Genomic DNA, 144,179 nt, shown 5'->3' on the forward strand with positions numbered 1-144,179 from the left:
GAGATATCATTTAGAACAGAATGCAACATAAGCTCCAATTACTGTTCTGAAACAGTTTTCTCATTCCATTTAGAGTTTAAGGAAGAGTTTACACTTTCAGTGCCGGCTGCGAGTAGTCACATTTTCTGAAAGGCTGATATGAGGATTATTATGGTTTGTATAAATAATAATGAAGTCGAGGGGAATTTTGGAAAGGTTTGGAGGGGTCTTGATTTCTACTTAGAGACCTGACAAAATCCTGGTGTCAGAGATAATGGGAACTGCAGATGCTGGAGAATTCCAAGATAATAAAATGTGAGGCTGGATGAACACAGCAGGCCAAGCAGCATCTCAGGAGCACAAAAGCTGACGTTTCGGGCCTAGACCCTTCATCAGAGAGCATGAAGGGTCTAGGCCCGAAACGTCAGCTTTTGTTCTCCTGAGATGCTGCTTGGCCTGCTGTGTTCATCCAGCCTCACATTTTATTATCTTAAAATCCTGGTGTCACCTCTTAGAAGGTCTGCTGCATTTGTGCCATTCAGACACTTAAATGGCCAGTAGTAGGTTAGGGACGAAGGGCCCCAGGGAATGGAGGTACCATCCACTGCAAGGTGCTCACCAATTATATGCCTGCAGCTTTCTGTAGTTAGGAATGTCCTGGCTTGTCTGCTGCTGGCACCATTCACTTCAAAATCCTCAGATCAAGGAGGGAATCAGGCAGAGGGGAATTGACTGCAGCTTTAAGGTATGGAGTCAGGGTTTTAGAGGATATTCAATGAAAAGCGTTGTGGGTGTTTGGAACTCACTGCCTGCGATAACAGTAGAGACAGAAATTCACGAGACATTTAGTAACTATTTGGATGAACACTTGAAGTGTGACAGCATACACTGCTGTGATCCAAGTGCTTGAAAATGGCACCAGGGTAGCTCTATGTTTGATGACTGACATGGGCATGATGGGCTGAAGGGCTTTTTCCTGTGGTGTTAGAAACTCCAAAATCTCTGTGATTCCTTCTGACCATCGTAGGGAACAGGAATGGGGATTTTCAGTGAGGAAATGGGTGGGTGGGTGGTTAATGCTAGACCATCCCACTGGACCTTACAATCCAGGCTTTGCTTGAGTTAAGAGTTGCAATTACCCATTTTGGGTGGTGGGGGTGCGGTGTGTGAAGCTTGGTTGGGTGCAGGCTATAAGGCTTTCTGTGGTGTGGAAGTGGGAATATCCTTCCCCAGCTGCCCACCCACCCAATTAAACACTTCCTCTACATCCAAATGTGCTGCCCAGGAGGGCAGAAATTTCTGCTCTGTGGTCCCTGTGTGTGGCCAATACAAAATTGGAAAACTGCAAAATTGCAACTGCAGTTGGAAGTTGGGGGTGATGGGGTCTGAGACAAAACTTAGCGAATGGCTGCATGGCCTCTAGAGCTGTCAAGAATCAATGATGTTGAGAGGGATGGGGGACATTTTGGGGAATAAAAAGATTACAATTTCTGAAAATCTGTTTTATCATTCAACTAACTTGATAATTGTTGGAATGGGCCAAATATTTCCCTTGGTGATATTTAATGGAAATAGTTGGTAAATTAGAAACAGAATTTGCTGACTGCGAATTTGTTAGGCTGACAAGGAGATTATAACTTCCCATGAGCCATCCAAACCAACTGAAAAATAATCCAGGCCACAAGTTATTATTCCCAAACAAAAATAGAAATTGCTGGAAAAACTCAGCAGTTCTGCAACATCTGTGGAGACACCCTGTCCAAACCCTCCAACCCTTCAGAATTGCTATCTTCTCTGTGCCCCAACATGCTGCTTCTAATTGCCACCATAAAGTCTTTATCTCTGTGTGAGGTGGTAAAGAACTAACAAGCAAGATAAAGCAGTGATGCTGTGCACTTCAAGGTAGGCACGAAATAAGCAAGTGCTACGAGAGCATGTGGGCAGCTGCAAGATGCGCTCTGGTCAAATCCATGAGTCTGACAAAGTGTCCTACAAGGAAAGTTCCCAATGTGCTTCAAAATGTGGCATTGAAATATAGAACCATACAATAGGCAAATTGGAAATATGCCATGATGATATGGTGAGGATGGTAGGGGCAATAGGCTATTCAGCCTAGTGAACTCAGTCTGCTAATCAGTGAGATCATAACCTAACTTAATATTACTGCCTTTAGCCTTATATCCCTTAATATCTTTGCATTATAAAACCATCAGCATCTGCACTATTTTGCTTTTAGATCGGTTGTCTTGCCTAGATATTCTGGAAATTAGTCCTTGTTCATTGTGCTGCAAATTCATTGATTTCTGCCAGTCTGAAAGATAAGTTCAGAAAAGGGGCATGCAAAACCAAGAGATGGATTTTTGAAAAGATGACAAGCAATCAAGCAGTTCAAGTTTGTGAAAGACTAACCTTTGTCATGAGAGCAGGCTCTGCCTTAAGCTATGGAGCTGAGTACAAAATAAGCAGCATGCTCCACTGAAAGTAATGCAGCTCTTTCATGATATTAATGTTATTATACAAAAATAAATTGTTCTCAGTGAGTCTGATCATAAATATTACTTTGTATGCTCATCTAATTGTGGAAAAAAGCTGCTTAATGAATTATATCAATATTCTCCTTATCTGGCTTTAACGTGAAGAAGTACATGTGGAATAGACGCATATCCAGTTCAAGTGAATTGTGTTACCATGTCCAGAGGTCCCTTTATCGAAGTGTGAATCAATTTAAGATTCATAGATGGCTTTTGGAAGAGAAAGACACCATTGTGCCCAAGAAGATCTCTCAGGAGGTTGACTTTGTAACAGAACTTCTAAACAAAGTGTTGGCCTACATCTGATGAGCTTATCTGGATACTGCATAATGAAAAGTTCTAACTTTCTGACAACCTACTAAAGAAACATGTTCAATAGTAGAAATCAAGTAGTGTAGATGTGATTGTGCTGAAGATTTGTTGGCTGTCCTATGAAAAGAAATTAATGAAAGTGGAACAGTTGACAAGTAGATGAGATTCTAAAGCCTTTTTGTAATTATTCCGAAAAGAAAATGAAGGAAGGCCAGTGCAAACTGCAACTTATGCAGATTGTTAAAAAGTGGTTCCTGACATAAGCAATGGATTTAAAAGTACTACAAAACAGTTGGGATCAGTTCTCAAAGTGTTGATCATTCATAATTTCCTGCACACAATATTGATAATGAGGGAAAATTGTACTTGGAAACTCCAAGGGAATTCCAAAAAATAGTGAATAATTACTAGAATTCCATAATATTTCATGTAGGACATGAACTCATGTGGCACAGTGACTCAGTGTTTGGCACTGTTTAGCACCTGGGACCCAGTTTCAATTCCACCCTTAGGTACCTGTCTGTGTGGAGTTTGCACATTCTCCCCGTGGCTGTATGTGTTTCTTACAGGTGCTCTGGTTTCCGCCCACAGTCCAAAAAGATGTGTATGTTAGGTTGGTTAGCAATGCTAAATTGTCCATAGTGTCTAGGCTAGGTGAATTAGTTGTGGGAATGCAGGGCTACAGGGATAGGCTAGGGGAATGGGCCTGGGTGGGATGCTCTTCAGAGGGTCCTTATGGGCTCAATGGGCCAAATGACCTATTTCCACACTGTAGGGATTCTCTGACATGTACAAGAAATTTCTTACTGATTGATTCATAATGAAATAATAGGATAGCCCTGCCCATAACATAATAGAATAGCATGCATAAGGGTGGTATTCAGGAGCTGTGGATTAAAGATACTGATTATTATCTTATCATAATAAGGTTTAGAAATCCCAGTTACCCATGCCCATAAAGTATGGAAAGTGAATTAAGGAATGGGACGGTATGCACGAACACAATGGGGTAATGACTGGCAGAGTAAAAAGCTGGCTGTTGCTGTTTACAATATTATTAGAAGAAGGACTAGTCAAACTTTCCTGTATTTGGATTACTGTTCACTGTTGTTGCATTGAAGCTGACAATAATATCTGGCCTCCTCACATGTAAGATTAAATGTAAAATTCCCAATGTTATTCCCAGAGACACCTTACTCCTTCACAGAGTATGCCTTACAAGTCCTGGAATTAATGAGAATAGTTAAATTCACATAAAATTGTACCTTTAATACTATTATTCTCCCCCAAATTTATAACTTGTTGAATGAGAAGTAGTTGAGTTTTCAACGACATTAGTTGTCCCAACTTTTTGTGAGTAACTTCTATGGTTCTCAAAAATTTTGGGAAGTCAGTTTTCTCTGTTCTATCATAAAAATTCCATTGACTGATAGTTTATTTTAAGATTTATGACAATCTAGCCTCCAACTTAACCCAATGACATGTCCCAGTTTTTTTATTCTGTATTCTGTAAAGTTGTAAGAAGTGATTGAAAAAGCCATCATAAGATAACAAAATGTGAAGCTGGATGAACACACCAGGCCAAGCAGCATCTCAGGAGCACAAAGGCTGATGTTTCGGGCCTAAACCCTTCATCAGAGAGGGTGATGAAGGGACCCGGCCCGAAACGTCAGCTTTTGTGCTCCTGAGATGCTGCTTGGCCTGGTGTGTTCATCCAGATTCACACTTTGTTATCTTGGATTCTCCAGCATCTGTAGTTCCCCCTATCTCTGAAAAAGCCATCATGTTTCCTTTTGAATTCTGCAATGCCTTCACCCGCTTAGCCTGCTTGATAGCATTGTTGCCAGTGAATGGCAAAAGACCCCTTGTAGTTGACATCAGAATATAATTAATATCATGAGAGGTCAAATTCAACTCTCAGAGCTAATTTAAACCTGATGGGCAGTTTTCTTCAAGAACACTGACAGGTAACATTACAACATAATAAAATGTGAGGCTGAATGAACACAGCAGGCCCAGCAGCATCTCAGGAGCACAAAAGCTGACGTTTCGGGCCTAGACCCTTCATCAGAGAGGGGGATGGGGTGAGGGTTCTGGAATAAATAGGGAGAGAGGGGGAGGCGGACCGAAGATGGAGAGAAAAGAAGATAGGTGGAGAGGAGAGTATAGGTGGGGAGATAGGGAGGGGATAGGTCAGTCCAGGGAAGACGGACAGGTCAAGGAGGTGGGATGAGGTTAGTAGGTAGGAGATGGAGGTGCGGCTTGGGGTGGGAGGAAGAGATGGGTGAAAGGAAGAACAGGTTAGAGAAGCAGAGACAGGTTGGACTGGCTTTGGGCTGCAGTGGGTGGAGGGGAAGAGCTGGGCTGGTTGTGTGGTGCAGTGGGGGGAGGGGACGAACTGGGCTGGTTTTGGGATGCGGTGGGGGAAGGGGAGATTTTGAAGCTGGTGAAGTCCACATTGATACCATTAGGCTGCAGGGTTCCCAAGCGGAATATGAGTTGCTGTTCCTGCAACCTTCGGGTGGCATCATTGTGGCACTGAAGGAGGCCCATGATGGACATGTCATCTAAAGAATGGGAGGGGGAGTGGAAATGGTTTGCGACTGGGAGGTGCAGTTGTTTGTTGCGAACCGAGCGGAGGTGTTCTGCAAAGCGGTCCCCAAGCCTCCGCTTGGTTTCCCCAATGTAGAGGAAGCCACACCGGGTACAATGGATGCAGTATACCACATTGGCAGATGTGCAGGTGAACCTCTGCTTAATATGGAAAGTCATCTTGGGGCCTGGGATAGGGGTGAGGGAGGAGGTGTGGGGGCAAATGTAGCATTTCCTGCGGTTGCAGGGGAAGGTGCCGGGTGTGGTGGGGTTGGAGGGCAGTGTGGAGCGAACAAGGGAGTCACGGAGAGAGTGGTCTCTCCGGAAAGCAGACAAGGGTGGGGATGGAAAAATGTCTTGGGTGGTAGGGTCGGATTGTAGACGACGGAAGTGTCGGAGGATGATGTGTTGTATCTGGAGGTTGGTGGGGTGGTGTGTGAGAACGAGGGGGATCATCTTTGGGCGGTTGTGGCCGGGGCGGGGTGTGAGGGATGTGTTGCGGGAAATGCGGGAGACGCGGTCAAGGGCGTTTTTGACCACTGTTGGGGGAAAGTTGCGGTCCTTGAAGAACTTGGACACCTGGGATGTGCAGCAATGGAATGCCTCATCGTGGGAGCAGATGCTTCATGCAGCATCTGCAGTCCCCATTATCACTGATACAACATTACAACATAGGTGGCTTTATCCAAGTAAAACTAAGGGCCAATATGTTATTCATTGACGTGACAAAAAGGTACTGAAAAATTGAAATCTTTTAAGTAATATGGTTTTACTATTAACTTTTTCTGTTTGGTGTAAACTACATAAATCGAGAGAGTAGCATTTCTATGCTAGGGATATCAATCAGTTTTTTTGAAAGAATGCTTTGTTTTATTTGTTAGAATCCTCTGGAATGCTTCATTTCCTCCCTCAAATTACCTCCTTTTTAAAAACATCCTTGAGCTATTCAACACTCATATATCTGTTGCATGGCAATATCTTTTGTTTGACATCAGAAATGCATTTACTCAATGTATTCAAATGTGTTTTGTCTCCTTTAAATCTGATGCTATTTCCACATGTTTTATTTATTTAAAAAAAGCAAAAAAAAGTTACTCTCAGATGAGCAAGTGGGCCATGCAAAATGAGACAAATTGTGATGTCGAAACTACAGCTCTATTTTCAGAAATGTCTGCTTTGCTCCCACAATTAAAATACAACTAAATAAATCATGCATGCCATATCGCCTTAGCACTGAAACAAGTAATGTATTTATAAACCACAATAATATGCTTTTATACATTGTCATTAAGTAACATTAATGCTTCAGAGAAGGAATTTCATATTGTTAAGATTGCTGTAAGTATATGCTGCAGAGAAAACTTGACCTACTGTGGTCTGTAAACAAATCAGACTCAAAGGAATTAATGCTGATATAGCCATGATGGATGAAAGGCATTACAGATTTGATAGGAAATTGAGGTTCTGAAAAGAGCTACTGGAGTACAAGTTAATCTGGGAATTTGACTAGCCAGGAGAAAGTAACTACTTCTTCATGAATTAAAATAGATTTAGCATTTTAATGGTATTTGTAAACTCCCCCCAAAAAAGTGTATTGCTAGAAGCAGCTGGCTTTGTGGTGCAAATGAGCAACTCATATTTGAACTGATAGATGATCACGTGAGAAGTAGGGGGAAACTAATTATCCACAGATGGTGATTGATTACTCTGTCATTTTCTGGTGCTAATTGTGCAAAATATTAGAGGCACAAAATTTAAAATAATTAAAAGAATTTTCAGTGTAGGCATGGAGTTGGGATATTTTTTATCCAAGTAAAATGGCACATTACTATTTTATGGCGATTATAGGCCAAAACATTGCTACATTCCAATTTCCTCCAGGGTTTACACTGCATTTAAGATTAACTTGTTAAAGCCTTCTGTCAATCATTTACAGAACTCAAGCCCAAAGCAAATGACTTGCTTAAATTCATTTCTTGAATTTATACCAATAATATACTGATGTAGATTTAGGTGCAGTGAGATCCAAATTTCACCCATGTGAAATTTCCATTATGGGAGGAAAAGCAGCATTTGTCAGGGTTGAAGCTTTAATTAGACACTGATGCCACCTCAGTCAACTAACCCATTTTTAATTTCTTCTGTTATAAATAATTTAAACTGTTAAATAGACGCTGCCATGTCTGCCCTAGAGTTTGAAATATATTTTCAAATACTGTCTGGTTCAACATCAACTATCTAAATGACCATTGAACTTGAATGCATAGCTCGATGTAAGATCCGGACTGTTCTCTGTAGAACTGCATTAGTACATAATTGTGCACTTTAAACAGAGCTATACACATGGATCCTTGATCCATCACTTGTGGTTTGTAATTAACTACAACAGCAGAACTGTTAATAATATTTAATTTCTCATTATTATGTAGTTTGTTGAAATTGAGATTGATGTGTTAAGTGGAAGATATATATTGAAACATATTTATTGGTAGAGCAAGATAACAAAGTGTGTAGCTGGATGAACACAGCAGGCCAAGCAGAATCTCAGGAGCACAAAAACTCACGTTTCGGGTCTGGACCCTTCATCAGAGAGAGCCAAGTGTGCAGAAGACACTGAAAGTCTGCAGAGGGATATAGATAGTCTAAGTGAGTGGGCAAAGGTCTGGCAGATGGAGTACAATGTTGATAAGTGTGAGGTTATCTATTTTGGTAAGAATAACAGCAAAGTGGACAATGTTTTAAATGGTAAAAAATTGCAGCATGCTACTGTGCAGAGGGGCTTGGATGTCCTTGTGCATGAATCGCTAAAAGTAGGATTGCAGGTGCAGAAGGTAATTAAAAAAGCAAATGGAATTTGGTCTGTCATTGCATGAGGGATGGAGTTTAAAAACAGGGAGGCTATGCTGCAGCTGTATGGAGTCCTGGTGTGGCCACACCTGGAGTACTGTGTGCAGTTTTGTTCTCTCTACTTGGGAGGAAATATACTAACACGGGAGGGTGTGCAAAGGAGATTCACTCGGTTGATTCCAGAGTTGAGAGGGTTGGATTATGAGGAGAGATTGAGTAGGCTGGGATTATATTCATTGGAGTTCAGAAGAATGAGGGGATATCTTAGAGAAACATATAAGATTATGAAGGGAATAGATAAGGTGGAGGCAGGGAAGTTGTTTCCATTAGCAGGTGAAACATTGACTAGAGGGCATCGCCTCAAAATAAAGGGAAGCAGATGTATGGGTGAGGTCAGGAGGAACTTCTTCAACCCAAAGGGTTGTGAATCTGTGAAATTCCCTGCCCAGTGAAGCAGTTGAAGCTACCTTGCTGAATGTTTTTAAGGCAAGGCTAGATAAATTTTTGAGCAGTAAAGAAATTATGGGTTATGGTGACTGGGCGGGTAAGTGGAGCTGAGTCTCAAAAAGATCAGCCACGATCTTATTAAATTGCAGGGCAGGCTCGAGGGGCCAGATGGCCTACTTCTGCTCCTCATTCTTATGTTCTTATGTTTACAAGAAACAAATATACAATGGTTTAGTTCAAAATATAATTATCAAACCTATAAAATCATGAGATCTAGTTATAAAGGTTATGCCATCATAGTCGTACCAGACTGTAGGGGAATTTTTCATGTTGTTTTTAATTATTTTTACTGACAAGACCAGTGTGAAAGGAATGTAAATTTCTATTTAATTGGAGTCCAGGAAATTTCTGGCCATTGATTTGCATTGAGAATGGAAAGTAATAGTTTTTTTTTCTGCTGGTTACTGTTAAGATGATGTTTCACCATTCTAATTCAACATCCGTTCAGGCCAACAATCTGCAGCAAGTAGACAACTGGCTATTTTTTTCTACATATATTGGAAGCTCCTATCTGTACTGGTAACCATGAGGTATCGTCAATTGTTCTGAACCCTTCTGGTTCAGTCGTGACTTTTAGGGAAGTAAGTCTGTTATCTTTAACTGGTTTGGCTGATACCTGACTTAGACCCATAGAGAAGTGGGTGACCTTTAACTGGCCCCTGAAATAGCTCAGCCAGACATTCATTTGCACTAAACTGCTTTGGAATGTAAAAACAAAGAAAAACAGAAGCAACACCTGGTATTGATTTGGGTGGCAGAAACGACAATAGCAAACACTGCCTGGTTGACATGGCAAAGTCCTCAACCCTTGAAGCTGAACTTTTTTGTTATGCCTTGTGTGTACATGAATTTTATTTGTCCTTAAATGGAAATAATGATCAAATGTTTTTAGGACGTCTTCAAAAGTGTATACTCTCTTTTGTTTTGTCTGTAAATAATGGCATCCGAAATCTAACCTATAAAATATAGTAGTGTATTCAATTACTAAGCTTTTACCATAGCGCTTAATTTTGAGGCCCAGTTATATCTTAAGAACATTCAATTTCAAGAAGCCCAATCTTGTGTTCTGTATGGTTTTGAATCTCTGACGAAGTAGGATGTCTTTTTTCTCATTTCTTCTCAATGTGCTAAATTATCTTATTGCTGTAAAGGTAATTTATAGCTGTATAGTAACGACGTTGATTTAAAATTGCTGCTGATGAGGCTTGTATTCTTGTTTTCAACAATGCTATTTCATGTTGAATTTCTGTAGCATATACTAAACTCTATGCCACAGTAATGTTGTCCTATTTCCTTTATTGATAAGTCGCTATTTCTTGAAAAAAATCTATTGAATTATTCAATAAAATTTAACATTTTATTATTTTATATTTTTAAGTATAGTAGTGCTCCCAAATTTTTCAAATCTGTTTCTTTGTAATTCTGCATATCTGCAATCTTTCTGAGTTTTAATGTCTTTTCTAGCATACAAATTAGTGACAATCTGCTTATTCTGTGACATTATTTTTGATTTCTGTGGCCAAGAAAGAGTTTCCTCATTTCTTTCCAGGGAAAAAAATTGACGTTTTCCTACTTTTCACATTCTAAAGCACCAAATGTTGTCATTGAAGTAAATCTTCCAGCTGAAATCTCAGCTTTGCAACTGGATCCTTGTCCTTTTAAATCATTTTTTTTCCTGACTTTTCTTTTCCTCCTAGACTTGTGTACTGGATTTTGAAAAATATTGTTAATTTCATAAGTTAAAAAGATCCTAGGGCATTTCTGATTCACAAAACCTGGTCTAAATTTCTTTTCTAACCCATTGACAGTTCCTTACAGCAGTGACTCATGAAGCCAAATATTGATAGTGGCGATGCCAATGCGAAAGGCAAGAATTTTCTTTAACACACCCTTGTCTTTCTTTTCTGACCTTTGTGCCATTTTTCAGAAATGTGCCATTAATCTTTGGGGATCATTTACCAGTTGAAGCCTTCAGTTGCCTGTCCCTAATAGTGCCTTCCATGCTAAGGGTTTATATGTTTATGTGTGCCAGTTTTTTTTTACTTCTTTACTTAGCTCACACCCTCACTGAGGTGTCTAACATTAGCTTCTGAATGAAGTTTTACCCTTGGGATGCTGAACTTGTTTTCTTGCTGCTGCTGCCCCCAATTGATATTCAATTGCTGACTGACTACCTGCACTGTATTAAAGCAATAATGCTCTTACAATGATCAATTCACTTGCTTGAATTTGTTTTTCTTTTCTTTCCAGGATCTTCTAGATTTCTTATCGTTATTGTGGGGAAGGAAAAATAGTTCTGTACTTTAGCAACCATGTGGTATTATGTCAGATGACCAATCCTAGTGCTTTATGGTACTTGCCATTTCTGTCAGCATGTAGCATTGTGTGAGGGTCATTTGGGAAGTTTGCTTCTACCAGTCCTCCTTTCTTTTTGTGATCAGAGATAATGGGAACTGCAGATGCTGGAGAATCCAAGATAACAAAGTGTGAAGCTGGATGAACATAGCAGGCCAAGCAGCATCTCAGGAGCTCCTGAGATGCTGCTTGGCCTGCTGTGTTCATCCAGCTTCACACTTTGTTATCCTTTCTTTCTGTTTTGTTTTAGGATTTCTAGTGATTAGTGACAGAAGAAGTCAGCCAGCTCAGTTGACTGGATGGCTGTTTTGTACATTCATGGGATTTGGGTATCACTGGATAGGCCATCCCTAATTGCCCAGAGGGCTGTTAAGGGTCAGCCACATTACTGTGGGCCTGAGTCACATTTAGGCCAGACCAGGTAAGAATGTCAATTTCCTTCCCTAAAGGACACTCATGAATCAAATGGGATCTCTGCCAAGTTTTGGCAATGGTTTCATAGTCAATCAATAGACCCTTAATTCCAGATATTTTTTATTGAATTCAAACATCATCATCAGACATGGTGGGATTTGAACCTGGGTCCCAAGAATATTATCTGGGTCTAGCAATAATGCCTTAAGGCCATTGCATCCCCTGATGCAGTGACATCAACAGCGTGGGTTCAATTCCCACACTGGCTGATGTCATCATTGTAAGCTCCACCTTCTCAAACTTGCTGCCTGTCTCAGGCATGGCGACCCTGAGGTTAAACTCACAACAGTCTCTGTCTGTAAAAAAAGAGCAACCCTATGGTCGACTGGGACGTTGGCTCCTATGAGTAGCGATAGAAGATGTACTACTGTGGAGTAATTACAGAAGAGGCACTGTGTCTAACATTGCAAAAAGATTAGTTGCATGATAGCAGTAAGTACAACTACATCTGGTCAGGACTCATTAATAGGACCTGAGGGAGCATATACACATGCATCTGACCGCTACACAAACTAGATTAGGACACCCACAGACTATGTGTGATGTCAGTAGAATGGGTGGAGCCAATGTAATTTGAACATTAACCCATTCACAATCAGATCGTTATGCAACGTTAATCATTGCCCAGGAAAATGTTGTCTGCCTGCTTGCTGCACTTCCTCCCCTGCCCAATCCACCATCTTACATATTTACTCCATCCATTCCAATGCACAATGGCAACAGTGTGTACTGTCTACAAGGTACATTTTAACAAGTCACCATGTCTTATTTTACATCACCTTCTGAACTTATGATCTGGTACAAGGATAGCTGGGAGACACTTGCTATCATCTGTAAGATCCCCTCCAGTCTACACACTGTTTTGACTTGGAGCTATATCACCATTCCTTCATGTGCAGGATTTCGATCCTGTTCACTCCCCTCCCAGTGGTACAGTGGGTTTATCTGCACAAGACAGACTGCAGTGACAGGAAGCTGACTTACCAACACCTTGTGAATTGCAATTAAGGATCACAAACAAATGCTAGCCTTGCTAGTGATGCACGTTCTTAAAATAAAATCAAAATATATACTCTGACACTGTTTATAATGTATTTTGGGGATGTTATATATATCTCAATATATTTTCATTATGGTAAATGTCACTTTTTAACTTGCTGTCTATCTTTAATACTTCCAAAATTGATTTGATGCCACAATTAATATCATATCAGTTAGTGTCATCAGCTGTCTAGTGTGACTCAATGACTTCTGGCGGAGTACTTTTCCCATACTGACAAGAAAATATTTGCCTATCTTATTAGCTTCAATGCTTCATTGCTCAGAATTGCAGCTTGAATTTAAACTTTTGATGCAGTAGCTAGGGTAGAAACAAAACTAGGCCAGGTTTCAGTCATCAATGGGCATGACTGCGCATGAGGTCTGCTGCAAAGGACTTAGATGAGGCCTTTGAGGGGCTGTTTACAAAAGAAGGATAATGAGCATGCAAGCTGAAAGTCAGACTGGGATATTGCTGCTATCAGGAAGATTCTGAAACCTATTTGGCACAGAGTTCTGCCTGGAGTTGCAGCTCAATGTTTTCAAGTGTGGAAGCCTTGACCAATTTCCAGGTAACACTCAGGATTCATCCATGAGGTGATGTACGATGGTCAATGACTCAGCTTCTCTTGCAGAGCACACTGAAGACACTTAATATCTGTACACCAGAGTGGAAACTCAGACTGAAATCAGCATACAAACTTAATTTGCTATCACTGTTGCAGATATCAAATTCAAAGTGACTTCAGGGTCTCTTGGGAGTCTAGCAATCTCTTCATTAAGACGTTATTGAGAATGCTGAGATGACTAAGTATACTTCTAATACATAATCTCTGAGACCGGGTTAAAGGTCTACCCAAAATGCTGCCTGGGTCATGTGCCTGTGCATGAATGCCATTTTGGGACCAAAACAGCATCTGTTACATGGAAAATGCAAACATTGCACAAGTGACTTTTGCAGCAACATCATTAAAAGTAAGACTTTACCACCACTATAATTAACCCATCCTGATACTCCCTATGTTTTAAACATCAGTCTGAGGACACTTAGGCATGTAGGGGCAGGAAATGGGAAATCTGTTGCTGTGGAAAATATTGCATTGTAAACAGTGTTGATACAAGAATAAAGCTGTACAAATATTCATGGGTTGAGTGAATCAGGAAAACTATGATAAATGGATTTCATTTTAAACAAGTATGAGGTTATCCATTTTGAACACATAAATAGTATGTTGGTCAGAATACATTTTCAGTTGGAAAAATCTAGAAACAGTGGCAATCCAAAGAGACTTTGGGATCTGTGTTGTGTATGGGTATTAATATGTCATGAGGATGGGCAGAAAATAATCAAAAAAGGCGAATGGAATACTGACCTTTATAACTTGAGGAGTAGAATACGCAGGGATAAAAGTCATGCCATATCTATACTGTACCAAAACCCTGGTCAGACCATACCTGGGCTATTGTAAGTTAGTTCTGATTATTTCAAGGAATTATATACTTGCTATGGAGACAATGCATTGTAGATTTGCTAGAATAATGCCTGGATTCCAAGGACTATTTTAAGCATTGAAATATTGCAAAGTAATGTTGTCTTTCTTGCACTTTAAAAGTGTACCAAATCACTTAATTGATGTTTCCAAGGTATTGAGGGAAGTGGGTACAGTAGATGGGGTAAGATTATTTTTGCTGTTAGGAAGTCTAGGATTAGAAGACATAGCCTAAAAATTACAGCCAGGCCCTTCGGGAGTAATAGAGCCATAGAGTTATGCAGCATGGAAACAGACCTTTGGTCAAACCAGTCCATGCCAACCATAATCCCAAACTAAACTTGTCTCACCTGCTGCGATAGGCCCATATCCTGCCAAACATTTCTTATTCATGTACTTATCTAAATGTCTTTTTAATGTTGTAACTTTATCTGCATCCACCACTTCCAATGGAAGTTCATTCCATATATGAACCACTCTTTGGGTAAAAAAATTGCCCCTTGTGTCTTTTTAAATTTTTGTCCTATCACCTTAAAAATATGTCCTCTGATCTTAAAATCCTCCTAGCAAAAAAAACCTGCCATTTACCTCATGATTTTTATAAGCCTCTATAAGGTCACTGCTCAAATATTAGGAATTTCTTCTCCATTCAAAGGCTGGTAGAAATTTTGCACTACCTTCAGCAAAGGTCATTTGATGCTGGTATCAAACATTCATTTCAAATCAGCAATTAATAGTTTTTCGTTAATAAAAGGTGTTGCGTGACTAGCATTGGTGGGAACTGCTCAGTTATGTTGTCAATCACACATGAGTTCATTGAATAGCAGAATGGGCCAGAAAGGCTAAGTGCCCTACTCTCAGTTGTCTGTTCTCAGTTCCTCGCTTCACCAGTATTCAGCAAACAAGGTGCAGGAAATATGAAAAGACCCAAAAGTGAATTCATCATGGAAACAGGTAGAAATGGTTTCCATCTAATTTATCTACTTTAAATACATTTCCCCCCTATATATACACTGCTAATCTGCTGCTGTTCCTCCTTCGCTGAATTTTGCATCTCCTGTAACATGGCCAATCATTTCTCATTGGTAATCCTGTTAAATTTATCTTTACCTGAATAGCTTGATATCAACTGAGATTAACCAAATGTTTTGCATAGTGTAAGGGTTCTTTCAAATTAATTTTGTGATGAATTTCATTCTGGTTCTTTTGCAACTAGAAAATGTTATGTAAGCTGCAATAATTACATTGTCTAAAAAAAAATACATATTGAAGTTTATCGTCAGGGCTCTGGAGTGCCTAATTTAGAGATAAGTGGCTATTCTTCCAGGTGTCGACATTAAAATTCAAGTTTTAGTTCAAGGTTTCAGCATTTCTGAATGACTTGGCGTCATAATTAAAAAGGAAATATTATAAGTAGAATGTAAGGGCAGTGTTGTTTTGTAAAGTGGGTAACACCCGAAGAGTTGTTGGACCATCATCACCAATCACTGCAGCCTCCCTGCAACTATTAAAATTGGCTGTACATGGTATTTTGTCCTCTCACTTCGGTTAAAGTGTAGTGTCAGGAGCTAATCTCATATTTTGGCTCCTCAATCGTTTCCAAAGCACCAATAGCAGTAATGGGCAAGATTGAAACTACAAGCAGTCACTAGATACAAATCCTGTAACCTAGGACCAAATAAGTGCAGGGGGCAGGTGCTTTCATGACAGAGAAGGGAGGTGAGGCCGAGGGGAGAGGATGGTGTGAGGGTTTGATGTGAAGGTAAAGGTTGAGTGAACACCTGTAAGAAGCAGACCTTGGGGGTGGGTGGGAGAATGTCTGATGTTAAAAGCAACCCCTTGAGAGAGGTGCTCCTACCCTCTTGAACGAAACTGGAGCAAGGTGACATGTCAGGCATCACCTCTGTCTTTGACCCCAATAGTCAAGGTGAGGCTGGGTGAGAAATATTCAACTAGGTCCTCAGTCAGAGTGAGGATGAACAGGCTGCCTCAGTCTTTGTTTGCTTCATGTAAAACTGTGGAGAGATTGAGAGCTGGCACAAGAGGGTCACCTGCAAATTCTCACAAATCTTGCTGCAAACCTACTCATGGGGGACAAGAAATATCAGTCCCATTTTTATTTCTGTATCTGCTCAGAACATACCCTCATTTCGATTTGAGTTATTAACCAACTTTAGCACTTTAGAAACTTTAGTTTTGCTAATAACTCATGTGTACATCTCTTCAGATATCTGTCGTTCACAGTATTGCAGGAAGAAACTTATTGAAATAATTGCTAAATCAAAGTCAATAGCATCCATTATCTATAATTTTCTATGTGAATGTACATCTTGCATAATAATTTTTCATTCAGTTTGCAGATTATACTGACTAAAGAGTGCTTCCAAATTCTACCACATCCTCAATTTGCAATTTATGAATGTCACATTTCTTACCAATATACAGTTTTACACTTAATATATTTTCAAACAGTTATTCATATCATCACTTACACCATACCTACTAATTCAGTAAAATGAGCCTAGTTAAAATCACTTAAGATTTGTTAACTATAAGTTTGCATTTTCTTGTAGGCTTTAAAATTTTGCAACCATCATGACAATGTGTTAAAACAGTGAGGTGAAATATACCTGCTAATTATTCTGAAGGCAAACGATGAGCAATATGTGTGATATTTAAAATAATATAATTTGCCCAATAATCAGCAGCACTATTAATTCTATTGTTTTCCGCTTGGTCTTAGATACAACACAGACTCCTGGAACAGCTTCATGTGTTAAAATCTTCAAATCTGTGCTATTTGCTTCTCATTTGGCTTCTTTGTCCTGCATATTTTTGTTCCATGTTCTGTATTTTGTGATATGTTTTGCCTTCCATCCTTCAATTTCCATGTGTAAGCACCTTTCTGCAAATATAATAATATTTAATACTGTTAATCACTTGAGATCAGAAAGTGAACAATTAGAGTGTGGATTTCATTCCTTTAGGTTGTCAATTTTTGTTGGAGCTTATAAATAATTTCTTTTGCTGTTTCTCACTTTCAATTAAATCTTTCTTTCTCTCTCTTTCTGTGCCTGGTTTGACATTGAATTCATCCATTTTAATTTACCATCTATATTTACCATCTTTTCTTTGTAGTTTCCAGGAATGCTTACAATTACAATTTGATGTATAGTGATATATTCTGTTGTAACGCTGAAAAGAGAGTAAGTAACTAGTATCATTCTAGATCATCATTGCAGATAGCAATTAATTTTGAAGAATAATTGAATGATTTGGAGAAAGACCAAATTGAAAATAAGGTGGATGAGTAGGTGAAGAATTTTATGAAAATACAGTTTAATTATTTTAAGTGGGATGCTCGAATAATTATGACTAGATTTTAAAGTTATATTTGTGTATACTGCACCATAATTTATGCTTTAACCTGTTACTATGATGACTTTCCAATATTCTGCAGATTCTTCATTTTTAGATCACAGCACAAATTTTATAAAAGTCACCTGATGTAATCTGGCTGGGCTGTCATTTCAAGCTGAAATGGATATTTTCGTTCACAGAATGTTATGCATTTACTTCACTGTGACACTTCTGCGTCCAATCTATTTAGGTCTGCCAATGTGCCAAGATTACCCAAGAAACCATGACCAAAAATTATTAATACAAGCTGATATGAAAACAACCTCGTTCAAAGGGGATGAAAAACAATTGTTCTATACTTTATTTCTTTAAAAACGTGCGGCTGAATTTTCCCAGCACCTGAATGACATGTGAAATGGGGAGTCAGTTGAATAAAAGACATTCTGAACATCAAGATTAACATATCAAGGTTGAAAAGTGGGATGAGTATTTCACGAGTGAGTGGTGAGAGGCTTATTTTCATGCATTTACATCTCATTAGTGCCTAATTTCACTTACTTACATGCAATTTCTTATTCTCTCATGCAGCAGAGTGAAACTAAATGCTGACTTGCTCCTTCAGGCCTTTGTCTTAACCAACCATTCCCAAAAATGTTAGCTTATGCTCCAGGGCAGTGATAGCTTGCAACATCCTAACATCAACACACCCCCTCAATTCATTGGCATCAGACATCATGTGACCTCATCACGTATAATGGCTCATTTTGGGTTAATTTGAAATACAACTCATCACTTAAATTGTGCACTTTGGACTACACTGACACTTTACGTTGTAATTCTACTGCCAGGCCATTTTGTCCACAGGGACATGCATCACGGGGCCTGGAGCTTGCCTTTTTTGCACATTGCCAGAAAACTTCCTGATCAGATCTAGTGTCAGGGTGGCCGCCCACTCCTGCCCTGATTGTGTGTTGTATAGAGTCTTCTGTCTCGATCATCAAGAAGGATGCAAACCTGACCGGTGTGACTATTCCAGGCAGTGGAGGTCTGCACGTCAAAGCCTCCCTGTATGTGGACCTGCGGTCAGTGAGCAGACTCATGAGCATCTGTGATCAGTTCAAACTCGCCTTGGGAACCAAGGTAAATCAAGGCAAGGGTGAGGTCATGTTCCTTGGGAACCAGGGCAACCGATCTTTTATCCTCTTAACTCGTCAGGTCAGATTACCTGAAGAGACTAGGAATATGGTTTGGAGGAGCTAAGGTGTGCGAACATTGGGAGGAGCTCATCGCCTAGGTGAGGCAGAAACTGGTCTTCTGTGAACACTGCACCCCCAGCATTGTAGGTAAAAACCTGGTCATTACGTGTGTGACACTGTCTCTGTTGTTGTATATGGAGTAGTTCTGGCTTATTCCCTGAAACTATGCTGTTGCAGTTACTCGAGCCATCTTCCAAGACTAAGATGAACTGTGTCCAAACGGACGATGTACAAGATTCTGGATAAGGAAGGGGGAAGAATGCACCCAATGTTGCCCTCACCCTGATGGCCATCTTTGTGTGAGGTTGCATCAAGCTGTACATAGACCTTTGGTACTCAAACAATAAGTGTCAGTGTGTACTGAGGCTGTACCTGCTCACAGTGTTACGAAGGATGGCACTGGCCTCATTGACGTAAAATTCTCTAAACAGTTAGACCGTTCCATATCACCTGTCCTTGTGGAGAAATTTGCAGATAAACACCTTTGACCACTAATCCATCAGGGAGTGGTCAGCACATAGCAGGAAAGGAAGAGGGTGGGTCCTGTTATGTGGTTCCCAAACCAGATTGTCAGTCATTTAGCAAAATGCCTCATCACCAGAACTTTCCAACAAACAGTAAGACATTGCTTGGCAGCTGGTGAGAAGGACACTCCCTGTGAAATCTCCCTTATACGCCCAGTTGTTCTTTGTCACCGCACGATGCCCTTGAAGTGGCTGTGGGTAGGGTTGAGACTGTCACAGACCTCCTTCTGCAATGTGCCTTTGCAAATGAAGTTTGGACAGACATGCACTCATTTTTGTTAAGGTTTATTCCGAGCAGTTCTGTGACATGGGATTATGCGCTCTACGGTCTGTTGCCTGGGATACACACTGAGTCAAGCAGCAGCTGAATGGCCATCTACTTAGTGAATGACATCCTTTGGTCTGCCTGCAACTTATCGACAACAGACAATAGGTGCAGGAGTAGGCCATTCACCCTTCGAGCCAGCACCACCATTCATTATGATCATGGCTGATCATCCACAATCAGTATCCTGTTCCTGCCTTATCCCCATAACCCTTGATTCCACTATCTTTAAGAGCTCTATCCATCTCTTTCTTGAAAGTACCCAGAGGCTTGGGCCTCCACAGCCTTCTGGGGCAGAGCATTCCATATATCCGCCACTCTCTGGGTGAAGACGTTTCTCCTCAACTCTGTTCTAAATGGCCTACCCCTTATTTTTAAACTGTGTCCTCTGGTTCTGGACTCCCCCATCAGTGGAAACATGCTTCTTGCCTCCAGAGTGTCCAATCATTTAATTATCTTATACGTATCAATCAGATCCCCTCTCATCCTTCTAAACTCAAGTGTATACAAGCCCAGTTACTCCAATCTTTCAACATATGATAGTCCCGCCATTCCAGGAATTGACCTTGTGAACCGATGCTGCACTCCCTCAATAGCCAGAATGTCCTTCCTCAAATTTGGAGACCAAAACTGCACACAATACTCCAGGTGCGGTCTCACCAGGGCCCTGTACAGCTGCAGAAGGACCTCTTTGCTCCTATACTCAATTCCTCTTGTTATGAAGGCCAACATGCCATTAGCCTTCTTCACTGCCTGCTGTACCTGCATGCTTGCTTTCATTGACTGATGTATAAGAACACCTAGATCTCGTTGTGCTTCCCCTTTACCTAACTTGACTCCATTGAGATAGTAATCTGCCTTCCTGTTCTTGCCACCAAAGTGGATAACCACACATTTATCTACATTAAACAGCATCTGCCACGCATCCGTCCACTCACCTAGCCTGTCCAAGTCACCCTGTATTCTAATAACATCCTCCTCACATTTCACCCTGCCACACAGCTTTGTGTCATCAGCAAATTTGCTAATATTACTTTTAATGCCTTCATCTATATCATTAATGTATATTGTAAATAGCTGCGATCCCAGCACTGAACCTTGTGGTACCCCACTGGTCACCGCCTGCCATTCCGAAAGGGACCTGTTTATCACTACTCTTTGCTTCCTGTCAGCCAGCCAATTTTCAATCCAAGCCAGTATTTTTCCCCCAATACCATGTGTCCTAATTTTGCTCACTAATCTCCTATGTGGGACTTTATTAAAGGCTTTCTGAAAGTCCAGGTACACTACATCCACTGGCTCTCCCTTGCCCATCTTCATAGTTACATCCAAAAATTCCAGAAGATTAGTCAAGCACGATTTTCCCTTCATAAATCCACGCTGTCTTTGACCGATCCTGTTCCTGCTATCCAAATGATTCATAATTTCATCTTTTATAATTGACTCCAGACTTGTTGGTCTTCCACAACAAGGAGTTGACTTTGACCGAGTATTGCAGTTTGGGACATTCCAAGGTCTAGGACTACATACTGGGAGATGCACCAAAGCTTGGGGCAGCCCCTGCCTAGGTGCTGTGGGGAAAGACCAGTGTCGGAGGTCTTCCTGCTAACATTAAATGGGGGTCTGTTCAGTTATCAGACCCTCATGGTGCCTCAAATGTATGTAAATATAGTCTAGTTCATGTTAGAGATGCCTTTGGTTTGTTTGGATAGAGTGAAACTCCAATGTTTGTTTGTTTCCTTGATATGCGCTGTACAGAACTGAACTGTGTTTATGACTATGTATTTATAAAGACATTTTTATGAATCAAGTATATTGGTGAAATTTTTAAAAAAATAGCACATTGCTGCACTGTTCAGAACTTACCAGCTCACTGTACTTCTAGCATGCCTCACCATTTAATGCAAAGTTAAAGACAGGCAGCTTCCCATGGTTGTCAGCAGTGATCAATCAACAGGGTAGGAATGTTGGTATATGGCACCATGGTACATCAATCTCACATTTTCAGCAGGTGCCAGCACTGACATGGCAAACACACTGAATATACTTCAACCAATGGACCATGTCTCAAAGTCTAAAAAGAGGCTTCTTCAGTCAATTCACAGACAATTATTGTCAATCATGGTTTGGGCCAGAATGATCCAATATATCAGTCCAGCCATTGGATACAGTTTTTTTGGCACTATCGGTGGTCAAGGATTTTCATATTATTACAGTCCGGAGAGTGACCACGATCAATCCTGTAGGCCCAAAGTAAGCACTCCAGAGATTAATGGTAAGTCATGGGGGAGCTGCACAGAGATCAGTCAGTAGTCTGGTCACTCATTCATCAGGAATCTCCTTCCAAGGTCATTTGGGGATGGGCTATGGTCAATTCTGAACAATGGCAAGATGGGTCTTAGAGAGGGAGTAGCGCTCTCTTATTGGTGCTGGGGCCCTTTACTGTTTGTCATGTGAATTAACAACTTGGATGTGAATGTAGAAGGTGTGTATAGTCAGTTTGCAAATGACAAAAATTGGTGTTGCTGATAGTGAGGAGGATAGTCTTAGGCTACAATCTTAGGCTACAGTGGATGCAGTAAACATATTATTACAGCAGTGGACTGCATCCACTGTACCCGGTGCGGCTTCCTCTACATTGGGGAAACCAAGCGGAGGCTTGGGGACCGCTTTGCAGAACACCTCCGCTCAGTTCGCAACAAATAACTGCACCTCCCAGTCGCAAACCATTTCCACTCCCCCTCCCATTCTCTAGATGACATGTCCATCATGGGCCTCCTGCACTGCCACAATGATGCCACCCGAAGGTTGCAGGAACAGCAACTCATATTCCGCCTGGGAACCCTGCAGCCATATGGTATCAATGTGGACTTCACCAGTTTCAAAATCTCCCCTTCCACTACTGCATCCCTAAACCAGCCCAGTTCATCCCCTCCCCCCACTGCACCACACAACCAGTCCAGCTCTTCACCCCCACCCACTGCATCCCAAAACCAGTCCAACCTGTCTCTGCCTCCCTAACCGGTTCTTCCTCTCACCCATCCCTTCCTCCCACCCCAAGCCGCACCCCCAGCTACCTACTAACCTCATCCCACCTCCTTGACCTGTCCGTCTTCCCTGGACTGACCTATCCCCTCCCTACCTCCCCACCTACACTCTCTCCACCTATCTTCTTTACTCTCCATCTTCGGTCCGCCTCCCCCTCTCTCCCTATTTATTCCAGTTCCCTCTCCCCATCCCCCTCTCTGATGAAGGGTCTAGGCCCGAAACGTCAGCTTTTGTGCTCCTGAGATGCTGCTTGGCCTGCTGTGTTCATCCAGCCTCACATTTTATTATTATGGGATATTTGCCTTGATAAGCCAGGTTGTACAGTATTGGAGCAAAGAAGTCTTTTGTTTGTTACAACTTTATAAAATGTAGGTGAGATGGAATACTGTGTGCGGTTCCAGTCAGCACATTATCAAAAGGACATGATTGCAGTGGTGAGGGTGCAGAGGAGAATCACCAGGATTTTGCCTGGTATAGAAAGATTCAGTTATGAAGAGAGACCGATAGGCTGGGTTTGTTTTCCTTGAAGCAGAGGCAGGTGAGGGGAGATCTCATTGAAATATACAAAATTATACACAGTACAAATAGGGTAAATTGTAAGAATCTTTCCCCATGGCAGACATGTCTAAGACCAGAGTGTAAGTTTAAGGTGGGAAGTAAGTGATTAAGAGGGGATCGGAGGAGTTTTTTTTTCACCCAGAGAGTGGTAGAAACATAGTATGTGCTGCCCAAGAGGATGATGGAGGCAGATACTCTCACAACCTTTAAGAAGCTTCTGAATGAGCATTTAAAATGCCAGGGCATAGGCTATAGACCAAGTACAGGTAAATTGAATTAGTGTAGTTTGGTGTTTGTTGCTTGACATAGATATGGTGTGCTGAAGAGCCTGTTTCTATGCTGTATAACGGAATGGAACTCCCTGAAATTGATATTTGGTGGATATTTGGTCAAATTCAGCCCATAATTTCAAACTTTGCAACTTGGGCCTGAAATTGTAAACAAGCACAATGTGAAGCCAAAGCAGATTGCTCACTTGTGACCGGAAAGTGGGTTGGAGCCAGATTTATGTCTGCAACCTGCTTGGTCCTTTTTGATTTCCTATTTTCCAGTGTCAAATCATGTACAGATATTTTGCCCTTCACCTTGGCTAACCTGAACATTCTTCATTGCACCTTGAGCCATAAGGAAACCAAGGGCAGGGTAAAATTGTATGGTTGAGCAGTTTGATTGTTTGGTGCTTATATTTTGGACACTTTATTAGAAGGATCAAATGAATGTTATGACTGAGGCAGCCAAATGTAGCATTTGGAGATCTATTTACTGCTCTTGTGCGAGGCTCTTGGCCACCTTGTATCCAGGACCTACTTGCTGGTCTTGACCATGATGGCTATCTGACCCCTGCTTTCACAGTATCTGCAGAAAGGGTTCCCATTTACCCTGTCTCCTCCTGCTCTTCTCATGTATGAAGGCCTTCAATAATGCATCAGAGAACTTTGGAGTAAGCTTTGTGGTCTGTGGTACCATTATACAGAATTCTCCCTGCCTGAACACTCTTCCTAACTGCTGCAGCCTAGTGTCATCTCACTCTTAAAAACTGAAAGCTAATTTTTAATAGTGTTGGTGAACTTTAACAGGTGACAGCCTTGTACACTGTTGTGCTACACTGCTCGGGGGTGCAGTCACTTGGCTTTGCATGTTATACTACGTAATATAGATTTGTGTACTTTCACCTTTGGAAACAGTAAGAGCAATCTAATCACGCATTGCAAGCCCTTGGTCAATTTTGAAGCTTCATTGAATTTTGCATTCTGCTTTATTATAACACTGTGTTACTGCCATTCTAAATTCTACAAATTTAGCAACCCTCTTGAAAATGTGATAAATTCCATGTATTTGCTAAGTTTGACAAATACAGTTTTTTGAAAAAAAAGGGTGAGCAGCACGCCATTGCTTCCTGGGTTAAATCAAACCCTGGAGTGATAGGAGATAAGTTTATTTTTATACTTGCTGCATTTTGTAGCCACAAGAAATATGTCTTACCTCAATCAATTGCTTGATGGAACAAGTCTGCTTTACAAAGTTACCCACAATTTTTCACTCCTTTAAACTGTTACTCATTATCACTGGTGTTTGGAATAGAAATCCCCACGTAGATGTAGTAAGAGTGTTTTCCTGAGGTCAGGATTGAGATCTATTGCTAAAGGTAGAGTACAGTGATGTTGGTGATACTGGCTTTCATTTAGATCTGAACACTTTCCTGAGCTCTGGTCTGAACTCCCTCCCAGCAACAGTGATTAGTGCAAAATTCAAAACTTTCTGTTACTCTAGTTTTTGAATTTTGCCATATTGTTAGTTGCCAAATTTTGACCACTGTTGATTTTACTTTCAGTCGAACAATCCAAGCATGCATTCTTACTGAAGGATAACAGCTATAATGGGAATAATTATCAGGCACATACATTGCTGAATCTTACTGAATGGTCAGAAAATTAATGGCAAGCGAAGTATTCTCCAGTATGCACTGGCAGATTGTGTTCCCTACCATCAGCCTCTGCTCTGAAAATGAAACCGAATACACTAGGCATATTAGGTTGTTCAGTAAAGCCAGAAGCTTCTTAATTTCTCTTTAAAATCATTCAGCCATTTAAATTGGTGGTTGGAACCTTGAGCACTTGTGGGCCATGCTTCTGGTAGGAGAGGTTTCTCACCAAAATGCGCAACATTGGAAAGCTAACATATGATGCTTTATTAGAAACTCTTGACAATTACACATGCAGGCCTGTAGTAGAAAATGGTCAGTATAACTGTCCCAGGTAATGTCATTCTTTCAGGCATCAATGACAAATATTCAAAATGTAAGGTATTTCAGTGTTTGAAGACCAGAAGGTTTTGCTGTGATCTTCCTCACTATGTTGTCTATCAATCATATTGTCTATTACAGAGGCACATACATACAGTGACAGTTATGGCTTTCAATGTAGAATAATTTACTTATGGAAAAAAAGTCTAAAATGTACAAATTAAAGGCATTAAGTTACTACTGATAGTTTTAGTGGAGACAGGGATCTGTGCTGCAGAATGGGTTTGGTCTCTATTTCGCTGAAAGTGTTCATTCATTCTATAATTAGTTCCACATGCACTATCCAAATTTAACATTGATTCTGGGCCTTATTTGGACATTGAAATATTTGTACTTATGAAAGCTTTATATTGCATTGTAATGTAGCCAAGATTTATTTTTGAAGTTTTTGCTCTGGTATAAACTGTTTGCATTGTTTCAAGTGTGTTAGTAATAGTTGGCAGCTTAAACAAATGCAGTATTGTTTGTGTGTACAGTTGATTAATACATAATTGAAAGGTCTTTGTTATGAGAAGTACAGCCATATTGAATACACTTTAGACAAATTAAACTGTATTTGAATTACTTTTGAAATAATGGTAATGAAACATATGATATCAGCTTGTTACAAAAATAATGAAATGGTTCACATTTTATAAACTTGGGAAATTATTTTAGGGATGCTATCTTGCATTAATTTTCTCAATATCAGAGAAACCATCTGTTTGTGAATAGCTTTAATTTGAATTAGTGTAGCTGAATAAGTATTTCACACTAACTAGAACAAAGTAATTACTTTTGTGACTTCAATGTTTATTGTATTAAAAATTATCTTATTTACAACTAGAAAAATGAGCAAAAGATGTAGAATATAGAAGAGAATAATCTTGAATTTTGAATCTTTGTTATTTCTGCAACTTTTTTTTGCACTCATTATTCCAGTCGTTAAATTTGTTAGCTTTCTACTGTATTAGTAAATAGACATGGGACTGAGGTAAATGCTTTTAACTAATGTCATCTTCTCATCTTGAAATTGATTTGCCTGTGTTGTTCCATCTTTATATTTCTAGCCACTGTTACCATTCTATGCCATAGAATATTGTATATAATGCTTGACACCATGCTACTGAAAGGAGGGAGAGGCTTTGGAAATGGTACAAAAATTGTTTACCAGGACGTTGACTGGCTTGAAGGGTAATATCGATGAAAAGAGATTGGACGAACTTGATTTGTTTTCGCTTGAATATCAGAGGCTGAAGGGTGAGCTGGTAGCGGTTTAAGATTTTTTTTGAGAGGCTGGATAGAATGTAAAATCAGAGGTTTATTCCCCGGATAGAAATGTTAATTGCTAGGGGGCATATCTTTAATGTAAAAGGGGTAAAGCTCGGAGGATATGTGAGAAGCAAGTTTTCTACACAAAGGCTAGTAAGTGCCTGGAATGCACTTCCAGAAGTTGATACAGATACAACAGCATGTTTAAGAGGCATCATGACAGATACACGAATAGGCAGGGATTAGAGGGATAGGGACCATGTAAAGCTGAAAAGGATTTAACTTTAGAAAGGATCATGTGTTGGCGCAGGCTTGATGGACCAAAGGTCCTATTCCTGTGCTGTACTGTTCTTTGCTCCACTTTCAAAGAACATACTTGAAGTCTTCTTCCAGATGACCATGGAAAAAGGTTAAGATGCTGGAGAAATATCTGTGATAACAACCTGGGACTGAACAGTACTATTGCTGTGGCTGCTGCTACAACCCTGCTCTTCCTGTTATAGGTGTGGATAATTTTGCATTTTTTAAACTGACCTGTACTTCACTGTGGCTATGATGACAGCAACTTTCAGTGGAGCATAACTGGATGCTGATCCCAGTAAACAATGATGCCATCAGGAGACTTCTGAATCATGTCTGATCAATGGTGCTAACAGATCTCATTCAATGTAAAAATCAACACCTCAACTACCAGGCAATTAGTACCTTAACTACTATCTGTTTTTGGATTTACTTCTCATTTATAATATTTCAATGTATGTGTTGCATTATTATTTCTGCTAGTGTTTAGTAATTAATAAATTCACTGTTTTCTTAACTCAAGAAAGCCTGGTTAAAATGGCTCATTTAACCTTTTAACACATAAATTCATTTGGTCTGGGAGAAAAGTATCCACAAATGAGCTGAAGCTTTGTAAATTAATGCTGTTACCAGCCAAGAGGCCAGGTGAATGAGCAGGGAGAACCAGCTCAATTCTCTTGAAGGAAGGAAGTAAATGGGAGGAGTCAAGTAGAAAGCGAGGTAGAGATGTTCTGTACAAATTAGATATTGTGGGGTAAAAGTTGTTCTCTAGTGTTGTGAAAATAAGTAGTACTGATGGTTTTGAATTTGCTATGGATGTATTCAGGGACATGGGTATCTCTGGCTAGCCCAGCATTTATTGCCCTTTCCTAATTGCACAAAGAACAAGTAAGAGTCAGTCACATCTGGAGACACATGTAGGCCAGGTCAGGTAAGGATGACAGATCTCTTTCCCTAAAAGACGTTAATGGGTTTTTCCAACAATTGACAATGTTTTCATTAGATCCTGAGCGCCAGATTTCTTACTGAATTCGAATCCCACCATCTGCTACGGTGGGATTTGAACCCAGGTGTACAGAACGATGGCTGAATTGCTGGATTAATAGTCTAGTGATAATACAACTGGACCATCGCCTCCTTACAAAATCAAAATGTTGTATTAAAAACTGTAACAAAATGTATCAGCTGCTGACAAAAGTGTTCATTGCAAGGTAGCATTTCTGTCAGTTTCTTCATGTTAACCACTACTGCATTAAAACAAAGATGCAGGGCGCGAGGAGGGTGTACATTGAGAATATGGCAACTACACTAGTAAAAGAAAACAAGCATTAAAGTCAATGTTAACTTAAAACTAAAACAAGTGCTTGCTTATACACACAAGCCCATTCATGAAAAACATATCATGCAGACCAGTGATACCACAACTAAATGGCTGTATGTTTCTAAGACAATTGTTAGTATCGAGACACTTTAGAAAGCACAAATACAAGTCTCGATGAAATGAAATTGCTCAGTGTTAAATGATCCATGGTGCTCATTACAATAACATGCACTGTAACATTGTTAAACGATTTAAACATTTTCCCCATTTTAAACCCCATCACTTCCCCATTGCAGCCTTACTCCTTGTGCCACTGCCACCCAATCTTCTCCAATTCCTACTCTTCCTTCTATTCCCCCACATCAATGCTGTCTTCATCTGCCATTCCTCTCTCACACCTGAACTCCTTCATTCCCCCCACCACATTTGCTCAACCCTACTTTTCCTCACTCATTCATCTACCCTCATTCATTTCCCCATCCCTTCATTCACCCGAACTCCTGGCCTTTGGCCCCGCTAGCTAACACCATGGTTTCTGGTACCATTGAACCCTACTTCAATGTCTCTGGTATATTTTGATTCCAACCTTGCCATATTTTGAATAATAAAGTTGTAGAATTGCTTGCCGAGCCAGTGTGTTTGATAGTAGGCATTTTGTCACACTGTGAGGTAACATCGTTAGTGCGCCTCCAGTGAAGTATTAGTGTTCTGTCCTGCTTGTTATTTATACACCTGTTTGCTGAGGTGGTTGGCATCACTACCGGGTCTGTTTTTCAGTGGTTTGCATATCAAGTCCAGGTCCATGTGTTTGTTGATAGAGTTCCAGTTGAATGCAAGGCCCCCAAGAATTCCCTAGCATGTCTCTGTTTGGCTTGTGCTATTATGGATGTGTTGTCCCAGTCAAATTTGTGTCCTTCTTTGTGCGTGTGTATTGCCCCTTGGTGGCTGGTTGGTGTTTGGGTAATCCTTATTGTCAGTTTTCTTCCAGTTTGGCCTATGTAGTGTTTCTCACTGTCATTGCATTGTATTTTGCATACTATGTTAGTTCAATTAGTTTTGGGTATGGGATCTTTTACGTTTGTGAGTAACTGTTGCAGGCTGGTTGTTGGTTTGTGGGCTACTCTGATGCATAGGGGTCTGAGGAGTCTTGTGGTCATCTCTAATATGCCTCTAATGTACGGTAGGGTGACTAGTTTTTCTGTCCGTGTGGTGTCGTCTTGTTGTGGTCTGTCGTGGCAGTAATGGAGGATCGTGCTTTTTGGGGTATCCATTCCTTTTAAAAACTGTGTAGATATGCTCCTGAAGAATGGTCCTGACACAAAACATTAACTTTCCTGCTCCTCTGATGCTGCTGGGCCTGCTGTGCTCTGCCAGCTCCACACTGTGTTATCTCTGATTCCAGCATTGGCAGTTCTTATGATCACCACAGTTAGAGAACAGGATTACAACAACCCTGAAGAAATTATACAATTCAGGAAATATCAGCAAGACAGACTATCAAAAAATGAAGCCAGAGGGCTCCAACACACCCGGCTTCTATGGACTTCCTAAGGTATGCAAGCCAGGGTTCTCCCTCAGACCCATTGTCTCACTACCAGGATCATCAACATATGGACTTAGTCAACGAACTATAATGGAAACTGAAATACTTATTTGACAACATTACCCACAGCATCCACTCCTCCCAAGAAGTCCTCAACATCATCAAAGACACCAGAATAGAAGAGGATGAGATAATAACATGCTTTGACGTAACAGCACTATTCAGATCCATTAGCATCCTCCTAGCCAAAGAGACAATTGCCACACAGTTGAATGAATTAGGAAGGCAAGGACTCCATGACACCAACAGCATCAACAAGGACAACACCCTGAAACTGCTGGATCTGTGCCTCACAACCCACTTCACCTTCAACGACTGTATATTCAAACAAATCAATGGAATACCAATGGGATCCCCAATATCAGGACTGATTGCAGAAGCAGTAACACAAAGGTTAGAATGGACAGTGCTCCCCACTATGCAACCCAAACTCTGGGTCCGCTATCTAGATGACACCTTCATGATTATCTAACGCACAAGACAAGAAGAAGCCAATTGACACGTAATCAACATCCTTACTGGGATAAAAATCACAAAAGAAGAAGGGAACAATAACTGACTAACCTTCTTAGATAAAACGGTAGAACGCGAAGACAGCGGGAACTCCAGACTAGCACATACAGAAAGACCATGGACCAGATACGTAATTACACCGGAAACCACCGCAACACCCACAAATGGAGCTGCATCAGGACATTATTCAAATGAGCCACAACAGATTGTGGCAACCCAGAATTTCACAAAGCAGAACAGGAGCACATATACAGAGTTTTTAAAAGGAATGGATACACAAAAAGCACAACGTGCCATTACCTCCATGATAGACTGTGACAACATGCCACAACATGGCCAGACACACTCGACACCCTACTGTACATCAGAAGCATATTAGAGATGACCACGAGACTGTTCAGACCCCTACGTGTTGGGTTAGCCCACAAACCAACAACCAGCCTGCAACAGTTACTCACAAACATAAAGGATCCCTTACCCACAACCAATAAAACTAACATAAAATCCAAAAATACAATGCAAGGATAGTGAGAAACACTACATAGGCCAAACTGGAAGAAAACTGACAATAAGGCTACACAAAAACCAATTAGCCACCAAGGGGCATGACCAATTCTCACTGGTCTCAATACACACGGACAAAGAAGGACACAAATTTGACTGGGACAACACATTCATTATAGCACAGGCCAAACCGAGAAATGCCAGGGAATTCCTGGGGGCCTGGCATTCCAACTGGAACTCTATCAACAAACACATTGAACTGGACCTGATATGAAAACCACTGAAAAACAGAACCGGAAGTGATGCCAACCACCCCAGCAAACAGAGGCATATAAATAACAAGTGGGACAGAACATCAATGCTTTACTGGAGGCGTACTGACGATGTTACCTAGCAGGCTGACAAAACGTCTCCAATCAAACAACTGGTTCAGTGAGTGAGTCTACAACCTCATCCACAACTCAAGCAACAAATATTCTCAAAAACTTTAAATTGCTCCCAATAACCTGCAGTACTCAGTGTTAACACCATGTGAAAACACCCTGGGCACCCACCCATCAGGCAGGAAGCTGTGGGGCGGTGGCATGAGAAAGAGGAGGAGACAGGAGTAGTGGAGGAGAAAGGGAAAGCAAAATACAGAGTCCCTTTCTACCTCAGTTCTAGGTGATTAAATACCAGGAAATGCAATTAAGAATCCCCAATCACACTCATTACCATCAATGACTGTGACATGGTCTTCCTTCCTGCAATGCAAAAATAAAACCTAATGCATAATATGTAATTCAAGTGCAGAAGTTAAATAATGCCATAGTTCATATGAAAATAGACACTTCATACTTGTGGCTCTTCTGTATGACTTTGCTTATCCTGTTGCTTCTATTCAGTGCTTCCCCACTGGTTCCAGCATTATTGTATAGGCTGCTGGTGTTCGTGGACTTGAGATGACCTTGGGGAGAATGTGCAAACTCCACACTGACAGTCAATGGTTCAATTGAACCCAGGGCTCTGGTACTGTGAGGCAGCAGTACTCACTGCTGTGTCACCCATCTCCAATTTTGAGGGACAGAATGATTTAAATAATCAGGGACTGAGGCCTACAGAAACAGCAACACCAAAAAGGCTCTGGAAAATCAGACTAGCTTCCAACAATTTGTGGACAGATCTAAAACCCCTTGACAGCTTAAAGTTTAAACTGTGCAGAAGTTATACCGTACATGGGGAATACTGTTATCTCTACTCCAGCTTTACAATTGGGCCCACAAGCAACATTGGGCACACAATATGCCCATTGAAATATGGTTCAGTGAATTGTAATGAGGAGCTAATGATATGTAATCTTGAGAAGCTCCGAGCCACCTTACTGTTATGGGAATTGACTGGCAACAACAATACACAAGATAAAGTCAAAATACTTTTATTAAGTTCCATGGAAACTACAGCAATAAACTCAGGAAGTGATTTGCAATCTAACTAGGGCCAAATACTTGCTACAGTGATTCTGGATAGAAAGGCATGTAACTTACATTGTAGCTTTTGATCTTTAGTCTTAAGCTTCTTTTTCTTTTGTGTATTACATTCTGGTTTTCCTCTGCTATGTGGCTTTTGTTGGTTGAGTTATTTTTACCTTGCCTCTTATCCAATTAACACCACCTTATGCTCATTCATCCTCACATCCATGGCCATAATGCTCTAAGCATTAATACCTTTTTAAACCAGCTACGTATAATTCATGTGAACATACTAACATTATGTATTTTTTTATGCACTTGCCATTATTATACTTTCCCTTGTATCTCAAGGCTGCTCATCTGTCGTGATTGCTTTCAGACATTTCAATGTTCCTGCTTTCAGCCTGCACAAGGAGCCTTCAAGGTCTTAGCTTATAGCTACTGCAAAATTTTTTAGAGCTTGACATTTTTTCTATAGCTGGCACTACCCTCTGACATCGATTTATATTAAGCTCTGTTTCCACATTTCCTACTTCACTATTCTACAAAAGAGGTTTTAATAAAGCTGAGTGCTGTACGTCTCCGACAGAAATATGTCATCTGGAAATCTTTCATTGTTTTTGTTATAATATCACTGGCTTTTAATAGTCAATATAATTTCTATTAAAATTTAATAATTTAAAATTGATATATTCTTGGTGATTAGTATCAGAGGATTTGGGGAGGATTTAGATTTTAAGGGTGACCTTGCCTGATGTAATTAATCAAAGAGCCATTGATTGCACTGGGCAATACAGGACATTGGGGCATCTGATCCAGAGTTCCGTATTGGACAGGCTAAGGTGACCAGACTGGCCAGAACTACAAAGCAAAATATTGATAATGTTTTCATTCCTCTGGTTCAGGAACAAATTTTGCAAACAGTGCTTCAAATATTCAGAGTCCACACCAAGACCATGGCCCCATAGCGTTCATATTGACAATTAAAATCACTTGTAAGATGTTTTGGAAACTGCAACATCTTTTTTTCTGCAGTCCCTTGGCTTTAAGCTGTATCTTTTCACTTTCTGAGTCCGTGATCCAAAAGAAAAGTCTTTACACTATACATTATTGAATGTTGCTAAAATTAAAGATATTTTGTTCAACTGTTCTTCTTAATACTTGGCAACATTATTTAAAATGGTCACTCTATGTGAGAATATGGTGAGTAAAAGAGAGCCTAATGAAGAGAGTAAACGTTGACAACCCACATTTTGTTAAAGAATACATTCTACTTGCCTGGCTGAGTGTAGCTCCAACAACATTCTGGAAGCTTGGCATCATCTAAGCACCCCAGCCAGCACCTTAATTATTTGCTCCTTTCAGCACTACCACTCCCTGCTACCACATAAAAGACACACTTGAGCAATTCAGCAAGGTTCTTCAACAGGACCTTCCAGACATCCAGTCTTTGCCACCTACAAGGACTGGTGCACCAGACACATAAAAATCCCCATCACCTGCAGACTCCAAAACACATGTCATCCTAACTTAACCGATTCAAAATCCTGCATCTCCCTTCTTAATAAGGCTGTTGGTGAACATATTCCAGATGGTCTGCTGCAAGTTCATGAAAGTGGTTCACCACCAGCTTGTCCATGGCAATTGGGGTTGGCAAAAATGACCATTGATGTCCATATAACATGAAAGAATGAAACAAAAGCAAAAGCTATGATCTTGTACCGTCCAAATTAAAACACAACACAGACACAATTGCACTGCAGAGGTCACTCTTGTTACACAAATTAAGCTAGCTTAGTCCCACTCAGAAAATTGCAGCTAATGTTGGTTCTATTGCTGAGTTGCAAAAATTTGTTTGTACAACAAAAGTTTTTATAAGCAATGGAAGGCAATAGCTTAGTTGTCTGGTTTCTGAGAGCAATAACTATTTTTATTTGCCTTTGGTGTCTCCTAACAAGGACCATTTCCAATATCAGCAGCCTAATGCTAAAACTGCATTATCTTCATTTCATACAGGCTGCTAGTTGCTGAGTAATGCAATAGAAAATGAATCTAATGAAGTAATGGCTTGAGCTACTATAAAATAAGAAATAGTAGAATTGTCTTGTACTCAAAAATTGTAAACTCATTCATGATAAATTTTAATCCACCCGATGAATTTTTGTGTTCCCAAAGCCTTCTTTATAAATTCAACTGTGATTGTCAAAATGTTAATTTAATTGCTGTAACACATTATATAGTTCTTGGGATATGAATTTCAAATTTTGTTTAAAAATCAATTTGCCATAACAGTCTCAGTGGGGGGGTATGGTTCGTGGACCCTTCAAGACACTCGATTATTTAATCAAGTGGGATGCGCACTTTTGATTTTGCGATGGCAGTTTGAGAAGCAGGGTTAAATTTACAGGTGTGTTTGCAGCATGTTGGGCATTTAGCTAACCAGTGGCAGGTTAGTATTTGTACTACATTCACATGCCAGGAATACTCATTGATGCAACATGGTTTTTCATAAAGTCCTATCTACAGGATTGAGCTAGGAGCTTGTGAGAACCTGATGGCTTCTAGTTCATGATGGTTTAAAGGTGATATGCACCTGTCAGCTTGGTGCAATTGTGTGTGAGGTCAGTGAACTTCTCTCCTTTACTCTCTGGCACAATAGAAGGGAACAGGAGTGTGGGCTTCTCATGGAGGTGTAGAATTGCTAAGTCCAGTGGTGAGGGGTTTGTGTAGTGGGCTAGAGGTCCATGGGCATGGACCAGGATGTTGTCTAGTTGGGTGGGGGTGGAAGCTGTCAAAGGTACGGTAGGTGAGGAAGTATGGGGCTTAAAATGTGGAGTTAAAAAGTGTAGCCATCTCAGGGTGCAGCTTGGCTGAGTCCTTACAGGCCTTTGACTTTTAGCATTTCAATTATCTAACTGCTCTTAGATAATGGCCTTTACAATGCAAAGAAGGGAGGCACAGCTGAGCCTGTAAGTTAAGCCATCTCCCACATAGAGAAAACAACACAGGACACTAAATTCAATATTCAATACAGACTAAATGCAGAAGTACAACGTCCATAGTAATGTCCCCAACTTCCCTGTAATTATCAATGCATGCCAGCAATGAGACATATTCACACATTTTCTGAGGAAAAGTAACCGGACCCGAAATGTTAACTCTGTTTTTTTGTCCTTCACAGATGCTGCCAGACCTGCTGAGCTTTTCCAGCAACTTTGTTCTTGTTCACATATTTAGCATTTCTATTATGCTAATCACAACAGCTAATGAGAATACATGCATAAATAAAATGAAATCAATATAGCACAAAATATTTGCATGAAATTTAGTTCTGGAACATTTCTCCTGTCTTGAGTTGTCAAATGTTATGTTTATGCTAGATCAGTTGGGAAGAAGAGCTGTAGCCATGAGGCAGAGCTGCCCTGTTCGACCAAAATCCTTTTTAATTAGCTACTCATAGATGTAGTATTGTCAGATAATGCTAATTTCATTAACAAAAAGCTTCCTCAATGTCTGAATCAAATATGATTTTCATGCATGCATTTTGGAATTTATTAACAATCATGTGGATAAAGGCAAAAAGAGATAAAGTGGGCATGCTACACTATTATGGTTATGATGTTGGGAATGCCACACTGTTGGGAAAATCTGGCCTTTGGTTTTCTGTTGCTAAATTGAAAGTTGAGTTAACTCATCAGCTGGGTGTAGGCTGCCAGCTGTTGCCAGCATATTAGGTCTTCCTATTAAAGCTATTAAAGGTAGTGTTTGTTAGTGCTCTATTTTACAAAATACAGGCATTTATATTTATTAACTTGCAGTAGAACAGTCTCGGAAGTGTCATCAAATCAGATTTTAGTACTTTTAATAACCTGGGATGATTTATTTTGAGTTCTAAAGATCCACTTCATTAAGAAAATTGGTTATTTCTGAACTTTTGAAAGGCTGGTATTTCTAATTACAAATCAATATCAAGTTGATCAACAGTGCATGCCAGATTTTCATAGCTAACATATGGCAATGGCAGCTGGGCTACTTACAGAGCAATTACAATAGAAGCAAATATGACTGCCGTTCAGCCATGGGCAAAGCATGGTTACACTAATAGAGCTCACCAGGGACACACTCCCAAACACTCACTACTTAAAACACATCTGTGTTTGAGATATGCCACTGTATATCCTACATAACACATAAAAAATAGCAGCCTATTACATGGCACTTCTTTTAAAATCATTAGTCAGTTGGTAACCACTTCAGGAAAAGTTAACCTTGTAATGGAATGAAAATATTGGGCAGTATCTTATAGGTGTCTCATCTCAATGTTGGGAGCAATTTGCTGTATTTTATATCAGATTATTTTCTCAAATAGCATGGTGTTATCAGTGGCAAGTTGCCAATTGAGAGTGATTATTGCTCAGTAAATGCCTTGTTAACAGCCCAGTGTCTCTTGTTTTTATCAGCCTCCCATCTTACCAAAATCACTAAGCAAACTTAATGTTGGGAAGACTCAGCAAGGAAACCAGTGTGAGGACCTGGTAGATTCAGCTCGCTGCTCTCTTTGAATGTTCCCCTGCAATGAATTGGGCACCAGCATCTCAGGGCACCCTGCATGGATACTGGCCATAAGCACCCCACATCCACACACATTAACATCTGCCTTATGCCAGCCCTTTCGAACCTTCATGGGTCATCTCCAATCCACTTAGACATCCACTTTGCACTTCAATGCTGCCCGTCATGCTGCACCAGCACCTATCGATGTAACGCTGCACCAAGGACACCGTGCATTCAGGGCACACACCCAGCTCATGGCCTGGATCAGGCTGCATCTCTCGACCCTTTGCTCATTGACATTGTGCTCAATCATTCTAAGCCTACCTGGATGCTCACTGCCATGGATTGCCTTTTTGCACTTTGTCCCATCAACCAAAGATACCGGGATCATATTACTGCAGCCCTGAGTCAAGTGAAGGGAAATAGCTCTTGCTTAGGCAATGCCAGCACAGTAAGTCAAGGACTGGCTTTGACCACTTCAGGCCTTGATCAGTGTGGCCAGAGTCAGGTTCCACTTCACATAAAAGAAGAGAAACATGAACAAGGAATACTGTAGGTATTTGGGCACTTCAAACCTACTCCACTATTCAATAAGATTGTGACTGATCCGATTTTAACCTCAACTCTAGATTGCTACATATTTCTTAACAACCTTCCATCATCTTGGTAGCTGACTGACAGGTAGCACATCACTTGTCATGATTCTTGCTATCCTTTTGTGGGCTATTTTCCTCATGAAATGAGAAGGTGGCAGATATATTTCAATATGAATTTGGGTGACAGAGCTTTTACTGTTGGTGCAATTGGGGTTTGTCCCAAGTGAGTGATAGGTAGTGCAAAGCACATGCATTGTTAGTGGTTTCAAAGGTTGACATTGACTTAAGGAGATGTTGCAGGTATTGGTTAGAGTGGTAGAGCATGAGGTTTCTTTAAGATAGGAACAGTACCAAAGATAGAGTGTGTGGGAGATTTTGGAGAAAGATGGAAACAGTTACCTTGGTGGAGTGAAGAAAAACATTGACCTTTTTCCTATGAGATAGTAGGAACTGCCGATCCTGGAGTCTGAGATAACAAGGTGTGGAGCTGACTAAACACAGCGGACCAGGCAGCATCAGAGGAGCAGGAAAACTGACATTTTCAGTCAGGGGCCCTGAAGAAGGGTCCAGACCTGAAATGCCAGCTTGCCTTATCCTCTGATGCTGCCTGACCTTTTTCCCATAGCAGCCAGCATTCCTCCAGACAGCTGAGGCTACTTTAATCTGGATATTAACCTCAGACCAGTTTACTGTTGGTCCTGGTAGAAGAACGAAGTCCTGTATTGGCACTGTCCTGTAAAGCAGGTTCCTGCCTACAAAGTGCAGCACTAATTTCACCTTGCTTGGTATGTCTGGGAGACAAATGTCAGGAATATTGCAGCATGTATCTGGACTGAAAGTGCTCCTCTAGGTGTATAATAGGCTTGTAAAAATGACATGGGTGCAAGGGATGAATTATGGGATATCTGCAGGCGACAGTTGTTCCAGGGTCAACAAGTGGTAAGATGTGGTGCAAATCAGACATCAAAGATACCAGAGAGATGGGTTAGGTAATTAATGAGACATGCTTTATAAAATAGAGGGAATTCACTCAACATAACAGAGAAAAACCCATCAAAAAAATTGACACAATTCAGATTCAGCCAAAAGAATGTAAGATTCAGCTCTTGGCAACTTATTCAAGGATATACATTATTCATCAAGAGTACAATGGTTCCCGCAAATGTGCCAGGATAGTAGAACACATATAGGGACACGTTGATGCAACAGCATAAAGCTGTGGATGCTGGAAATTAAAAACAGAAACAGAAAATGCTGGATACACCTGGCTGTCCTGGCAGTACTTCTAGTCAGGCCTGGACCACGTTTTTTTCTCATTCTCTCCTTCATCCATGTCTCAATTTTTGCTTAAAATCTGGTATGTCTGTAGTATTTTACATTCACAAAGACAGCCATAGGCATAATTCACATTTGACTTAGGGTCAAAAAAGGCACAACGCTGGAGTAGAGCTAATCTACAAAACAAAGGAAAACCTGTTCAACCTCAGCCACCTATAGGCCAGAGCTAACACAGTCTCATCCTCTGAAATTGCAGATGATGCTTGTGTCTGGTCATATTTGGAAGCTGAGTTTCATGTTATAACTAACACCTGCATTGGGGTATACACAAGCACGGGCTGTCTGCAGGTAAATCCAATCCGTCCCTGCCGCACTGTGCTGTGAAAAATACATAAAAAGACTTTGAACAACATGGATGACTTTCCATACTTTGGGACCCTACTGTCATCGATGATAAAGTTCAGTGCTGCCTTCAGTGCCAGCACAACCTTCGGTCACCTCAGTAAGAGACTATTGGAAGACCAGGAGCATGAATCAGGGACAAAACTCATATTCTACAGCCATCTTCTTATGTAGCTCAGAGATGTGGACAATTTACAGCAGGCACCTCAAAATCTTAGCGACATACTGCCTTGCAAATCCATTGGCAGGATGGGCTCACAGTTATGGCCAGATCTCAGAGATGTTTCCCAATTCATTACACTTCTAGGTGGGGTACACCTGACTGTTCAGTGCCAGGTGAGGAGGAATGAACTGGTTTCCCTTCTTTATTCACCCATCCCTTTGTTTGATTGCAATTAAATTAATTTTAGAAGGACACCCTCGTTGTCGATGACTTTCTCACAGATCAAATGAATTTATGTTTTAAAAGAAGCAAGTTTAACCGGGCTTCCTTGAAATAATGAAATTAGTGAAGTTATTAATTACTACATGTGAGAAGAAATACCTAACATGCAAACAACGCAGAGATAACACAGATGAGCACAACAGGCCAAGCAGCATCAGAGGAGCAGGAAGGTTTGACGTTTTGGGTCGGGACCCTTCTTCAGAAATGGGGGAGGGCAAGGGGATTCTGAAATAAATAGGGAGAGAGGGGGAGGTGGATAGAAGATGGATAAAGGAGAAGATGGGTGGAGAGGAGATAGACAGATCAAAGACGTGGGGTTCGAGCCAGTGAAGGTGAATGTAGGTGGGGAGTTAGGGAGGGGATAGGTCAGTTCAGGGAGGATGGACAGGTCAAGTGGGTGGGATGAGGTTGGTGGGTAGGAGATGAGGGTGGGGCTTGAGGTGGGAGGAAGAACAGGTTAGGGAGGCGGGGACGAGCTGGGCTGGTTTTGGGATGCGGTCGGGGGAGGGGAGATTTTGAAGCTTGTGAAGTCCACATTGATAATCTTGGGTTGCAGATTAGAAAGGAGTCCACAAAGATAGAAGTTATAAAACAGATAAATGGATCAAGCTCTAAACTGTTAAAAAAAAAGCCATTGGAGGTTGATGTTGATTTTTGATCAGCCAATTTCACAATCCTTGGTTTTGCAAATTGATTGGGATTCCTTAGTTAAGATCCCTTTCGACCATGAGTGAATTCCAGCATTCAGTTTTCCTGTTTCAATTTTGCCTGACTGCTAACTAGCTGGCATCTCACAGTCAAAGATGAAGAAGTTCTAAACTTGCTGACTAGGGGTGGCGAGAAGACAATTCTTCTGCTAGGATCTTCTCAGCATGTTCAAATGTAAACTCAGGTGAGTGCACACGAGAACATTCAGTCCAACCAGCAAACTCCATTATGGTTGAAACTGGCTGTTTAACCCCTATCCTTGCTTGTTGTTCAAAAATGCCCGCATTTGAAACACAATCGAAACTGATGCACATTCTCATGAACTGTAAGGTGGTATGAGCGCTGAATTCAGCCCCCCACTTCATCATTCTCAAAGTGATAAAGGAAATATACAAGTGGGTCCTTTCATTTATGTCGTGTATAAGAACAGAAATAAACAATTTTATAACAATGTTTATTGTGCAATGAAGAATATTTAATCCTTGTGAAACATTTTTATCGAGTTTAAAATTATATATTTTAAAATATATATTCAAGCATTACAAACATCTTTTCTGCGTGGGAATGGAAAGTGGGGGTAGAGTTTTCTCTCAAGCTATTGAAAAAACCTTGAGTTTTTTTGGGCTTTAGATGATTTTCAAGTCTTTGGATAACACTTATACCTGGAATGAGGCCCCTTGCTTTGGGAAGGAGTGACTTAACATCCCTTTTTAGAACTCTCTGAGAAGTTGGATTTTCCTCAGTGGACCAGGCTTGCTGTGCTCGAGGACCACAGCTAGGGGCCATAAATATAAAATCGAAAGAAATGAAACTAACGGAGAACTTAAAAGAAACTTCTTTACCTAGAGATTGATGAGAATGTGGAATCCATTACCACAACAATGACAATAGGAACTTGGATTTATATAGCACCATAAGCAAACATCAAGGGGGTCAGTTAGCTCAGTTGGTTGGATGGTTGGGTTTGCAATGCAGCATAATGCCAACAGCGTGTGTTCAATTCCAGCATCTTCTGAGATTACTACCTTTTTCAACCTTTCCCCTCATCTGAGGTGTGGTCACCCTCAGGTTAAACCACCATCAATTGTCTCACCTTAGTGAGAGGACAACTGTATGGTCAATTAGGGTTATGATGAGAGATTACCTTCCATCACCTTAGCAAGCATCCTAAGATATGAAAATAAAACACAGAACTGCGGATGCTGGAAACCTAAAACAGAAGCAGAAATTGCTGGAGAATCTCAGCAGGTCCGGCAGCATCAGTGAAGAGAAAGCAGAGCGATACTTCTACTCCAGTTGTCTGAGGAAGGGTCACCAGACTTGCTTTCTCTCCACCGATGCTGTCCAACCTACTGAGTTTTTCCAGCAATTTCTGTTTTTCATCCTACAATGCGTTTTGTTTAAATGAACACACATCAGTACAAGTACAACTCAAGCAATATTCAAGAAGCTCAACACCTCTGAAGGAAATTGCAGCCCATTTGATGAACACGCCATCCACTGTTTTTAACATTCACTTCCTCCACATCATTGAGGCAGTGTTAGCAGTGTGTCATAAACAAGATACACTGCGGTAACCCAAGCTTTTGCTGCAAATTCTACCACTGAGAAGGACAAAGACAGCAAACACATGGATGCATCACCTTCTGTCAGATTTCTGCCAACTTGTACATAAGCCAGATTGCTGTTCTGTCACTTTGGTGGGAATTTCATCTTTGACAGCACCTTAAGCCTACTTATGAGAGAAAGACTACAGTGGTTCAGAAGACAGCACGCCATCACTATCTCAAGGACAGTTAGGAATAGGTAATAAATGCTGACCTAGCTTGTGATGCCCACATCCTATAAAATTATTTTTAAAAACCTATATTACATCATGCTACTAAGCATAATTTTCCCAAAAAGCCAAGGCCAGAAAGAATTTTGTTTTACATAAAATTGTAGGTTTCGTCAAAAAAATCATATCTTAAGTGACAAATGATGAATATTTTTACAGTCAGACATTTGTGAAAGCTTCCATTCTAAGGCAAGACATAGCTTTATAATACAGTGAATGTTGTGCACACTACTTACAACTAATAAACAGCCTCTGTAAATTGAACCCCACTGAAATAACTCCACAGAGTTTGATATTCTGTCACCACATCACCATTTATTCACAAGTAGAGAATCATTGACACTGATCCAGCCCCCTCAGAGCCTGTTGTCTGAGTGAACGGGATGTCTGGCACTTCTATTCTTATCTGTGAGCCATGGCTCCCTGACTGGACCAGATTAACAGCCCCAATTAGGGAACTCATACTCTATGAAGTGCACCTCACATACCTTTATACAATCACTACACCCACATCCTGTAGCAATGTTTTCTTCTGTATTCAATGTTAGCTATCAAGTAAATAAATGGCATTATTTATTTATAGTATTCTGAGATCTTATTATTTGAGTTAATGACGTTTTGTATTTTTACTTATTCAAAAAAGTCCTTAACCTGCAATAATAGCTTTCTACTAATAGCTCTTAATTGTTTAGTGCATTAGGGTCTGTAATTTCCCGGAATAAAAAACCAGAAAATTATTGTTAAACATATGGATGATTTTGAGAAAGTATAGATTCCATTCCACTAAACTCAATTTTCCCATGAAACAGGATGAAATAACTTCCCCTTTGGAGAAAACAAACAATGATTATATAAGGTGTAACAAAAAAGTCTCTGAAAATTTACCTCAATGTATGATTCATTTTTGGCAGCTTGGGCTAAATTGGAATTATTTTCAGTTTTCTGCTGTATTCTAATTTCCTGTGTCACTATCCAAACAATCCTTTTTTTATTGTGCGGTGATTATGCTTAATCTTGTATGTCTGTTAAAATGCGGCCAATATGCTAAATAAGAAAAATATTTTGTAACCTAGCCATTTGTTGGTTTTGATGTTATCAATGCACGTTAAATTTTGTGTGTACAGTAGAAATTACGTATTTAAATATTGGCAACATTTTTAAAATTCACTGTAGTTGCAGTTGCAAAAAAAAACTGAAGCACTATTTTTTTCCATAATGGAACTGTCAGTTCATCTGTGGGAAAATGCACGCACTATGCCCAGTTCAGTGCTAAAATGATATCAAACTGTTATTGACATTGTAGGACCCTGATTTCAGGATTAAAATTATGCCTGTATTCCTTTCAGGTGGCCACCCATGATGGTCTTTCTGAGGTCTCGGAAAAATAAAACCAGCCTTCGCAATGGCAGAATAATGATGAGTCCTTTGATGTCACTTTTAGGGCACCCCTGCTCCATTTCTGCTGGGTAAGAGCTTCATAATGTCCTGTATGAAAGCCGGCTTTGAACTGAATTTTGACTATACTGTCATCAACGTTCCTGTCTTTTTTAGATTGGGGTATTTTACTCTAAGCAGAGGTTTCAACCCCATATTCCCTCCACTGTGACAGCTACCTATTTTCATCTGCCTAACACCATGTCCTTTAGGGAAGGAAACTGCCATTCTTTCCTGGTCTGGCCTACATGTGACTCCAGACCCACTGCAATGTGGTTGACTCTTAACTGCCCTCTGGGCAATTAGGGACGGCAATAAATGCTGCCTAGTCAACAATGCCGTCATCCCATGAATGAATAAACATAAAAAAAACTTTGCCACTCCTTTTGTCTCAGCTCATTAATCACTGAAGTACAAGCTTTTATCTTTTGTGACATAACACTTTTAATTCCAGAACCAAGAGGTTATGGTAAAGCTGTACAAAACTCTGGTGCGGCCGCACTTGGAGTATTGCGTCCAGTTCTGGTCACCGCATTATAAGAAGGATGTGGAAGCTTTGGAAAGGGTGCAGAGGAGATTTACGAGGATGTTGCCTGGTATGGAGGGAAGGTCTTAAGAGGAGAAGCTGAGGGACTTGAGGCTGTTTTCATTAGAGAGAAGAAGGTTGAGAGGTGACTTAATAGAAACATATAAAATAATCAGAGGGTTAGATAGGGTGGATAGGGAGTGCCTTTTTCCTAGGATGGTGACGGCGAGCACAAGGGGGCATAGCTTTAAATTGAGGGGTGAAAGATATAGGACAGATGTCAGAGGTGGTTTCTTTATTCAGAGAGTAGTAAGGGAATGGAACGCTTTGCCTGCAACAGTAGTAGATTCGCCAACTTTTGGTACATTTAAGTTGTCATTGGACAAGCATATGGATGTACATGGAATAGTGTAGGTTAGATGGGCTTGAGATCGGTATGACAGGTCGGCACAACATCGAGGGCCGAAGGGCCTGTACTGTGCTGTGATGTTCTATGTTCTATGTTCTATGTTCAATTCTTTCTAGGTCAGTGTTTGCTCTCCACCTCCAGAAATGTAAGATAATACAAACCTCTATTCCCTGCATCCTGCCTTATATAAAATTCTGCTAGCTCCTACTCCTTGACCTATATTGGCTCTCACCACATCCCTGCCAGCTTTGTAGCTTTTCCAGTTCTATGGCTCTGCTGCCCTTGTTAGCCACTTGTATCCCTCCTTTCTTTAACACCGTGCTTATTATCCATTCTTTCAATCCTCTATGATAAACATTGTCATAGTGAAAGGTCTAGACCCAAAACATCAGCTTTCCTGCTCCTCTGATGCTGTTTGGCCTGCTGTGTTCATCCAGCTTTACACCTTGTTATCTCATTTACTTGCCCCAAACTCTTAGCCCCTCTCCCGTAATCATTCACCTTACACCCCTTTATAAAGCCCACATCTTTAACCAAGCTTTCAGATGTCTCAGTTATTACTTTAACTTGTTGTCTTGAGCTTCTTCTTTTTTGTCTACTTGTCTCTGAAATAACTTGTGATATATGCTGCGAACAAAGCTATCACATCCAACTGTTGCTCATGCAACTTAACAAATATGAAGATCTGTCAAGAGAGCTGGGAAAACAAAAGAAGGATGTGGATAAACTGAAAATTCTCTGAACATTCCTACCTCCCATGCAAGTTTTACAAATTCCATTACAATGTTCTAAAAATTGGCAATCTGAAACTCATCACAGCTTTGCAGAAGGTCAAGAGGCAGCAAGTACTGCAGTAGTCTGCAATAACAGAACATTTAAAAATGACTATAATAGAAGTTAGAATTATGAGCATGATATTTGTACATAGAAAAGAATGCTGATTAATATTTGAATCTTTGGGCCACAAGCTTGGTTCTTACAATCAGAGTCAGAACAAGTGTGGAGGAAAAGTTCAAATCAAAAAGGCACAGTGATGGATGTAGCATAATACAGTTGATTTCAGAAACAAATGTGATAATGATGTGGCAGTAATGTCAGAATCACATGATTAAGTAGTACCAGCTGGAAGGGTGCAAAAGTTCTAACCTTCCCTTGCAAGCTGTAAATGAAGAATTCTTACAGAAAGTACCATGCACTCAAAACAGCAACACTTCAGGCAACAAAACCTCAAGTACGTCTCAAAGTACCGTCAAAATGGAAAAGGCAAAACAAAGTGACAAAGTCAGCAACTGAATTGAATCTCATGGTCAAGGTGAACAAAATGCCTTCTTTGAAAAGTCTCCGAGACATCAAAGATATTGCAGGAGAAATTGAAGGCTGGAAAATGGACATTGAGGTAGTGAGCAGTGAGTCAAAGTCATGTGCAATGGAATAGATACAGTAGCAGATGCAGAAATAGCTTCACGCCTCAGGGAAAGTTTGGTAGCCACCCTCTCAGAAATTGAGGGACAACATGAAGCCCAGGAGTGGGAAAAGGACATGTCAGTACGCTCCTCTGATGTAGTGTATGCTAACAATGTTAACAATGTTTTAGTAAGACAAGGTACTGAGGAAAACATTCATCAAATACACAGATGTCATGCTCACTTAATACATATTTGTGTAGTTGAAATTAAATTATCCAATATGTGATGCTTAATAGGGAAAATTATAGATTCATTCATGAATATTATTTTTAGGCTTGCGGACAATTGAGCTTTAGTAAGGGTTGAAAGCAGATTTATTTTCAGCCAGATTGTAGTTAGATTGATGAATCTCTTTCTCAGATGCTACAAGTTGGGGAGATTTATCAGTGGAGAAAGAAAATCATTAGGCAAATAGAACTTTGGAAACAAAACCAGGTATCTATTTCAAAGGAAATTGACATTTTATTGGAAAAACAAAGTGAGGCAAATTTGTATGTCGCTGAAGATAAAGCACATGAGATCCACAGCCTGACAAAAAAATAATAGTGCATTGCTATTTTGAAGTGGTGGGAACAAGCCATAAAAACATGAAAGATGTCCAGCGGGAGAAGAATAATGCTGTAACAGTAGTAGATAGGACATTGTTAAGAAGGACTGCCATTTAAAAATGTGGACACTGGAAAACAAAGGGAGAAATTCTTCAAACAACACCACATTCAAGGTGTTAAGAACCGCAAAGAAAAGTCTTCTTAGGAAGAGTCGAAGACAGAGAATAAATAGTGGAATATCAACTATAAGTAAATAAACTCTCTACAAAGTTTAAACTAGATACAGGAAATGGTGTTTTTAGTATTATCAGATTAACTTAAATGGATCAATTAAATTAATTTACAATCATCATCCATGAAGGTTCAATGTCCTAGAGGAAAGACATTGAAAGTAAAAGGCCAATTCTTGGCAAAGTTCAGATATAAAGGAAGAGAAACCCTGGGATCTCTCTGTGTCATTCAGAATCAGAAATGTTTTCTACCCAGTAAGGCTGAGATTGATGTGTGAGATTGATAAAATTGCTGATGATGAACAACCAAATTAATTTTGGAGTGAATTCTCAAAATTTTTTCAGGACTGAAGAAATTAAAGACAAAGGAACACATCGTCTCACCAGATGATGTTAAAACTATGCCCTTATTAGCGCAGAAGTATATCGCTCACCCACTCTTGAAGAAAGTTAAAGAAGAAATAAACAATGTGCCACAACAACGAGTGATTTCACCGATTACAACTTGCCAACATCTTGCTGTTAGTCATAGTTATGGTATGGTTATGGTTCCAAAACAAAATGGTTTGATGAGAATTTGCCTGGAAATGACTCACTTAAATAAAGTGGTAAAACATTAGATTCACCCAATGCTTCAGTGGATGAGTCTGGCAAAACTAGCTGAGATTACCCTACTTATCAAACTGAATGCTTACAATAAGCTTTAGGAATTACCCCTGGGCAAAATTTGACTACACTGAATGCAACTTTCAGGCATTACTGTTATAATTGATAACCTTTTGGAATATTCTAGAAAATGTTCTGAGAGTGTTGTTCAATACATTAGAAGATAGTGTAATATGCACATAGAACCATAGAATCCCTGCAGTGTGGAAACAGGCCCTTCAGCTCAACAAGTCCACAACAACTCTCAGAGCATCCCACCCAGACCCATCCCCCTATGACCCACTTAATCTACACATCCCTGGACACTATGGGCAATTTAGCTTGGCCAATCCACCTAACCTTCACATCTTTGGACTGTGTGGGGAAACCAGAGCACTTGGAGAAAACACACACAGACATGGGGAGAATGTGCAATCTCTACACATGATATTTTATTTTTGGGCCAACAAAAGAGAACCAAGATCAAAGAGTTAGAAAACTACTGAATGTCCTATAGAATGCATGGCTAACACTGAAAGCTGTGTTTGTGAAACACAAGGATTTCCTTCAGGCGCTCTGGTTTCCTCCCCCAGTCCAAAGATGTGCAGGTTTTGTGGATTGGCAATGTTAAATTGCCCATAGTGTCCCGGGATGATGCACCAGCTGGAGCTCCTCTGCTCGCCAGCTTTGTTTCATTTCTTTTCTTTCCCTCTTCCCTAACCACCCCCCAAGCATTTAAATTCTTAAACTACAAGGTCTGGCAGCCAGTCTGGAACAGAGGCCAATGCTTGGAGGCAGTGAGGCCTCGTGGTCTGAAGCCCGACAGGTATAAACTAAATGAAAATGGGCTATAACTTGACTACTTTAAAGATACATTTTATTCTCATTCTGGAATTTTTAAACTCTGTATTCCTATACAAATTTTGTTTTTTGCTATTTAATATCTGTAACAACACTTAAATTATCAGTACCTAGGCACCCTGTACCTATGATGGTGCCGAGAGTTGACATTACAAAATTTTCACTGCACTCCTTCGAGTATATGTGATAATAAAGGCTATTCAAACATTTTGAAAATATCATCCAAGCCACGAGAATCACAGTTGATCTGCAGAAAATAAAAGCTATAAGAGAATCTCCATCATTCAAGCACATCACAGCACTTCAAAGATTCTGGGATGGTTAAACAAGTTTCCAGCAAATTCGACAGAGGTTCAGAAGCCGCCGACAGAGTTTTCAAGGCAGTGTCAACAATGATACTGGAATGTTGATTAGGACTTGTAAAAACAAATCAAAAATTCCAGATCTCTTCAGAATGCTTTCCATACTGATCCATATTTACTGACTATAGTAGTGTTGGATGCACCAACAGAATTGGGTGCATAACTCTTTCATATATGGAAAAATGGAAAGCATCTGCCAGTCTACCAGACTTCAGATCGCTAAAAGAGGCAGCATTGCAACACATGAGAAAGAAGCTTTGGAATTAATGTAGCTGCGTCAGTAACATTCAGATTGTGATGGGATTATGCATTGCAGGATCAGGAACCAGTGGTTACTTTTTGGAAAGCAAAACAAATTGATTCTGTGCAAAATTCAGTAGTTCAGATTATGAATTATGAGGTATGATTCAATTACTGAGACACAAAATAGCATCAGATAAACTCTCAAGCATAGTGAAAGAATAGAACTTAGAGTTTTAAACTTCATTAAAGAAGTTGAAGGCTGTGTATCAGAAGTTATAAAACACTTACAGCTACTGGAAGAAAGTTCTAGACATACAACAAGCCGATACACAATGAAGAAGATCTTCAAATCCAAAACCATTGTCTGGAGCACTGGTCATGTTGCGTTTCTAACAATCCTTTGGTGCGTCACCACTTAGAATAGTGAAAACACCTCACTGACTGGCAACATGCTAATTTTCAATGAGAGGCTGGTAATGCCAAGTTCTTCAACTTTAGATGCTTCAAAGAATTAATCAATGTCATTTGTTGCTCCCTTGCAATACACTTTATAATATGAAATAAGTCTGATGACCAGCTATCAATCAGTCTACATTCAGAAATAATTGCTAATTACATTCCATGAGCTGTAAATAGCCAAGAGTTAAAACAACCATTATTGCCTTCATCATTTCCACTAAGGCCTGAGCCACCTAAGAATGGATTTATTTGTATTAAAAGGGAACATTTTCATTATCTTCATTGACTATTACTCAAGATGGATTAACATCAACTACCTACATAGTCTCACAGCAGAGGCAGTACTATAATCACTGATGAGGATCTATTCAAATCATGGGATTCTGGACATTGTAGCATCAGATAATGGTCCACAGTTTGTCAATGAGTAGTTCAAGAGATTTGCTCATAAATTTAATTTCACTCATGTTACCTGCTCACCTTGCTATTCTCAAGCAAATGAAGTGCAGAGAGAACAGTGTGAACAATAAAAGAATTACAGAAAGCAGATGAATATCTAAACATTGCACTATTAAGTTATTGATCCCCAACATGGTAGAATGGATTATCATTGCCAGAATTACTGACAGAGAAGAGATTAAGAACATTGCTTCTATTTTGGTTTCAAATGTTAAAAAACTCTCATTACTAAGGCTGTCCACAACAGACAGAGCTATTGTGAAGAAGAGTAAAAGGACGACAAAGTTTGAAACCTTAATAAAAGGTACAGAATACAAGAGTTGTCAGAACTGCAGCCCAGAGAGTGATAATGGGAAAAAGACCAACAAAAGGCAAGAACAACCATCAAATAAAACACAACAATTAAGATCATGGATGTTTTAAATAGACCGTTAGATTAAAGGAAGGAAGCGAAGTGTAGCAATTATCATTGAACAAGAAACCAACAGAATCTTGGAACTATTTCACGGAAGATGAGAAAGGGAAAGATAAAACTCTGCAACAACCAAGGAGAAAGAGACATCATTAAGAGAAGGGAAATTGCATATATTGGATTCTTAAACTCAAAATGAGAGCTGAACAATATCAGGGAGATTTGTCAAAGAACGGCTACATCTAACATTGTGATGTCTGAGATTATGATGATGTTTACAATATAAATATGATGGGATCAAAAACTTGTGGAGAGATTTTGAGTAATGTGATAAAAATCAGAGAAAAGAGTGCCATGTTGAGGCATCATAGTTCCAAATAACCTATCAACTCATTGAATTTCAATTATAACATGTTTAAGAGTAGTATATAGGCAAAATATGACTGCAGATGTAAATTTTGAGCAATGCAGTTTAGTGTCTATGTGGATTATTGTCAGCTACAAGGGAGCACCTAGAATGCCACAACTGTTGAGAGTCAAGGAAAATTCAGTCAGAAGCAGTTTAAAAGAAATCGGAAATTGGACTGTGTTTTCTCTGAGCGTTATCTGTAATTCTAAATATGATGGCCGAAAAGAGAGCAGTCTAAATGTGAGGCATGCTGTATTTTCCACTTTCAAGAAACACCAGGGCAGGAGTTAAAAGACAATATCAAACTTATCCTGTGTGCTAGTGAGCTAACATATGTGCTGCAAGGGTCACAGATGAGAAACCCACTAGAAAAAGAATGTAAGTCTCCCTGTATTTGCTCGAAGCCAAGAAGCAATCAATACAACAGTGGAAAGGCATGGGACAAAGGTTTTGAGCCGACCTGCAAAGTCAAGCATCTTGAGATCAAGATGATCTGTAGATGATCAATAGATCACCTACCAACATCAGTGCTACTGGTACCACTCAACATAATGGCTGTAATGTCACATTGTCTACTCTTTGTGGAACTCAGCGACTGATCAATATGTACTTGTAATTTTTTTATCATTTTTGCACTCACATCTCATTCTTTAATCTGTGTGCCTGCTGTTTTATATTTTATTTTTACCACACCTGGTAACTAATAAAGTCACTCTTGTTAAGTCAAAGAAACCTGGTTAAATTGACTCCTTTTAAAATATAAATTTATTTTTTCTAGCTAAACGGTACCTACTACGGACCAATTGAGGGGGTCAGTGAATACAAAAGGGGTGACAATTCATCCCTCCTCACCTGGGAGCGGCATAATTTTGGGTATCATCTGAAACCATAATAAATTAGGGAAACTTACCTGGGATCTGATCATAACAAGATCATAACAAGAGTCACATAATTAATTCATGAGAGCCGAAAGGGAGAAGCTCTAACAATGTTAAGATAAAGTATGTATAGATAAAACTGTAAATAGGGAGGTCTTGCAGAAATGTACTTGGATTCAAGTACAATTCCTTCTGAGAGCATTAACTTGCCCAATCCTCAAGCACACCACAAAACATTGAGTGGATTGTGGAACTAAGAAGTTGCAACAGATACTCTGTATGATAACAGGGCTAAAGGAACAAGTAAAAAATAACAGTTATCAGAGGAGAATCATCTTCAATAATGAATCTGTGGTTGGTTTGGACTGGTTGACCTGGAAGAATAATTAATTATCTATGATGTGCTAACAAGGGAAATTGAAGGGTACTAGTATTCTCGGATACAATTCCCAAGAAAATTCCATGAACTAGCATGGATAGCTCAAGAACCAACTATTTTTAACTTGCACCTCAATAAGGGCAATAACAGAAACCATGTGTTATCATGCACACCATTGTATTCAATTTGGTGAGAAAAAAGCAGCAGATAGGAAGAAAGTGCCTGAGGGTCTCATTGCTTATGTCTTATGACTAAACACCACTATTTAACACTATTGTGCCATATTTATAAGCACAAAATTGCAGTTTATTATTCTAGTTTAGGGTTTGCTCTATATTACATATGTCACGCCTGGCTTTTGAGCAATTGTTTATTCTGCACAGTGAAAAGTATATCGGAAGCCAATTAATTTCACTAAATAATATAGTTCTAACTGTGCATGGAGGAAAACTTCGACAGGGATTCTCCAGATTTCCTTCAGTAAGTCAATGGAAGCCTGAGGGAAGCAGCATAAATGGCTCATTATGCTTTTTCGCCTTTTTCACTATCTGTCATTAACATATGGCAGGAGTTTGGAAAGTCTCTGCTAAAATTCTGTTGTGGTTTGTTGCAGCAATTTCCTCATATTACTATCAAATGCTTCTTTAGTTGAAAGAGTAACCAGGGTGAACAGATGCATAGACAACAATTGAGTTGTATATAAGTCTTGTTTTTTTTCAACACAATCAGTGTTTGCTATTGTTATTTGTGGAGAGCTATATGATTGCATCAAACTCTCACTGATTGATTGCCAACTGATTGCACCTCTGCTGCTCCATCTATAAGTAGCCATCAATCATACAAATTGTTCATTATCTGCTACAGAACAACAATAAGGGCCACAACAAACTGAGTGACGCATAACTGATATAATATATGATAAAATAAAACATTTTCACAATCCAGGCCTTGTATTGTCTTGAAATCTCATTTCTTGTTTTGCTTTTGGAAAGTGAATATTATCATGGAGGGGCTAAATGGTTGATTCCTGTTCCCATGTTCACATAAGTTTAAATATCTCTGTTTGGTTTCCTCTTAGTCTATTTCTAACCCAGGCATGGCTGGCTCTATATTTCCTGATAGCTCCATCTTCACATTTAATTGTTTTAATTGGCGAGTTGATATTTTTACCAAACAAGAGCAGTTGCCTTTGCACCTGATGTAACTTCAGCAGCTTAATATATTGTTTTCAGGTGCAGCTAATAGTGCAATAAAGTTAATGGCTAGTTATCAACTCCAAACTAATTGTACATCACAGAATTGTACAAGACAGAAGGAGGCCACTCAGCCTAAGGTGTTTGTGCTGGCTCTTTGAAGGTGCTGTAGAAGTCGTTTCTCTCCCATTCCCTGAAAACTTTCCCCATCAAGCACAAATGACAGGAAAGTTTGAAAGGAAATATTGCAATCAACACTAACATTAAATAACAGCTAACACATATGTGAACATAGGTTATTCACTTCTGCAACAAGCTTGCGAAATACGTGTTCATTGAAATCTTATCGCATGACCCATTTATGTTGAAACCAAGGGGAAAAAAGATGAGGTAAATTCATTCATAGCAACATTGACAATAGCTCAGAAGTAGCACAGCGTAGAGCTGGAGGATCACAGCAGGCAAGGCAGTATTAGAGGAGCAGCAAAATTGAGGTTTCATTTTGGGAGTTAAAGTCCCAACCAGAAATGTCAGCTCTCCTGCTCCTCAGATGCTGCCTGGCCATGCTGTGTTCCTTCAGCTCCACACTCTTATCTCTGACTCTGACATCTACAGTTCTTGTTGTCTCTGAGCTCAGAAGTAGCCCTTTTTATCTGCATTTACTGATATGAAATCTTTATTGTTCACCTGTAAGGCCAGATGGAAGCTTGTTTGAAGAATGGTGTTATTGACAGTATCTTTTTATGTTACAGTGATTTGTTGATCTTCAGTATGAGTTTAAGTACCCTACAGGGAATTTGAAACCATGATCTCCAGTTTCTGGAATGAAAGTGAGCAAACACATACCTGTAATAATCTAGAAGTTATTCTTTCACCTTGGGCTACTATATGGAACATCCTGCCTGAAAGAAAACTTAACATTCTGGTCATAATTTCTGGTGATAAATTGGATAAGTTGTGCCAACAAATAGGAATCATGGTCTGTGATTAACCTGAACTGAGGATAACATTGCATCCCAGGCAGCACATTAAATTTGTTCTATCTGCTTATTTCTGTGATTGCTGAATGCACTGCAGATGGAGTCTTCCCTAGACTCTGAACGGTATGGGTTATAGTGAGAAATTTGGAAAACTCCAAATTTCAAGTACAGGGAGAAACCCTTCAGGATGTCAAGAGCAACAACCAATATCAGTGCAATTGTTTGGCATGGTCAATTGACAGGTCAAGTTAGTAAGGTTCAGGGCCTTATAACTAGGTGCAATATTAGAGTATCAAGATGCCCATTGTTCTAATCATGAGGTTCTGAGCTTGTCATGCTAAATGTTTTTACGCATGAATTTCATTGCTCATTTATTTGAGTTTTCTTGGCACACCAGTCACAACAGGGAAAGACAAGAGATTTCTTTCATGAACGAACAATTATCAGAAATCTAATCCAATGAATGTTCCAACAAATAATTTGTTCAGGTTGTAGGCATTATAGCAAATGTTAAGATAATTTCACATTGCCTTTCCTGCACTACAAAAGGAGTCTTTGAATACGATGGAAGTTCTATACCTTATGTTGCTAAACCTACTGAGTTTCTTCAGCAATTTCTGTTTTTGTTTCAGATTTCCAGCATCTGCAGTTCATCGTCAATATTTACTGCATAGAATTTACTACACATATTGACATTATTATTTATTTAGTTATGGAACAGTTCTTATTCCTTCAAAAAGAAATGAAAGAGAAATAAAATCCATATCCACAGGTATACAAACACATTATAATTCCAACAGAACAGGTTTCTGCTTTCTGAGTAGCCAAGCCCTTCAAAATCCTTTCTATTTGTTTGCAAAAAATCAGAGTGGGATTGTAAATCTATATAACAAGGCGTAGAGCTGGAATGAACACAGGTGGCCAAGCAGCATCTTAGGAGCACAAAAGCTGACGTTTCGGACCTAGACCCTTCATCAGAAAAGGGGGAGGGGAAGGGTGCTCTGAAATAAATAGGGAGAGAGGGGGAGTCAGATAGAAGATGGATAGAGGTGAAGATAGGTGGAAAGGAGGCAGACTAGTCAAAGAGGTGGGAAAGGAGCCAGTGAAGGTGAATGTAGGTAGGGAGGTAGGGAGGAGATAGGTCAGTCCAGGGAGGACGGACAGGTCAGGGGGTTGTGGGATGAGGTTAGCAGGTAGGAGATGGGCGTGGGGCTTGAGGTGCGAGGAGGGGATAGATGGAAGGAAGGGCAGGTTAGGGAGGCAGGGACGAGCTGGGCTGGTTTTGGAATGTGGTAGGGGGATGGGAGATTTTGAAACTTGTGAAATGCACACATATACCATTGGGCTGCAGGGTTCCCAAGCGGAATATGAGTTGCTGTTCCTGCAACCTTTGGGTAGCATTGTTGTGGCACTGCAAGAGGCCCAGGATGGACATGTCATCTAAAGAATGGGAGGTGGAGTTGAAATGGTTTGCGACAGGGAGGTGCAGTTGTTTATTGCGAACTGAGGGTAGGTGTTCTCAATTCCAACTCCTTCCAAAAATACACAAACAGGCCTACTGTTTCTGCCAGCTCCTGCCCCATAGAACTCACCTGTTCCTACCTCACCTTGATATTTTTTCTCTCCTTGTCCAGTGTCTTCCCAGAGGTGATTGCTGTGATGCTTTACAAAATTTTCAGAATTTCCAGTTTGTGGGCTCCAGCTGCCTCCTCTTTACCTTGGACAATCCCTTTACACATCCCTGCCCCATCAGGAAGTTCTCAGGGATTTCTACTTCTTCCTGAAAAAGAGAACTAAACCCATCCCTATCCATCACCAGAGATAATGGGAACTGCAGATGCTGAAGAATCTAAGATAGCAAAGTGTGAAGCTGGATGAACACAGCAGGCCAAGCAGCATCTCAGGAGCACAAAAGCTTTTGTGCTCCTGCGATGCTGCTTGGCCTGCTGTGTTCATCCAGCTTCACATTTTCCTATCCATCACCAGCTGCCTCTGCCTGGCTGAACAAATTCTCTTTTAATCCCTTTCACTTTTTTCAGGTCAGAGAGGTGTCCATGGGTGCCCGAGGGGATCCCAATTATGCCCATCTCTTTGCAGTGTATGTGGAACATTTCTCGTTTCAGCCGGACTCCAGCCCCCACTCACAACTCTTTTTCTGGTATTTGATGACATCATCATTGCTGCTTCTCTCTCTCATCCGGAATTAGAAGCGTTTTGTAAATTTTGCTTCCAATTTCCACCCCGCTCTCACCTTTAATTGGTCCGTCGCTGACTCATCCCTTCTGTTCCTCGACATCTCAGTTTCCATTTCTGGGGATTGAAGTAGGGAAATAAAGCCTAGACTGGATGACCACTCTGCAGGACACCTATGTTCTGTTTGCAAAAAGCCCCCTGAGCATCCAAGTGACTGCCACTTCAACACATGTTACCTGGTCAACATCCTTGTCACAGGCTTGCCACAGTGCTCCAGTAAAGCTCAGTGCTAACTGCAGGAATAGCACTTCATTTTATACATGGGGAATGAATAACCTCTGGACTCAATATTAAGTTCAACAATTTTAGCATTTGAGGAACCTTCTCCCATGTCCTCCTCCCAACTCCCACACATCAGGCTATGTTATCACATTGTCTTCTATGATACACAACCAATTGTTAGCTGCTGATTGTCGCCATTAGTAGCTATTTTTTCTCTTAGGCCAATTATTATATATACTTTTGTCTGTCCAACTGTTCTTCTCTCTCTTTGGACTCTATCTCCACCTTTTGTTTTCTTCTTAACTCCTCCCCTAACTCTATCTTCTGCATGCAACCAACTTTTTCCTAGCTACGAGATAACAAAGCGTGGAGCTGGATGAACACAGCTGGCCAAACAGAATCTTAGGAGCACAAAAGCTGATGTTTCGAGCTTAGATGCTTCATCAGAAAAGGGGGATGGGAAGAGGGTTCTGAAATAAATAGGGAGCGACGGGGAGGGGGACTGAAGATGGATAGAGGAGAAGGTAGGTGGAAAGGAGAGTATAGTTGGGGAGGTGGGGAGGGGATAGGTCCGGGGAGGATGGACAGTTCGGGGGGGGGGGGGCGGGATGAGGTTAGGAGGTAGGAAATTGAGGTGTGGCTTGAGGTGGGAGGAGGGGATAGGTGAGAGGAAGAACAGGTTAGGAAGGTGGGGACGAGCTGGGCTGGTTTTGGGATGCAGTGGGGGGAGGGGAGATTTTGAAGCTTGTGAAATCCACATTGATGCCATTGGGCTGCAGGGTTCCCAAGCGGAAAATGAGTTGCTGTTCATGCAACCTTTGGGTGGCATCATTATGCCACTGCAGGAGGCCCAGGATAGACATGTCATCTAAGGAATGGGAGGGGGAGTTAAAATGGTTCGTGACTGGGAGGTGCAGTTGTTTATTGCGAAGCGAGCATAGGTGTTCTGCAAAGCATTCCCCAAGCCTCCACTTGGTTTCCCCGATTTAGAGGAAGCCACACCGGGTCCAGCGGATGCAGTATACCACATTGATGGATGTGCAGGTGAACATCTGCTTGATGTGGAAAGTCATCTTGGGGCCTGGGATGGGGTGAGGGAGGGCTACCATCAGTTTTGAGGAAGGTTCACTGGACCCAAAATGTTAACTCTGCTTTCTCTCCACAGATGCTGTCACAGCTGCAGAGCTTTTCCAGCAACTTCTGTTTCTATTTCTGATCTGCAACATCTACAGTTCTTTTGGTTTTTATTTAAATTCAAGAATGTACTACACAACAGTTCCTGATGTGCTTAGCAGCTGGTAAGCCACTGACTGTCTGAGCGGATGCATAAAACAATTATTAGCTTTGCCCCTGCAACCCCTGCCTTATATCAGCACTAGCTACAAGATTCTAAATGAATTGCTTTCAAGCCATTGAGCAAAACGGTGTCTATGTGTACTGGGGATTTGCAAGCTTTCTTTGGATTATTGAAAAAGCTTATCAGCTGTGATTTAGTTAGGAATACATTTATAGTCACAGTTTTTAAACAGGTTTAAGGACCATATAGACCTGCTGCCTAAGCTGAGTATATTATTTTGTATGCTTAGACCTTATTAAGTCCAGTAGACTTATTGGTTTTCTTTGATGCAACATTGCAATCATACCTTGACTGTATCTATTTTAGTATTCATGGCATGTCAAATGATCTCCTATTCCTCTGCTTATGGCTACAACAATCATCCATCCCATTTATATTCAAAGATAGAAATTAATGTTGGCAACATTAGCAGGCAGTTCCTCCGTGTGCTAATGAGAGACTCCAGTGACTGCTTTTTCAACAGTGGCATTAAATTGATTAACACCTCCATTGAAATTGATCAGGAAGGTCATGTGAATGTATTGAATAATTATCCAATAGTATTTTCAAGATAGCTATATTTAATTTTGCTCTAGCTCTCTTCTCTGTTATACGTAAATCACCTGGATATTTATACAGATGGGCTGAGGACAGTTGGCAGAGCAGATGGTCTTTCCAGTCAATCTGCTGTGCAGTAACCCCCTCTTCACATTACTTTGGAAGGTAGCTGTTGGATCTAAAATTATGGTGTGAATATTACAGATTTATCAACTCAGTAATTGTGATTTCTGAATCATGTGCTACTCCAGCATGATGTGAAGTTGGCTTTCATGAATTACAATAAACGTGCAAAAAAACGGGCTATTCGGTCATCATGTCTGTACTGTCCCTTCAAATGAGCATTGTGGCCTAGCGACATCGTCCTTCCCTTCCTGTAGCCCTGTGCATTATTTCTATTATTATTTATAAGGAATGCCCTCTTGAATATGTGATCAAATCTGCCATCACCACTTTTCCAGCCAGTGCATTCCAGACCCGAACCACTCTCTTTGCAGAAAAATTATTTCTCACAAGACTTTTACTTATTTTGCAAATCACTTTAAATCTGTGCTTTCTAATTCTTGTTTCTTTTATGAGCAGAAGCAGTTTCTCCTTGTCTACTCTACCAGATCTCTCATTATTTTGAGTACTTCTGTTAGGTTGGTTTTCGGAGACCCTCATGGACTTGATGCAATAACAAGACGCTGACCTGTTTAGTAAAACACAAATCCTTTATTACAAAGCAAGTACAAGCTGTGGAGGATCACTGTACTCAACCTGGCAACAGAATGCAGAGTCTCGTAAGTGATTCTCCCTGCGCAGCAGACAGTCCCCGCTTTTTATACCTTATCAAGTGCATTATACATAAAGCAATTTTACACCTGTACAAACACTTCCCACCTAATCTTATTTGAGACAGTTTCCACATACCCCTGTGCAGCAAGATAAAGATTTACAAAGCTTATACCTAATTCTAGTCAGGCAGGAAGTTTTAAGGCAGTGTCTGCATACCTCTGTGTAAGCAGATAAAGAGCATTAAATTATAGACAATATAGAAATCAATGGGATGTTATCCCAATAACACCTCATTCCCTTCTTTTTTCATTTCATGATGACCTATATCGGGGCCGAGAAGAGAGCTGCTCGTCTGTGAAACACAAGTCTGCAGCAAGAGTTCAGGCATATCATTAATATACAGCAGTGCGCTATGATAACTATTAGAATAACTAACCTACGTAGCAGGTATGAGCCCCAAGAACCACCCATAAGCCATCCCCCCCACCCAGTCGGGGTCCCTCTCTGTACTGTTCCTACTGCCCCTGTATGGCTTGCATAGCCTGGGTAATATTATAGGACTTGTCGATAACATGGGTTACGCGCTTGTCCTCTATAATAGTACATACTCCTCCTTGCTGAGCCAGCCCCTCCCCCCACTACGTCCCAAAACCAGTCCAGCTTGTCCCCACCTCCCTAACCTGTTCTTCCTCTCACCCATCCCCTCCTCCCACCTCAAGCCGCACCTCCATTTCCTACCATCTAACCTCATCCTGCCCCCTTGGCCTGTCCGTCCTTCCCGGACTGAACTATCCCCTCCCTACCTCCCTACCTACACTCACCTCTACGGGCTCCATCCCCGCCCCTTTAGCTTGTCTCTTAACTCTCCACCTATCTTCTCCTCTATCCATCTTCGATCCGCCTCCCCCCTCTCCCTATGTATTTCAGAACCCTCTCCCCATCCTCCTTTTCTGATGAAGGGTCTAGGTCCAAAACATCCGCTTTTGTGCTCCTAAGATGCTGCTTGGCCTGCTGTGTTCATTCAGCTCCACACTTTGTTATCTCGGATTCTCCAGCTTTTGCAGTTCCCATTATCTTTGATCTGCAGCAGTCTGTTTGTCAGCCTGATCAGCCCGAGCATTGCCCTGAGTAACTATAGAATCATTGGAGGCATGGACAGTGCATTTGATAATAGCCACTTGTTTAGGGAGGAGGATTGCCTGGAGAAGGTTTTTAACATACAGGGAATTCTGAATGGGGTACCGGAGGGCGTTGTTTCAGGCTTCCCCTATGAGTTTTAAAAGAATCCTTCCCTCCCTCCTTTTGTCCACCAGTAGTCTGTTCCGTATTCTGTTTTTCTGTTTAGTTTTAGACCTAGTATGACAGGAGATAGGGACTGTACAAGCCGTGGGTTTGTCAGGAGATTCATGTGGGCTGATTACTGAAGGGTTTGGAGATTCTATAGCCAGAAGTTTAGTTTGGTCAGTGTACGGTGGCGGTGGTAGAGCTACGGGTGATTGCTGGGACAGATGACAGTGTTGGGGAACCTGCAGATGTAGGTTGGCCAAGGACAGCTAGAGCTGTGGAGTGGTAGTGGTCCCGATGGGGCAGAGGTGTATCTTCCCCAGTCCTCCTCGTCTTGCTCATCTGTATCATTATTTTGGAGCAATATCGGCATGCCAGATGTGTCGGGAGGTACCTCCGATTTTTTAGTTTCTGTCAAAGCAGCCTACCACTCTAATCCCCATTCTTTGTCTCGTCTTTCCTTTTCCAGCCTTTCTTGTTTAACCCTTTCCTGTTCATTCATCTCATGATCCTCACACTGCAGCTTTAACACCTCCCAAGGTTTAACACATCCCACAGGCACTAGTCCTTTTCCTAATTTCATTATCCACGCAACTGGCCAGTTTTGATTTCTCAGTCAGCTCCTCAACTCTCTTTCTCCAGGATGACAAAAACAGCTTCCATTTGCTTCCCGCATTACGTATCCATCATTCCTCTTCGGCTTTAATACATAGATCTATATCCCACGTTCCCCCTAATTGCCAATTCTCATTTCCCAATTTTTTGTTTAGGCATGCCGACAGATGTCTGTACTGTACTTCATTTTTGGGGTCATCCCGGCATAACCGATATAACGGGGTTCCGACACCCGACTTATCAAACTTTTGTTCTATTTTTAGCGCTTTTACTTTTTACTTATTTCTGTATACTACACCAGTGTCCTTAGTTTCAACACCAACTTCAGGGTTCTGGCCTTCCTGTGGGGCATCTACCCTCAACAAGGTAGGGTCGTTGAGACAGAAAGACACTGTAACTATCCTATACCTTACGTCTGAATAATTATCCTACTTTACCATTCTTATACTAACCCCCTGGACTTAGTTATTCAATTTTACCTGACCTAGGGACTCTAACTCCGGACACCGGGGGACTCTAACCTCCTGGATTTTTCTGTCACCTGACCTAGGGACTCTAACCCCGGCCACCGGGGGACTCTAACCTCCTGGATTTTTCTGTCACCTGACCTAGGGACTCTAACCCCGGCCACCGGGGGACTCTAACCTCCTGGACTTTTCTGTTACCTGATCTGGGGACTCTAACCGCGGCCACTGGGGGACTCTAACCTTCCAGATTTTTATACTAACCTGGGGACTCGAACCTCCAGGTGTTAGGATTTAGCAGTGTTCAAGACCGTGAGTCGTCTCGGGGTTCCGTCAGTACAGAGCCACGCAGGGACAAGGGGTCGCATGAATGGCAGGTTAGTGAGAGAGACCAAGGTGAATCGTACCTTGCGGGCCCATCCATCTCACGCCACCGACACTCGAATGATCACTTATTCAGTCCTCCACGTAAGACCTCTATACATGTTGGAATCCTGCTCACAGCACCAAATGTTAGGTTGATTTTCAGAGACCCTCACAGACTTGATGCAATAACAAGACAATGACCTGTTTAGTAAAACACAAATCCTTTATTACAAAGCAAGTACAAGCTGTGGAGGATCACTGTAGTCAACCCAGCAACAGAATGCAGAGTCTTGTAAGTGATTCTCCCTGCGCAGCAGATGGTCCCCGCTTTTTATACCTTATCAAGTGCATAATACATAAAGCAATTTTACATCTCACAATGGCATGATACATGAAACAATCACTACATCGGACTTGATACAAAACAATTACTACATCAAAAACATGAAGAGAGCAGGATACAGTATTGATCATTCGCGAAGTGACTGCTGACAACAAGAGGCGATTTCAAGTTGCCGAAGTGACAGAACGAAATTTCAAGCCGCTGAAGTGTCTGGCTTGAACAAAAGTCAGTGCCCTGGCCCCTTTTGCAGAAACAGAAGTTACATACTTTACTGGATTTCCAAAGTCTCACACCATTACAAACGCTTCTTATTTGAGACAGTTTCCATATACCCCTGTGCAGGAAGATAAAGATTTACAAAGTTTATACCTAATTCTATTCAGGCAGGAAGTTTTCAGACAGTGCCGGCATACCTCTGTTTCAAGCAGATAAAGAGCATTAAATTATAGAGAATATAGAAATCAATGGGATGTTATCCCAACAACATCTCACTTCAATCAAATTTCCTCTTAGCCTTCTAAATTCCAAGGAAAGCAGACCAACTTCTTAAATTTATCTTCATGAATGGAATTTCTTATTCTGGAACAATTTTGTAAACTGCTTCTGCACTCTTTCCAATGTATTGACAGTCTTAGTAAAAAATGGCATTCAAAACCCCACATAATGTTCCAGCTGGAGTAATTAATGTTTTCTATAGATTCAACATAACCTCCTTGTTTTGTACTCAAATTAATAAGGTCTAGGATACAATATGCTTTATTAATTGCTAAGTCTACTGTCTTGCCACCATTAATGGCTTGAACATGTACATACACAGGTTTCTCTGTTCCTGCTTCCACTCTACAGTGTTAACATGAAGTAATGTTCACAACAGTGTTGACCTGATGTTGCATTGGTATATGATGTGTGCAGAATATTGTACTGGAATAGGTAAGAAAGATTTTAATACTCATAGGGTTAAAATTAAATTGCAGAATAGTCTTGAAATAGATGATGTGTTTATGCTCAATTTCTTCCTGACATGATAAGCTCCTTGACTAAGGGTAATTTTGCAAATGTTAATTCAGCAGTTGTCACAAAAGCACCATGTGTAAGCATATTGTTCTTTGTTACACAGCGGAAGGAGTTAAGGAAAACTGAAGGCCAGAGAGAACTTTGAGTCACCATGGAAACGAGCTGATCCAAGGCTCAAGGTCAAAATAACATGCACCTGCATGAAATTGAGAATTAGAATTATGTGTTGCAAGCTTAAGGAGTTCTTCTAGTATGTGAGATCTTCTGGAAGAACACAGCAATCCAGGCAGCATCTGGAGAAAAGGAAAAGTCAACGTTTCGGTTATCAGCCCTTTTCAGGCTTCGATGTAGGGGTAGAAGCCCCTGCCTCCATGACTTCTTCTGTGATAAAGATTCCCAACCACCTTCTGGGGACTCCTTCTCCCTTCTCCAAACTTCCTCCTCCTCTTTGACACCCCTTGCTGGCCACTTACTGGATCACTTCATTGCTAATTGCAAACACAACATTGACCAAGATAATAAAATGTGAGGCTGGATGAACACAGCAGGCCAAGCAGCATCCCAGGAGCGCAAAAGCTGATGTTTCGGGCCTAGACCCTTGATGCTGCTTGGCCTGCTGTGTTCATCCAGCCTCACATTTTATTATCTTGGATTCTCCAGCATCTGCAGTTCTCATTGTCTCTCACAACATTGACCACCTTGATTTCTCCTCACACCCCTCACCAACTCCAACTTCTCCCCCTCCGAAACTGCAACAGTCCACTCTCTCTGGACCAGTCCACTCTCTCTTCACCAATTCCCATTTCATTATCTAACCCACTGTCAAAGATGGTGTGGCAGTAGTCTGGAGGACAGACCTCTATAATGCAGAGGTCAAACGTCAACTCTCTGACATCACTTACATGATCAACTGATGCAATTGTTAAGCCACGAGAGTTAAAATTTTATAGTGATGTCAGTATATTCCATAAGATCCAAAGTGAAATTCCTGTTAACCAATTGCACTTTCAGAGAATATTAAAAACATCATCTGATAAATTTTCAGTCAACTAAGTGAAAAATATAGAGACTGACATTATGCTTAAATACTTTGGGGAGGAATCTAATGGGAGCCTGAATAACATGGACTACGGCAAAATTTGTGAAAGAATAGGGTTAGATATCAGGGGAAGCTTACCTCAACATCAGAGGCATCTAGCTGTATTTTTAAAGCATTTATAGAGGGTGTGGTGGGTTTCTTCAGTGATGAGTTGCCAACTAAGGACTCGTTAGAAACCTCAATGCCTCTTAATATTCAGCTTGTCATCATATGAAATGCAGTGAGCAAGCTAGGCATTGAAATTTCTTGACATGGAAGTTAGAGCAGGTACTTGGCGACTTCAGCTCACTGCTGGCTGTGAGTAGTTCCCATGTTCCTTGGTATCAAACAGGAGTGTTCTATGGACACTAGCCATATGCAATCCTTGTCTTCAGACACTGGCATTCAAAATCTATCAACCTTTCACATCCCCTGGAACTTCTCTGATTCACTTGTAGAACACTTAGGAAATGCACACTGAATTTCAGGGTACACCTCTAACCTGCATTGTAAGGCTGCTTCAAGGAATCTTTGTAAATAGGGAGCTGCGCTCAGCTTGTGATTGAACCAGGTTGCATCTCAGAGTTGTTCATTTTCTCCCCTAATGTTCAATCACTTAGCGTCTACTTGCCTGCTTGCAGAATCTGTGTCTTTCCTTGCCCTGAGCTGCCATGCCAATTAGCATATTGATGCTTTAACCAGTGTCAAAAGCTTTCCGAACGAACATTTTGACATAATCTTTTGTGTAACAGCAAGGCCAGAAGGCTTTTCATGTTTGTCAGTAGGGATCTGTTGCTGTGGGGAAAGGGAGTACTTGTTGCTGTTTGGTGCACCAAGACGGCAATCTGACACCTACAGTAAGGTGTTATACGGCAAATGGCTGCTTTGTAAAGTGGATGAGAGTTGTTCCTCAGTCCAGTCAGGATTGTGGGTTGAGAGATGGGGTGTCGGTGGTGTCTGTTAACGGATCCTGATACTGCCAGGCATGGGTACAGCTCACAGTCAGTCTTAAGGTTTGGCCTTGTCTACTCAAGCTAGTCATGGACAGGTGATATACCTGACTACAGTCTAGTGACTGGTCAATGATCAGTTATGTTGAGCTTTCACAAATAGACATGGAGTCAAGGAGTTGAGATATTGTGTCTGCTCTGTTATGTCTAGGGGCCATCCATTGAAGTCAGTCAGAGGTCTGGGACATTGATTGTCCTGGGGATATCTGTTTACAATCAAATGAAGTACAATGAGGGCTGTAGGACAGTGGAAGGGCTACTAAATGGAGGGCATGTCAAGGCTGAAGAAAGGGCAAAGCAGAGGCATTTGTAAAGTTAGAGACAAGGATTGTGACAGGGTAAATCTCAAGGCGTACAAGGGCTATGTGGAACAGTACCAGAGGATATGATAGGCTACGGGAGGGCAGGTTATTGACAGTGGCCACTGCTGTGCCCTCTACAAGGAGATTATAGAGTATTCATGGTGGGTTTCTTTAAAGTGCAAGTTTGGGGTACAGGATGGGGGATGTTAGTTGGAGGTAAAATTCCATGTAGTGTGTTTCCATATTCAGGAGAAGAATGGAAATAACTGTTGGGGAAGTTCAAGGTGAAAAGAAGCATGAAGGCTTTGGGGTGTGGTGAGGCCAATGGTGGGGGTGGTACTTGACAACCAGAAGAAGGGCAGGTATTATGGTGTCCACTGCGGGCTGTGTTCCCTGCTATCACTTGTCACTCTATGCAACTGAAAAATGGCTGGGCCAATACCCAGAGTGGGTGGGGTCAGTGTCAGTTTGGTGGGTGGAAGCTAGGCTCTAGGACATTAAAGCGGCAAACACATGAATCACACATTTACAGACAGCAATGATAACAAAGTTTGGAGCTGGATGAACACAGCAGGCCAAGCAGCATCTCAGGAGCACAAAAGCTGACGTTTCGAGCCTAGAGATGGCAGCTATGTTTTATTTATTCGTACATATGCAATGAAAGTGCTTAGAGTTCAGATGCTGGTCAGAGGCAAATTGCACCATATCATTGATACTTGCAAAGCCAGCGTTGCTATTGCAATGATGCCAACATTAGTGACAATGACTTAAAAAGAGGCAAATGCTATCCAAAAGCAAACCAGAAACTTATGAAACTTCAAACAGTGTTGTGGGATGACGGGGCCATTGCTGTATGGAGATAGAGAAAATAGGAGCTGTAAGCCATTTCACCCCTTTGAACCTACTTCACTATTCAGTATGACCAAGGCTAATTATCGAACAGTATCTCTTTCTCCCCATTCCCTTTGATCCCTTTAGCACTGAGAACTATATCTAATTCCTTCTTGTAAAATGGAATTCAATGTTTTGGCCTCAACTGGTTTCTGAGGCAGAAAATTCCATAACCTTGCCACTTCCTCTGCTTTAATTTACTACCAATCTGCTTTAATTCTACATGCTAGAGTCTGTTGTAGATGGAACGGTGGCTCAGTGGTTAGCACTGCTGCCTCACAGCGCCAGGGACCTGGGTTCAATTCCAGCCTTGGGAGACTGTCTGTGTGGAGTTTGCACATTCTCCTTGTGTCTATGTGGGTTTCCTTCCACAGCCCATAGATGTGTGGGCTAGGTAGATTGGCCATGCTAAATTGTCCATAGTGTTCAGGGATGTGTAGATTAGGCAGCTTATAGGGGGATGGGGTCTGGGTGGGATGCCCTGAGGTTCAGTGTGGACTTGTTGGCCAAAGAGCCTGTTTCCGCACTGTAGGGTTTCTATGATCTATTATCTTATTAAAAGATATCTGAAAGTCCAACTAAACCACATCCACTGGTTGTCCCTTATCAACTTAACATATTAGCTACATCCTCAGCAAATTCTAGAATTGTCAAGCATAATTTCCCTTTTGTATATACATACTGACCCAATCTGTTCCTGTCACTGTTTTTCAAATGATCTGTTGTTAACAATTTATAATGGGCTCGAGCAATTTCCCTGGTACCCACATCAGGCGAACTGTTCTACAGTTTTCTGTTTTCTACCTACTTCATTTTTTAAAGAGTAAGGTTAAATTAGCGTCTATCCAATTTATAGAAACTGATCCAGAAACTACAGAATCTTGAAAGATGAATCTTGAAATATAAATCCACTATTTTTAGGGCCATTTCCTTAATTACACTGGGAAATAGAGACAGGAAAGGAAAGAAAAATGCATCATTCTGTAACATTGCTTCTTGGTTTCCTGATCGTAAAGTGTGGGAAATCTGCAGTGTTACGTTTAAAAAGAACTCATTTTAACGTTTCAGTTGTTTTGAATTTTTGAAGCAAATGTCCTACTTTGAAACCCCAAAAAGTAGGCTATTCAAGTTCATATTTCAAAATGAAATAAAGAACATTTTGTTCAAATTGATCTTGCTTTTCATTTCATAACCATTCTTTTGTCCCTTTATTACAATCATTTGATCCAAATTAGAATACGAGCAAAAATGTCAGTAACATGTCATTTCTGAAAAAAATCTTCAATGGAAGTCTTCCCTTCTTGGGAGGATCAGCCTCCAGACATAAAACCAAACAAAAAATCTTTGTGGACCTAAGCATAGCTTTCAGTAAATTGACAACAGTTTACTCTTGCCTTAAAAAATAGGTTGTGAATAAAATTAATCTCTCAATATATCCTTTCAAAAAGCTAATTCTCAAAACTGCTCTGTACAACCTTTATACTGAATAGTGCCACAACTTTCTGTTACAATAATTGCCCTAGCTGCTGTATCAAAAGGTTTTCCAGTTATTTCACATTTATTTCAGTTTCTCCTTCCCCAATCCTAATTTCTCCACTTTTCTCTGACAATGGAAATAGCTTTTTGAAGATGCTGGCAGGCCTCTTAGCAGCCGTCTGAAGAGGTTATTCACAATATGTGGAGTTTAAACAGGGGTGTTATGGTTATTTATCTGTACAGCAATCGTAGCTGTTCTCATTTAACATCTGTCCATGAGCATTTTATAGGAAAGAAATTATTATGGAGTGGGTATTTCATCTGTTCTATCCTGTTCCTAGCTCAGGAACACTAACACTAAAGTGCGGGACTCCAATGCTGATCCAGGTATATTTATATCAGCACAGGGAAATGATCAAGGCTAACTTTCCTAATTTTTGAACTTCAGTATTGTATTAAAGTAAAGCAGTTGCAGAAAACCATCTGTCATTTTATTAAAACTGCAACTAAGTTAAAAGGGTAATTGTTGCTAATTTATTTTTCCTCCCTTCTCCTTCCTCCTTTTTCCTTGTCTAAAAAGCATTACATCTCTGACTTTTTCCAAGCAGTGGCTCTAGACCTACTTATCCCAGGAACCCTACAGATTTATTTCCTTCAAGCGCACATCCAAAGTTCTTATTGAAATCTTTGATAATCTCCATTTCCATCATCTGTTCAGGCAGTGAATTCATGGTCATACGAGCTGCAAGAAAAGGTTCTTCCTCCTAAGCCCCATGCCTCTTGCCTGAATCTTAAAAAAATAGTGCATCCTCATTCTTGTGCAATCAATTAATTAAAACTGCTTTTCTTTGTAATCATAAATGTGACACACAAATGCACACTGCTTCCCCTTCATTCATCTACCACTTGGATAATCTTAGGGTGTAAGGGTTTAACCTGAGACCATGGAGACCATTGATAATGGGAACTGCAGATGCTGGAGAATCCAAGATAATAAAATGTGAGGCTGGATGAACACAGCAGGCCCAGCAGCATCTCGAGACCATGCTTGGGTAGTTGGCTACTTTTTCAGACCACCAGCAATGACAAGTATTGCAGTTATCTTTCAAGCTCTTGGTTCTCTTATGCTTCTTCCCAGTCAGCTCTCTTTGACAATGAGTGCCTTCTCAGCTCGTATTTAGTCCTGCATTTTTTATTTCTTTCTCTTCCTCATGTACCAAAGATCTCTGGAAACAGAGGCATGTTTGTATATCCTATGGATTGTGAGGCTGTGGTTTTTGGGCTTAGAAGTTGCAGGTGATGTTTCATCTCTAGTATGTGAAGATTAACATAATGGTATAAACTAAATAAGAGCTTGGAAAATTTCCACACTTCTCATGGTGCCTGCTGATTGGTTTAATTGCTCTTGACAAAAATGATAATTTCAGCTCAAACTGCCTTTGAACTAATACATTGCCAGTTCCATAAAATTTGGCCAACCCGTTTGGGTGATCCCTTTAGCCATCAGTCTGTATTCTTTTTTTTTAAAGTTGCTGCAGTCCACAAAAGTTCCAGGTATTAACTGGCTATTGGAATTCAAACATCAATATTCTTTATTTTACATCATTTTAGTGAACCATAAAGCTAAAATCACCCATTCCTGGAACTATTCTGGTAAATGTCCTCAAAATGGATAGTCACTTCTTGCAATACTCTATGGCCTAAGTTGTACTTTATACCATTTATCACAGTTTCTCTGCTTTTATATTCAAAATCTCTATTTATCAAGCCCCAGATCCCATTAGCTTTACAACTATTCTCTCAATATATCTTCAACCTTTAAAAATCTGAGTGCCAGAAACCCAAATTCCTGTATCCCTTCTTGTTCTTTAGACCTCGGCCATTAAGAATATGTTGCCTCTCCCCATCCCTTCTGTGAAAATGTATTATGTCACATTTCTCCATCAAATTCTGCCTGCTATATCTCTGCCAGTTCTGCTCACCCATCCCCAGTGTTTTGCAATCATTTGATATCATGTCATTTTGTTTCTCATTTCTCCAATTTTGGTATCATTGACCATGTCAAAATTTTACTGTGCACTTTACAGTTCAAGTCATTTTGTATGCAGTGGGCCCAGCATTGAACCTTGAGAAACATCACTGTTTGCCATCTTTCGGTGTGGACAGCAGTCATTTATCACGACATGATATTTTCTGCCTACTTTATCCAATATTTTTTATCCAAGCCTAAACTGACCCTTCTGTTCCAGGAACAGAATTTTGTTTTCTAGCTTTTTATGTGGCACCAACTGCTGCAGCAAACTCTTTCGTAACTTTATCAAAAAATTAAATTCGATTATTTAAAATAACCCTATCGCATTTTACAACTAACTCTCTATAATTAAGTCTCCAAGTATCAGTTAATTCTTTTCTTGACAGTTGTTTTTAAAGTGCCATGTATCAACATTGGGGGTGGGCTAACTATGATCGTATTAAGCAAGAAATGGGGAATGGAGGCTGGGTGTGGCTGTTTGAGAGTAAGTCGATGTCGGTCATGTGGGAACCTTTTGAAGGCCTATTGATTCGATTTCAGGACCGACACATTCCTGTGAAAGTCAAATGGAAAGACTTGGGAACTTTGGATGATGAGAAATTGTCGGCTGAGTCAGAGAGAAGTATAAGTAAGGTTTAGGAAACCGAACACAGAAGTTGGGTCTCACAAACTTGACTGGTTTTTTTTTAGGAAGTGACAAAGATGATTGATGAGGCCAGAGCAGTGGATATTGTCTACATGAACTTGGCCTTTGACAAGGTTCCTCATGGCAGGCTGATACAGCGCATGAAGTCACATGGGATCTGTGGTGAGCTGGTAAGGGTCATTAGTACACAGAATGTAACTGTGGAAAGTGTTTTTCTGACTGGAGATCTGTGACCAGTGGTGTTCAGCAGGGATCAGTGCTGGGACACCCGCTGTTTGTAAAACATATAAATGATTTGGAAGAGAATTCAGGTGGTCTGATTAGTAAGTTTGCATATGACAGAAAGGTTGGGTGAACTACGGATAGTAAGGAGGATTGCCAGAGGAAACAGCAGGATATGGATAAACTGGAGACTTGGGCAGAGAAATAGTAGATGGAATTTAGCACAGACAAATATGACATGATGCATTTTGGAAGGTCAATGCGGGAGGGAAGTATACAGTAAATAGCAGAACTGTTAGGAGCATTAACATGTAGAGGAATCCAAGCATACAGGGCTACAGTTCCCTTAAAATGGCAACTTTAGTTGTTAAGGTGTCAAGAAGGCATATGACATACTTGCCTTCATAGGCTAGGGCATAGGGTGTAAACATTTGAAAGTCATGTTGCAGCTGTATTGGACTTTAGTTAGGCTATGTTTGGGATGTTGCATACAATTCTGTTGTCACACTGGGGTCTTTGGAGAAGGTACAGAAGCGGTTTAACTAGGATGATGCCTAGGTTGTATGGTATTAGCTACAAGGACAGATGAAACAGCTTTGACTTGTTATCACTTGAATGTCAAAGTTTGAGGGGTGGCCTGATAGAAGACTGCAAAATTATAAGAGACCATTAATAGAACAGATAGTCAGAGCCTCTTTCCCAGGGTAAAAGTGTTAATTGCTAGGGGACATAAGTTTAATGTAAAAGGGGGAAATGTTAAAGGAGGTGTGAGAGGCAAGTTTTTTACACAGAAGGTTAAGTGCCTGGAATGCGCTGCCAGAGGAAGTGGTAGAAGCAGAAACAATAGCAACGTTTAATAGGCATCTTGACAGATACTTGAGGAAAATAGCAATATGGATTGTGCTCTGGTAAAAAGTTTTTTTAGTTTAGAAAGGCATCCTGTGTTTGTACAAGCTTGTTGGGTTGAAGGGCTTGCTCCAACGCAATACTCTTTTTTGATCTTTGTTCACGATATTACTGACCTTAAGCCAACTAGCCTGTTGTTCAGTGGGAATATCATTGCACTCTTTCTTGAACCAGGATGCTATGTTTTCCCCTTTGTAATCCTTTGTTTGCAGATGACTGACAATGGATGCATGAGGATAGGCACAGATGGATGGGCACAGGTTACGATGACAGCACATGCCCTGGTTGCTAGCAACAGCTGCAATCCTTTGACATCTCCCAATATTGAGAAATGTTTGCAAGTTATGGCAAGCTATCCAGAGCAGGTAAAGAGGTTGAGGTGAGATTAGCTATGCTTGTATTAAATGACAGAACAGACTCGAGGGGCTGACTTGACTATTCCTGCTCCTAATTCTACCTTAAGCTTAACCAGCCTTAAAGTCCATCCATTACCTCTACGATTTCAAAGAGGCCTGACATTTTCCCTTTGTTATAATGTAACTAACCTTTAACTGAAACATCTCCTTAAAGAAGCAATTTGGTCTTGGGATCAAATTTGAAGCTCATCTCTGTTGTAAACATCAAAATATAATGGACACTATAGTAATGCAAGGTTAAAGCCTAAAAGATTTACAACCCAGAAAAGGAGTTCAAAACAATTTAAATTTTCAATGGGTTATTTTATAAGTAGTAGAAATATTTATTTATACCTTAACATGTTGGAAGTGTTGATTTTATTTATTGTATTGCTGTGATTCCACCAATAATTTATTTTGCTTGGAGATCATTTTTATACGAAACACATTTGTATATTATTTGTTTGAGATAGAACAATTTATTTCTAGACATAGGAAATATAAATTTTTGATTTGTATCAGGGAGGGTTAACAACATTAGCATGCAAAATGTAACTTTCCACTGTTCCTTGTTTGCTTTCATTTAAAAATGGAATCCTTGCGATGCAGTTCAATTCTAAATTTGAATTGAGTAATCCTCCTATTGCATGGAGAGTCACACTGTGGCATTATGCAGTGCAATCTAACAAATTATAAGCAATTAATATCATTGAGCATTTTTGTCCTTTCATACAAAACTATTAAATATTCAAACAGTACGAAAGCTGGATGGCAACCAAAATGAATGTAAATAAGGTTGAATGAAGCCAAAGGTGCAATTCTTCAGTCAGGTGCTGGCGCTGTGGAGTTGCAGCTAGACATTTCATCACTGAGAACTACAGGCACTCCAGCCAATTCTGGCAGTCAAAATAGTTTAATGTAGTAGAAAACAGCAGAGCTGGAATATTTATTTAAAAAAATTTTGCCCACAATCATATTTGCCAAAACACACGTTTGACTATTATTAGCCTTTCATGAGTGCATAAACACATAATTTTAAAATAATAACACATTTTTGCAAAGTACAAGATGGTATTATTGTATTCAATTATCTGACAAATAACCTTGTTCAAAAAAAAAATCAAAGCCATAGACTTCAAAATTATCCACTTAAAATTCAAGCAGATTTTCCAGGGTTTTTAAGTATGTCTAAATTTGTGTTACAGAGCCAGGCTGAGCAATTCAGTTAAATTTCCACCCAGTGACATTTGAAAGTGCTACCTTCATTAGCCTAGTTTTGGCACTTTTGGCTGGATTATAATGTGGAACATTGCACTCCAATGGAGAAGAGGGAGAGGAAAAATACTGGCAGTACCAACCCTGTCCTGGAAACTTCTGTTGAGCAATTACAGATCAGAATTGTTGGCTGCCCTAAACCTTTTGTGCCAACTAGTCTGAAGGGGACTTTGTGATGGTATGGTGCCAGGGAAAGTATGATGCAAACTAAAATATTATGGATATTTGAAACTGCTGTAATTAACCATGAAGTTAAATTCCAAGCTTTTGATTGTCCTTGACACTTAAGTAGAAAAAGACTTAGCAATAAGATACACTTAAAGAGCTACTCTAAGTATGCCTTTATCCAATTTCGTCTGGATATTCAAAAATTAAACAAAATCATTCTTTCTGGTTAACTTTTTTTATTTTTCAGTGTATGTTCTCAAATAAATATTTGACAACAAATTCCAGAAGCAGCCCAGAATCTAAATTTTCTTGTTGAGCCCACTGTCAATTGATAAAGCTCAATCGATGTGTGCTTGGACATCATGATGAACCTGGTATGTCTATGATATCTCTCTTGTCAAAATATTGTTGACAGGTTCTGGTTATTAGAAGCATTTCTTTCTGATTATAAGCTCTCTTACTGTGGAGGTGGAAGTAGACATCCTGCAGCAGCTTAAATGGCAAGATATTTGCTGATTCCCCTTGAGAAACAAGGCTTTTCTCGTACTGCTGAAAACTACATTTGAAATCAGCTGAAGTGTAGATAACACCCCCAATTCTGTGATGCAGCTATAGCTACAGAAGCATGGCAGCAGGAAACATAGTGAGACAAGGAGATCTGACTTGCAGTAAAAACAATGCAGATCACCAGGGATAAATATCCTATGTGATTGTGACAAAGACAAACTGTCCTTCTTCAGCTCTCTTTCCGAGTCTGCGCCATTCAACATAACTGACTTTCACTGCTGTAAAGAGATAGTAGGAACTGCAGATGCTGGAGAATCTGAGATAACAAGGTGTACAGCTGGATGAACACAGAAAGCCAAGCTGGTTTTGGGATGCGGTAGGGGAGAGGAGATTTTGAAGCTTGTGAAGCCCATATTGATACCATTGTGCTGCAGGCTTCCCAAGCAGAATATGAGTTGCTGCTCCTAAAACCTATGGGTGGCATCATTGTTGCATTGCAGGAGGCCCAGGATGGACATGTTGCCTGACGAATGGGAGGAAGTTGAAATGGTTCGCGACTGGGAGGTGCAGTTGTTTAGTTCCAAAATCTCCCCACCCCCTACTGCATCCCAAAACCAGCCCAGCTCATTCTTGCCTCCCTAACCTGTCCTTCCTCCCACCTATCCCCTCCTCCCACCTTAAGCCCTACCTCCATCTCCTACCTACTAACCTCATCCTGCCCTCTTGACCTGTCTGTCTCCTCTCCACCTATCTTCTCCTCTATCCATCTTCTATCCGCCTACCCCTCTCTCCCTATTTATTTCAGCACCCCCTTTCCCTCCCTCATTTCTGAAGAAGGGTCTAGGCCTGAAACGTCAGCCTTCCTGCTCCTTTGATGCTGCTTGGCCTGCTGTGTTCAGCCAGCTCTACACCTTGTTATTTCACTGCTGTAAAGCTAGGGATTGTCAGGTTCTGCTTTTTCTACCCAGCTACATCTAAAGAATTACATGAAATGATTGTTCTTCCTGCTCCTCCACTGTTACCTTACTGTCCCCCAAGGACTTATCTTTTGCTCCTCTGCTGTATCTCATTCACACACAGGGGAAGGCAATGGCCTAGTGGTATTATCACTGGACTGTTAACCCAGAGACCCATCTAATGTTCCGGAGACCCGGGTTCAAATCTCACCATAGCATATGGTGGAATTTGAATTCAACAAAATATCTGGAATTGAGAGTCTAATGATGACCGTGAATCCGTTGTCGATTGTTGAGGCGAAAAACCCATCTGGTTCACCAATGTCCTTTCGGGAACAAAACTGCCATCCTTACCTGGCCTAGCCTACATGTGACTCCAGACCCACGGCATTGTGGTTGACTCTTAAATCCCTCTGGGCAATTAAGGATGGGCAATAAATGCAGCCTAGCTAGTGACACTCAAATTCCCTGAATGAATAAAGGAGAAAGAAACCCCTTAGTAATATCGTCCGAAAACCTAGCATCTATTTCAATACTGAAGTCACCCAGCTTCATTTCACCTCCACCACTGACACTTCCATTCTCTCAAAAGTTGCTTCAATTTTTGTCTGACACTCAGTACTGGAAGACCAGATTTTGCTCCATCTAAATTTAGGAGACTCAAAACATATTCAGCTGACTCTTGTATTTTTTTTAGCCAAATGCAAAAGTTGCATTTTCTGGAGAGACTGTAGCCCTACGCTGAGTGAGATTTCTTATGAAATATGTCTCATTAACTATCTCCCTCCATGGCATACCTCATATCTGTTTCTAGCCACTTCGGACCACGTACCATTCTGGGAACAAGTCACCACGCATTGTCTACCTGCTGAAAGACCAGCAAACCTGGTTCCCGTGCCCTATTTAAAAGGCCACTGTGTGCCCAGCTGAGCACTGGAATTCCAAAGAGGCCCTGTTCAGTGAAGGATGGAATCATAACTTGTCGAAGAAGGAGAGAATGGCCTCAATGACCTGGTTATGGGATAGTGCAATCAGGTGCAATCCAGTTTGTGGAGGACTGGCAGAGGCCTCATCACTGGGCCCTGGCTGCCTGCTCTGAGGATGTCACCAGGTCAGGGCCATATCACTGGTACAGAGGAAAGATCAGCAGTAACATAAGATGACCAACGGCCTTCTACAGAATGAGCGTCAAACTCTTTTGCTGTGCTACCTCATACTCATTATCTCAGCTACTGCACTGACCCCCCCAACAAAGCTCAGACCCTGCCATTCTTACTATTGCCTGCAATATCTTCCCTCATTCACACTTATTGCCCTCCATGGCCTCCCACATCACTGACCCTGCACAGCCTCTATGCAGCATCCTTGCCTGCCCACGAAGCCTCACTCCCTTCTGGTCAATTGCACCATCACTAACAGCCATGCCAACAACTTTCACCTTGCTGAATTCCTCCTTATTTCTCACTCCAGGTGAATGTAACTCATACTTGGGCTAAAAAAGCTTAAGCAGCTTAATTTCCAACTCCCATGAGGTGAAGATCCTGTAATTCCCTCCCGAAAGGCATTGTGCTTCAATTTCTGTGTTGCCCAAAATGCAACTCCACCAACACGATGCCTAACTTAATATCCACACAAGGTGTATCATGGTTTGATGTCCATTAAGAGGCCCTACTGTGGCATGTAGAAGCAAGATCAGTAAGGTGTATACAGGACCCAGGGTTTCTCTGACAGCTTTGTTCCTCATCCTATACTATTCTTTCTTTGGTTTCTGTGTCCAAAAGTGCTGGTGTGAATGAGATAGTCTCTAGTGTCTGGAGAAGAGAGGTGCACAGCATGTAGGGAATCAATCCATTGGGATGGCCAGGGATTAGGGCCTTGCAGTTTTGTGAACTGAATAGTGCATGTGTGTGTGAATAATGTTGTTTCCCTTTGAAGAACCTCCCATGGGTAAGTTGTACAACCCTTCCCTCACAGGATGCACACTTATCCTGCCCACCCTGGGTGCAATCAAAGCCATTATCCTTCAGATTGTGTAATTGGATTTCCAGTTGGTGGGAGGCATCAATGAACTCTCTTTGTCAGCAGTTCACAGGTTTTGCATCTATGTGTTGATGAGGCTGTGACTGCCCAGATTCAAGGCTTCACACCTCCCTAGGTCCCTAACCAACATGTCTTCATGAGGGTGCAACTGGCCATCATTGCTCCAGCTCCAGTCAAAGCAAGTGACCATGCCTGGAGTGGCCACATGCCATTGGGTCCTTGAAACCAGGGTGCTTCAGACTGTGGATGAGCCTCACTCTCACATGACCCCGGTCCTGCCCATGCTCTGACGTACTGCTTCTTTTACAAATACTATTGCCCACCATCCCCTTCCCACCCCTCTTCAGATTTGTCATGCTCCTTTCCCAAGCCTGCAGCCAGCAATCCTGAAGAACAGGTTCCTGAGTTTCCTTTCTACAGCAATGGCCTACCTCATCCAGCAGCTTATTAAGATTAGGGGAGGACATTCCGGTGATAAGGGTACAAGTAAATGAAAGCACAGTATAAATAGTGGTGTGATTAAAATTGAATATACTCATGAGTCCAGAGTTAGAGGATTAAATATATCTTGGAGGGTTATGAGCCTGGAATGGATTGCATAGGTAAGATGGAGTGTAACCACAAGAGAACTGGAAGCAAGAGTGACATTTAAAAATTGAGACATTACCTAATCAAGAAAAACTGTAGATCTGCAAACACAGAGGTGTTGGGTGAATGGAGCTTAGTGCCAGTTAGGAAATGGGTAGCAGATTTTCAGATGATCTCAAGTGTATGGAGGGCAGAACCTGGGAGGCCAGCTGGGAGTGCATTGAAGTAGTCAAGTCAAGAGGTAACAAAGAAACATGATGAGGTTTTAATTGTGGATGAATTGAGGCAGGGACAGAGGGAAGTTGAAAGTGCAGGTAAGTCTGACGAAGCATGGAGTGTGTGGGGTGGAGTCACATGGGCATGGGAGAATGATGGAAGAAAAGGGGGAGTCAATCTGGTGAGATGGAGAAGGAAACCACCATCGAGTGAAAGGAAGGTTAGGCTTCTGATCCATTCGAGAGCCAGGGTGAGGGTTGAGTGGGAGGTTTTGATGGCAGCAGTTGCAGACCTGTGGCTGGCATTGATAGGAGGCTAGGGATGAATGGAGGGGGCTTGGTAACTATGGTGTGCAGTGGAAAGCATCTGGGTAGTGATCACAGGGTGGGGGGGTGTTTTCAATCTTAGAAGCTCCCCAGACAAGCACCCAGTTCCAGGAGATAGGTGTGAAGGTCCTTAATCACTGAATCTGTCAAGCGCAGTCCAGTTTCTGAGCGCTTGAGAAATGCAGCCTACAACAGATACCAGTTTTAGATTCCCTACAGTGTGGAAACAGGCCCTTTGGCTCAACAAGTCCACACTGCCCCTTGAAGAATCCCACCCAGACCCATCCCCTTATAACCCACACATCCCTGAACACTATGGGCAATTTAGCATGGCCGATCCACCTAGCCCGCACATCTTTGGACAGTGGGAGGAAATCGGAGCATCCGGAGGAAACCCATGCAGGCACGGGGAGAATGTGCAAACTCCACACAGACAGTTACCCGAGGCTGGAATCGAACCCGGGTCCCTGGCGCTGTGAGGCTGCAGTACTAACCACTGAGCCACCGTGCCGCCCTTTGAATCTGGAATACGAGGAAGGTTCACAGTCTGAGTATCATGTTCAAAGTTCTCACTCACCTTCTTTGAGACAATTTGCTGGTCCAACCTCTGAAATGGATAGGTTGGAGTTGGATTTGCATCAGAATGCAGATTTCTGTGACTGTAAACTCCCAAATCTGACCCAACCCATCTAGAAGTTTAACTTATGTTTTGGCAGTTGTACATCTTTATTTACCTCTCATTTTTAATCTGCATTTCCTGTTGCATTTCACCCTCTTCATTTCTCCTTCCCCTATCTCACTGTAATCACCCTTTCCATCATTCTCACCCTTTTCTTTATATTAGACCTCCTTTGATGATTAGTGAGGACTGAGAAGTATCACCTGTGTCAATGTATAAATGCATTCATAAATATATACCTATATATATGTATATATGTATATATATATATATATATGTAGACGGAGAGAGAAATGTAGCTGCAGAGAGTTGTTCATGATACTCCAAGATTTAAAGTCGTTCATGGGCAATATAGCTGTGACCACTTCATATTGACAGCAAAGTTGCAAGATGACTGTTCATAATAAGGTTGAATCTAAAATGCCTGTTCGTGCTGATAAAATAGAGAGGCACAACTGAAAAAGGAATGACAGCTGCATTTCCCAATCTACCCGGATATGTTTTAATTTACATTTTTGCCATTTTAATGTCAATACAAGGTTTTGTGGCATCTATTATTTTTGGCCAAGCTGCTGTTATCTCCCACTGGCTTTCATTGGCAGAATCTGTGTGAAATTTGTTCACTTGGTTCAGCATAAATCCCCAAGATGCATATGAAGCTGAAGGCTATCCCAGCAGCTGTGAATGGTAAGTTCTATAAATAATCCTAACAGAAAACTGAAAAGAGATTGACTATCTTCCATTTAATACTAGCAACCATGTCTAACTGAGGAGGTCTTTGAGTATTTGTGCTGTTAAAATTTTGAAAACTGTGTGCAAAACTGAAATTGGGCCCAAGAAAACTGCACTTAGCATATATTTGTAAAGGTGAGCATCACAATGCATTAACGTTTTTAGGCTATGAAGTAGATGTAATGGATCAGACTAGGTCCCTTCAAAATATTTTAAGTCAAATATGAAGTGTCATGTTCCAGATGCAATCTGACTGGTCAAAAACACAATTTATTTACACACTATAGTTAAAATATAACCAAAAAAAGAAGGTTTTAGAATAGTTAACCCTATTGGGAAGCTTAATGGAACAATAGATACAGTAGCTATTATTAATTAACTATTCTAATATAGCAATATCCCATAAATACAGCCCTTGGTAAAAAGGAAAATTCAACAAAAAAGATTTGTCTCACAGGTAATCCAGCAGTAGAGACAAACCCCAGCTTCCAGCTGTAACTGAGAGAGGAAGAAGATTGCTTCTATTTCTTCAAGCCCACTACAACAACAACTGCTTTAGGCTAAACCTAAAAACTTAAAACAATCAGAAATCCTGGTCTATGAGAGCTGGCCATGCTCACACATCTATTGTCCCAATTTTAAAAAAAACAAACACAAGGCTTCACAAGCCATTTCCTTTCTTACAGGCGGCTCGTGACTTCTTGTTCAATCTCTCTTTTAAAAAAAAATCTAGGTCAAAATAATCTCTTAAAGTCACAGCATCATCACATAGGGCTTTGCAGTATCACTGAAATGAAATAATGGGGGTGCAGGCAGAACACTTACCACTGCCTCAGGCATGGTCTGTGAGGTTGCAGGGCTTGCCGTGCAGGAGCTGGTTGTATGCCGTATATTTCGGATTGTGATGTCAATTGGCTTCTAACATATATTCTATGTATATAATGCCAATCTGGACTATGCACAACCACTTGATGCCCTGTCCTAACCTCACAACCACTTGCTGTAGAACATGCTGCATGATGAACCAAACAGCTACATCTTTTGACTCTGAACTGTGTCTTCCCCCATGTAATGCTTCAAGAAACTGTGAATTGTTAAGTAAACAGTCAATGAGCAATACCATGTCCTACAGCTGGGTGAGAATGGTATTACAAATGGCCATCAAGATTACCATTGCCATCAACTTCAATACAAACAAATCTTTTCAGGTAGGAGCAGCAATCTCACTAACATTTGCCAGTTTGTAATCTGTCACTGCGTCAGGTAATAGAGGTGCTGTCTGCCAAGAGAAGGGACTTTGTAGACTTTTCCCTGAATCAGGACAAATGGCAATGTTGTTTACCCAGGGTAGTAAGGTTAGTGGTACAGGTATTTCTGCTATAATGTGTGCTTTGTTGATGCAAATTGCCTGTAATGTGATTGACGAATAGTGGACGCTGTTTAGATAATGCACTCCTTCTGATGTACAGGTATAGTGATTTTCTATAACGGTTTCCGTATCATGTGATTTTCTATGACGATTTTCTATAACGCAAGGTCACACAAGAATGCAACTATTGTGTTACAGGAGAGTTACCTGTACAGAGATTCATTGAATGTACACCCATTGTTTTGCAAGATGGGGTGGGAGTCGGTGGGTGTGTGGTGTATAGGAGCTGCAAGGTCCACACCTCTATCAATCTGAAGTTGTTGTGTGACTGTACTGAGAATATCATGCCAGTGGGTGCCTGCTGTCTTTGGGGTAGTCATGATGCCTTCATCCTGAAACAGTTGGTTCTTCCCACATTTTTAGGGCTCTACGACCAACCAGAAACTGGCTGTTTGGTGACTACAGCTGCTGAACGACTCCCCTCTGCTACTTGACCAAGTGAAGACATTGCACCTATGACAAGAATCACGCAGCCGGAAGGAACGTAGAATAATTGCCTGGATCAACTGGGGTCAGAGTAAGTGGGTGGGAAGGAACCCTCCAGTACTCATCAGTAAAAAGCTCCCACCCTTTTTGCAGCTACAGTGAACCTCCCTTTTAAGAGGTTGCCTTTGAATAGCACCAGGCACTCACTACATTGCTCTGACCTCTGCTCATCCAAGCAGGATATGCTCAGTTAGCAGTGATGACAAGCAGCAATTGAGCAAAGCAGGAGGCAATTTGAATCTGTGATAATGGGAATTGCAGATGCTGGAGAATCCAAGATAATAAAGTGTGAAGCTGGATGAACACAGCAGGCCCAGCAGCATCTCAGGAGCACAAAAGCTGACGTTTTGGGCCTAGACCCTTCATCAGAGAGGGGGATGGGATGAGGGTTCTGGAATAAATAGGGAGAGAGGGGGAGGCGGACCGAAGATGGAGAGAAAAGAAGATAGGTGGAGAGGAGAGTATAGGTGGGGTGGTAGGGAGGGAATAGGTCAGTCCAGGGAAGACGGACAGGTCAAGGAGGTGGGATGAGGTTAGTAGGTAGGAAATGGAGGTGCGGCTTGGGGTGGGAGGAAGGGATGGGTGAGAGGAAGAACAGGTTAGGGAGGCAGAGACAGGCTGGGCTAGTTTTGGGATGCAGTGGGGGGAAGGGATGAGCTGGGCTGGTTGTGTGGTGCAGTGGGGGGAGGGGACGAACTGGGCTGGTTTTGGGATGCGGTGGGGGAAGGGGAGATTTTGAAGCTGGTGAAGTCCACATTGATACCATTGGGCTGCAGGATTCCCAAGCGGAATGTGAGTTGCTGTTCCTGCAACCTTCGGGTGGCATCATTGTGGCACTGCAGGAGGCCCATGATGGACATGTCATCTAAAGAATGGGAGGGGGAGTTGAAATGGTTTGCGACTGGGAGGTGCAGTTGTTTATTGTGAACCGAGCGGTGGTGTTCTGCAAAGCGGTCCCCAAGCCTCTGCTTGGTTTCCCCTATGTAGAGGAAGCCACACCGGGTATAATGGATACAGTACACCACATTGGCAGATGTGCAGGTGAACCTCTACTTAATATGGAAAGTCATCTTGGGGCCTGGGATAGGGGTGAGGGAGGAGGTGTGGGGGCAAATGTAGCATTTCCTGCAGGTGCAGGGGAAGGTGCCGGGTGTGGTGGGGTTGGAGGGCAGTGTGGAGCGAACAAGGGAGTCACGGAGAGAGTGGTCTGTCCGGAAAGCGGACAAGGGTGGGGATGGAAAAATGTCTTGGGTGGTGGGGTCGGATTGTAGATGGCGGAAGTGTTGGAGGATGATGCATTGTATCCAGAGGTTGGTGGGGTGGTGTGTGAGAATGAGGGGGATCCTCTTTGGGCGGTTGTGGCGGGGGCAGGGTGTGAGAGATGTGTTGCGGGAAATGCGGGAGACGCGGTCAAGGGCGTTCTCGACCACTGTTGGGGGAAAGTTGCGGTCCTTGAAGAACTTGGACATCTGGGATGTGCGGGAGTAAAATGCCTCGTCGTGGGAGCAGATGCGGTGGAGGCGGAGGAATTAGGAATAGGGGATGGAATTTTTGCAGGAGGGTGGATGGTACGAGGTGTATTCTAGCTAGCTGTGGGAGTCGGTGGGCTTGAAATGGACATCAGTTACAAGCTGGTTGCCTGAGATGGAGACTGAGAGGCCCAGGAAGGTGAGGGATGTGCTGGAGATGGCCCAGGTGAACTGAAGGTTGGGGTGGAAGGTGTTGGTGAAGTGGATGAACTGTTCGAGCTCCTCTGGGGAGCAAGAGGCGACGCCGATACCGTCATCAATGTAACAGAGGAAGAGGTGGGGTTTGGGGCCTGTGTAGGTGCGGAAGAGGGACTGTTCCACGTAACCTACAAAGAGGCAGGCATAGCTGGGGCCCATGTGGGTGCCCATGACCACCCCTTTGTCTGTAGGAAGTGGGAGGAATCGAAAGAGAAGTTGTTGAGGGTGAGGACGAGTTCGGCTAGCTGGATGAGGTTGTTGCTGGAGGGGGACTGGTTGGGCCTGCGGGACAGGAAGAAGCGGAGGGCCTTGAGGCCATCTGCATGGTTTCTAGGGACTGGACGTCCATGGTGAAAATGAGGTGTTGGGGGCCAGGGAATAGGAAGTTCTGGAGGAGGTGGAGGGTGCGGGTGGTGTCACGGGCGTAGGTAGGGAGTTCCTGGACCAAAGGGGAGAAAATGGCATCCAGGTAGGTGGAGATGAATTCAGTGGGGCAGGAACAGCCTGAGACGATGGGTTGACCAGGGCAGACAGGTTTGTGGATTTTGGGAAGAAGATAGAAACGGGCCGTGCGGGGTTGGGGAATAATAAGGTTGGAGGCTGTGGGTGGGAGGTCCCCTGAGGTGATGAGGTCATGAATGGTGTTGGAGATGATGGTTTGGTGCTCGGGGGTGGGGTCATGATCAAGGGGGCGGTAAGAGGAGGTGTCGGAGAGTTGGCGTATGGCCTCAGCGATGTAGAGGTCAGTGCGTCATACTACCACTGCGCCAACCTTGTCTGCGGGTTTGGTGGTGAGGTTGGGGTTGGAGCGGAGGGCTGCCTGTTCATCCCCCTCTCTGATGAAGGGTCTAGGCCCGAAACGTCAGCTTTTGTGCTCCTGAGATGCTGCTTGGCCTGCTGTGTTCATCCAGCTTCACACTTTATTATCTTGGCGATGTGAATCTAATGTGCTGCACCTGCAGCACAGTGAAAAGTAGGTTAATCACAATCTGAGATCCTCATGTCTGCTTTCAAGGTTTAGCTAATTTAACAAACCATGGGTCCTATTACCGTTCTTCGATATCTACATATTTTTTCATATCTAATCATTTTGTTTCAGTGTCCTATTGATAAGCAAGCATTACTAAATTTCTGTTTCTGAAATTGTGCCTTACAAATATATTAATAAAGCATCAACAAAGCCTTTCTTTACTGCATTTACCTTCATTTATCTTCTATTCACTAATGTCAGCAACAGAAAAATGAGTATAAACAGGGAAATGTTCCCTCAAGAAAATTAATGTAAATAGAGTCGTGTCCATGATAGATTCAAACAAATGGACACATGAGCCACAGAATGACTTCAGTGTGTTCTTAGAACATAGAACATAGAACATAGAACAGTACAGCACAGAACAGGCCCTTCAGCCCACAATGTTGTGCCGACCATTGATCCTCATGGATGCACCCTCAAATTTCTGTGACCATATACATGTCCAGCAGTCTCTTAAATGACCCCAATGACCTTGCTTCCACAACTGCTGCTGGCAACGCATTCCATGCTCTCACAACTCTCTGCGTAAAGAACCTGCCTCTGACATCCCCTCTATACTTTCCACCAACCAGCTTAAAACTATGACCCCTCGTGCTAGCCATTTCTGCCCTGGGAAATAGTCTCTGGCTATCGACTCTATCTATGCCTCTCATTATCTTGTATACCTCAATTAGGTCCCCTCTCCTCCTCCTTTTCTCCAATGAAAAGAGACCGAGCTCAGTCAACCTCTCTTCATAAGATAAGCCCTCCAGTCCAGGCAGCATCCTGGTAAACCTCCTCTGAACCCTCTCCAAAGCATCCACATCTTTCCTATAATAGGGCGCCCAGAACTGGACGCAGTATTCCAAGTGCGGTCTAACCAAAGTTTTATAGAGCTGCAACAAGATCTCACGACTCTTAAACTCAATCCCCCTGTTAATGAAAGCCAAAACACCATATGCTTTCTTAACAACCCTGTCCACTTGGGTGGCCATTTTAAGGGATCTATGTATCTGCACACCAAGATCCCTCTGTTCCTCCACGCTGCCAAGAATCCTATCCTTAATCCTTATTCTTATTGCCTTTAGCATTCATTCTCTCTCATGTTCCTTTTCATTGTAGTCTGTCTTATAAATCTGAGTGAGCTCCTGCATTAATCAACAGTTTCAGGGTGAGGGTTCATGTACACTGAAACTGAATTAAGATTAAACCTATTTTATCTTGGTCTGTCAATAGCAATTAGAAAGAGACAACTTTAATCCAATTTGTCTGTGCTTGACTTGAACCCAGGACATTGAGGTTAAAAAGCGATATTCTTGTCACTGAGATATTGAATCTCAAAAGATGATTTCTTTATATCAAACACATAGTGGGAACGAAACAAATGAGCTTAAATTCAAGCTTCAGATTGTTTAAAGCAAAAAGTTAAATATTTTTGAAAGCTTTTGGATCCAATAGTTAATCCTTGAAAAGGTTTACGAGTTTTCCACTGCTTCTGGGCTGTCAACCAACAAAAAGCTCAGCTTTAAAAAGTCATTGGCAGCAAAAACTTTAGGCAGGATATGCGTACATGTGAAATTAAATGTACCTCCAGTCACTGCGACTATTTCATCCACATAATAAATCAACTGATTAAGATCTGCTAATGGCCAGAAAAGAGAAAGTATGAAAGAAAAGTATTCTTTCACGCTTTTTGGCAATAGGCAGATTTTAATATGTACAACACAGTAATTATATTAAGTGAAACCATGTCTGCTGAAGACATTAGTTCACTTGTCTTACTTTACATTGTATGGTGCTAGATTGTGACTTAATAGATCATGGAAAGGGAAAAAAAAATTGAAGATTAGAATTCAATTTCTGCTGAAAAATAGTTTACAATTGACTTTTCTTGGATTAGGTATATATGTTTATAAGACGTAGTTTTAACATGATTTTGTAAAATGTGTTTATTCATAATTTTACTTGTTAATGAAAGCGATAAGCAGGGTACAAGAAGAGAACAATTTTATTAGTTTGAATAATTATTCTTCAAAGCCACAAAATTCTTTGTTTTTGTTCTTCATCTTTTTGTTTTTTTATCTGTTTTTGAACTCTAGAGTTCTGAAGATAGGAATAAAATCCATAGACACAAATTTTAACTGTTGGTGAATCTTTTAGGATACAGAGGACAGGGAAAACGGGATGATAGAAAGTGATAAAACAAAGAACTTAGCAATGATGTCCTGAAAGGAGGATGCAAAGCTGTGCAGCTCTTATGGTTGTTTGTGCCTTTTATTCTGAAATAGGGTCAAGGAGCAGTATCACATTCACATTCACTGCTTCCGATCACTGCTGTTATCTGCATTTGTCTTAGTTAAAATGTTGAATCCACACTATTCATGGATTCAACAGAGACTCAGCAAAGAGCCACCAAGTCAATTAATACTTGTATTTTCATTGTGCATAGTAAATTCAGGGGAAAAATAACTATATTTATAATAATTTTAACCCTATATTGCCATTGTCAATATACTGCTAATGTTCATCTACTATTTAGCATTTAATAAATATGTTCAGCATAAATCATAGGTGTAGATTTAGAGGTAGAATTGATAGTGAAATGTCAGGATTCACTGTCATTACTCTTCTGAAACTGACAGCAACTTCTGGAGTCCAAACTATTACAGTTACTTGTGGAAATCCAGAATGTGCTGTCAGTGATTCAATGCTTCTTCATAGGTTCCCTATAGTAGGCAATCAATTAACAGTCATTGACTGACAGCTTGTATGCTCCTAATCTCATTGCAGTATCCTTGAAAAAGTTGCACTGTGTTGAGTGAGGAATCACTGGGTCTTTAAATGTGCACTAAGTTCAGAATTATTACTCAACAACCTCATTAGTCCTGAAGGACTCATCTCTCATTTGCTGAATATCAAATTTATTCATTTATGGTACAAAGTTCCATATGTTTTTAAAATAATTTTAATATAAGCTTATTTGCAATAAAATTTGCTTCTACTTAATCCCATGAGTATGTTCCAACTGTGTAAAATTTAAAGTGTAAAGATTTAATGTTTCGTTATTTCCAGGACTGCTGACTGTGAGAATGACTGGAATTTTGGGTATTTGACAGAAATCCTGCAACTGGAGTTGAAAGTGGAGGCAATGCTGCTTCAGAGGCAGGACACAGGGCTGCATTTTGATGGCGACTGTGACTTAATTGGCTGCTCCTGGGGTTGCCAACTAATTAAGCACAGCAGCCTGCCCTGCAAGAGCTGTTGACCCACTGAAAGGATCTGAAGCTGAGTAGCCTCAGCAAAGGGCAACAATGGCCATTGCAGGATCTGTGCCTGGTGGATGAGGGTGAAGCAATGTAGTGTGCCCTCAAAGTCAATTAAGTGGGATTTGAGGTATGCCAGGGCCAGACTGCCAGAATCTGGGAAAGGGGGTGGGGTGTTGTCACTGATGGCAGGTAGTGCAGTTGCAGCCATAGTGACCTTTAACATTAGGTAACCCCATGTGGCCTATAGAGTAATCAAAACCTAAATCTAGAGCTCTCTGGGAAGGGAGCATGGTTCAGCTGGCATTCTTTCTATGCAGCAATAGGCCCTCCTGACATACAAATGGAAGTATTAGGTAGCTTTCAGTTCAGCAGCTAAATGAACTGTCCCAGCAGTTGGTTTATCTGCTACATTTCATGCCCTGGAAAAAAATGGCATAGTTTCAGGATGATGGTGAGTACTCTCTTTTCACTCTTCCATGCTCCTGTGGTCAGATTTCCCACAAGTGGGCATGGAAAATTTGAGCCAATAATGCAGTCTGATTGGCTGCTTGCTCCACTTGATGGCATCACTGCTGCTAGGCACCTGGAGATCCTCTAAACTTTGTGCCACATTCAAGTTGGCATCAGGAAAGGGAAAAATCTGTGTCACCGAGATGGCTAGGGGTCTTTGTGGGCAGCTTTCCTCATGTTCAGTGACCTGTGCCGCTCCTCCACTGTTGGCTGCAAAATTCAGGACAAGGCTTAATAAAATGATTAGTGTGTTGCCATTTAAGGCCAAGAAAGATCAAGTGATAGCATATTATTTTATCCAGCGAATTGAAAATATTAAGTTCTTCAGGAATACTGTGTATTATCTAGATATTGAGCAGATAAAGGCACATTTTTGTGCCTGGACAGCAAGTATACTCAAAAATGCTGATCCATTAAAAAAAATTAAGAGTATAAGCCCCAAAATACAACTGTGACCATAGTATGAAGCTTGTTTTATTTTGAAGATTGACTAGCTTGATAAAGGATACGAAACAGCTCTCTGTGCAGAGGGGTGGGAAATTATATAAAAAGCCATTTCACACTGCTCTTTCCCCTTGTGGCCAATTCAGAGCATTAATGCTCGAAGTTTGAGAACAGAGCACCTGTCTGCCCTTTTAGTTGGAGAGTGATGCATTGCAGAATTAGAGTGAGAGTGTACGAAATAGAAACCGGCAGGAAAATGTTAAATGGTTGCATTCAATCCATTTCCTATGGTTAGATGTCAAGGTGTATTATCCCAACCAAACAAACAAGACTAGATTAATGTATTGGGAATAGGCATTAAAAGAATAATGGTTATTTTCTTTAATGAATTCAGAGTTTACTTTCAGAGATACTGTGGGGAATTACTTTTGCTTTTTTATATTTTATAACATTTATATTTAGTTACGGGAGCCATCAACACTCGTGAGATTTAAATGAAAGGGATTTTAAAAGATCAGTAACAAAGAAAATTGTTTAATTGAAGATACAGTAACCATTTCAAATCTATGAATATGTGCTGTATTATAGCAGAAGGCTGTTGAGAATAGTGTTCAGGTAGCGATTCATTTCTTTGACTTTTCAGCTGTCTCATGAATGGATGAATCTCATCACGAAGTTTGACCGGTGTTTTTTCTAACACTGTGTGGTATTTTACTCTAACTTGGAATTCCGACGATTTCATCTCTACCATATATACTACAACTCTGGACGCTTCCCCTGCTCCTAGCTATTTTCCCATCAGTAGGCTGTTAATGGCTTCAGACTAGGGATGGATGGGGTTGAGGTGGAGTGGTGGTTGGGGGTGGTGTGTAGCGGGGGTTGCAAAGGGTGCAGAGGAAGGATTTGTATTGCTGGGATCAGATTTGGTAACCAAGATGTGTGAGCTGGGGAATGCTAGGGTGGTCAGACCAATGGCAAGTAGGAAGTAATAGCAGAGATAAGATCTTGGGGAGCATCTCAGTTAGGGCCAATAAAGGAAGTAAACTGCCTTTCCCACAGTAGGAACTGCCAGGCTTCTAACTTGGTGTCCCTCACTGCCAGCCCCCTAGGGAAAATTACAGTGGGGTAGGAAAAGATCCTTAAGGGTTGTACTTGGCTCATGGATTGGAATATCACACTTAATTTTATATTGCTCCATCCCTACCACCTTCCTGACAATTCACTCCAAATAAGCATATGATTCACCCCTTTATTTCACTAATTGACTCTTATGTGAAACCATGAAATTTCTAACAGCTTGTATCTAAATTAGAAGCAATATGCTGCAGATGTTAAAAATCTGAAACATAAGTAGGCAATTCTGGGAATACTCAGCATGTCAAGCAGCACATGTGGAGTAAGAAACAGAATTAATGTTTTGGATCAATATATTCATCAGTTGGTGTCTGCTGAAAGGAAAGCCATCTAGCTGAAACATTACATCTGTTTCTGTCCACGAATGCTTCCCCTCACTTTATTTAACTTTGCATCTTAATTTAATATTTTGACCAGTTAATAAGTGTCAGTCTGATGTGTAATTGAATCCACAGCTTTTCGATCTCATGCTGATATCACAATTCTAATTTTAGAAACAAATAAAACATTTTGATATGGAAAAAGACTTTGATTTTCTTTATTTCCATGACCATAATGCATACAATTTTACTGAGAGCTGCTTTTACTTATTTTGGCACATTCCCTAGGAAGTTCACCCTGATTGATACAGTACCTTACTATGTTGTGCTAGGCTCCGAATATGCTCCTGGGTATTGTCTGTTCAGTTGAAAACAAAACCTACTATTCAGAACCATGTTTTACTGAGAATTTGAGCACTTTAAAATTTAAGTTAATGCCACTGTTAACATTGGATGATCTGTGATAAAACATTAAATTTTTCTCTCTTTGAAGGCGTTTTCCACCTGACTTTGGGTGGTCTATCACTCAAAATCCATTAGTTTTATTTAACAGGCCATTAGCGATTATTTCTATTAGGTATGAGCAAGGGGTTCCCTGACTTTAGTTAAATGACTGTTAGCCTTTTCTCTAGAAAATTCATTCTGATCCATATAACAGCAAATTTTATCTTTTTCCAAAAGAATACTTTTGATAGGACAGGAAAGATTTTGCAAATGTCATTCCACAGGGATGTCTTTTTTGGGGCCGGATCATATATAAAGTGGAGATACAATATGAAATAAAAATTAAATAAATTACTTCAACCCGGGGTATTGAGAGTTGATTTCATTAACTATTGACAGTACCAAGTTGGCTAAGTACATTAAATTGTGACAATAATTCAAAGAGGCTGCAGAAGGACATTGACAAGCTACCAGCATAGTCAAGTAGTCAGGCAGACGCTATGTTTAGAAAATTACAATTGCTATAGTTTGATAGCGAAAATAGGTAAAGGAATGCAAGTTAGCAGTGATGCTTTAAATTGAGTCAAGGAGCAGAGGAATTTTGCTGTGTATATGTGTAAGATTCTTCCATATAACTATACAAATGAAAGACTACCAAAAATACATGGAATTCTTGGTTTTATATCTAGAGGCAGGTCATCCAAAACATAGGAGAATGTGCTGAGTTTGTACAAGATCCAAGTTAAAGTGCTATTGGGTTCTTGTGTATTATTTTCAACATCCAGTTGTAGTAAGAATATAAATGCAATGGACGAGTCTTGTGATACAATAGTAATGTCCCTACATCTAAGTCAGAAGTGCTTGAGATCACAGCAGTCAGGCAGCATCCATGGAGAGAGAGCAAGCTAATGTTTCAAGTCGAGATGATTCTTCATCAGAGCTGACATGAGGTGTGGAGGGCACAGTGTCTGTGCTATAAAAGAGGTTGGGAGGGAGGGTGTTGTGGACTGCTGGGGGAGAAAGGGTGCTGTTTGTGCAGCTTAAGTGATCGGAATGTGAGAATGGCAGAACAATGGTGTGTATTACTGCCAGATTGGAAAGAACAGATGGCCCCACTGGAGCGGGTAGAGGGGAGAGTGAGCATGGTGACAGAGAATGTAACAAGCAAAGGTAAAAGAAAGGGAAGAAATTGGAGTAAGTTCGTAATCAGAAGGTGTTGAATTTGTTATTGAGCCCAGAAAGTTGTAAAGTGGCTAGTGTGAAGACAAGATGTCGTCCCTTAAGTTTGTGCTGTGATTTACTGGAGTACTGCAGCATGTGGAGGCCAGGTGAGTGGGTATGTGAACAGGACGCCGTGTTGAAGTGATTGGCTACAGGAAGGTCGGGGTTGTGTTTGCGCACGGACTGGAGGTGTTTTGCAATGCTGTCACCCAATTTGCGATTGGTTTCTCCAATGTACAGTAGGTCACATTGGGTGCAGCAAACGCAATAGACCAGATTGGAAGCGGTACAACTGATATGTTGACATTTATACTCAACGTTACCTTGCTCTCTCTACAGGTGCTGCCTGACCTGCTGTGATCTCCAACATTTATTGCTTTCAGTACAGATTCTATCATCTGCAGTAATTTGCTCTTATCCAGGCCAGAAAGTCTGGGTTCAATTCTCACCTTCCCCAGAGGTGTGACATAATGTGCCTAAGCAGGGTGAACCAAACAACTAGAAATGCAACGGAAAAGATGCCTTGTAGAATTTTTCAAATGGTGCTTGGCGTGAAGCTTTGCAGTTAAGGTGAAACTTGAGAAGTTTAGATCTTTTTTCACTTGAGTTAGGCAATGACCTGATTAACAATCTTCAAAATCATTAAGAGGTGCTATATGGTTTTTGAATACGAGGCATGGACGGATAACTTCTTGATAAATAACTGGGTGAAAAGTTATTGGGTGGAGGTGGGAATGTGATGTAATTAGATTAGCAATGAACTTGTTGAATGGTAGTGCAGACTTTAGGCTAACTCCTGCTTCTAACTTGTATTTTTACACCCCACGAAGCTGGCATCCTCCAACTGGCCATGGAAAACATCACCTTATTATTCCCTCAGATCATGCAACTAGATCTCCAGGTAAGTATAAATTACTCTAATGGGGCTGCCTTCCCATATCATCATCCCATTCTGGGGACTGTTGAGTTCTTGGATATCAGAATACAGTTTGTACAGTTCGGCTATTGTGACTTCTGCTGGTGTTTCGTTAATTAGAAACTCATTTGTTACCAGACGCAGCATGTCATCATAGTCATCCTCTGATTGGTCAGCAAATAAAGAAAGCAAGAAGTTTTTAAACCCATGCCAGGGGTTAAAAGCCATGAAAAGCCAGCATCAATGACTCTGCCTCCCTCCTGCTTGAGGCCTGTATGTAAAGATTCCACTCAAAGAGCGTTCTGGATGCCTTAATTAATAAAGTGATTTATTACTGAATTACACAGATCATAAAGACCCATCTCTGATCCTTGATTCGTGTTAAGTCAGTTGATTCAGTTAGTTTGAGAGAAGGGGTGCAGTAACTGGCTTCAGTACCACTGGCAAATGGAGAGGAAATTTCACTCTTTCTCATTGATATTCCATTACACTTGCTGGAAAGAACAAGGCAACATTGAATTGAAGCCAAGCTCAATCTTGGCTGTGATACTGACTAAGTTGAATAGCTTGGCAATATTTGCCTAGCCATAGACTTAATGATTGGAAGAGGGAGCGGAATTCGGCCAAAAACATACTTTATGTACTTGACCAATTTGAAATAAAAAAAACCCTGATTTCATTTTACTTTAAAAGAAAAACACTTTGCTGCATGCTGGAAATTTTGAAATAAAAACAGAAAAGAGGTCCTGGCAACACTTGTAGAGAGAGAAAAAACAGAGGGCTGAATCTTACATTTTAGAGGTGCGTGGCATTGAGATTTTTGATAGGTTTGTTACTACGAGACCTAGCAGGTTTTCTCACCATATCTTACAAAATTCACCACATGAATTACCTACCATGTTTGTATGGTGTCTCTCACATCCGATTTCTGCCCCATTTTACCATGTGTCATTTCCAGAACAATTCGCTATTATGTGGGTACCCCAGTATTTACCAGCATCTCTTGTGCGTGCATCATCTTTAACAGCCTATTGTGTACTGGGCAAGTACTGTTAGTCTGGAGGTGCCCTGTTTGGTTATTGATATTAGTCTCAAACATGGCAGATTTGCGGAAATCAGCATGCTGCATTGTGGGCTGGGTCCCAGATGTCCTGTGAAATGGGATTGGGACAATGCAGGACATTCTCCTGCCCCAGGACCAGCAGTCATGGCACTGGGCCTTGCCAGCCTGGTAAAGCAGTCTCAGTTGTCTGGAGGAATGTACAGTTGTGGAAGAAGAAGATCAATGTCCTTCTCCTTTCCGTAGGTTCAACTATCTTCTCTCCCATACCCCATACTCACTCGGTCTCTGCAGTAATATCCACCTCCAGCCATACTTAACACTCTCATTGTCACCTGCAATATTTTCCCTGACTCACTCTTACCCTCCCCAACCTCTGACACCACAAACTCTGCACTGACTACTTATTTGTTTGGTTCACCTCCCATCAGCACCAATAGTAATAGCTTTGGCACTTACTCCCAGTTCCTCTGATACCTGCCGCTCTCTACATAGTTCCTTGAAGGTGGAGACAGGATAGTGAAGAAGGCATTTGGCATGCTTGCCTTCATTGGTCAGTGCATCAAATATAGGAGTGTTGTGTTGCAGCTGTACAGGACATTGGTTAGGCTACTTTTGGAATATTGCATTCAATTCTGGTCTCCCTACTATTGGAAAGATGTTAAAATTGAAAGGATTCAGAAAAGATTTATAAAGATTTTGTGGGATTGCAGGGTTTGAGCTTGAAGAAGAGGCAGAATAGTCTGGGTTTTTTTTCCTGGACTGTCAGAGCCTGAGGGTGACCTAATTGAGGTTTCTCAGTCATGAGGGGCATGGATAGGGTGAATAGCCAATGTCAGTCCAAAAGTAGAGGGCATAGGTTTAAGGTCAGAAGGGAAAGAGGAATGTTATCATGCAGAGGGTTATTTTTTTCCTTACTCATTCATGGGATGAGGGTGTTGCTGGCTAGGGCAGCATTTATTGCCCATCCCTAATTGCCCAGAGGGCAGTTAAGAGTCAACCACATTTCTGAGAGTCTGGAATCAATTGTAGGCCAGACCAGAGAAGGATGGAAATTTCCTTCCCTAAAGGACATTAGTGAACCAGGTGGGTTTTTCCAAGAATCGACAATGGATTCACAATTATCATTGGATTCTTAATTCCAGAGATTTATTGAATTCAAGTTCCACCATCTGCCATGGCAGGACTTGAACCTGGGTCCCCAGAATGTTATCTGGGTCTCTGGATTAACAATGTAGCATTATTACCACTAGGCCATTGCCTCCCACGTGCAGGTATGGAATAAGCTGACAGGGGAGGCGGTGGAAGTGGGTACGATTACAACATTTAATGCTGGCAAGTGGGACTAGGTCAGATTGGGATATTTCATTGGCATGAATGAGTTAGGCCAATGGGTCTGTTTCCATGCCATACAACTCTATGATTCTGTAAATATAGTGCAAATAGTTGAGGCAGCTGTTGCATTGCCTGTTATTTGGTTCCTAACAGGGAAAATCACTGTCAGCATCCAAGTAGGCTCAGCGTAAGTGAATGCTATGATAGTGAGTGAAAAGCCCTGAGATATGGCCTGGTTCAGTTTGTGCATTTAATGCATGTCCCTGAGTGCATAATATCCTTGCTGCAGCATTATAAAGACAGTTTCTGGTACAGCACTGACATGCAAAAGTGTCCTGCAAGTGGACTGACCAGGTGCCATAGTGGTTCTTAGAGGCTGGCGCTTGTTGGACGCCAAGGTTCCTAGATAAGAGGTGCATGCAGCTGGTGCCTATGTTGCATGCCCTGAGTTGTTTGTTCTGGGTTTCCAACATGGTGGCCATTAAAAATATGCAGTGAGCTGAATCCAAGTGATACCAACCCTGGTTTACTTGTCAGGTTTCCCCAACATCTAGTGTGTTTGACAAGTTTGGTGAGATTGAAGGTTGGATATTATTGATGAGAGTTGTGTAATCAACAAGTATTTAACAAGTGTTAATGCCTGTCAATTGACATCTTGCCACCTAGAATTTCACCACCCCACTTGTAAAAAGCATAAAAGAAGGAGTGACATAATCTTGATGTTGAGATGGGCCTTCCTGCCTGCTTCTGCTACACATCTTTCAATAGTCCACCTCATTCAAACCCCTAAATGATTCCATCCAGAATTAACATTTCAAGATAAATATAACTCTACTTAAGAAATGTTCTGAATATTTCACGCACTCTATTTTTAACCCTGATTATTTTGTTTGTAAATTTAGCTTTAGTAAATATATAAACACATTCAAAAGCAATACTTTTAAGTATTTATTGACACAAATGCAATATCAGGATAGTTTGGTTAACTAGGATCTTGCTGTACAAAAAACTCTCCTTTAGTAGATTCCAGCTTTTTGCATTTTTGCTCTAATGCTTTTCCTTTAAAAGCATCATTCAAACTGTATTCAATCAACTGTAACATCAACAACCAGACTATGGCTAGTCACCCCAGGTCCAGTTATGTTCTAAATTTTTTTTCTGAAAAGAATGCATTCACAGAAATAGTCATTGTTTGAAATTTACGAAGGTGAGTCCACTTAATACAATTTTCTCATTTTATTTTTTCTATTCAAACTTAAACCCCAGCTAATCCGATCTGTGAGACCTGTTAGTCATTAAAGGTGATGTTAGAATGAAAACAATGATGTATGAACATCTCAGGCCAAGAAAGTGAAATGTCACAGCTTGAAACTGGGAAAGATGTCAACCGGTTTAAAGAAATTATACGCCTTCCTAATTATAAACCAGAATGAAGTCTTGAAGCTTAGATGAATAGCAGAATAGAACAGTTCTTCAAAATATGTTTACAGTGAAGGTTTCACTAATTGTGAATTGACATTGATTTATGATCAAAAAGATATGAGGCAAAGAATGGAGTAGTGTATACTATGGTAGCTTTGGAACTGAGCAAACAGTGACCTATATTTCAATGTTTGATTACACTGTCTAACCTTTGCCAGTATTGGCCCACTTCTCCTCCCCCCCACTGAAATAACAGCTGTTTCAATAGAAGCCCTGATTTTCAAGAGGCCAAGGGGCTAAATCTTAAAATCAGTCATGTCTGTACTTCATCTTTCACTCAGTCTTAACTGCATCATTCTTCTCTGTGATATTCCATGTAATTGTTACAAGTTATCAATTGCTCGAAGGGACTGGTTGTCATTTGTGTTTAGCAACCTGAAAATTACTTTATAGTGGGGCTATATAAATTTGAAATGAATGGATAAGTGCATATGACTTGGTGCTGCTCAGCCAATAAGTTACTGATTGTGAATTGTTTCGAGTCTTGGATGTAAGGGACCAAAAGTTATTTTGCAGTATTGAAACAAAGTTACCAAAGGATCATTGCAAATGTGCCAACTACCAGCTAGGCTTACACAAAGCTTTAACTTGATTGATTTCAGAAGCAAGTGAGCAGTCAGCATTAACAGATTTTTATTCGAATTATAATCAGAGCATTCTTGCATGGGAATAATGCCTTTGAAGTGATGTTTCACTCAAGAAGACATTAATGGCTGTCCTAGACAAGTGGCCTAAAAACCTATTCGTAATAATTAATTTTAAAATGACAAAGCACATTTCACAAATAGATAATCAAAATATATGGATTGAATAATAATTTGCATTTTGACACAAATTATATTCCTCACAATTTATCTGTGTCAAAGATAACACTTTGACATCAATAATTGTGCAATCAATCTCAAGCTCTCAACCTGGTAAGTTATCTTTATAAAGATTATTTAAGATCAAAAGTTCTCTAAGGTATTTAATTTCAAAATATACAATATTTAATGGTAGAAACAAAATTGAAAGTTTATGTATAAAGAACAAAGCAACCAATCCATTCATGGAAAGTGAGTAGCTCATTTAACTGTTTCACTGAGACCGTCATTAACATTTAGTGTGAACATTCCTTCAAAAGAGTATTTGTATGCAATTATTCCTATATTATCCTCCACAACACAAATAACTGGGCCTGAATACCATGGTATTGAAAAATTCAATAAAATTATTACAACTAAATATCATGTGAGAACATTACATTTCTCAGCCACAGATGTTGTTTGAGATCTGACCTACAATAGTGGTGTCATCAGCAAACTTGTAACTGGCCACATTGTCAAATGTGTATGAGAAGTAATGTAGGAGGCTGAGTATGCAGCCTTACAGGGTGCCAATATTAGGGTTTCTGGTGGAGGAGGTATTGTCGCCTGTTCTTATTGACTGCGGCCTACAGATCAGGAAGTTGAGGATACAGTTATAGGGAGGATCCAAGAGCTCGGTTTCAGAGTTTAGAGATTAGAATTAAGGTGTTGAAGGTGGAGCTGTAGTCAATGAATAGAAGCCTGATGTAAGTATTCTGTTATCCAGATGTTCTAGGGATGAGCATAGGGCCAGGGAGATGGTATCTGCTGTGGACTTATTGTGCTGGTGAATGAATTGCAAAGGATCCAGGCAATTTGGAAGGCTGGAGTTGATGTGAGCCATGGCTAACCTCTCGAAGCACTTCATAATTACAGAGGTCAGAGGTACTGGATAATAACCATTGAGGCATGCTGTATGATTTTTCTTTGGCACCAGGATCATGATGGTCTTCTTGAAGCAGGTGGGAACTTCAGATTATAGTAAGGTGAGGTTAAAGATGGCAACAAATACTCCCTCCAACTGGTCAGTGCAAGATCTGAGTGTACAGTCAAGGGTTCCATCTGTGCTGCTCGCTTTCTGTGGGTTCACTCTCAAGAAGGTCCATTTGACGTCTGTGGTAGTGACCAGGTGAATTTGAAGCTGTTGGGCCAGGTAACACCATTTCACTGACATTCCGTTCAAAGTGAGTGTAGAATACATTGAGCTTGTTGGGTGGGGATGTACTATTGCCCGCAACTCTGTTCGACTTCACTTTGTAGCCGATTGTATCATGTAAGCTTTGCCACAAATGACAGGTGTCTGTGAGGATAGTCTGAGACTCGAGCTTAGTTTGGTGTTTGGCATCTCTGATAGCTTTATGAAGATCATACCTAGATTTGGTCTATGTATCAGGCCTGAACTTCAATAGGGAATGGTCTCCCCGGAATGTTTGAACTAAGTCCTTTGGCATGTAGCCTTCTACACACTTACTAATAAAGTCTGTGTGGCCGTGATATACTCATTTAGATTGGCCACTGACTTCTTGAATATGGTCAAGTCCACTGATTCTAAGCAGTCCTGGAGAAGCACCTCCATTGCCTCAGACCAACACTGCACTACTTTTTGTACTGGGCCCTCACACTTCAATTTTTGCTTGCAAGCTGGGAGGAAGAGCATAGTTTTGTGATCTGATGATCGTATACCCAGCTGAGACATATGAGTTGCTTTCTATTGCATTTATTGACAACTTGGTTGTCCTGCTACTGACTGTTGTCACCCAATCATGATTGTAATAAAATCATTTCGGAGGAAAGGTTACTCAACTCAAAATGTTCATTCTGATTTCTCTCCATAGGTAATGTCAGATCTGCTGAGCTTTTCCAACTATCTCTATTCTTGTTTCTGATTTACAGCATCCACAGTACTTTCAGTTAACACACAATCATTGTTGCAGGACACTGTTCCCCTACATATTAGTACAGGATTTGTGTGCCATTTATTGGCCTGAGTTGGCTTATATTTCTCTGCAATATAGTACCATAATTAGTCATGACATCGTCTGAACTATGCTGATTGTATATTTTAGAAACATTTGCTGGCATCCTGTGGATATATTTCCAACTTGCTCTCTTCCCAGTTCACAGTTTTGGTCGTTTCTGACTGTTCGTTCTTTGTGTAATGTATTAATTCCCTGCTATTTTTAAAGAATATTGTCTTGTGTCACTGAATGGCTAGGCAATTAGTTGCTGTGCAAGCTCAGTTGTCTTGTCTCCTGAATACAAGTTGTGCCTGGGATAGCACAAGATATATGGCAATGCCATGCAAAAACCCAGTTTTGTTGATTCACATGTAGAAATTCATAGAGATAAATAATACAGAAACAGACTCATCCATGCCTAAACAAATATCCTAAACAAATCTAGTGCCATTTGCCAGCATTTGGCCCATAACCCTCTAAACCCTTCCTTTTCATAGGCCCATCCAGGTGCCTATTAAATGTTGTAATTGTACCCACTTCCACCACTTCTTCTGGCAGCTCATTCCATACACGCAACACCCGTTGTGTAAAAATTTTGCCCTTTGGGTCCCTTTTAAATCTTTCCCCTCTCACCTCAGACCTATGCCCTCCAGCTTTGAACTCCTCTTCCCTGGGAAAAAGGACCTTGTTTATTTACCCTATCTATGTTCCTCATGATTTTAGAAACCTCTGTAACGCCACCCCTCAGCCTTCAGTCTATTTAGTCTGTCTATAGCTTAAACCCTCCAACCCTGGCAACTTCCTCGAAAATCTTTTTTGAATCCTTCCACAACATCTTTCCAATAGCAGGGAGAACCGGAATTGCATTCAGTATTCCAAAGGTGGCCTAACCAATGTCCTGTACCGCTGCAACATAACCTTCCAACTCCTGTACTCAATGCACTGACCACTAAAGGCGTCCATACCAAATGCCTTCTTCACTATCCTATCTACCTGTGACTCCACTTTCAAGGAACTACGAACCTGCACTCTAAAGTTTCTTTGTTGAATAAAACTCCCTAGGATCTTACCATTAAGTGTATACATCCTGCCCTGATTTGCCTTTCCAAAATGCAGCACCTCATATTTATTTAAATTAAACTCCATCTGCCGCTCCTTGGCCTGTGGCCTGTCTGATCAAGATCCCGTCGTACTCTGAGGTAACCTGCTTTCCTTTCCAATACACCTCCAATTTTGGTGTCAACTGAAAACTTACTAACTAAATCTGCTATGTTAATATCTAAATCATTTATATAAATGATGAAAAGCAGTAGGTTTATAGCACATAACATACATAGTACCAGATAATTTGAGCATATATAGTTGGGTGATGATATGATATGGGTCACTTCCCACACACGACCTGAATCCCTGAAAAAGACATAGGGCTGAATTTTACCAGAAATTGGCTGAGTCCAGTTTATAAATCAAGGAACAATGGATGCTAGAAATCTGAAACAAAAACAACTTGTTGGAGAATCTCAGCAGGTCTGGCTGTGTCTTTGGCAAGAAAGCAGAGTTGACATTTTGAGTATGGTGACCTTCTTCAGGATTGAAAGGCAAATTGGGGTCTGCTTTGACCAGGAGGTCATGACATGTGGGTTTGTTGAAGGGAGAGTGAGTGAGTAGGGTGGGTTGTACGTGCAAAGCGGCACATGGAACATGCCCTGAGATGTTAGTGCTTGTTGTCCAAGATGGAGAGCCAGAGGAACAGCAGTGTGCTGGAGTCACCAGCTTATCACTCTGACTTTTACATTGGAAATGAAAACGAAAGTGATGGGGTTAGTGGTATTATTGCTAGAATATTAATTCAGAGAGCTAGGTAATGCTCTGGGTTCCTGGTTTTGACTATCACCATAGAAGGTTGTGGAGTTCAAATAGGAGGACAAATCTGGAATTAAGAGGCAAACGATAATTATGAAACTGTAGTTTTTTTTTCAAAAATTGACAATCTGGTTTATTAATGTTCTTTAGGGAGGGAAATGTGCTGTCTTCACCTGGTCTCTCTGACGTGTGACTCAGGGCCCACAGCAATGTGGTTGATGCTTAACTGTCCAGTGGGCAATTAGGGATGGGCAGTTGTTGCTGTCTTAGCCAGTGATGCCCAAATCTCACAAATTTAAAAAAAAATCACCGTATACTGTCTATCTGGCAAATGGTTATGGAATAATCAAGTTTTAATAGATTGTAATATATGTAAATAGGCCCCTCTCTGCTGTCTAGTGTGAGTCTTATCTCACCAGCAAACGATTGTTTGAAAAATGGGACTTTTTGCTATACAAAGAAACAAAGAAACCTACAGCACAGGAATAGGCCCTTTGGCCCTCCAAGCCGGCGCCGATCAAGACCCTTTGTCTAACCTGTCATCTATTTTCTAACGGTCTGTGTCCATTTGCTCCCTGCCCATCCATGTACCTGTCCAAATATATCTCAAAAGACGCTAATGTGTCTGCGTCTACCACCTCCGCTAGATATCAAGAATTCCATTACTGCTGATCTCATGCAATTCTTCAAAACTTTTCACCAATGCCCACATTATTCAGTGGCTGGAAGCATTCTGCCCATGTTTTTTTGAAGCTTTTTGTCTTGCACTTTTCAGGAAATCATGCAAAAATTCTGAAAGTGAGTGACTAATTTAGTGAAGAAGTTACCTTGCTAATTCATGAAAAAAACCGTGCATATCAGCATTTGAATAAGTGCTAAGACAGTGAAAAAAACCAAGAAGTGTGGAAGTTTAAAGCCTGGCTGTTGGAAAATAACCAACTACCTACAAAGTAAAAATAAAACACAATAATGAATGGTGATCCTTCAACATTGATACAGATACAGTTTTAAACAGAGTGATAAGAATTATTTTTTAAAAGTCTTTGCAGATATACAATGGACAATGAAAACTTTTCTCTCTGCCCACACACACATACATGCATCTTTTTGGGCCTAAAAATAGATAAAAATTTCATAGATATCTTACGTTAAGTTTCTCAGTGCTGATATTGATATGTTTTTTCTCAGATTCTCCAGCATCTGCAGTTCCTACTATCTCAGTCAGGATAAATTTTCTGGTTGGTAAGCTATAACTAGTGGGCTGTCACAGGGTTTGATCCTGGGGCTTCAACTATTTACAATCTATGTCAATGTCTTGGATTGTAATGGATGCAGAGATAAAACATACCATAGCCACATTTACAGATGACTCTTAAATTGGGCGGGTAAGTTGCAATGAAGAAATAAGGAAATTATAAATGAATATGGATGGTTAGTTGAATTGGCTAAATATCGGCTGAGAAAGTTTAAGGTAATGAGTATGATGTTATCCATTTCGGTCGGAAAAATAAACAAAGAACAAAGAAAATTACAGCACAGGAACAGGCTCTTCGGCCCTCCAAGCCTGCACCGATCGAGATCCTCTGTCTAAGCCTGTCATCTATTTTCTAAGGGTCTGTATCCCTTTGCTCCCTACCCATCCATGTACCTGTACAGATACATCTTAAAAGACACTATCGTATTTGCGTCTACCACCTCCGCTGGTAATGCATTCCAGGCGTCCACTACCCTCTGCGTAAAGAACTTTCCATGCATATCTCCCATAAACTTTCCTCCTCTCACTTTGAACTCATGACCCCTAGTAATTGAGTCCCCCACTCTGGGAAAAAGCTTCTTGCTATCCACCCTGTCTATACCTCTCATGATTTTGTAGACCTCAATTAGGTCCCCTCTCAATCTCCGGTCTTTCTAATGAAAATAATCCTAATCTACTCAACCTTTCTTCACAGCTAGCACCCTCCATACCAGGCAATATCCCGGTGAACCTCCTCTGCACCCTCTCCAAAGCATCCGCATCCTTTTGGTAATGTGGTTACCAGAACTGTACACAGTACTCCAAATGTGGCCGAACCAAAATCTTATTCGGCTGTAACATGACCTGCCAACTCTTGTTCTGAATACCTATCCAATGAAAGAAAGCATGCTCTATGCCTTGTTGACCACTCTATTGACCTGTGTTGCCACCTTCAGGGAACAATGGACTTGATCTCTCTGTACATCAATTTTTCCCAGGACTTTTCCATTTACTGTATAGTTTGCTCTTGAATTAGATCTTCCAAAATGCATCACCTCTCATTTGCCCATGTTGAACTCCATCTGGCATTTATCTGCCCAATTCTCCAATCTATCTATATTCTGCTGTAATCTCTGACAGTCCCCTTCACTATCTGCTACTCCACCAATCTTCGTGTCATCTGCAAACTTGCTGATCAGACCACCTACACCTTCCTCCAAATCATTTACGTATATCACAAACAACAGTGGTCCCAGCACAGATCCATGTGGAACACGACTGGTCACAGGTCTATATTATCTAAATGGTGAGAAACTGCAAAATGCTTTGGGGTTGAGGGATCTGGGTGTCCTCTTGCATGGATTATAAAAAGATAGTGTGCAAGTACAGTAGATCATAAAGAGGGCAAATGGAATTTTTTGACATCTGGAGTACTGCACATAGATTTGTTCCCCTTACATGAGAAAAGAATGTAATTGCATTGGAGGTGGTTTGGAGAAGGTTCACTAGGTTCATTCCGGAGATGAAAGGTTTGTCTTATGAGGAGAGATTGAGCAGTTTACACTTGTACGTTATAGAGTTTGGAAGAATGAGAGGAGAGCTAATCGAGGTATATGAGATACTAAAGGGGATTGACAAAACAGAGTTAGAATGTATGTTGTCCCTTGTGGGCAATCGAGAAAGAGAGGTCATAATTTCAGTCGAAGGGGCAGCCTTAAAAATACAGTAAGAAAGAATTACTTCTCTCAAAGGGTTATGAATCTTTGGAATTCCACCCCAGAGTGTGGATGCCAAGTCACTGATAGATTTTTAGAGGAGTTGACAGATTTTTATTTGGTAACTGGTTAAAGGGTGATGGGGAGAAGGCTGTAGGGTTTCTGGCTGTGATCAGTAAATTTGCTGCTGTTTTAGGTGGTTTGGATCACCGTCAGATCCTTGGTTCTGACATTGGACTTAATTTAGGAATGTGAAGTGAAGAAGGCAGTAGACAGGGATTTCAGGACAAAAAATCTCTGCATGTATTTAACACAAAGGTGCACATATCACAAGAAATAAAAGGTAGATGTAATAAACAGGGACATAATACGACGGTGAATAAAATACAAGTTAAAAAAATACAAAACAGTGAAACTGGCATTATTAGTTATTAACTTAACGCAGGCTAATTACTATTAGAAACTAAACTGTAGTTTTAAATACAGACACTTTAATTGGAGATTTTAAAATCCTGACCTTGGAGTGCCCTGCACTATCACCAACTGGCCTCCCCTTCCCTGGTAGGTAGGTTGGATATTTTTGAACTTGAGAAAATAATCACCACCGGAGACAAATGCATTTTGAATTACAGCTGGTCATTCCTGCTTGCCGTTGCCAGAGCTTTACTGAAGACTTCAGATGCGTAGGCCTTCAGTCTGGGTTGAGTTTGCTGATGTGACAAGATGTGTTGTAGATGTATGGGGTTATTACTTTGGTTTTCCTTCTTTTTAGTGGCTTTTGCAAGCAGATTTTCACCTCAGGATGTGTCTGAGGCCTTGTGGTATTGATCAAGTCAGTGGTTCTTGGAGGTTGTTGTTTGTTCAGTCTGCATGTTGTGGTCAGTCACCATTGGTTGGAGATGGCTGTAGGAGTCTTTCTCGGTGCGATAGCTCTCTGTTGTCCTTCTGTTGGTAGCTGAGGGGAATAGCTCTAGAGGTGGATCACTCTTCTTTCTTTAAGGGTGAGATCAGGGCCTGCAATTATACTCAATTGCAGGTCTCTTCTTTTGGTGCCAAAATCTGCATTTCTCAATTGTGTCACTGTTGCCCCCTTTTGAGCTGACTTTCCTTCCTGATAGTGTGGAGTAAGTGTAAATGTGTTTTGATCGGGTAGAATGTCCACTATTAATTCAAAAGATTATTAATTGAAGTTGGATGTCTTGGTATCTGTAAAGGCTCCACAATTTTAAGCTGTTTTCTTAGGTCTGGATTGTTGTTCTTTTAGGGTTGAGGTGTGAATTGGTTGTTCTAACTGAACAATGGTTGCACGCAGCTGTCCCTGTGACTGCATATTTACCCAGAGCATAGCCCAGCTGCCTTTTTTTATTTTAAAACTTCCTTCAAAGTCCAGGGTTTTGGACAGGGATTTTTGCTAAATCCCAGGGCAAAAAAGTAGAGTTAAAGTTGAGATAAGATTAACCATGAATATATAAACTGATGGAGCATTCTTTCAGGCCTGAACTGCTTATCCCTGTTCCAAGTTCTTATGTTCCTATATAAAATGGAAATACATGTGTTGTTTGAACAGGCGTAATTCAGTAAGGGTGTCGCTGTATGCCCAGTTCATAGTGAGACTTCAGCTGTCCCTAATTCTGCCTTAAACATTTGGACTGTACCAACTTAAACTATCTGTCCATCAATTTATTTTCTTTTTAGTTTAAAAGGACATCACAGGTTTGTTCTGAGAAGTAGTTACTACTGTATCAAACATTAGTAACAGACTAGTCTAGCATTCTAGCTTTCTGTTCTACACCTCAATGTTTTGTGTTCCTGCTCAAAAGAACAATGTAACTTTTTGTTAATTAAGGAAATCTTAGAAATGTATTTTATCTTTAAAGAACTTACATTCCATTCAAAATAAATTGGTTCTGTTTCCTTTGTGGCCAAAGCCCTAATTACAGGTTTGTATTGCTATTCATGGAAATGGCTGCAGTTTCAGGGTGCAAAACTTCCCTTTGTCTAATTGTGCTTCAATAGTTTTTTCAAGTATCTATTAGATAATATATTGTAGCCTTTTACACATGGTCATCACTATTATCACAGTGTGAGTTTGCCTCTAATGTGTGGATGTGGTTACACTTATATTATCTCCCACAATGTAAAAAAGAGTGTGGGTTTCATGGTATGGAAGAATTGTCAACAATTAATAACATACAAACATTATGGTCCTCAGACACAGTTCTTTTTGGGCTCCTATTATGCTACTGTGTTAATGAGAAGGGCGTGCTTCTTATAGTGTGTCATGCTACAAATGTGGTGAGATAGGATGGAGTATGAAACCTTGAGACGCTTAGGTCACACGATATGATACAGTGACAATCCTACAATCATATCTGTTAAATGCATACTAAGATACTGTCTATGAGACTTAACAAAACTACAGTTGTGCTTCAATTAACTCATTTCAGCTGACTTTCTAGGCTTCAGCAAATCTGATAGCAGTGATAAGACAAGAGGTGCTGCATTTATAAGACAATTACCTTTATTGTATATCTTGGTGTTGCAAGGCTATTTCCTGCGGGCCCAAATTCTGTCCAGTAAAATTCTTTGCCCCTGAATATGTGATTTATCCACCTTCCTCTCCCAACCACCATTGTACCCTTTCCTGTAATCTGGATGAACCTCTCTCAACTTGAGATCCTACCCTTAATTAAAGCCATTTCTTTCACTCCCCCTGCATACCTATCTGCTTTCATAGGCTGGTGAAGATAGCTTCTTGTTCAAAAGGTGCCTAGCATTTCAATTAGGCTGACTGTGGCCAGATACCCAACACATGTGTTTGAAAAGCATCATGTGGTTTCGAAAGAAACATATTTCTGGATTTTTCCAGTCTCAAAACTGTTGCACATGCCGATGATCAAGTAAATGGATATATTGTATAATTCCAGCATGAGTGTATTAATTCTTATGCTGAATCAATAACTGACACAATAAAATTGTGAGTACTTAATCCTGATTTCTTTGAGTCAACTTCAGAAACGAGCAAACTGAAGCATCATGGTGTGATGATAAAATGAAATGCAATATTTACTTCCATAAATTAATCACTAACAATTTAATACATATGGCTATGATATCAGAATTTCAATATGTGTTAAATATTCAAAGGGGTACAATTATTTGTCACTGGCAAAATTACATTTGGTACAAGAGACTTTTTTGATAATATTGACTGTTTAGCTAGGTCAACAGAATGATTACTCCAGCTTTCGTAACTTGAAGCATTTACAATTACATGTTGACATATTTATTGTCACAGAAGGGGTGAGTCACAAATTGTTTCATAAAACCACCAGGCAATTGGAGAACGGGTTACAAGGTGACCATCTGTCATATCTTTTATGAATGTTAACCTTTGTCGTTTAGAGCTGGCCTGAATGTACTCTCTTGTGACAATGTAAAGCTCTTTGTTTCTTTTCCTGCCCAGCCTCCAGGCATCTGCATGATTCAAAAACAAATAAAGGGGGTCATCTGTAAGCAACTGAGACATTTAGGGGAATACATGATTTTGGGAAACTGGAAGTATAAAGCTGCTTTTGTGCTGCCACTTGTTTCACTCGGATCCCGGGTGACTGATGTTCATGAGATGGCTACGCACTCAGCTCGCTATCCCAGCAGCAAAATTGTGGGCCCGGTTTATCTCCTGCTGGGCTCAGTGAGATAGATTTCAGGACATAAATGCCAAAAGTTAGCTCATGATACCAGTTACCTATAAGCAACTTCATTGAGTGCCAGTCTAAAAGCCACATCTAAAACCATCTCATTATAAATTTTCCCACACAAGTCATGCTGAAAGAGTATTGTTAATTAAAATGCTGCACTGACTTTTGAATATTACTGATTTTTCCAATAGTGCTGGAGGAAAATCAATGTAAGCCTGTAACTTAATACTAAATTACTGTCCAGAAAGCATAAATCCTTATTTTGAAAGGAGAAGCAGATGTATTTAGGATTTTAGCATGTTTTAAATTTCTCAAATACTTTACTAACAAAGTGAATTTTCAGTGTGTATGGTACTGACAATACCTAATAAAGTAACTTAAGATTTTCTTTGAAGAGTAACATGTTTGTTTAATACACATACACAAGAGTGTCAAAGGGAATTAATGTCTATGTAAATTTATAAATTACACCACACCATGTTTATTTTATGCTGAAATTACAAAGATTTCATGTGAATATATATCAATAGTAGTTCATGAAAACCGTGCTACAAAATAATTCTAATTGACGAAAGGAAGTTGCTCAAATATTACTTCTAGATGCTATAAATCTAATAGATATTGGAATAATGGTCCAAACATTATTCCATAAATTTCAGCACATTGGAAGAAATTACCAGAAAGCTGGTTTGCCCTTCGCGTCCATACTATTCTGAGAGTTATGTTGTAAGTTTTAGTTTGGAGCTGAATGTGTAAAGGATGACAAAGGTACAGTGTTCCCCATCTGAGATGAGAAGTGATTTATAGCAACAGTTTACCAAGTAAGCTGTTACCATGGCTACATGTGTCTGACTCCTTCAAGTAATTTAAGTTGTCTCTAGAAAATATTGAGCCACAAAAATACATACCGTTTTAGTAATGTGATCTTCATTTAAAAGCTTTTAGGTGTCAGAAATGCTCCACTGAATAAATCAAGCTAACCATCATTTATATTTACAGTTACCCTATAATTTACCAAAGTAATTTAGCATATGAAACCAAACTATTGCCATCTGAGTAACATTAGTGCTGGTGAGAATACAGTGTCTCATGCTAATGCTATGCTGTATCTGCAGCATGCACAGTGGGTTTTGAAAATGTATAATGACGTGTCCCTTATGAAAAAATGAAGGTTGGCTGCTTCCCTTAAATCTTCATTTTGCACTTCACTGGTGCAATTCAATGAGGGAATATTCCTTTCTCTTCCATTGTAATTTCAAGACGAACTTGAATTTATGTCTTTTTTTTACATTCTCAATACAACCCAAATATTTTACAACAGTGAGATAACAAGGTGTAGAGCTGGATGAACACAGCAGGCCAAGCAGCATCAGGGGAGCAGGAAAGCTGACGTTTCAGGCCTAGACCCTTCTTCAGAACAGTGATTGAATTCTAAATTGCAGCCTCCATTGTTTTAAAGGCAAACACAGCAGCTAACAAAGCCCAGCAACAATGTTCAACCAACTGACCTTTAACATGTTGTTATTTATTTAAAAATTATACGATAGCATTTCTTTCTTTTTGTTTTGTTTGCTAATTTTCTCCACGCCACTCTTTCAGATACGGACTCATGCTGGGCTATGCCAACAGATGCTCACTTCCTCTCTGATCCAAGTGGCTATTCTTCATGGAAGAGCTGGCACTGTGTGTGTTGACAGGATCCCTGGTCAGGGAAGGATTGTCAGGTGAGTTTGATCCTGTCTGCCCCTGATGTTTACAGAATTCTGCATCATAACGACTGTTGCTGAACTCCTAACTATTGTGGAGGTCAATTGTTACATCCTGATTGTTGCTCCAGAAGAGATCCATTTTAATTTACAAAACATACTAAAAACCTGGACTCAGAAAAGTGTAATAAATTTTGTAGAAAACTAAATTATAAAATAATCAACAAAATGTCACATCCACTGATATGATAGCAAAATGTTGGGCCACAACGAAATTCTCTAACAAGAGCCTTAGGTGGTTATTTATAATGTGTTAGCTTTAGCTCAGTGGCAGCATCCTGGTCTGAGTCAGAAAGCAGTGGATAAATAGTCCCACTTCAGAAATCCAAGCATATAATGTAGGTGATACTTCAGTCTCGTACGAAACTAATTTTATTCTGTCCGAGGTACTATGTTTTGGATGTTGCATTAATTAGAGCTCTGTTTATCCACTCGGGTAATATGTTAGCATCAGTGGACACAAGGAACTGCTTAAAGAATAAATAGGAAGAATATTTGTCCCCTAATGTCAATCCATGCTTGTGAATGAGACAGAAAACTAAAGCAACATTTTATGTGTAGAGAAACTTGAAGAAAGACATTACTAAAACAAATTAACTGACCATTTGTTTATGCTTTCATTGCTGTTAGTGGTAAGTTGCTGAACACAATGAGTTGCTCCATTTTTCCATATTTCAACAGTGAGTATGCTGCAAAAGTACTTAATTGGTTGAGAACTAATTGTCTTAAAGCTGTGAAAGGCATCACATAAATGCATACATTTTTTCTATCACAGGTGACTGCAAGTTGGTTTTCATCAATGTGATTTGCAATACATATGTCATGGTCCTCAAATGAATATCATCGAAGCTGTCTGCAGCTGTTTTTGGAATTGTGGAATAATAAAGAAACACTTGTTTTGGTAACCTGTGTCTAATCTGCAGCTAACTTTTGAATAGTTTCCTGAGGGCCATGGTGTTGGTGGGGAGTGGGAAATGGCACGAGCCACTGTCTAATCAAGGCTGCATAACTTAGCAACGTACCTTTAAGCTACGTTATGGTGAGAGAAGTAAAGATTAAATCTAAAGAGGCCTTGAAAAGGGCAGAGAATCAAATCTGAACAGATGGCAACCCTCGTTATACTGTCCGATTAACAATCAGTGTGGCGGACAGAATAGAACTATGGTAATTAGCAAAGGCCAATGAAAAAAAGCATTCAGGTTCCACCAAAACATCTGCTTATAAGGAAAATCTTCCCTTTGACACTGTGGCCTTTAATTCACTTATAGGTGACAGCTTAATTACTTTAGTGGCTGGAATGGAGGGGAAAAAAAGCCTTTCAGCACAACACTTCAATCAATCTAGTGTGCTCCAAATTCCTTATTTGTTAAAGTGGCATGTTGCACAGCGCTAGTTGTATCCTTTATTATCTAAGAGGCTTTGTTTTTTAAAACGTTGCTTTCCTCAATTGTGAATGAATGGCTAACAATCAGCAACACACTGGGTGTAAATGCCAAGAATGTTTTGGTGCCTTAGGAAAACCTTGTTGTGTTTCTGTGTGCATAAATCCTGTGTAGCTGAGGGTTGCAATGAATGACATTTATAACCCAATTGGATGATTATGCAATTGCATTATTAGAATGACCGGCTTAACTGCAGTTGCTGCAATGGGACTGATTATTCAACAATTTCCTTCGGCAAGAAGCTTTAATTCTTAAGTTCATCGATCGCTTCTCAAATGTTGTTTTTCATGTTATCAGGCAGAAGTAAAAATTACATTAGACTAAGTTGGTAGAAAATGAAATAGTGTCTGCCAGTTTTGATCTTGTATTTCTGTTTTTATTTTATTCAGAAACAATTAGTGTCCAGTACAAAGATATCCGCTATTGTCTAAATATAAAGGTCCTATTTTGAAGTAAAAAGAAAATCAAATGTCATTCGATACTTTATATTTGACTGATCATACAAAGCAATTCACAAGTTATTATTACTGCAGGAAGATTCCTTTTCAAAAGGAGACAGATTGTTGATTATTTAGACGTATCATTTACAGGAGTTCTGCTTACTGTTCATTGGGGAAAGAAACTGTCAAATCCACATAGTAGTTCCAGCAAATTACAAAATGAAGGAACAAGTTCATGGTCTGAAGTTGTTGAACTCAGTGGTGAATCCAGAACGTTGTAAAGTGCCTGAATAGAAAATAAGATGCTGTTTGTCACCTTGCATTGAGTTCTGTTCGATCACCACTGCAGACCTCGAAATGTGAACAAGAGAACAGGACAGGATATTGGAATGGTGAGCAATTGGAAGTTTGGAGTCATACTTGTGGACCGAGAAGAAATATTGTGCAAAGCGATCAATCCAGTCTATGTTTGATCTCAACAATGTAGAGGAGACCACACTGTGAGCTATGAATCTAGACTGGATGAAGTACTAGTAAAATATTGATTCACCTGGAAGGTGTATTGGAGCCTTGGGCAATGAGGATGGAGGAGGTAAAGGGGCAAATGCAATACCCTCTTTGATTGCTTTGGAAAATGCCACAATATAAGTGTGAGGTTTTGGGGGAATAGAGGAGTGGACCAGTGTGTCATACAAGGGACCAATAGCACTGGATTGTGACTGAGGAGTGAATGGGGAACATGGCAGGGTCATGCTGGAAGTGGTGGAAAAGATGGAGGATAATTGTTTAACTATGGAGGCTGGTGGGGTGGAAAGCGAGGACAAGAAGATAGAGGGGAAGAGAAAAAGGTGTAAGAAGGGTCAAACACAGCAAAACGCCTTGTCAACCACGGTAAGTGGGATCTTCAGCTGAGGAAATATGTCATAAGTGCTTCTACGATCACTAATCTCTTGCTAAAAATTAGCAAATTGTTGATGATGAAATAATGTCTAAGTTTCTTGAAATTATTATTCTTATTAGGTGTAATCTGACCAGGCTTTCCTGACTGCATTTCCTTCTCTTGGTGCATTCTTCATCACATTTTTGTGCTTCGCATATCTCTTGAAATTTTCATTGTGTAGTTGGTAAATATTTTATGAATTCTGGCCTTTAACCTCTTTGAAGTCTAAATCTGATTTTTCTGCTGCACATACTGGTATCCTTCAAATTGTGTCTGCTGTCAGCTGGTACTTGCCTTGCACATATTCAGTTGTTGAGTCATGCCCATAGCCTGGCTCTGAACTGTTGAATTCTCAGTGACATCTTGACAATTTTTGTTGCATTGAGAAACATGACCAATGTTTTATAGCCTGTTTCTATCTTAAGATGTAAGTCAATTATATAATCGGAAAATATTTTTCATGCCCATATTGCTGCTAAAGTGTACTTTTTAACAACTGTATGCCATTTATTCATCTCAATTAATAATCAAGTAGCATAGTAGGACATTCCATGAGTTCCTTTTTTGTACATCTGTAAGACTGCCATAATCCCATTGTACTAGAAGATCTCCCATTTGCTTGCTGTACCTGCATGCTAACTTTGCTTCAAATACTTACCTAACTTTGCTTTAAAAGATGCATCAATCCTTGACTCAAACATTGTGACAAAATATTCAATATCTTGGTAAGCTATTTTTGCATAAGTAAATTTTCTTGATCCCTCTTTTCAGTCAGTTTGTGATAAATTCGAAATTGACAACGTTTCACAAACCCCAACCAATGGAAATGAGTCTATCAGATTCATTCAAAATTTAAATTATCTCTTTTAAATCCTCTATTAGTCTTCACTGTCCTATGAAAATAGTCTGATGTCAGTATTTAACTGATGAAGGGGGTGAGGTCGAGGAGACATTGCTGAGAATCTTGTTTTTTTATTAGACTATTTAATTAGATATTACATGCCCATGCAATTTTTCAGGTGGGTGTGGGGTGTGTAATATGAAGAAGATGGCCCACTACTTTTTCACCAACCCTTGAGCTCACCCATTTAGTATTGATGTTAGTTGGGTGCCAAAATCAGCAACCAAAGATCTTGGAGCAAAGAGTAGAGAAATTGTCTTATGTTCTGTCTGATGTTGGGTCTCCAGCTTCCCAGCACAAGGACTGCTGTATGGAACAAGTGGCAGCTGTAGAAGCATTTGGACTTTCACTCCATTGCTCAGGCCATAGATGCATTCATTCACTGGCCAAGTGAAAGAGCTCAAGGCTCCTTGACCTGTCTCCAGGTTCTCTATCTCCCTGTCATTGTATACTGACAAAAAAGAGGAGTGATAGATAGCAACCTAGAATTTTTCATCTCAGGCCATGTCAAAGATGCTGCACTACTTTACGCCTCTGCTTTGCTAGGGACACCATCACCTCCATCAGTTGAGCTGAGGAGGTAGCACCTACATCAGTGCAGGAGGCTCTCAGCAGGCTGGAGCGCTTTAGTCTACATTCTACCTGAGATGCCAAAGTCATCTAAGGCAAACAGGCAATACAGTTATTATGTAATCTCAAGACCAGATGAAGCAGTAGGAAAAGAAAGATTAAAGAATTTGGAAATCACATTTCCTGCACATTGTTCATTTCATTTAGAACCAAGAACTGTGCAAAATATAGCATTTCATACTACATTAGTATGGTCTGTTTCTAACTTTTAGCGCTTCTGCTTGTTTCTAATTCTCTTATAGTCTAGCCTGAAGGGCACTGATCACTAAGGGCAATCACAAGGACACCATCTAGAGATGTGCCCAGAACACTGCCATGCCAGTCTCTGTTGCCCCTCTGAGGTTGGGGAGAGGGGCTGATGATGGGAAACATGACCCCAGGGCAGCACAATGCTAAACTTGATCTGTGTGTGTGGAGAGTCACTGAGGTTTCTGACAGCCCTAAAATCTTTGCAATAGATGAATGTCTCTTGCTCATTAATGTTTGAAGAATTTACATGCAGTCCTTATGTATTCTAGCAGAGCTCAATGTCAATATTCTGGTGTGGACACTAAGCAGGAGGTCATTGTAGCAAAGCTAACAATATAACATTTGATGATTGCGAACAACAGAGTGTAAAGTTTAAATGTTAACAATTAAACCGTACCTTCAGGGTAGGAATGCCTCTAAGCCACAGGTGACTGCAAGTTCTGAATAGGCATATGTTTCCAAAGTCTTTCAGTCTCAAATCTAGCTTCTGTTTGATTACCTCAGGCTGTTTGCCTGGTCTTATTAAAGCTCTGCCTTCTTCAGCTTCTGCATCAGCACTGGCATCATTAGCTTAGCCTCCTTCAGCATCTCCTTCTGAACCCCCACCGCTTTCTTATCTGAGGAGATATGTGATTTGTTCATCTCCCCCTCAGCCTGGACAGTGAACACAGACCTGCTGCCTATAGTCACAAATAAGCTGGACATTGAGGGAGTGAAAAATCTTCATTTTTAGGATCTAACTGCTGATGCCAGGGAGATCTAAGCACCACATGTGTGTAGTTGATGGCTTCTTGGACCTGAGGGAAACCTGCAATTGAGGTAAATCTGATGACTCCAGCAGTTTGGTTTTCTGGGTCTATCGTGACTTCTTCCAAGCTCAACCTTAACCTCACATTGGCTTATTCAACTCACCTGCTCCTTTACCTTCCTCAGCAGACCTACCCATCCCATTGTGTCCCACGCTCTCAATATGCAGCTCTACCTTTCCATCCCTCCCTTTCTCCTATTACTGTGAACCTTCTTTTTGTCTCCAGATTGCTTGCCTCCATTCCCCAGCTCCTTCTGGCACCCTTATCACCCAAGCCCTTTGAGTTTAGCTGACTGCAATACCTTCTCACTTTTATCTCAACTTCTCTGTTGAACACCTGTTGCTTTGAGACCCTTTGATTTTGAGTCCCTCATGCTTGGTCAGTTGTGATGCCTTCGTCCAGTATGGTTGCCTTACCTGGGCAGGCAGATTGGGCTGCACATTCTGTATCCTTTACCCTATCAGCAGAAGACAACAACAAAGCCTTGCAAGACCAGTTGTGAATGAGACTTCACATGAACTGGCTGAATTGGGCAGTCTGCATTCCTTACACTGTAACAGTTCAAGCAAATATAATACTTTGTTTATGAAGGATGTGTTCTACCGAAGAATTGAGTGCTCACCACAGCTTCCAGGCAGAAGTCTACCTCACCAGGTACATGCCTCATGCGTGTGTGTAAAACCATATTTTCCTCGATTCTGCCTGACAAGGTTGCAATCTGTGGTGGCGTAATGAGTTTTCATGGCATGATAATGAATGCAATTAAGAGTGGACAAGTTCTTTATTATTGCTATCAGGAAGGCCAACCTACTTGAAGGTTTCTGAAAACTTAATCCCAGAATTTTTTTTTACCCAATATTGGAAATTAGAATTTCAACCTCTCATCCCATTAAATTCCTTTTCTGTGTTTCTAAACATTCAGTGTAAGCATGCAGAAATCTTGCCATTGTCTGTTTGTCCACAATGTGAGACTCAAGAGATGATGATTTCTATGCCTAGTCAACATGAATCCTTATCAGGGCCCAGTTCAAACTTAGTGGGAATCATTAGCTGATGTGAGCAGCAGGACGACCTTGGGCATTAGGAAGCTGCTTTTGGAACTGAAGGAAGTGCCCAGCAGCGGTTACTTCATAATAGAACAGTCATCAATGAGTTTGGTTTTGCCTCCTCAGCCGCTACTTCAGTGTTATGTCCAGGGCTATGCTGTTTAATGAAGGAAAACATTTATATTTATGCCAATGATTCTCTGGCCATACCATTTGATTTTTTTCTGGAAAGCAGCAAATTTTAGGTGTTTTGATATGCCATGGGCCTGACCAAACTCTCTCAAAATATATTAAGAAGGTAGTCTAGACCCTAGCTTTTTCTTATTTTAAAGGTAAATGTAAGGTGTCACATTCCAGATGCAATTCAATTGGTCAAACTATATGAAATTAAACAAAACAGAATTTATTAACATTACAGACTCATAGAAACATACAGCATGGAAACAGAACCTTCAGACCAACCAGTCCATGCCAAACGTAAACCCAAACTAAACTAGTCCCATCTGCCTGCTACTGGCCCTTATCCCTCCAAGCCTTTCCTATTCATATACTTATCCAAATGTCTTTTAAACGTTGTAATTGCACCCACATCCACCACTTCCTCTGGATGTTCATTCCACATGCAAACCCTTCTCTCTGTAAAACATTTGCCCCTCATGTCTTTTTAAAATCTGTCTCCTCTCACCTAAAATATGTGCCCTTAGTCTTCAAATCCCCCACCCTTGAGAAACGACAAGTACCATTAACTCTATCTGTGCTCCTCATTATTTTATAAAGTTCTGTAAGATCATCTGTCCACCTTCTAAGCTGCAGTGAAAATGTCCCAGTCTATTCAGTCTTTCTTTATAACTCAAACCTTCCATGCCCAGCAATATCCTATTAAATCAAAACACTAGTGCGGCCTCACTTGGAAGGATTACAGGAAGGATGTGGAAGCGTTGGAAAAGGTGCAGAAGAGATTTACCAAGATGTTGCCTGGTCTGGAGTGAAGGTCTTTGAGGAAAGGCTGAGGGACTTAGTTCTGTTCTCATTGGAGAGAAGAAGGCTAACAGAGGATTTAATGGAGACGTACAAGATGATCAGAGGATTAGACAGGGTGGCCAGTGAGAGTTTTTTTTTCCGAGGATGATGACATCAGCTTGTATGAGGGGGCATAGCTGCAAATTGAGGGGTGATAGATTTAAGACAGATGTCAGAGGCAGGTTCTTTACTCAGAGAGTGGTAAGGGTGTGGAATGCCCTGCCTGCCAATGTAGTTAACTCAGCCACATTAGGGACATTTAAACAGGCCTTGGTTAAGCATATGGATGACAATGGGATGGTGTAGGGGATGGGCTTAGATTAGTTCACAGGCCAGCACAACATCGAGGGCTGAAGAGCCTGTTCTGCGCTTTATTGTTCTATCTTCTACGTTCTATCACTTCTGGACTCTCTCTAGCTTAATAATATCCTTCCTTTAACAAGTTAAAATACAGCAAAAGGAAAAATAAAAGAATTTGCTTAGGTATAACTCTACCAAAATGCTTAATTAATGGCTGTAACTATTAGAAGTGAACTGTTTCAATATAGCAACATCTCATAAACACACCCTTGGCAAAGGCAAAGTTAATAAAATAGATTGTCTCACCTATTCTAGCAGCCAGTATGAAAAACATTTGACAGACGGTAGCAGGGCGAGATGTACTGCAACTTCCCAACCCTGCAGAGACCCCAGTGACAACAACTACTGAAAAGCTAAAACTAAACATCCTGGATCTGTGGGAGATAGACCACACCCATTCAGGCTGTTAGTATTGTTCCAATATTTAAAAAAAAGGCTTCACCAGATGTTTAATTTACTGGATGACCAAATAGACAGTTCAGCTCCTTGCCATAAAACCTCTCTAAAACTTATAAGATCCAGGTCAAAATACACCTCTTAAAGCCATAGCATCATCACAGATGGAAGTTCCTATCTTGCCTTTGGGAAAGAAGATTCACACAATTCATGGCATTTTTGCTCTTTGAGTTATAGTTGTGGCTTTAAATATTATTCCAGGAGAAACGCACAGCCAACCTGGCACACCAGTGCCCCATGATTAAATTCTTCATTTGCGTTAAGTTTTGTCTTTTGGATGAAATGTTAAATTTCACCTTGTGTCCATATTTAAATGACACTACTTCAAGACAAGTAGAGGACGCCTCTCATGTCCTCAACAATTTTTGACCTTAACCAAGAAAAAATTATTTGTTGTTTTTAAGCATTTACTTCATGCAGATAAGTTTCTTGATTTGTCGATGTAAAATATTGTCTGATAGTGGTGACTACACCGCGAAAGTAATTAATTGGCTCTGAAGTTATTTGGAAAAAACATAGAACGCTGAAATGTATTTGAAATGAAGTTCTTCACTTCATAGAATTAAATATGGTTTCTATTCTGCAATAGACAGGAAGGCTAGTTTAATCCTTTAGCCTTATGTTTGGTGTTATAAAAACAATTGACTCAAAGAACTCTTCAATGGATTGGAAAGTTTATTATTTTTAACTCTTGAATGTCCATTCATCAAATTCAGTGTTTCTAGCAGTTAACAATTATCGCTTTGTTTGCATTTTTAGGAATAGTTTTTTTTAACCGATATCAAACTTTCTTAAAAGCCTTAAAAACAGCATGCTGAAAGGTATCCTTGTCAAAAACATGGTGACTTAAAATGAAATTCCATGACAACCAGGTCAGACTGAATTCATTTCTTCAGCTAAAAACTTGTTTCTGTTTGCCTTCTTTTGCTAAGCACCGCTATAAAGGGAGACTCTGCACCCTCTGTGTAGGGGATACCCTTACCTCAGGGATTCCGCGGAGACACTGCGTCTCCATTTAAACCTCATTATGACACAGATTCATAAAAATCACAAGGTTGTGGTTTTAACTTGTGTCAACCCATTCATGAACAGCTAGGCTATTCATGTAATTTGACCACTGATACGTAAGCAGATTTATAAACCTGCACTGGTGTCGTACAACAATTGACTTTTTCTGTAATAACACTCTAGAAGTTATAATATTCTATTATTACTAAACAAGCTCGATGAAATGTGTAACCCTGAACCGAGAATGAAATTGAAGCAAACAAAACTGCAATTTTGCAGATATCTGAATGGCAAACATCCTAGAAAATGCATTAATTTGTAGAAACTAACCTATGCTTTAATGAGATATTCCTAAATATTTTAAATTAGTTAGAGGAGTGTGAATTACTTAGGTAATGAAACTATTTTCTGTAAATTGACCAGCACATCTTTGTTCAGATTTTGGTTTAATTTCCTTAAATAGGCTATAAAATATTTTTTTACATTTAGAAATGGTCACAAAACATCATATTATGAACAGTAACAAAAAACTTAGCATGTAAAATAAAAAACTTAATTTTTGAGATGTGACATGTCTGTTGTTATGTGGTTATGTGTCTGTACAGAAGAGTTTCAATTTAATACAGACTATTTGAAGAGACGAGGTCAAGAACCATCTTCAGGTAATGGCTTCTTGTGAGCTCAGTTTACCAAGATGATCTGAAATTTATTAGGCTCTCATCTTACTGTTATGTTATTAAGAGACTATTCCCTGAATTCTACGAATTTTCCAACTTCTATCTTTCATCTTTGTACCTCCACCCACATTATGCTATTTGTGCCCATCGAGGAACACTTCAGGGACAGCATAACAAGGTTGTTCCAGGGCCTAAAGCTTCTACACAACATCACGGGCATGGTTAACAAGGCTAATATTCATGCCTTGAATGGGCCTACAAAGCTAATATCAACCCTTCATTGTATACTTCTGAAATCTATGTAGTGTTATGAATTAGAATACTGCACTAATGCTAAATTAATACACTGCATTAATGTGCAGTGGCTGCATAACATTACTATGATCCCTCCAACTTAACCTCAATATATCATAAGCAATTTCTCATGCCCTTGGTGCATCTGCACAACATGCCACTCTTCAATCACATTGTCCATAAGCACAGGATTCATTCACAAATGTATGCTAATGATGTTCAAAATGATCTCTCCTTCAAAATAATCATACCATTGTATGGCTGTGCTATTAGAGTGCTTGCACCATCGAGTCATGGATAGGAAAAAAATCATTATAACTCAACAATGGGGATAATGAAGCAATTGTTTCTGATCCCTTTCAGTCTCTCTTTTTTGAGTTTATCCTCCCACCCTTCTCCTTAAATTTAACCAAACTTGGGACCCTGTTTAATACAACCATCAATGGCAGATTATTTATATTTCCAATCCTGTCACATTGTTCAGCTCCACTGATGAAGGGTCTAGGCCCGAAACGTCTGCTTTTGTGCTCCTGAGATGCAGCTTGGCCTGCTGTGTTCATCCAGCTTCACACTTTATTATCTTGTATTGTCCAGCATCTGCAGTTCCCATTATCTCTTTCCAGTACTGGCCTGCTTTTGCATTGATGGGCTCCAGCTTCCTGAATGTCATATTCCACCTCCCACAACATATTCCAAATAGACCTGTTTATCTCCTGATTCACATTTAATCCACCATGCTTATTATTGCATCCTCCCTGAGTTCCATTATTCGCCTGACATGCTGTCACATTTTCTATGTTGCACCAGTGATTTCCCTTCAAATTTCTTAGTTGGTTGTAAAGTGTTTTGAGAAGGTAAGAGGTCATAAAGACACTATATAATTGTTAATAATTTCCCACTGTCTCTGCTGTGCTGAGAATTCACCTTGTTCCTTGGAACAAGCATTTTTTGTAATGTTCTCTATTAGATAGCTCAGAGCTGCAAATGTTACATGTGTTGTAGTCTCACCTTCTCTTCTTTGCCTTTTTGAGCACTTGCCTGTTGGAGAAAATATTTTGGTAGCTGCAATCAATGGGGATTCCGGGAGATCTCAATCTTCGCTACTTTTCATTTTCATCATGTTACTTTGAATGTCGTGGGGAGTGGATGAGCAGCCAAACTGTATAAAATTCAGCTAAGGGGCTTTGTTATGAATGGATTAATGTGCAAACAGACACTCAGATATGTAGGGCAGTATGTTTTTCAGTCAATTCAGTCTATTTAATCTTATTTTATATTTGAGTGGTTTACTGTACACTTTTTTATTCACTCATAGGATGTGGCATCACTGGCTGGCCAGCAATTATTGTCATACCTAGTTGCCCTTAAGGAAGTGGTGGAAAGCTGCCTTCTCGAATTGCTGCAGGCCACATGCTGTTGGTTGACACAAAACACCCTTAGGGAGGCTGCTTTGTCCTGGATGGTGTCAAGCATCTTGAGTGTTATTAGAGCTGCACCCCCCCAGCTAAGCGGAGAGTATTCCAGTCCACTCTTGTCTTGTGTCTTGTAGGTGGTTGTCAGGATAGGGGGAATCAGGAGGTAGCTTACTTGCAGCAGTATTCCTTGCCTCTGACCTGCTCTTGTATGGAGGCTCAAGTAGAGTTTCTGATAAATGGTAATTTTAGGGCCTAAACTCTCCCATGTCCCAGCCCCTCACCTCACACACCAGGCCTTGTTATCACATAGCCTGCCATTGCACATCCCCTGTTGTTAGTCACTAACAGTATACACTAACAGTTAACAACTATATTCACCCTCCCAGTCTGATAGTTAACAACTCCTTTATCTGTTCAATTGTCTTTCTCACTCCTTGGGCTCTATCGTAACCTTTATTCCCCACCCCACCCAACTCCCTATTTTCTGCAGATAAACTGACATTTTCCCAGCCACCATCAGTTCTGAGGAAGGGGTCACCAGACCTGAAATGTTAACTCAGCTTTCTTCTCCGTAGATGCTACCAGACCTGCTGAGCTTTTCCAGCAACTTTGCTTTTGATCCTGAAAAACAAATCAAGCACTAGGGATTTTTTCTCTTTAGAGGTGTGGAACTGAAAAACAAAGAAGTTATACTCATCTTATATTGTACCTCATTTATACCACCCTTGGGCTATTATGGAGTATTATATAAAATGTACAGAGGCACTGGACAGGCTCTTGTATAGGCCACAATTTCAAAATTTATAAATGATACAAGTAGTCATTTGATAGAATTGATTATTTCAGAAAAAAAGGCTTATTTTGTCAAGCGTTTTATATCTTGTACTTGGCTGGGCTATTTTGAGAGAATACCAATGTAAAGGGAAAACTATATTTATAATGTAGGAGAGGAGAGTACTGATTGATAAACAAGTGGACTCTGGGAGAGGTGTTGCTGTTGGGAGTGTACCAGTTATTTTGTGACAGACCGTTAACTGCCAAGCTTGGGTTAAATTTTAAATGAGGCAAGTTGACTCTTGTTAAGGCATTACCCTGAGAAAAGAAACAGAACACTTGTCACTTTTTTTTGCAGTAATAGAGTTCAAACAACAAATTGCATTTGACAAATAATCTTAGCTGTGCAAAGAATTACATTGGCAACTAATTGAGGATTGTCATTCAGTCGTACAGTGTGGTACACTTGTACTAATTGGATTAGTAGCATTTTAAAAATTAGTATATGGTGCCCTGCTAAAAAGCACATGTACACACACTGCCTGTTTGAACTCAACAAAATAGATGATAGCCATCTTCTAGTTCATTTTTCAGTGCAATGCCTTAATCAGTCTGCGTAATACACAAAAATGTGAACAAAACATGGTGGTTAAGTGTCAGTTATCATCTAACTGGTACATTTTCGTGAAAGTGCCTCAGAGTCCACTTGCCAACAAATCAACACTCTCTTCTTATTCAATGTAAATGTTCTTCTCCCTTTACATTGGTATTCTTGCAAATTATTCTGTAAAGTTCAAGACAAAAACTTTCAATAAAATGTGAGTTTTTCAGCAAAGAAGAAGTAATGTGAATTATTAGATAAAGAATGTGGTTGAATACATGGACAACTGGCAGATGAAATTTAATACAAAGAAGTGTGAAATGATTCATTTGGTAGGAGAAACCATATGAAACAAAGGACACAATTCTAAAAAGAGTAGAGGAGCAAGGGGATGTGAGTGTATGAGCACAAATCATTGAATATTGCTGGAAATATGGAGAAGTGTTTAGTGAAGCATATGCGAAGTGATTTATTCTATGATTTGGTGAGAGTGCAATTATATTGTTAGTAATTAGGACACATTTTTTTGGGCTTTGGCAGTTTCGTCATCCCAGAAACATGTAAAATGCAAAATGGCAATTGCATATACAATATTTCTGAAAGACTCTTCTGGTTACTGTAGATCTTTGGAAACATTATAATCATCTAACTTACACCATTTATTTTGCAGGATCAATGGTATATTTTAAATCTAGTCTTTAGGAGATTTCAATAAATCAGTAATTGTATGACACCAACTGAACTATTTCCACTAACTCTGTAAATGGTATCTATATCTATATTTACTAGATCAGCCCAAAAAAAAGCTTGACTGCAGTTCCATTATTTTGAAATACATTGTGTGTTATGAACATTGTGAAATCCATTGATTTAAAACCAAAGCTGCTGTCTTGGTTAAGGATACTCATTAGATATTTAGGTACAGAGTGTTCTTGTTAATTAGTCCTCTGTGGAAATGATAACCGAGGACTCCTTGAATATAAATATGTGTTCAGGACTGATGTTCATATTGGAAAGTCCATGCACAACTATAAATAATGTAAAAGAGAGTCCACGCTATTGGGGTGGAAAGTAACAGAGTGAATTAGTCTAGGGATCTTGACAATAAAATTACTTTTGTCTGATGTAGTAGTCCTACAGGAAAAAAAAGCTGGTACGAAAACTTATAAAATACGGAGGTGAGTGCTTTGATTTTTCTGTATGATCCTGAAAAAAATGTTATATTCATCCATGTCTGCAATTTAATAATGCCATTTGTCAGACTGGCCTTGTGGCAGGAGGAGAGAGAATGAACATGGTGGAGAAAGCTACTTGCTGTCACCCACCACACTAATCTAGCTAGCACAGATTCAGCACTCCATGCTGGTAGGAGTCACTCCCTCAGGCTTTCAGGGGACCCCACATTCGATAAAGGAAGTGGCACTTCCATTGCGCTTAATGGGATAGTTTCAGAACAGAAACAGCGGCTCAAAAGTGGACAGGGGGTCAAACAATGAAATTGGATACAACACCCACTGTGGAGTATTGAACTGGAAAAGTCTGGAGCCAGAACAGAGCTGGGGGCAGGGGACAGCAATGGTGACTCAGAGATAGCGATTGCAGCCAGGATCTAATTAGTAGTTTTAGATTTTACTTATTTTCCCGATGCTGCCCACTGCAGGAGAAACAATGTTTGAACTGTCTACAGAAAGCCCCTCCACTTCATCAGTTATGAACTCAAAACTTGATTGGTTAGTTGCATGATAAGCAGCTGTACCTGACTTGAAACCCACAGCTTGAAATCAGATGCTCCATCTGTGCTGTGTGCTGACTGGTCGGTGTTCAGCAAATTTGAGACATAACTGGACTTTGTGATTGGCACTCAGCAAGGGCAGATAATTTGAACCAAGGCTTGAAGTAACTAGTCACATGGAGTAGTCATGGAGAAGGAAAGGAAGAGGGAGATGGGGAAAGAGAGAGAGAGAGAGAGAGAGAGAAGGCAAAAACAAAAGCCAGAATGATATTTCAGCGTGCAATCAACTTTCAAGATGTGCAGGTAAGTATCTGGGCCTGTTCAGCTTATTTTTCTTCGAATGTACTGTCTTTGCAGTTGGTCTGGAGAAGATTGGCCTGTAGCAAACTATTCCCATGTTTAAGAACACTGGGAGCATTACATGGCCAGGACGTTCACCACTCAAACTGCAAAATTGAAACTATCCGCGCTGTTGAATGACAACAACTGCTTTCTTTAGTTCTCCTGCTGTTGATTATAGGCGTAAGCCTTAGCACACATGGCTAAATCATTGCCTTCTACATCCATTAGCATGCTTCACATGCAGTCTTCAAACACAGGGGCTTAGTGGGGGGAGGGCCATGAAGAAGCCACACAGAATAAATAAAGACATATCAGCTAAGATCAAAGAGTTAAACAAAAAGACACATACATCAACTTAATGTATAAATAATTGCTGCAATTGTGTGTTCATCAATCTTGTACATAACTTAATTTTGTATTTGGGAGATTTTTTGGAGTTATAAATAAAAGTTTACTATTGCCTTTGCCTTGTTATGTTCCTTCAGTCTCAGTTAAGCTTGTGGCGGAGATCCCTCAACTTTCATTGAATTCACTTCAATAAAGCTTAAAATCCATTTTAACATTGGAAAGTGCTTAGAATATGGAAGGACAAAAATGACAACAAAGCCTCCAGGCTGTGTACATTCATTGTGAGAAGAAACCACATTCAGAAACTTCCTCGGTGAATTAGTAATAATGGCCTACTAGACAATAAGCAAAGACAACCATTTCTAATTGCTAGAAACACCCAAAATGTTACCAGTATTAATGCCGCAACCTAGGAGAAGTCTATCTGTGACTGACACCACTTAACACACTGTTCTGGCTCTAATATCAGGCTGGTTGCTGTAGTAATTGTAATGAGGTTAGACAGCTGGACCTCAGAGTGTGAGTTCCCTGATTTCTTCCCTTTCGGGCATGATTTTTTTGAGGACACTTAGGAATGGGCAGTAAATGCAGGGCTAGCTAGCGACACTCAAATTCTACAAAAAAAGGTTTATCAAAAGGCAATAAATACTGGCCTAAGCTCTCTCCATTTAAATGTTGGTAATTATTTTTAATCTCTTTTTATTTAGTTATCACTTACCTTAAAATTTAATCTCTTTCACAAATTCAGTGTTCAACATTCAGATTTGCAAGAAATTATTCAATAATATTACATTATAGCTATAATTTATGTACCCAATAGACCCACAATTCTAGGCTAAGCAATTGATTGGGCATGGAAATGCTGCCATGATTGTAGATATTTCAGCACTTATTTTCTCTTTTTAAAGTCACTTGGTCTCACTTTTTTGAAGAGAACCCTTTGTCCTACATATTAAAAAGATCTGATTCATCTGGAACTGTTACCCTGTAAAATATTAGGATGTATTATATCATGTTCTAGCTTGTTGCACATATAGCCGTAGTACAGCTGGAAGTCCTTTCCCATTGTTTCCATGAGTTGTCAAAATGCTTTACAATCAAAGAGTGAAGTGTTAAGGAAAAAAAATCAGCAGTCTTTTGAGTGTTGAAATGTAAGGTAGGGAGATGAATGACTGGAGTACAGGAATCATAATAAATATGTTAAGATGAAGCAGAAGCTTAATAATAAGTGAAAACCTGTGAAAATGTTTGGCAGACAGATGATGTTTTATCGAGGTAGTTTCCTATGATTGATTGGCTGATGCCAAAATTATCCTTTACAGCTCTTGTTGATCAGTCAAATAGTGCACAGGCAGAAAGAGAAATCGGTGATGTTGATGTATAGATATTGTCACTGGCGAAGAAAATGCTCAAGGCATTTCCTGTAGGCGCTAAATCCTGTGGTTTGAGCAGAATTGATGTGAACAGATATTAGCACATGAAGAAGGCTGGATTCTTATGCCTGACATTACTTATGAAAATGCAGAAAAAAAGGTGAAAAAATGGTTGTGATTCATAGATACCATTTGTTTGATTGCTGATGCAAGTCTGTGCCACATGGAGTTGGGCTCGTTATGATTTGAGGTGGGGGAAGGGGCACAGTTACATACTTTCTAAGAGAGCCAAAATGGCAGCCGCAGTTCTGTGGATGAATTGCACTAGAAATCGTATTAGTAAAAGCATTTATATGTGTACAGTGAACTTCTACCAGAAGTACACAGAACAGTCTGATCATAATGACAATTAGTGAATAATGCTGATGTGCTTATTAAAAAAATCTTATTTAGAGATGTTATGACATACCTCTGGAATATCTGGGATTTGAACAATGAGTCTCCTGGCTCAGAGGTAGGGACATGACCACCACACCACAAGAACCCTCAAAATAGAATTTGACATAAAACTCTGATCTTCAATTTGAGATTGAAGATACCTGAATACATTAAGCTCAGCTTACACTATCATCTCTGTCATGTTTTCTGTGTGATGTTTTGGAGTTCAATATTCGGCTAACAAGTTTACTTAACCTTGTACAGCTGAATAGCCATTCAACAGCTAAAAAAGAACTTCTCTAATTCTTGCCTTCCATGGGTGCGACATACCTGGGTTATCAATTACTTGAAGACTGGGTACTGGTTAAGGGGCAGCATAGTGGCACAGTGGTTAGCACTGTTACCTCACAGCGCTAGTGACCTGGGTTCAAATCCATCCTTCAAGTGAATGTCTGTACGGAGTGTGCACGTTATCTGTGTGTGTTTACTCCAAGTGCTCTGGTTTCTTCCCACAATCCAAAGATGTGCAGGTTAGTTGGCTTGGTCATCCTAAATTGCTCACAGTACACAGGCTAGGTGATTTAACCATGAGAAATACAGAGTTACAGGGATGTGGTGGGTCTGGGCAGGATGCTCTTCAGAGGGTCAGGATAGACCTGATGGGCTGAATGGCCTGCTTCCATATTGGAGGAATTCTATGAAAATTTCATTCGAATGTTGCCTTAATTCCATAAGTATTTACTGTTTCTTATAATTGTTGGAAGATGCCAATTTTAGAAGAGGAATGCTGGGCATTCTAGGTGATTTTTGTTTTGGATTTCAATGCTTCTGCACAATTCTGTTTCTTGGAGACCTGGATGTACAAGTAACAAAGCCCTTCAGCCCTCAATGTTGTGCTGATCTATTATCCTACTAAGATCAAATTACCATCCATCCCCTACATTTTACTATCCTCCATGTGCCTATCCAACTGTTACTTACAAGCATCTAAAGTATTTGACTCCACTAACACTGAAAGCAGCATATTCCACACACCCACCACACTCTGTGAGAAGACCCTACTTCTGACATCTCCCCTACACCTTCCTACAATCACCTTAAAATTATGCCTCCATGTAATAGCCATTTCCGCCCTGGGAAAAAGTCTCCCTGGCTATTCACTCTATCTATGCCTCTCGTCATTTTGTACACCTTTATCAAGTCACCTCTCATCCTTCCTCACTCCTATGAAAAAAGCCCTCACTACCTCAACCTTTCCTCATAAGACCTGCCCTCCAGTCTAGGCAACATCTTGGTAAATCTCCTCTGCACTGCCTCGAAAGCTTCCACATCTTTCCTATAATGAGGCAGCCAGAACTGACCGCAATATTCCAAGTGTGGTCTAACCAGAGTTTTATAGAGCTGCAACATAACCTCATGGCTCTTAAACTCAATTCCCCTGCCAAAGAAAACCAACACACCATATGCCTTCTTTACAACCCTCTCAACTTGGGTGGCAACTTTGAGGGATCTTTGGATGTGGACCCCAAAATCCCTCTGTTCCTCCACACTGCCGAGAATCCTGCCATTAACCCTGTATTCTGCATAGAAGTTCAACCTTCCAAAATGAATCACTTCACACTTTTCTGGGTTGAATTCCATCTGCCACTTCTTTGCCCAGCTCTGCATCCTGTCAATGTCTTGTAGCAACCTACAACAGCCCTCCATGCTGTCCACAACTCCACCCACCTTCGTGTCATCGGCAAACTTACTAACCCACCCTTCCACTTCCTCATCCAAGTCATTTATAAAGATCGCAAAGAGCAAAGGTCCCAGAACAGATCCCTGTGGAACACGACAGGTCACCAAGCTCTAGGCTGAGTACTTTCCATATCAGATCTGTCCAAACCAGATTGAACCTTCTATGGTCAGAGACATTCACATATGTATTGATCATCAATTACCTGTTATAGTTAAGGAAGAAGTGTGCACATGGGAAAGATAAGTGTGGTTGACGGATTTCCAGTATTCAAGTAAAGAGTCACTCTAATTGCAAGCTAGGCAATGCAATTCCTGCTTCCATGACTTGTTCTTCACTGACATTGTACTTATCATATTTTTCAAGGTACACATAGATGTCTCAACTTCTTCAGCTCCTGGCAAACAGGCTATGATCTGTAATGAGTGATACCCTAGCATTTAGTGAACTTACTGAATTCACGGCTGTTGAATGGCAGTCCATTGTCATTTCTCATCATTTGACACTCCGAGCTAAGTGAAAATTGGGTTGAGTATTAGGAGACTGCTTTGGTTGAAGTAGACAACCATTTCTCAACTGAGAAACTACTCTGGCCAGCAATGAAAAGAAGCAGATATTCGCCAGTGTGCAAATCTTCAATATCAACATGCATGTCTATCAATAGTTGTTCTATCAAAGATAGTTTAGACAACTTGAGAGGGTCACAAAGGCGCTGACCAACATCCTGTACCAATGTTCCATGGAATGTATCATGGTGGAGCTGTAGCTTCTTCATCAGTCACTTGTTATTGTGACAGCATTGTCAATGAAACTGTTGCTTGATGTGGCAAAAAAATGATTTTGTGATCTCCATATAGTAAATACTAAGGAACTGTATTTTGTAACCAATGGAATTGTTTGGTTTTGACAATTTGCCAGTGGTCTTCAGGTTTGATATCATCAAAATATTCTCTCAGTGACTGTGGGCTGACAACATTGTTGTCCCATAATGCAAGATCAGATATAGTTGCAATGTTGAGCTCGCTTAGAAGTTACAAAAACCCAATTCGATCACAGCAACTACATTTAAGTAACTCATGACCATGGTCACAGGCACCTGGTACTGTAACTAAAAAAAACACAATGCAAAGAATATTCATGGATATTGGCCTCTACATTGGCTGTATCCTTTTAACCTCCTACTATAGCACACACCTGTCGCATCATTCTCTTGGTATTGCTCTTAGGAATTGATTTTTGCTGTTGACCAACAAGTTCTTTACAGACTTTGCATTGTTAGCAGCAGCACACCAGTAATCTATCCTGTATAATGTCCACAGTATCAGTATTTGGATTGAAATAGCATCAGAAAGACCCTTTAGTCTATCTCATCCATGCCATCCAGGTTTCCCCAAAGCAAAGTAGCCCCACTTACCTGCATTTAGTCCATATTCCTCTAAACCTTACCTATTCATGTGCCTGTCCAAATATCTTCTAAAGTTGTAACTTCATCTGCATCTGTCAGTTCCTCAAGCAGTTAATTCCACGCATTAACCACCGTCTGAATGAAAAAAGTTGCTCCTCAGGTCCCTTTCAAATCTTCCTCCTTGCACCTTAAAAATATACCCCCTAGTTTTGAACTCCCCCACCCCAGGGAAAAGACCTTTACCATTCACTTATCTATGCATCTCATGATTTTATAAACTTCTGCAAGGGCACCCTTCAACCTTGTACAGTCCAGTGAAACAGTCCCAGCCTATCCAGTTTCTCCTTCTAACCCAAACTCTCCATTCATGGCAACATCTTGGTAAACCTTTTCTGGATCCTCTGCAATCTAACAATATCCTTCCCATAACAGGGTGATCGGAAATGTACATAGTATTCCAACAGTGGCCTCACCAGTGACCTGTAAAATTCACTATGACATCCCATGAAATGTGTATCTTCATAATCCCTTCCTTGTTGTTGTAATAGTAGTGCCATTTAATCTGTTTGGTTTATGTGGCTGGTACGTTTGAGTAGCTGGCAATGTATACAAGCTGTAAATTGTTGATGTGAGGTAGAGCTGAATCATATGAATATTAAATATGAGTTTTGATTAATCAAGACTGTTGATAGGTGAGTGATGATTAATAGTTAAGTGTCAGAAATCACATGTAAGTCCCATCATATAAGGATGGCAGATTTACTTCCCTAAAGGATATCATGAACCATATTGATTTTTTACAACAATTGATGATGGCCTCATAGTCAACATTATTAAGGCTAGCTTTCAATTCCAGATTTTTTAGAAGTTGAATTTAAATTCCATGATGTGCTAGATTATTTACCCAGCGACATTACCGCTATGCCACCTGTCTGAGACTAACGCTGCAGTTGATACAGTATACAATTTGAAGACACATTTAATAATATTGAAACATTTGTGAGCTTATTAAACATTCAGGGCACCATATCCAAGTCCTCAGGTGTTATTTCCTAACATTGTCCTTTTATGACGATCTGCTTCCACTGCTTTTTAAACATATGTTCAAAGAGCAATTAGTCTCTCTGCAGATATTGGATGTTTCTTCTCCTTACCACTTTCTCCAGTGAAGGCCCTAGTTGTTTAATTCTTTACACTTTGCAAGGTCAGTTCTTCCATGACCGACAGCATCTGCTGTAATCCCAGAACATCTCTGTTTTCAGACATCCAGCCTAGCGTTATTTGGTGTTGCTAAGTTATGAAACGGAGCCCTTTGGTGATCCACATAATGAATAGTGATGGCTGTATGCAGAAAACATTGAAATACACAGACTGCATGATGTCGGCATACTGTCTACATTGTATTGAATATGTGTGGCTTAGTTGCATGCTGTGATGTGGGTCTATCTATCCAATTTGCTTCCCATGAATTTTGATCTGTGACAGCATCTAGGACTTAATACTGTTTCTTATTTAAGGTTAACACATAGCAAGTAATTACATTACACTATTTGTGTGAATGTCTAAATCAAAATACATATAAATTTGATTCAACAGTTTAATAGATTACATACTTTACAAAAGATACTGCCTGAACATTACCAGTGCTCTTTTTGACTTTGTGTTGCTGCCTCCAAAAATGTCTGCAGCTGTAAACATGATGCATAAAGATGACTAAGTCAAATCATGCACTCATTTGAACAAAATGGGAGGTGAATTCACCACTTTGAGTGGCACTTGATATAAATTGGATTAACTGCTAACTGCACAGAATGTTCCTCTGTGTCACTATGCTTTGTGTAAGCCGTATACCTGGCACACAAAGGCATGGAAGTAATGTTAAAAAAAATACTGGAGCAGAGGTAGGGCATTTAGTCCCTAAATCCAGTTCCAACATAAGATCATATTTGATATAATTGCCTTAATGCCACTTCCCTGCCTGTGTTCACAATTAAATATCAGTTGAATTTAGCCTTGTATATAATGATCCAGTCTCTACCACTTTCTGGAGAAAAGAATTCCAAATGCTAATGATCACCTGAGAAATGAAATTCTTCATCATTTTAAAAAGGAGACTCATTACTTATGAAACTATAGCCTCAATTGTCCATGTGGGGGAAATGTCCTCTTGGCATCTACCCTGTCAAGTCCTGTCAGAATCTTATCTGCTTCAATGCGTTCACCTCTCACTTTTCTGAATTACAAACTGATCAAACTTTCCACATGACCCAGGCAGGCCAGTCCCTGCAATAATTCTTGTCAATTTTTCTGAACTAGTCCTGCAATAATACCACTAGACCATTTGTTTCTCCAGGATGATGCCACCTGCAAAATATTTGTGATTAGTGAGTTTCGAGTATGGGAGTTAGGACATTATGTTGAGGCTGTACAGGATGTTGGTGATGTCAGTTTTTGTCCAATGTGTGCAGATATTTTCCTGATACAGTATGTAGATAGGCCAGCAAGAGGGGAGGCAACATTGGATTTGGTACAGGGTAGTGAACCAGGCCAGGTGTCAGAATTGGAGGTTGGTGAGCACTTCGGTGATCGTGACCACAATTCAGTTATGTTTACTTTCGTGATGGAATGGGATAGGCACATACCACAGGCAAGAGTTATGGCTGGGGGAAAGGCAATTATGAGGTGATTAGGCAAGATTTAGGATGCACAGGATGGGGAAGAAAACTGCAGGGGTTGGGCACAATTGAAATGTGGAGCTTGTTCAAGGAACAGCTACTGCGTGTCCTTGATAAGTATGTACCTGTCAGGCAGGGAGGAGGTGGTCGAGCGAGGGAACCGTCGTTTACTAAATAAGTTGAATTTCTTGTCAAGAAGAAGGAGGAGGCTTATGTAAAGATGAGGCATGAAGGCTCATTTAGGGCACTTGAGTGTTATGAGTTAGCCAAGAAGGATTGAAAGAGAGAGCTAAGAAAAGCCAGAAGGGGACATGAGAAGTCTTTGGCAGGTAGGATCAAGGAAAACCCTAAAGCTTTCTATACATATGTCAAGAATGAATGAATGACTAGAGTAAGATTAGGCTCAGTCAAGGAGAGTAGTGGACAGTTGCGTGTGAAGTCTGAAGAGATAGGAAAGGTGCTAATTGAATATTTTTTTTCGTCAGTATTCACACAGGAAAAAGACCAATGTTGTTAAGGAGAATGTTGAGATACAGGCTATTAGAGTAGACGGGATTGAGGTTCATAAGGAGGAGGTGTTAGCAATTCTGGAAAGTGTGAAAGTAGATAAGTCCCCTGGGCCGGATGGGATTAATCCTAGGATCCTCTGGGAAACTAGGGAGGAGATTGCAGAGCCTTTGGCGTTGATCTTTATGTCATCATTGTCTACGGGAATAGTGCCAGAAGACCGGAGGATGGCAGATGTTGTCCCCTTGTTCAAGAAGGGGAGTAGAGGCAACCCTGGTAATTATAGACCAGAAGGCCTTACTTCGGTTGTGGGTAAACTGTTGGAGAGGATTATAAGAGATAGGATTTATAATCATATGGAAAGGAATAATTCCATTAGGGATAGTCAACACGGTTTTATGAAGGGTTGGTCGTGCCTCAAACCTTTATTGAGTTCTTTGAGAAGGTGACCAAACAGGTGGATGAGGGTAAAGCGGTTGGTGTGGTGTATGTAGATTTCAGTAAAGCATTTGTTAAGGTTCCCCACGGTAGGCTATTGCAGGAAATATGGATGCTTGGAATTGAGAGTGATTTAGTGGTTTGGATCAGAAATTGGCTATCTCTAAGAAGACAGAGGGTGGTGGTTGATGAGAAGCGTTCACTCTGGAGTTCAGTTACTAGTGGTGTACCGCAAGCATCTGTTTTGGGGCCACTGCTGTTTGTCATCTTTATAAATGACCTGGATGAGGGCTTAGAAGAATGGGTTAGTAAATTTGCGGATGACGCTAAAGTTGTTGGAGTTGTGGATAGTGCGGAAGGATGTTGCAGGTTACAGAGAGACATAGGCTGCAGAGCTGGGCTGAGAGGTGGCAAATGGAGTTTAATGCGGAAAAGTGTGCAGTGATTCACTTTGGAAGGAGTAACAGGAATACAGAGTACTGGGCTAATGGTAAGATTCTTGGTAATGTGGATGAGCAGAGAGATCTTGGTGTCCATGTGCATAGATCCCTGAAAGTTGCCACCCAGGTTGATAGGGTTGTTAGTAAGGTGTACGGTGTGTTAGGTTTTATTGGTAGAGGGATTGAGTTTTGGAGCCACGAGGTCATGTTGCAGCTGCACAAAACTCTGGTGTGGCTGCATTTCTAGTATTGCATACAGTTCTGGTAGCTGCGTTATAGGAAGGACGTGGAAGCATTAGAAAGGGTGCAGAGGAGATTTACCAGCATGTTCCTGGTATGGAGGGAAGGTCTTAAGAGGAAAGGCTGAGGGATTTGAGGCTTTGTTCATTAGAGAGAAGTATAAGAGGTGATTTAGATACATACAAGATGATCAGAGGATTATATAGGGTGGACAGTGAGACCCTTTTTCCTCAAATGGTGATGGCTAGCATGAGGGGACATAGCTTTAAATTGAGGGGTAATAGATACAGATGTCAGCTGTAGGTTCTTTACTCAGCATAGTAAGGGCGTGGAATGTCCTGCCTGCAACAGTAGTACACTGGCCAACTTGAAGGGCATTTAAATGGCCATTGGATAAACATATTGATGATAATGGAATAGTGTAGGTTAGATGGGCTTCAGATTGGCTTCACAGGTTGGCGCAATATCGAGGGCTGAAGGGCCTGTACTGCGCTGTTATGTTCTACATTCTATTTCTGCTGCAGGTATGTCCCTACCTAATTGAGGAGTAAGTTGGTGAAAAATCTGTGCACAAAGGTTCAGTTCTCAGCATTGCACCTCAGGAAATCTTAGAGGAGATATTTTGCAAATGTGCCTGAAATAACTCCACAAGGGCTGGCCTCCCATCTCCATGTCACTCTTTGTTTACAAGTGTATGGTACTTAACACTGGTCCAGCTTCCTCAAAGCCAGCTCTCAGAGTGAACAGAACCTAGGGCATTCCTGTCTATATCTTTCAGCCAGGGCTCCCTGATTGGACCAGGTTAATAGCCCCAATCAGGGCACTCATATCCTTTGATGCTGACCTCATTATAATCACTACAGTACCAGTATGATAGTGAGGCTGAAATCATCATATTCTGAGGACAGAGTGCATGTGATAAATTTGCATCGGGCTGGACATCAGAAAAAATAGAAGATAATCTAACTGATGAGTTGAGGATGATTGAAGTGTTCAATAGGATAGATAAAGACAATTTCATCTGGACAGGGAGTCACCTTAAATGATCACCTGGCAGGACATCTCTTTTAAATTAGAACCTGGCTCCTTAGGGTTGTCAGATAATGCTTTTTTGCAAATGTTAGTGAAAATATTGTACTCTTTCCCTGCAAGGCTTGGCAAGTTGGTCAATTGAAAAATTTCAAATTGATGTTGATTGATTTTGGTTTGACAAACTATTAAGAACTTACCGAATCAAAGAGCACAGATGAAAACAGGAAACATAGCTCAGCCATGATCACACCGATCTGCAGAGCAGGTGAAAAGGCTGATCAGCATAATCCTGCTCTGATTTTTTTTCCTCGTCTTGTTATGTTTGTGTGTTAGGGCAGAGTCTCAATAGCACTTAGTACCAACTGATGTTTTTTTCAGATCCTTACAATATCCTCCTGGTGTATTAACCAATTTGACAAAGCTCAATTCCCCATGTTGGTAGAAAGTCTGCGACGTTATAACTGAATTATGACATGGAAGATTAGAAGAATGTGGTATAACTAAAATCATGATTTTGCAAGCAGAATGCAAAATAATATACAGTACTCAAAGAAAAGTAGATTTCCATGTTTTACCTGATCCGAAAAGGGAAGTAAAAACAAACTTAAATTTTTGGCCTCTTCTGGTCCTTGAGCTTTTCCCACTCTGTCTTCACTTCACTAGATTGTAATAGCAACTATATGCTCATGCCATTGAGTTAAGATGGTGGTTGGAAAAGAATTATGGGAACCCAACATCCATTCGATAAAGGATTTTGCACAGGCTATTCACTTATCGTTTCCTTCAGGCAGTTGACTGCAATTACCCTTTTCTAATTCACCATAAAACAATCCTCTTTGTTAAAGTTACAGTGAGGGAAGAAATATTGCATATTTTACACATTCTGTGCTTCCTAAACTCATCAATGAATTGATCAAACCAGGAGATTTGAAAATGAACATAGGCATATCCATCTCTTTGGAAAACAGAAAATGTGTTTCTGGCTTTCAGTGGAGTCAGGGAGTAGAAGTTAGAAAATACTGTTTGATCATATATAAATTTAACTGATTAAATAACATTGTTTAGTGCAGCAGTATATAGGATTTCAACTATTAAATGTAAAGTCCTATAAACCAGGGAGTAACTAAATACATTTTAGTAATGAAACAGATTATACACTTGTAAAAATGAAAGCAGCAATAATCACATTTTATAGGTATCTTCTAGTTAATCTGTTCAGAGAAAGTATTACCTTTGGAGCAGGTGGGATTGGAAATAAGGCCTCCCGACACACAGACAAGAACATTTCCACTGTGCCACAAAAGGCCTACAAACCACCCTTTATATACAGGTAGTTCCCATATAACATGATAGTTGCATTCTTGTGATACCTCGTGCAGTAGCAAGTCGCATTATAGGGAAATTGCTATTGAAAATCACTATACCTGTACAGCAGAAAGTTTGTGCTATCCAAACAGTGTCCACTAGTCATCAATTGCATTACAGCCAACTCACATGAATGTAACACGTGCTAAAGCAGAAACATCTGTAGTGCCTTTAAACTTGCACATATCCAAAGGCACAAACAAGCCTGAGGAGAAATGTATGCCAGGAAATAACAGGATAGTTAGCTGACATGCCCAAGACTACGGCTGAAATGGTTTCAAAAAAGACTTTAAGGAAGGGTATCAGCAAGAATTTGTGACAAGAGTTCCAAAGAACAGAAGCAAGGTAGCTGGAGGAATGGGAGAGTAATAAAAATGCACAGGAAGCCAGAACTAAAGGAATGAAGATTGTAACTGAAGGGCACAAATAAAATAAATAGTGATATTTTGAAGAGAGTCCACATTACATAAGACGAGGTGCTGGAAGTCTTAAAACGCATTAAGGTAGATAAATCCCTAGGACCTGATGAAGTGTATCCCAGGGCATTGTGTGAGGCTAGGGAAGAAATTATGGGGCCCCTTGTGGATATACTTGTATCATTGACAGCCATGGATGATGTGCCCGAAGATTGGAAAGTGGCTAATGTTGTGCTATTATTTAAGAAAGTCTGTAGGGAAATGCCAAGGAACTGTAGACTGGTGAGCCTAACATCCATGGTGGGTAAGTTCTTAGAGGAGATTCTGAGAGACAGGATCTACAGGCATTTGGAGAGGCAAGGACTTATTTGGGATAGTCAACATCAATTTGTACATGGGAAATCATGTCTTGGGAATTTGATTGAATTTTTTAAAGGAGTGGTCAAAAGAGTAGATGAAAGCAGTGCAGTAAACATTGTCCATGTGGACTTTAGCAAGGCCTTTGACAAGGCACCATATGGTAGGTTATTGTGTAAAGTTAAATCTCATGGAATCTAGCCAACTGGATACAAAATTGGCTTGAAGGTAGAAGACAGAGGTGTAATAGAAGGCTGTTTTTCAAACTGGAGGCCTGCGACCAGCGGTGTGCCAGAGGGATTGGTGCTTTGTATGCAGTTATTCATCCTTTAAGTACATGATCTGGATGAGAATTTAGGAGGTACATTTAGCTAGCTTGTGGATGATACCAAGGTGGTGATATGGTGGACAGTGAAGGAGGTTGTCTAGGAATACAGTGATATCTTGAGCAACTGGGCCAGTGAGACAAGGAATAGAAGATGGATGTCAATTTAAATAAAAGTGAGGTATTGCATTTTGGTATGTCAAATCAGGGCAGGACTTACACAGCTAATGATAGGGCACTGAGGAGTGTTATAGAACAAAGAGATCTAGGGGCTCAATTTCATAGCTTCTTGGAAGTGGAATCACAAGTAGATGGAGCCGTGAAGAAGGCTTTTGGCATGCTTGCTCATTGGTTAGGATACTGAGTGTAGAAGTTAGGCTGTCTTGTGGCAGCTGTATAAGATATTGGTAAGGTCATATTTGGAGTACTGCATATGGTTCTGGTTGCCCTACTATAGAAAGGATATTATTAAACTAGAAAGAGTCCAAAAATGATTTACTAGGATGCTACCTGGACTGGAAGTCTTCAGTCATAAGGAGAGGTTGGGACTTTTATCCTTGGGGGTTAGGACACTGAGGGTTTGCCTGATAGAGGTCTACAAGATCATGACAGACATAGATAATGTAGATAGTCAGCAGCTTTTCCCCATGGTAGGTGAGTCTAAAACTAGAGGACATTGGTTTAAGGTGAGAGAGGAGAGATACAGAAGGGTTCAGAAAGGTAATTTCTTTTAAACAGAGGGTGATGAGTGTTTGAAATGGCTGCCAGAGGCGGTGGTGGAGGCAAGTACAATTTTGTTTTTTAAGAAACATTTGGACAGGTAAATGGATAGGTTAAGTCTGAAAGGATATGGATCAAATGCATGCAAATTGGATCAGTTTAATTGTGAAAACTGGGTGACATGGACAAGTTGGGCCAAAGGGCCTCTTTCCATGCTATAAACCACTCTATGACATTGCAGACGCAATGTAGGCCTGACATGAACAGGATGTTTCTCAGTGAACATAAGCTCAAATAATACAACATTACTCAATTAGAAAATAATATAAATATAAGGAGAGTGCTTTTAAATATGTTGACAATAATAAGAACTTCCATAGAGCACAATATTCCTGGAAGAATGTTAATTATATTTAAGGCATTCAAGTAATCATGGAGAAATAATGGTCAGGACAAATGTGGAAACAAGACAAAGATAATAGTGTGAGCTGAACTTCATGTGTTCAGGCATCCTGAATCTAAAACTGAAGATCAGGTTATCGAGAGTCTGATGCTTAATAAAAATGTTAACAGTTCTCATTCATTCTTATTCGTACACACAAAGTAGTAGAGGGGAATAATGTATTCATGTTGGGCTCCTGCCAGTGGTGTTATACAGACTTGTGTTAATTCTCTGAGGGCTAGCAGTACCATAGACCATTGCCTGAATGGCCTGCACTGCATTCAACCTCAGGAAGTCTGAAGCCATTGTTATTTTGGCCCTTGTTACAAATTCAGTAAACACCCTGGCTACTGATACCAATCCCAGTCTCTTGCCACTGTTTCAGTTAGGACGAGGTTCCTTGAAGCTTCTGTGTGCTGTTCAACTCAAACTGAGGGTCTGATCCTTTATGCTCTGCCTCCCAAAGACCACACCCTTAATATCACTTGTCTCAAGCCTTTTTGTTTAACGCACTTGATCGTCCTCTCTATGACTTCCTGGTCATGATGGTTGATTAATTTTTTTTCACATCTGCACCCTCTGGATCTGTTGGTTAATTCAAAACTTTGCTGTCTGTAGCTCGCGTTGCATCAAATTTGACTTACTTACTTGTACCTATTTTGATTGACTTCGAATTGATTCCATTTAATATTTTCGTTCATCATTTAAAACTTGCTGCCCTTGCCCATTGCTAACTGCAATATCCACATACATTTTACAATCGTCAGAAAACACTTGGCTGCTTAAGCTGTGATCCCATGTGGATCACCTCTTCATTCTCTGCATGATTGATTTGTAACATTTAAATGACATATTAATGCAATTTATAGTTGTTGATATGAAACCACTATTGTCCATTAGTGATGGTGGTTGTTGTAAGATTTGAACTCTTCAGTGAGAGGGAAAAGTTGTTTTGAAACTTTCCAAAATTAGCATTCATACCTTAAGGAAGCTAGAGCTAAGGATTAATCAGCAGGATGATGAGCAGATTGCCTTTCCATTCAGTTGTCAAATTATATCAGTTGTCAGGATAATTGGCCTTTGAGTACTGCACATTACTAAAGTGGCATTTTACCTGTCAGTTTAATTTAGTGTGAGTGGGTCATGCATAATTACAAGAGTTTTAAAATTGTATTTAACAACTCAAATGGCAAAAATGCATATTGCATGTATCATCATGTATAGAGCAGGGTGTCAGGGAAAGAGTGAGATACTACAGCAAGAATATGCTTTTACCCATCAAGTAGTGCAAAAAGGAATGCTTGAACTTGCTGTTATTTGAAAACTATCTCAGAGGAATTATAGCAAAGGGCTAAAATGCCGTGAAGAATCCAAAAATAAACTAAAAAATTTTGTCACCAATACTACGACATTGCTCCCAATCCAGAACATTTTAGATGGTTGTTAGTTCTTACATTAGTTATAATCCAACAAAAATAGTTCAATCTACTTAACAAAGTGACAATAATTTTCTACTAAAACATTAAGATGTTTGATGTGCAGAAGGAGTTTTGTGAAGCTTGTAAAAAGGGTGATATTCAGGAGAAAAGTTCACTCATGTAGCACAGTGCAAATTTCAATGAAGAATGCTCTGCAGGCTACATTGATAATATCTGCAATTGTCCCTGATCCAATGGCTTGATGTATGTCCGTGTGGTGTAATGGAAGTGAATTTCCCTCCCTTAGATATTGAAACATGCTGAACAAATACTAAATAATGTGGTTAAAGACATGGTCAGAAGTCATACAACACCAGGTTATAGACAGGTTTGTTTGAAATCGCAAGCTTTGTTATTTGGAGTGTTACTCCTTCATCAGGTGAAGTGGTCTTCATCTGACGAAGCAGCACTGCTTAGAAAGCTTGTGATTTCAAATAAACCTGTTGGACAATAATCTGGTGTTACGAGACTCCTGACCTTGTCCACCCCAGTTCAACATCAGCACCTTCACATTATGGCTATAGACAGATTGGTGATATTAAAGAAATAGTTTTAGCTGCCCAGGAAGATGTTTACGCTTTATTTTAATGCTGAGTGAGTTGTGTTTGGGGTACCCCTTTCAAGCTTTCATACAGGCATTAATGTGAAAGGGGTTTCCCAGGGTGGGATTTGCTAACCCTATTTTTTAAACATGATCCCACAGAAGGAAGCAGTTTAATTTAGCTTGAAGGGATTTTGCTTCTAGTCACCTGTTTCCACTGAATAGAGTGTGAAACTCATGGAAATGCATGAGACTTTCTTGAGGGATAAATAGCAATCCTTGCCTGAAATAATACATGTAAGTCAGAAAAAGAGCTGAATTTCAATCCGTTATTTGCTTCTTTTCTACTGGGAAGAAGGAATTAAACTTTCCCTTAAATCACGTTATATGCAAAAGATATTTTGGGAGGACTCTCAGTGGGTATTCAGTAGGATTATAGCTACAGAAGTAGTGGGGAAGCAGAACTAATTGTAATTGTTAATAAGTATAATCAATTTTGATTTATTTTAACAGGCATGACTAATTCCAGTGACACCCACAAAACTGTTTAAAGTTCAGTATTGGAGAGCAAAATAGCACAGCTGTTTACTATATTAAAGGTGCTATGGAAATTATTGCTATTGTTGTAGAAATGTTTATATTAGTTAGAAATTAAGTTAAAAGCTTTCTTTTGTCTATTGAAACTACTATTGGTTTAGATGTTCTTACTACTTTAAAACAGTGGCAGAACTTTTGAAGGAATAATCTGATTCAGTTCAATGCACATTCCTGCTTGTCACCACGTTGTAAAATAAATGATAATGGAAAGAAAGCTTTTTAAGGGTATTCAAACAGGCAGACACATAAATATATATGCACAGTCTGGATCAGAATGGTGCTCCTTTCATGCTTTCATACAGGCACTTGTATAGAGCTGAGAGTTTCAGTTACGTATTACCTTTTAGGAAATAAATTCAAGTACCTATTTGTTTTCTTTATTTGTGTTTTCGTACTCTGCTTGTTGGTATCTGCTTAAAATGTCTAGAAGTCATAAAGGAGAAATGTGTGCATACACTCAGAAATGTCAAGTCTTGTTCTGTTACCCACAATGTTTTAATTAATTTAATTAAAGCACCTTTAATTAATTAAAGTACATCTTTTATTTTAGATTGGAAGAGGTATCTAGGTTTCTTTTTACTTACATTGATGCCTGGCATCTTCTGTTTCCTCAAAACTTCATTTGAGAAAAATGAAAAGCTTTGTACACGATGCAATGTACAATCCAGTGTAACCATACTTCCTTACACCTGTCTGCACTGATTGATAGATAATAATGTGACAAATGATGTATTTTCAATCATCCTGAAGAAATGTAATGCAGTATGATACCTAAAAAGTGTTTTAACAGACTGCCGCAATTTCTTTTATGTACTTATTCAGGAAGAAGTGCATCTATAAAATAATTTAAAGTATGACACTTTTTTATTGGGAAGAATACCATTTTGTATTTGTACTGGCAGTTGAGGATAAAGGCAAACGATGCAAGAAGAATTGGTCAGTTCTTCCAGGCTTAACTAATACTGAATTTCATGATAAAATGAGATTGGTACTTCATGAATTTGAGAGTCAATGGAATAAATTTGATAGAGTATTGCATGATTACAGCTGGAATATTGTGGTGCAAGCATTACGCCAGCCTAAATAGAGCATGGCTAACCCATAGCTTAAGGAGATTGCCGAAGTTAAACAACCAATGTGAGGACCCACCGAGAAATCAGGAACTTGCTGGGAGTTTACATTTTAAGAAGCAGGATACTAATACAGCTACGGCTGATAAGTCAATAGTCTTTAAGGGAGAAGAGTCTTTCGGCCACACTTTGAGGGGATAGATTACATAAATGGGACTTTAAGACCCTAGAGGCAGTGGTGTCACTTTAAGAAGCTTTCCATCTGAAATAGTACAGTCTGCCAGTATGGAATACCAAATAAAGGAGTGAAGATATTCAATAAGGAACACTTTAGCCTTTTGAATACATACTGCATATATCTGCACAGCTATGGTGGAACTGTGAAAATCCTGAAAGGAGAAATTTCTTATTCACTTTGTGGTTTGATGGCAAACTATGAGTTTGAGTCCTTTAAAGATAGGCTGAGGAGAAGGCAAAGTCAATGACTGTCTTCAGGATTAGAATTTAAAGTAACATTTTTTTATTATCCATAAATAGTGGATACTGCTGTACCTGGTAATTATAGATATGGGAGGCTTTGATTTGTAGTTACATTAATTCAGGACTTAACTACCTTCTTCTGGTGTTCATGCCCACTTGCTGTCTGTTATTTTCCAGAAATTAGAGCATTCTAGTGTGGATTGGTGTTAATTTGAGGATGCTTGAGTGTGTTTCAACTCCACCTTTATTTATAAACAGTGATGCACAGCCCAGTAACATCATGGCAAAGTTGCTTGAAGGTCTTAATGCCCTCTCACAATCCCGAAGCAAAGCTTCATTCGAGTCATCATAAACATTGATTAAAAGTTGTATATATTCTCAAAGTAGCTATATTGCTTTTGTTTAGAATATTTACTGTACAAATTGTCCTTATCTCTCTCATTCCTCCCTACATCTTCAACTTGATTTGCCAGGGATGGGGAAAGAAAGTGTATGGACAGATATAGAAACTCTTGAGATAAATTTGGGGATTTCACATTTTTTCTTTGCAGGGTCCTGTATATCAGAGACATAATTGATGTGGCAGCTTGACTACATGCCCATAATGAACCAAGGATCTTCCAGAAGTATTGGCACTTTGTGGCATATTGCTGATCGCGTCTGGTTTTGTTCCAGTGGTTTCAGTGGAATGTGGCATCTGTTTAGACCAGAACAATGCGAAAAGGTGATGGAAGTTGTGATTCATTGGCCTATAGTTGTGACTAAAATATATGATCAGTGCTGCCCAGGCAAATGCTCTCTAATCACAACCTTTCTATGAACATTCATATCCAGACTGGTTTTTCATGCCACAATGAAGGCAAGGTTTTGGTGCAGTAATATTCATTAAACTCCTTCACCAACCTACTCCAGGATTGATATT

Source organism: Stegostoma tigrinum, chromosome 25 (assembly GCF_030684315.1).
Source record: "Stegostoma tigrinum isolate sSteTig4 chromosome 25, sSteTig4.hap1, whole genome shotgun sequence".
NCBI classification, from domain to species: domain Eukaryota; kingdom Metazoa; phylum Chordata; class Chondrichthyes; order Orectolobiformes; family Stegostomatidae; genus Stegostoma; species Stegostoma tigrinum.